Below are 144179 nucleotides of genomic sequence, written 5' to 3'. Positions count from 1 at the left end.
ACATTTCAACAACAGTTTCATAGATGACGGGTATCTTAATCTGAAAGTTTGTCCTGAGTAATTTTTAAAACGTAATAGATAATGTAACAGATATCCATATCTTAATAAGATTATTTGAGTTGATAATTGAATCGAGTATGTACATGTTCCAGACCATATGAGTATTTGGACCGTACGCGTACGGTACGGTCCGAGTTTATTTTCGATATATGAGTTTGTCTAAAAAATAAAGATTGTGATAAATGGTTATCTCGTACTGGACTATACGCGTACGGTCGGACCGTATGAGTATACGCGTATAGTCCAGTACGAGATAACCATTTATCACAATCTTTATTTTTTAGACAAACTCATATATCGAAAATAAACTGACAACGCCTGGCTAAAAATGAAAGACGACAAACAGACAAACAATAGAACACATGACAAAACATAGAAAACTAAAAAAGGAGCAACACGAACCCCACCAAAAACAAGGGATGATCTCAGGTGCTCCGGAAGGGTAAGCTGATCCTACTCCACATGTGGCACCCGTCGTGTTGCTTATGTTATAACAAATCCGGTAAATATAAAAAAAAAGAAGATGTGGTATGATTGCCAATGAGACAACTATCCGCAAGAGACCAAATTGACACAGACAACTATAAGTTACCGTACGGCCTTCAACAATGAGCAAAGCCGCATAGTCAGCTATAAAAGGCTCCGATATGACAATGTAAAACAATTCAAACGAGAAATCTAACGGCCTTATTTGTATAAAAAAAAAAACGAAAAACAAATATGTAACACATAAACAAACTACAACCACCGAATTACAGGCGCCTGTCTTGGGACAGGCACATGCACATACAAGTAGTCTTTTTCGGATTATGTGTGCATGTGGTTGTTAATTTATTATTGGAAATGTGGTAATTTTAAATATTGAATGATATAAAATGGATTTACTTTGAAAGTATGCGTTATACACCCATTCTTTTAAAAAGTTGTTCACTTAACTTAACTTTGATGAAAATTAAAACATTATAAATATACACGAATCTGTAGGTATCCCTCTCTGGAGGTGTGCCTAGATTAACAGAAGGTTATAAAATACAGAGGATGAAGTTTGTAAACATTGCACATATAAACATTGTTTAGCATAAAAAATCGTGTATATTGCAGATTGACAAAGCAAAAAAAAAAAAAAAGATGTATCAATATCTGCAAAACAAAACGTCCATGAATTAATGACAGATGATCGGAACTGAAATACACATAGGTAACTTTCGGGCATTTGAGGTCTTATCCTGAGACGAGAAAAAGTTTGTAATAAGTTATGTCATTTAAGCCAATAGCTGTTGCTGTATCTCAGCCACATCATAAAGCAACCAATTAGAATCTATATGTGATAAGTAATTATTTCAAGATGGCGTGTATGTCGACTGAAACTAATAGCTACGCACCGTGATGGGGATCAAACACATATCGTATCAGTCAAATATTAAATAACAAATACACTGAACTCCAAGAGAAAATCACAACGGAAAGTCCTTTGTCAAATGTAATATTAAAAACTCAGATATGTCAAACGAATGAAAATCAACTTTTATATTCCTGCTTTGGTACAGGCATTTCCTTATGTATCACATGGTATATTAAACCTATACCCCCTACTTCTTTGACAGTTTCATAGAATTCCAAAATATGTGGGCAAAACAGAAGTAAAAAGGTAAAAAAATCAAGAAAAAATACGGTACAGCAGTCAAAATTGTGATATTATCTTAATCAGTATAAAAAAAAACTATGTGAATAAAGGAAAACAATATGGCATATTATTCTAACTACTTCGTGAAAGTGACCGCAAAGCGTATGCAGTTTCGAAATAAATTATTTTGTTAAATTGTTCCTTTTAAAATTGTTTAACGATGATGACTGATGTACCCATATTTTGACTATTATATTTATTGTGTCCTTTTATTTAACGCATCAATGTAAAAATATCGGAAATTGATGAGACTGTTATTAAAGTGAGAGGGTTAGCGCTATAGAACCAGGTTTAATCCACCATTTTCTACATTTGAAAATTCCTGTACCAAGTCAGGAATATGACAGTTTTTGTCCATTCGTTTTTGATGCGTTTTGTTATTTGATTTTGCCATGTGATTATGGACTTTCCCAATTGATCTTCCTCTAAGTTCAGTATTTTTGTGATTTTACTTTTTATTCATCTTCATAATCTCTAAATTCGCACAACCTTATGGATTATAAAGGAAAAGATTAAGATATGAAACAGACCGTCTTTTATTTTAACGTTGTGTTTCCGTTGTGTCGTTTGTTTTCTCTTATATTTGAGTGTGAACTCACATTACTATAAGACGTGTCACGGTACTTTTCTTTCCCAAATTCATGTATTTGGTTTTGATATTTTATTTGTTATTCTCATCGGATTTTGTATAATGCTTAGTCCGTTTCTGTGTATGTTACATTTTAATGTTGTGTCGTTGTTCTCCTCTTATATTTAATGCGTTTCCCTCAGTTTTAGTTTGTTACCCCAATTTTGTTTTTTGTCCATAGATTTACGAGTTTTGAACAGCCGTATACTACCATGACTACTGTTTCCCTTATTTGTGTAGTATACTTAGTCTCAATTGTATTGAGATATAAAAACATTTTCATCAATAAAAAGTTCAAAACATGTATTTTATTGACATTGTTCTAGCCCAGGATGAATTCAGTTGCTCGTGAACTGTTTATCTAATGATATCATCAGTTCAGTAGCATATTTTACGACATTAAACGATGATAAACACATGTTTTGCCAAATTTCCGTTGGTAGAATTCAAAATTATTAAAAACTTAATGTTCAAATTTCTTTGACATGAGTGGATGTAACACTTCTCATATGGTACGCTTTGCTAATGCAGCTCGTCAAAGTTTTTGTTATTCATCCATCGTTAGTAAAACATTGTTTTGGAATAAATGTTCATTGTAAGGGTTGATCCAGACAAAACATCGATGATGCATTAAATTTATAACGTGTTGGTTTCATAATCTCCAATTACAAATTAAATATGGACTTTCAATAAAGGTTATGGGAGGGTTTTAACTATACTAGTATGCACATTGTATAATTTTAAGTAGATCGAGGTATATTAACCATAAAATAAAGTCATCTTAAAAATCACTTTTGTTTTTGAAATAGGATATGGTTTCTAACAAAGTGATAAAAATTATCAGATTTACTATACATTATTTATTAACCGTCTTATTCATCTTTTAACACTTAATGCACAAACGCAGGAAATTACTAGACTGTTAAATATTCAGAAACTGATCTACATTAACCAGATATAACTTCCTCAATCATATGGTGTAATAGAAAAATAATAACAATGAAGTTTATGACATCGATAATGATTATATTACTTGTTATTCTTGAAGGTAAGCTACTGATCAAGTAAATGATTTGTATATTGATTGTCAATTCAATAATTCCCCTTAGTTTTAACGGTATTTTGTTTATTGTTTGTGTATTGGTTTAATGCTTTACTAATAGAGATTTACGGAAAGTCTCGGTTCCGACTGATGACTCCGACTTTGACAGCAAAACATACAGGGTCGTCTCAAAAGTTAACTTAACGGCGCACTTGATTCACACGGAGTCCATAAACGAAGAATACTATCGTTTTACTGACAATAATAATTCAAACATGAATACAGAGTTTTCGTGAGGGGTAAGAAGAAGACATTTGCATTAAAAGGTAGTACAAAAAATATCAATAAAGTAACAAATCAAGGACCAGTTCAAGTTAGAAAAATAGTCAGACGAGATATCTGTTGAAAAAAAGTAGAACGAAAGTTTTCTTTTCAGCCCACCCATGTAAACTAAGCAAAATATCAAAGTCAATTAACCATACCTAAGAGAACACGATCAACTTATCTCTATAGTAATAAGAAGTGCCAATTCCATTACAACTGCATACAAAAAATTATTGACCTATAACTATTGTTTCCTCATAAACCGACCTAATCACAAACTTGTACATGAAAAGTAAGCAAAACTTTTAAAGGCAATATACCATGACTGAGGGGGCTGGGCCAAATAATTTCCATGGCAATGAGATGTGCCAATAATGATACAACTGCATACCAAATATCTTAGACTTACCAATAGTGGTTCACCATAAACTAGACCTAATCACAAACTAATACATTGTTGACGCCGCCGTCGCCACCGACGCCGGAAACCGCACACCTATGTCTCGCTTTTTGACTCCGTCAAGCGAGACAAAAACTATCATGATTGGTACTTTGTGAAGGCTTTTTGGTTTGAAGATGACCCCTTTCATTTTACCTGTCGGAGTCCGTGTCAACAACCGGTACGTGACTTCCTGTCTATAATCAAATAACTCTAGCGATATGAAAAAATGAATTACTTTAGACTGAGTATTACTGTAGACTGTTAAAACCTTACCTTAAACCCATTGTAAATTGATCAAGATTTCTTGTTAGATTATAACTGAATTTCTTCTATGACAAACAGGTGATTTCATAACTAGACAACCATAATGCCATTCACCATTACAAACTAAAACTGAGGGAAACGCATCAAATATAAGAGAACTACGACACAACAGAAAGACAACATTTAAATGTAACACACACAGAAACGAACTATAATATAACAATGGCTAACTGACAAAACTGAAAGATTGACCATCAATGAGAACGTGTGACCAAATATATCGTATTTTTTCATTTAAAAAATGACCCGCGTAGCAGGTTATTTTAAAGTGTGCGCCATATATTTGTATTTTATTTTGAATAGACAGAAAAAAATATGATAGTCATTTCTTATAATTTAATTGTAAATTCCATTTTGATGACGTCACGGTCACATGACAAAATGGTGTATATGAGCTAATAAACAAAACAACGACAGCCAATCAGAAGACGCGTTTCATCAAAAATTAAATAAAATAAGTATATTTATTTTTAAGTTTGCCTCTGTATATATTTGTAGTATGGCATATTACTAACACTGATTGCATAAGATTGGAAATAGTTCACAAAATTAAAAAAAAAAAACTCTTTCAAGACTAAGTGCCTCCAAAGAGCATTTTTTCATTTAACTTCAACAGGAGCGATCAACAAACAAAATGAGGAGCTATATGAATAAACGAGGGGCGAAAAGTACCAGTGGGACAGTCAAACTCATAGATCGAAAATATATCGACGCCAGGGCTAAAAATAAAAAGGCAAAAGGACAAATAATAGTACAAAAGACACAACATAGAAAACTACAGACTAAGCAACATGATCACCCCACCAAAAACTGGGGATGATCTCAGGTGCTCCGGAAGGGTAAGCAGATCCTTCTCTATATATGGCACCCTTTGTGTTGCTTATGTTATTACACATCCGGTGAATATTGTAATTCGGTAGGTCATATTCGTGAAAAGGGAAGGGTATTGTAGTAACGACATAAGGAATATATCCGATATCATCTGTGAAACGGTTATTCCATAACAGTCAACCAACTTGTGATGGCGTCCGTAAAATTTGCGAAGGGATGATTTCAACTTCACCATTTGGAATTCTTGGTTCAAAAGCTTCCCTGTGAGCATCAATCATCTATTAAGGAAATAATGATAGGAAATATAAGCCCGGAAATATCATATGAATTGGGAGATATATACTTCGTATGCAGGCGCTGCTGAAATATTGCTATATAGAAATGGAAAGTACACAATCGGGAAGCTGAAATCATCTCTTTTGTCGTAAAGATTTGTTTTCAACCGACCCTCATTGTCAATTTCTAGATGTAAGTCAAGATATGGGGTGACTTAACTGTATCTGCAGTATCCTTTATATCTAGTTCGAAGGGATAGATTCGTTCAACATAAAAGACCTGATTGTATTATACAATAGTAAGTGCTTTGATACTTACATGATATTGAATTATTCTTTTGTTAGATGCTACGAGTATACACTATAAAAATCATTATAAAAATATCATACGGCCTCAAATCACAGCAGTTTAGAAAATCTACATTATAATTTACTACACAGAAAACTATTGAGCTGTAATGTATTCCACTTAACGACCATGTTTGTTAGTTGTTCACACATTGTTGTCAATATAAAGGAATTTTATGCGAATGTCATTAAGAGATTATTGAGAATTTCGGCTAGCTATTAAACTAGGTTTAATCCACCATTTTCTACTTAAGAAAATTTCTGTACCAAGTCAGGAATATGACAATTCGTTTAATGTGTTTGAGATTTTAATTTTGCTATTTGTTTAAGGAGTATCCATTTTGAATATTTTCCTCGGATTTCAGTATTTATGTGATTTTACTTTGTATTTACATTAAGAAAAATCTACACCGAAATGTTAATGCGGGGCCTTAATATAGTTGTCAACCTCTTGTTTGAAAAATATAGTATTTGCGTATCTTTAATATTGCCATACTTTGTAGCTATGCATGCAGTAGAACCTGAAGACCCTTGTTCAAGTAATATTAACCATATTGGTATGTAACATTAACTGTACTGTAATTATATCAGATATTAAATTGATATCAAGTAAATAAATAAAAGAGAAAAAAAAGAATTTTTAATACGAAAGATTATACATAAACCATTGGAAAGTGTAAGCCAACTGCTCATACCTGGTGTCCGAAAAGTGTTATTCGATTATATGTGTGACATCCTTTTCAGTTTCATAATGACACATTGAATTAATTGAGAAAAACGCTACGGACGCATGCAATTGATAAATTGTTATTTTCATCTGATAGAACAGTAAATACTTAGCGTTATAGAAAATACAAAAAATGTAAAGTCTGTTAGAATTATACATAGCACATACTCGATATACATTTGGGCAAGTTTTAACGGAGCTAAAATATAATTTTCAAAGTATAATGATAATTTCTTATCAAATAAATGTAATGAGTATTTTATATTTTAACTGCAAAAACATGCTTTAGAAAACTGTTTCAATACATAGGTTCCTCAACGTTTTGGACTTTCAAATATTTTGGTCGCGAGCATTACCGAGTAAAAAAAAATTGTCGAAACAAGCATCTGGTACAATACAATATGTACCGTAACTAATCTTAAAGGGGAGAATATAAAATTGTCAAAGAGATCGAAATATATTGATATAAGCTTACTAAATATTGAACTTTATATCGAATGTTCCAATTTTCTAGTAAAAACGTCATAGAATTTTGTGAGGTATCAAATGAAAAACAAGTTTATACATTGCTTGCGCCTGAAATGATGTTGTATATATATATATATATATGTATATATATATATATATACAACTCGTCTAAACATCAACCCAACAATGTTAGATCTGTAAATTTGCTTTCGCAAATTTTTGGTTCTTCCCTCGCCGGGATTCGAACCCATGCTACTGTGATATCGTGACACCAAATCACCTGCACTGCAGCCGTCCCGCTAGACCACACGACCACCTGGGCTCTAATAAAAAAGCTTTCGCTGGCCGTGTGTTACCTTTCCTCGTCAGTTTAAATCTAGCGGCATACTACAGTACATGATATATAAGGCATGAAGATGTTATTGTTACAGATCAGCTAAATTATCTATAGTAAAGGATCCTACAAATTAATGTAATATACAGTCAAATATATATATTCCTTTTACCGGTAACAGTCTAATTATAAGATTTGATAGCAAAGGATGTGAACATTTGCAGAAAGGCTTACACCAATATTATAAAAAATAGACGTAAAAAGAAAGACACATTCATCTATATTCAATTTTGTCTTCAATATTATTTTCTGTGTACCGAATAGCAATATTTGAGTTATGATAAATTTTTTACTATTATAGTAAACGTGTGTGCTTAAAAAGTTATAATAGTTATCAAAGGTACCAGGATTTCAATTTAATACGCCAGACACGCGTTTCTTCTACACAAGAATTATCAGTGACGCTCAGATCAAAATAATTATAAAGCCAAACAAGTACAAAGTTGAAGACCATTAAGGACCCAAAATTCCAAAATGTTGTGCCAAATACAACTAAGGTAATTTACTCCTGGGATACAAAAATCCTTAGTTTTTCGAAAAGTTCAAAGTTTTGTAACAGGAAATTTGAAAAAATTACCAGATAATTGGTATTCATGTCAACACCGAAGTGCTGACTACTGGGCTGGTGATGTCATATATAATATAGTTTATTTGAATTCATTAGAAACAGATATGTATCTTTTATAAAAGATGTATTTTATTGTAGTGGCCAATATGTGTACAGACGATTCTGCAATAGAAGACAGCAAGGATGGAAGTAAAGTAGTTGACAGCGTAATATTGCGTATAACGAAACAACAAAACAACTGTATATGTCATGTTAGTCTACAAAGAACTGTAACTAATTATACGATATATATGTCTAAATACAACGGAATGAGTAATTCAGCCCCAGAACTACAGAATTGTGGACTTGCAGTGGATGTTAAATATATAGATACATTGGATACAGCTAGATCTCTTCAGTCGATTGCATGTACCAGTGGCACTAGTATTAGGTCTATTGTCCTAGGAGGAGGTGAATTGCAACTTAAATCAAGGATTATAAATGGTAGCTTCAACAGGGGATATTGTATGCAAATATATAGAAGTAAGCATTTGTTAATCAATATATCAATATAATGGTACAACATTAACAGAACTCGTTAAGTTTTAAAGGAACAAATATATACATCTAATTTTAAAAATGCTATTTTATTTTATTTTATTGACTTTGTTTAAGTAGGTGTGAAAATTGCGAAATGATAAATACATATGGACAATATGGAAGCGGAACAATAAAACTAATTAAAAACTACATGCTTATTATTTCATTTTAATATATAATGATAATTGTGAGTAGCTAAAAAAATGTTAAAACTACACCAGCAGAACAATCAAAACAAATTTATTTAAGGATCAGTCTTTTAATGTTTGATTTTTTTTATGGATTTTAATTTTAATCTCTCTGGCTTTTTTTAAAGTCAACGAAATCAAAGAAAATCACTTCAAAAGGCCCCTGTTTTTTTCAAAATAATTAATTAGGAGACATTGACCATTGACACTATGAGTCATGCCTAAAACATTAACAAGACAGAAAATGGTTTATTAATAGCGTTTTTTGGATAACGTTGGAAATATATATACAGAAAAGATTATAAACAATATTCAAAGTAAACACTTGAACATACTTTAGCATGTTGAATATCCGTAGAATGAAAAGATATTTTAAAATTTTATTTGTGAAATTTAATTTTCCGACTTGAATATCTAACCTGTCCTATTCAAAATGTAAATGTCACAATAAATAGGATAACAGACGATGTGGTATGATTGACAATTAGACAACTCTCCATCCAAGTCACAATTTGTATAAATAAACCATTATAAGCAAAAGTACGGCCTTCATAACGGTGTCTTACTTTTGCTGATCAATAATATATACTTTCTGTAATAAACATTTGAGTGATTGAGTGTTTCGATATAAGAAAATTGCGCTTTATAAAATTAAGGAAATGTGGAAGGATTGTCAATATAAAACACTCAACCAGAGTTCAAATGACGTAAATGTAAGACAACTACTTTGCATAGTTTAGACCATTTAATGCAATGCAAATTTAAAACATATATTGTTGAAGATGAAGCAGTTTACAACTGCATTATGAAAGACCAGATAAATACAGCTGGTTCGGATGATGATTGGATAATGACAAGTGGGACACAACACACGTCCCTAAATGAATGTAAAAGATACTGCCTGCGAACTGACGCTTGTGTAGCTGTTCAATATGAGACAATCTATTGTTTTGTTTACACCAAGACGACTGCTACTGATTTCAAAGATAATTCAACATACTCAAGGAAGGATTGTGTCGACACTCAAAGTAAATGGACATTATACATTAATTTTTGTTTTAACGCAATTGATCTGTATTGCATTATGGCTGTTTAATGATATACTTAGTTTACAGCATTGCCTTAGTTTCCCTGTGGTTTAGTCATTAGGTATTCAGGGAAAATAGCTTAAAATTATATATATTTACTAGTATATAAGTTTGAGTATAATTCAAAATATATTTTGATTTAGGCGTCACTGACGAGTCTTTTGAAGACGAAACTCGCGTCTGGGGCATGACAAATTATAATCCTGGTATCTTTGATAACTATAAATATAAAACTCATATAAATAAATAAAATATGAACTGGTTTATAAAAGCTTACTTTTGCTTACGTTATAGATAATGCATATTTTAAGGTTTTTCTTGTCGTATAACACACCGAGGGGTGTCAGGATTGATGAAATGAATGACCGACCGTAGGGATATTAATTGAATAAAAGAAATAGTCAGACAGATTGTCTTTTGAATAGCAATACATTTTTAAACAGATAATCAGGATATAGTCATATACCCTCCCCACCCGACACTATTGTGAGTAACGTGAATATTGTTCAATAGAATATAAGAATTTCTTATTAGTTGATCAATTGATAGAGTAAAAGGTAATCATAAATTTTAAAAAGTTAAGAACTGACACAAAGACGAATATAAATACATGTAACATGTGTAAGTCACAGTATGAATTCCTATTCAGTGTGTATCGTCCTGAACATGTATGAAATATTTCCCACTGGACGTAAAGCACAAGCAACCAACAATCAATAAACCTCTCGAGTGTGACTCAATAAGATTTCAAAATCTTACACACTAATATGTTAAATCTGGCTTTATTTTATGAAAGTCTACATTAAAATTCATCCCACTCATATGAAAATGTTTCTGTATTGTAGCGATCAATTATCATAACTTCACGTTATATTTGTTTTTAAAATCAAAATGCGGGCAAAGACGTTCCCAAAGCGGTAACAATAAATTATCAGACGAAAATAATTTTGAAGTAAATTATAGATTGCTTTTTATCAAGGAAAATAATGATCTCACATAGGTCATTATTTTATGCCTTGGAGCATATTTTATTGAAACATGGTATCGTCCGGGTTGATTCTGAAAAAGAATGACCTATGGTTCTGAAAGAAAATAACTTCATATAGGTATATAACAATCAGGAAAATAAGGTATCTACAGGTAAGTTCTACGGTTATTATGTGGCTTTGTTCACTTTTCATATGGCACAATAGTATTTCCTGAAAAAAGGTCTTTTTACAATTTTCACTACTTAATAGCACTGCCCAAAAATCTATTGAATTAACTGAAGTACTTTCATTATATTATTCAAAACTTAATAATTATATGTATGATGAACGTTTACTTGATTTGAAATCTTTATGATTATAAGGCCACTAGTGTTTTTTATGTTTTTCAACAATCAATGAATAAAAAAGATATTTGAACCATCTTAGACAGATGTAAATCATTATCATGATACCTATATATGGGCCAGGATATACAATATTGCAATGTTTTTTTTAAATCTTATTTCAGTACTGATATTATGGTTTAGTAATGTTAGTAAATTTTGATTATTTGCTACATTTATATTTGCTTTTATAGAGCTTTTTTGCTTTCAAATAGTATGTCTTACAACGGTGATCATAGCAATAGGGGTTAAACAAACAAATATGATATAAAATTATAAATAAATTGGTTTCAGAATTTTCTTCACTTTATAAAAGCTTAAGAAAATATTGATGAATTTATCAATTGGTTTATTGAATACATCGTTATTTCAATAGTTATTTTACCTATCGTAAATAGTCTTTTTATTTTCCGACATATATTGAGGACAGTAGAGTGACACTGACTGGTATGAGTTTCGTAATTATAGGGTCAACGATCCCTTCCAGGCTTACATATACGTTTGAAAGATAGTATTATTTATCAAAGGTACCATTCGTATCATTTGATACGCCAGACGCGCGTTTCATCTACATTAGACTAATCAGTATCCAATAAAGTTAAAAATTCTAAACTATACTTAAACAAGACCAATATTCATCGTCAGGGTAGTTTCTGCTATTCTGCTAGAAAAAGGGTTTTGGGTTTCATATGTATCTGTAAGTGGCAACCAAACAGTGCCTTTCCATTTTAGAAGAAAATGATAGTAAATCATTTATAGTTAACGGAACTCTAAATCGTATTAATAATTACAGAATTGAAACTAAACTGCTACCCTCAAGAACCAACAACCCAAATAAGCCAGGTAATTACTACAGAGAAAACTTTTTCAACAAAAATGGAAACAGAAACAATACTGATCGGCGATACCCACGGTACAAGTTCTAACACTCTGTCGACTGATGAGAGAGAGAAGAAAATTACCAAAGGTATACAAGAGAAATGAATGAATTGTTCAAAAGAAAAATAATCCCAACCTAATTTCGCCATAAATATTTCTTTCTTTACTACAAACTTGATTTAGATATGCTTTTTGTTTTAATATTTACTAACAAATGTAGCATTTACAAAGATTCTTATACATAAGTTTTACGATATATAACTTGATGACATTTTAATTTTCAGCAAACTATGATTTCAGTTCGAATTTTCCATTTCCATTTATTATTTGTAGAAAAAAGCAGTGTCAGTGGACCAGTTATTATTGTTGCTGTTGTTGGTTGGTGCTTTGCGGCACTCTTTGCCATAACAACGTTCTTTCTTTACCGAAGGTATACGGAAATCTTAGCTTACCGCTAAATCTATAGTTGATTTTTCTGACCTTGAAATTATTAGATAACACATATTTGTTTCTGAAAATTTTGCATGTACAAATGTCAGTGAATATTATAACAGATATTTAAAGGAATAACAGTACTGTATTAGGAGACAGTAAAACTGTATTTGCTACCGACAAATTTCCATTTGATTGCGGATACTCTTCAACTACAGTAATGTTATTATATCATAAAAAAAACCATACAAAGATAGTTTACATATCAGAGCTTGTACAAATCCGATCTATTGGTCTTATGTGGATAATAGTCTCATTGGTAATTATACCATATCTCCTTATTTTTATATAGATTTAAGAAACTAAAAAAAAAAATCTGGCTAATTAACACTATCACAAAACATGGGGTCAAACAAATGAAACATATAAAACCGATGGTTATGTCGTTACTCGCCATTCCAATTGGAAAACAATCTCATTAAGGCATCGTCTTGTAAGTAGGCTATGAGTTATTTCCGATTATATCGTATCATTTATGATTTCGAATTATGTTACATTATCTCATTCTCAAAACTGTTATACTTTGGTCTAGTCCTTTTATGTAACTGCATTATATGACCAAAATTCATCTGTATGTACAGAATCCATACACCTTTACAATTTTGTGTTCAAGAAAGAAAAATAACTCACGCTTATCAATCTTCTTCTTGGACTAATGGCTTTTCTTAAAGCTGCTGTATTTTAAGTGTATTATTATGTGACCGTTATGGTACGAATAAATTATTTATTTTAAAATGATATGTATCAATTTAATTTTAGAAACAATAATCCACGAACAACCATTGGTAGGGAACAAAATGCCAACAACCAGTATGAGGAATTAAGCGCATCACGACTTTCATCTAATTACAATTCCCTTACTGTGGCAACAGTTACAACATGAGTTGAACAATATTGAAACTTGTGACTAACATGAAAAAACTGTTAAAAGGCAATCGATTGATAATGCAATTGATAAACAAATGCACCAACTTAAGGAAAGGTGTCTAACATGAATAAAAGTCAGATATTTGACCCATGAATGTTACATAGATTTATACAAGCATTACTTGAAAATAGTTTCTACATAATACTTATGGTTCCGTATAAAATTCATGTAGTTTTTATATTAAGTTTCTTTTTTGAGAAGTTAAGGCTGTGAGGTCGTTGATACAACGAGGAGTGGGAACACTGAAGTGGTTTGTGACTATATATATATATATACAACTCGTCTAAACATCAACCCAACAATGTTAGATCTGTAAATTTGCTTTCGCAAATTTTTGGTTCTTCCCTCGCCGGGATTCGAACCCATGCTACTGTTATATCATTATGTACACAGCCATGTATCACCATCATTGATGGCGATCCGATGGATACATCTGTTGTAGGGTTGTCACTGACTCAGACGTACTTATGAATATATATATATATATATATATAACAAGTCAAAAAGGGTACAACATCACCATTAAATAACTATAAAATATACAAATATTAGATATTTCGGATAACAGATATCCTTCTTCGGTAATTGCACAATGTCAAATGAATCATGTCAATTCAAATTGAGACTCTATCAAAATTTTGATTTATACAATTTAAGCGAACGCTGGAACAATTTTAAAATTTCCAAACACACCGCAAAGACTACAGAAATATGCCAAAAATAAAAATAGTTATTTACGATGTGAAATGGCACAACTCTAGATTTCCAAAGGTTGTGACAGTTGAGCTGTTATAACTGCATTGAGGGCAGTCCTCAAACAAAAAAATCAAAAATGTCCTAACCGATCCAGGATGGTATAAATTAGACAACGGTAGGGCAATTACAACAGAAACTACATATTTAAGCCTCCCAAACGAATATCAGTCTAATAATGATTGAAAAAATAAGTATTGTATAATGAGGTAAAATAATTGAACGTGGCAACGTACTTATACATCATCCCGAATCAATGAAAACCTGTAATTTAAACTGTTATTTCAAAAATAATTTCGAACTGTAAAGCCATTACTAAATCCGGCGTTGTTTGAAACAGGTAGTCACAGGAAAATGAGGGACTCGTTCTATGTTTTTTTCATTTATACCCTCTGGGGAGACTGTCCGTAACTTTCTTATCCAAAATCTTTCCCGAGCGACTCTGTCGACCTTCGACCAACCCTCGTTGTGGTCTATGATCGTGATGGTAAGGTTTTTGAGATCAGCTTGTGGATGTCCAGGTGATCTCAAATGACGACTTACGGGTACGTCGGGCTTGCAAGTGTAGTCACTTCGATGACCATTCATGCGTTTGTTAAATGGCTGCTCTGTCTCGCCAACATACTGCATGCCACATCGACATTGAAGGAGGTATACAACATTCTGGGTTTTGCAAGTTACATTGCAATAAATAGTGTACACAGACCCAGTCGAGTGGCAAGTGAATGTTTGAGTATTCAGTATTTGTTGACAAGTCAGGCAACGTATGTTACCACATGACTTGCACCATCCTGCAATTGAACAGCTTTTATTTGAGGAGACGTCAGCTCTAACAAATAAGTCTTTCAGACTTGCTGGTCTCCGAAAAGCTAAGACAGGAGGATTGGGAAAGATCTTGGATAATTTAGGGTGTTTGGCAATAGTTTGCCAATTGGCACGGATTAAACGTGAAAGGTTATTAAAGGCTGGATTGTATGTAAGAACAAACGGGACTATTTTGCTGCGCCTCTTCCGTTTGTACTGTAAGAGGTCATTGCGGCACAACCGTGTCGTGACAGCTCCTGAATATTCCTCAGAGGGGGAGGCTGTCACGAAACGGTTACAGGAACTTCGCGGATTTTTGACAAAACGAGGTTATAAGAAATTGGACATAGATAAGGGGTTTGCGCGCGCTAACAATAACAGCCGCAATGACCTCTTACAGTACAAACGGAAGAGGCGCAGCAAAATAGTCCCGTTTGTTCTTACATACAATCCAGCCTTTAATAACCTTTCACGTTTGATCCGTGCCAATTGGCAAACTATTGCCAAACACCCTAAATTATCCAAGATCTTTCCCAATCCTCCTGTCTTAGCTTTTCGGAGACCAGCAAGTCTGAAAGACTTATTTGTTAGAGCTGACGTCTCCTCAAATAAAAGCTGTTCAATTGCAGGATGGTGCAAGTCATGTGGTAACAGACGTTGCCTGACTTGTCAACAAATACTGAATACTCAAACAGTCACTTGCCACTCGACTGGGTCTGTGTACACTATATATTGCAATGTAACTTGCAAAACCCAGAATGTTGTATACCTCCCTCAATGTCGATGTGGCATGCAGTATGTTGGCGAGACAGAGCAGCCATTTAACAAACGCATGAATGGTCATCGAAGTGACTACACTTGCAAGCCCGACCTACCCGTAAGTCGTCATTTGAGATCACCTGGACACACACAAGCTGATCTCAAAAACCTTACCATCACGATCATAGACCACAACGAGGGTTGGTCGAAGGTCGACAGAGTCGCTCGGGAAAGATTTTGGATAAGAAAGTTACGGACAGTCTCCCCAGAGGGTATAAATGAAAAAAACATAGAACGAGTCCCTCATTTTCCTGTGACTACCTGTTTCAAACAACGCCGGATTTAGTAATGGCTTTACAGTTCGAAATTATTTTTAAAATAACAGTTTAAATTACAGGTTTTCATTGATTCGGGATGATGTATAAGTACGTTGCCACGTTCAATTATTTTACCTCATTATACAATACTTATTTTTTCAATCATTATTAGACTGATATTCGTTTGGGAGGCTTAAATATGTAGTTTCTGTTGTAATTGCCCTACCGTTGTCTAATTTATACCATCCTGGATCGGTTAGGACATTTTTGATTTTTTTGTTTGAGGACTGCCCTCAATGCAGTTATAACAGCTCAACTGTCACAACCTTTGGAAATCTGGAGTTGTGCCATTTCACATCGTAAATAACTATTTTTATTTTTGGCATATTTCTGTAGTCTTTGCGGTGTGTTTGGAAATTTTAAAATTGTTCCAGCGTTCGCTTAAATTGTATAAATCAAAATTTTGATAGAGTCTCAATTTGAATTGACATGATTCATTTGTCATTGTGCAATTACCGAAGAAGGATATCTGTTATCCGAAATATCTAATATTTGTATATTTTATAGTTATTTAATGGTGATGTTGTACCCTTTTTGACTTGTTATATATTATATTTTGTAGTGTACAGAATCATATTACATGATTCATCGCCCTGTAAGATTGATCGTTGACTATTTATTCAGTCATTTTATATATATATATATATATATATACAACTCGTCTAAACATCAACCCAACAATGTTAGATCTGTAAATTTGCTTTCGCAAATTTTTGGTTCTTCCCTCGCCGGGATTCGAACCCATGCTACTGTGATATCGTGACACCAAATCGCCTGCACTGCAGCCGTCCCGCTAGACCACACGACCACCTGGGCTCTCAAAAAAAGAGCTTTCGGTGGGCATGTGTTACCTTTCCACGTCAGTTTTAATCTAGCGGCGTACTACAGTACATGATATATAAGGCATGAAGATGTTATTGTTACAGATCAGCTAAATTATCTATAGTAAAGGATCCTACAAATTAATGTAAGATACAGTCACAGAAAATAATTATATTCATAAGTACGTCTGAGTCAGTGACAACCCTACAACAGATGTATCCATCGGATCGCCATCAATGATGGTGATACATGGCTGTGTACATAATGTATATACAACTCGTCTAAACATCAACCCAACAATGTTAGATCTGTAAATTTGCTTTCGCAAATTTTTGGTTCTTCCCTCGCCGGGATTCGAACCCATGCTACTGTGATATCGTGACACCAAATCGCCTGCACTGCAGCCGTCCCGCTAGACCACACGACCACCTGGGCTCTCAAAAAAAGAGCTTTCGGTGGGCATGTGTTACCTTTCCACGTCAGTTTTAATCTAGCGGCGTACTACAGTACATGATATATAAGGCATGAAGATGTTATTGTTACAGATCAGCTAAATTATCTATAGTAAAGGATCCTACAAATTAATGTAAGATACAGTCACAGAAAATAATTATATTCATAAGTACGTCTGAGTCAGTGACAACCCTACAACAGATGTATCCATCGGATCGCCATCAATGATGGTGATACATGGCTGTGTACATAATGTATATACAACTCGTCTAAACATCAACCCAACAATGTTAGATCTGTAAATTTGCTTTCGCAAATTTTTGGTTCTTCCCTCGCCGGGATTCGAACCCATGCTACTGTGATATCGTGACACCAAATCGCCTGCACTGCAGCCGTCCCGCTAGACCACACGACCACCTGGGCTCTCAAAAAAAGAGCTTTCGGTGGGCATGTGTTACCTTTCCACGTCAGTTTTAATCTAGCGGCGTACTACAGTACATGATATATAAGGCATGAAGATGTTATTGTTACAGATCAGCTAAATTATCTATAGTAAAGGATCCTACAAATTAATGTAAGATACAGTCACAGAAAATAATTATATTCATAAGTACGTCTGAGTCAGTGACAACCCTACAACAGATGTATCCATCGGATCGCCATCAATGATGGTGATACATGGCTGTGTACATAATGTATATACAACTCGTCTAAACATCAACCCAACAATGTTAGATCTGTAAATTTGCTTTCGCAAATTTTTGGTTCTTCCCTCGCCGGGATTCGAACCCATGCTACTGTGATATCGTGACACCAAATCGCCTGCACTGCAGCCGTCCCGCTAGACCACACGACCACCTGGGCTCTCAAAAAAAGAGCTTTCGGTGGGCATGTGTTACCTTTCCACGTCAGTTTTAATCTAGCGGCGTACTACAGTACATGATATATAAGGCATGAAGATGTTATTGTTACAGATCAGCTAAATTATCTATAGTAAAGGATCCTACAAATTAATGTAAGATACAGTCACAGAAAATAATTATATTCATAAGTACGTCTGATAAATATATATATATATATATATATATATATATATATATAGGCGTAAAAAATAATTTTCACATGAGCAGATATATATATTCATTAAATAAAATAATAAAATAAGTAAAAAGTTAACAGTTCCATTCTATCGATTTCATCCTTCCATTGGAACTCTTCAGGATAACTGATGTAGTGTCGCTATAGGCGACGTCATTAAGGAGGTTTATGACGTTCCGTCATTGTTCGTTATTAAAAGTTCTCGGGATTTAATTTTGATCGGAACGTTGTTATGAAATAACGTTCCATCTCTTTTCTATATGCTTCATCCCGTCTACATTTAAAAATAGGCATTTTTTGAAAATGCTTTTTACCACAAATGTCAAGATGTAATATATAACAAGTCAAAAAGGGTCAAGATGGGCACTAATTGGCGAATTTCTGTATTGTGGGTGTTTTATTTGTTCTTTGTGAACTTGCACCCGTTCACAGAGGCTATTCCCGGTCTGTCCAATATAATTTTCGTGACAACCAGGACATGTGACGCAGTAAATAAGGTGTGTTGTCTTACATGTCATATTGGCGTTCACATGAAATTTTTTGCCATCTTTAAATGATTTCATTTTACCCGTTTCTAAATATTTCGTATCTTGGCCACAAACACCGCATCTTGAATCTCCGCAAGACTTTATTTCAAAGTCATTAACCTTCGGTTCGAACCGAGCTCTGGTTAAGTGTTTCTTTAAGTTTTTATGTTGTCTTCGGCTGTAGATTAAGTTTTCTTCCGGTATCAATTTTTTCATAGTTTCACTTTCGTGTAGAATCGGAAGGTTTGATTTAATTGTATTAAAAACGTTTGGTAAATACGGGTCATGTGTACTAACAAACGGTATTTTCTTTAAGGTTTCGTCCGTGTCTTTCACTTTCGGGGTTCGTAATTCTTGAAGTGTCAAGAGTTTAGATTTTCGAATTCCACTTTCGATTAAACCCTCTGGGTATAGCTGTTGTGTCAAATAGCCTAACACTATTAACAAGCTTTGATGTTACAAGTCTATACACAAATATTCCCCATGATCTAGGTCTTACAGCCGTAAAATACTGGATCGAAGAAAAACGGGATGAAATTGACAGTAGATTTGAAACAAACTTCATACTAGAAGCTACCAAAATAGTTCTGGAAGAAAATACATTTTATTTCGACGGAAACAAATACAGACAAATTAAAGGTACAGCCATGGGAACTTAAGTTGCCCCCACATACGCAAATTTAGTGATGGGATACTTAGAGCAACAGATGTATCGACAAATATCTGTCCAATTCGATCAAAATTTCTGTGATTATGTCATTAAATTTTGGAAAAGATATTTAGATGACTGTATAATATTTTGGAGCAGATCAGAAAAGGATTTATATAAATTTAAAGATCTTATCAACCCCTTACATCCGTCGATTAAATTCACCATGGAAACCAGTGACACACAACTACCATTTTTGGATATCCTCATCTTAAAATCAGGCAGACATATAACAACGGATATTTATTATAAATCCACAGACACCCATCAATACTTAAATTTTCATTCGTGTCATCCGTCCCATACAAAACGAAATATACCTTACTGTATGGCAAGACGGATTTGTGCTATAGTATCTGACCATAACATTCGAGAAGTACGTTTGAAGGAATTAAAAGGCTATTTGACACAACATATTGAAGTGTCGGTAAAATAAAGGTACACGTTTTCACGCGTAAATCATAAATTGTCCATTAATTAAAACATCAGCGTGTACATTGTAGTAAAATATAACATGTATCAATACTCGCTACGAAAAAGAGGAAAACTCGAACAACTACCCCTTTCTCTCGCATCTAAATCAAAGCTTAATTGTACAAATAAATTTTATTTATTCCGTCTATGACCGAATTTGGTATTTGCAACTGACAACTTTAAGGGGATGTGTTTACATTAATAAGCTGTGTAAACTGCAAGCTACATCGATTACAACCCTCGTCCTGAACATGCAGGAAATATATGCCACTGAACGGCAACTTACAATCAATCCAATACGCCCGAATAGTTAAAATTTCATTTAAAGGAAATATAGTATTTTGTGACACCTAAATAACCTTTTTAGCAATTATTACTAGGTCAGTCTCCTAACTTTAGAACAGTCACATAAGACTACCGGTAAAGTAAAAGCCTATTGACTTACATTATATTAAATAGCAAACTAGATTTTGCAAAATGACTTGTTTTTAAAATTCGTGTCCTTGAACCTGTCTCTTTTGTTCCATCGCACTTTAGCGTGTTATGCCATCGCACTTTAGCAAAACAAACAACCATCGTACTTTAGCGTGAAACACCATCGTACTTTAGCGTAGACCATCGCACTTTAGCGTGATCGTCGCACTTTAGAGTACCATCGCACTTTAGAGTCCTACATATATATATATATGTATATATAGCTACAAACGCTACGTCGATCGCTAAGAACTCAACATTTTGCTAAGCACTAAACAACATTATGGTTGTTGGAAAAATCAACTTAAATGACTGCTTGATGAAGGAATTGGGTACTAACAACTCATTTGAAAACTGAACATTTATACCCCACGACAGTTGATTAGGAGAAAATATTGAATACTCGTTGACTTTTATATGTTCCTGTAGGAATTTCAATCAAGAAATGAGAAAATTGGATCATCTTCCACTGTGTTGGTTACGGATATAACACAGGTGTCCTTACACACAGCATTACTCATATTGTTGGGACTGTCCTTTATAAAAGAGGGACGAAAGATACCAAAGGGACAGTCAAACTCATAAATCTTGAACAAACTGACAACGCCATGGCTAAAAATGAAAAAGACAAACAGAAAAACAATAGTACACATGACACAACATAGAAAACTAAAGAATAAACAACACGAACCCCACCAAAAACTAGGGGTGATCTCAGGTGCTCCGGAAGGGTAAGCAGATCCTGCTCTACATGTGGCACCCGTCGTGTTGCTTATGTGATTACAAATCCGGTAAATAGTCTAATTCGGTAGGTCATATTCATGAAAGGGAAGGGGATTGTAGTTACGACGTAAGGAACATATCCGATATCATTTGTGAAACGGTTATTCCATAACGGTCAACCAACTCGTGAGGGCGTCCGTAAAATTTACGAAGGGATGATTTCAACTTTACCATTTGGAACTCTTGGTTTAATAGCTTCCTTGTGAGTAGCAAACCTCTATCAAGAAAATCATGATAGGAAATGCAAGCACGGGAATATGGTATCAATTGGGAGATATATACCCCGTATGCAAATGCTGCTGTAATGTTGCTACTTAGAAATAGAAAGTTCACAATTGGAAAGCTGAAATCATCTCTTTTGTCGTAAAGTTTTGTTTTCAACCGACCCTCATTGTCAATTTCTAGATGTAAGTCAAGATATGAAGCCGACTTAACTGTATCTGTACTATCCTTTATCTCTATCGATTGGATAGATGCGTTCCAGATAGTCACCAAATTTTGAATTGTTTAGTGAAAGAACATCATCTATATAGCGAAAAGTAGAGTTAAAGGATATTGCTAACTTCTTATCTTTCTTCCGAAGAAGTTCCTGCATGAAGTCAGCCTCATAATAAAAAAGGAACAAATCGGCGAGTAGAGGGGCACAGTTTGTTCCCATTGGAATGCCGACAGTCTGTTGAAAAACACGTCCTCCGAACGTAACAAATATGTTGTCAATCAAGAAATCAAGCATCTTGATAATATCAGTTTCAGAGAATTTTTTGTTTGAATCAGAGTGATTCTTTACAAAGTAGGATTTATCCCTCCCGTAGACAAGATACTTGTATCTACGTATGCCATTCTTTTTTATGAAGCAAAGTAATACCAACACTTTCAATTTGTCTTTTAGTTTGGAATGTGGAATACTTGTGTAAAGAGTAGAAAAGGCAAATGTTTCAATACTGTTACAAGATGAAAGAGAGTTAGATTGTATGTACTCTAAAGATCTTTGGAATTTTTAAGTATCCACATCTGATTCACGCCACCTCTAGAATAGGCAGTTTCACAATAACTTTGAAGCCCGTCTTTGATTGCTGATAACATAGATGTTAATAATTTAGAAAGAGGTTTCGTGGAGCACTTTGAAGACCCAGCAATATACCGTTGTTTGTAAGGACACTTATGTAGTTTAGGTATCCAATACAGTGATGTCTGTTACACCTTATTTTGATAATTAACAGTGGGTGAACTTACTTTCGACACAGTTAGCAATTTTCCTGTGAAAAGGTAATTGCATTTAAAACAAATCCAGTATTATTTTTCAAACTAAAGTATAAAATAAACAGGATTATTCCGTATTGCTAAGATTTTAGTAGGTTTTTCTATATGAATTGGATTTCGATGAAATAAGCATATTAACCTGCAGAAAAAGTATATTCAGTTATCCATTCGTTTGATGTATTTGGACTTTTGATTTTGCCTTTAATTTTGGATTTTCCTTTTTGAATTTTCCTCGGAGTTCAGTATTTTTGTGTTTTTACTTTTCACTGCGCAAAACGTCGCGTGCTTTTGCGTGCAAAATTTGGTAAAAAACGTTTGTATAATATATATTTTACATAATTTTCATGTTTATCGAAATATATTTGCTTAAAAAAAAGAACCTGTATATTTGTGTTGCTTAGTCTTGGTTTTCTATGTTGTGTCTTGTGAACTATGTGTTGCCTGTTTTGCGTTTTCTTTTTCTTTTTTAGCCATGCCGTTGTCAGTTTACATTCGATCTATGAGTTTGGCTGTTACTCTTGTATCATTCTCTCCTCTTTAACTGAAAACAAAATAATCGTTGCTGCATGGGAAGTAAAAAAAAGAGGGAAACAGTGCATTCAAAACTATAATTTCCAAAAAAATACGTAAAATTTCGATAAATAGGTGTTTGAGTACGTTATCGACAACTACATACACTTCTTATTGTTTGAATTAAAAAAAATCTTAGGTTTAATATCGTTGTGTTTTTTTGTGGGTAATAAAGGCATGTGCATTCCTTTCGGCAGTTTACAGGGTGGGGCTCTGTTGTATTATATTACGACATTGATGGTTGTCAGGTGCTCACAGTAACTACAACGTATTTTTTATTTTGTTCGTTTATTATCATATATTTGAACATGAATCATAAAGATAATTCATACCTGCCAACTGTCACTGTTTGCGGGGGTTTTCCCCCATGGAGGCTCCCACATGGAAATTTTAAAAGAGCAATTGTGTCCACAATTTAAACAAAACAATTATTTTACAATGGCTTTTGGCTTGTACAAGTATAAAGAAGCCAAAAAACAACATTAAAATATATTTGAAGGCCCCCATAAAGGTTTTGTAGGAGTGTGGGAGCCATCTTGCACGCAAAACCCCCATGGGCATTTTGAAAAGTTGGAAGGTATGAGATATGTATGTGCTACGAACCATACCAATACTTGGGCAATAAGCAATAGTCCTGACCCTATCAGTATTACTCGTTTTGTTATAAACAGGCCGGACCATATGAATGTACCATGTACACATCTTGTGAATATATGATAGAAAAGTTAACCAATAATTTATGTTCTTCAATTATCCTACGTGTGTGCTTTCTGTTCAGCAAGAAAGAAATCAAGCAGGTATGTTAAGAAATGAAGTTTTTGAAACCGATAATTTCTCAGAATATTTAACTGAAATTGTTAACTAAACAAGTAATTTTTACTTGTGAGTTAAATTCGCTGTGTTATTTCATGTATTCATCGTTACTTTAAAAAATATAATTAATGAACCATTATTACCAAATGATAATTTACATAAACTGTTACCTTTACAAACTCCTTTTGATGTATGCCTATTTGAAAAGTTATTAAGATTAAACAATTGAACGTTGAAGATCATGTGTGTGACTATGTTTAAAAGTTATATCTGCTGATAATGTTTTTAAGTAAACTATTATTGCAAAAATGATAATCCGTTCAAAGTATAGACCAAACCTTTGTCGTTTGCATTATCATAATCACGCAGTGCATCGTTTAAAAAGTTATTGCGCAAAAGTCTGTGAGCAAAAGTAACTCAAACTACTGCGAAATTATTTTTATCCTGCTTGCTTGGAGATATATTTAAATTACAAATACATTTGAAAAATTATCCGAATCAAAATTTAACAAGACAATAACAATCAAAACCAAGGAGTTATCAAAGACTCACAAATCCAAAGGACATTTACATCAACAGTTATAAATAATAATTAAGAAACAACACGAACTCCACTAAAAACCAGAAGTGAAATCAGGTTCTCCGGAAGGGTAAGCATTTTCTGCACCGTATACGGCACCCGTCGTGTTATTTCTTTGTTCAGTTCGATAATGATGGAAGGTTATTATGACTGAGGAAGAATATCAGATATGATTTCTGACACACTTTTGTCATAATGGCCAATCAGCTCATGATGGCGACCGTAACATTTCTTGAGTGATGACCTTAATTTGATTTATTCATAGCCCTGTCTTATCAAATTTTGAGAAAGCAGTATTCTTCGTTCAACAAAATTAACGTACTTTCAGCTAGCTCTAGAGTAACGTATCAATTGAGACACATATACTCAATATGCTGGTTTCGCTGGAATGTTGCTACACATAAATGGATAGATGACTATAGGAAAATTAAAATCATCGCGTTTGTCATACATTTCGGTATTCAACCTACCATCAGTAGTCATTTCGAGAAAAGGGTCTAAATACGGTGCAGATTTATCGGTGTCGGTAGTATCTTTAATTTCAAGTTCACTTGGATATATTAAATGTAAGTGAATACTGAATCTATTATTATTAAGTGACAGTACAACATCAATATACCGAAAGGTGAAATTAAAAGACTGGGCTAATTTCTTTTCTCCTTGCTGTACAAGCCCTTGGATTATTTCTGCTTCATAGGAATATAAAAACAAATCTGCAAGTAGAGGAGCGCAATTGGTACTAATTGGGATTCCAATAGTGTGTTTGAAGACCAAACCAAATGCGTTGCAAAAAAAGATAAAAAAAGATAAATGGTTCCTGTCACATTTAATTAGTACCAATACAACCTCTTCTTATAGCTATATTCAATGTGGATGTTCTAAACCAAAAAAAAACTATTTCATCAGTTATAAAAAAAAATTATTGACATTTATAAGCATGCTGACCATTCATAGTGCCCTCGAATCACCAACAATTTTTATAGCAATCGTGTTGCACAATCGTTAATTCTATTCTAGTATGTTTTTTGCAATGTTTTGTATTTTTTCGTCTTTTGACATGACGCTCATCATCGACATAGAAGAGTTTGCATATCTGACCCTAGATCTTCTGCCTTTCTTTCAAACATAAATGTGTGTAAATCAGCAACACAGAATAATTCCAAAAAGTAGTATGTGGAGGTTTTCATTTTATGTTAATTGATACTGGATACACATTAAAGTTATCAATGGCACTATGATTATAGTTTGATACGCCAGACGCGCGTTTCGTCTAAAAAAATCCATCCATTTGCGCATGTAACTGGTAAAATTCAACCAATCTTGACAAAGTGTTGTATCGTAGGTATCTCACATGTTCATCGGACTATGTTTGTGATAGTAATTGTGATCTGGGGCCTGTTTATAAATTTAAGACCGACTTACGACACGTCTCAGCATGCACATCGAAGCTATCTTAGGATTATATTAGCTGGGACGTCCTAACCGCTGTCCTAAGTATTGGCATAAAAAATGAATAGCAAATTAAATATGGAAAATGAAAATATTGTACCAAATTTGACCAATTAATAACAAGATTATTGTGTATTTAGTTTAAAATTAAAGGTTATAAATAATTTGTATATTATAATTGTACATGTACATTTACATTTATGAAACAAAACATAAGACAAATAATATAATTACGTTTTATATAAGAATTAAACAAACTAATGGATTGAGCCTGATATTCATATGATGAAGACATAATTTTTCAATCGAGGTATGGAGCTGGCATGTCAGTTAACTGCTAGTAGTCTTGTTATTTATGTATTATTGGCATTTTGTTTATTTTCTTTTGTTACATCTTCTGACATCGGACTCGGACTTCCCTTGAACTGAATTTTAATGTGCGTATTGTTATGTTTTTACTTTTCTACATTGGCTAGAGGTATAGGGGGAGGGTTGAGATCTCACAAACATGTTTAACCCCGCAGCAATTTTGCGCAATTTTGCGCCTGTTCCAAGTCAGGAGCCTCTGGCCTTTGTTAGTGTTGTATGATTTTTAATTTTAGTGTCTTGTGTATAATTCGGAGTTTAGTATGACGTCCATTATCACTGAACTAGTATACATATTTTAAGGGGCCAGTTGAAGGACGCCTCCGGGTGCAGAGTTTATCGCTACATTGAAGACCCATTGGTGGCCTTCGGCTGTTGACTGCTCTATGTTCGGGTTGTTGTTGCTTTGATACATTCCCCATTTCCTTTCTCAATTTAATTGTAAAAAGTTAAAATAAAATATGTAATTGGTAAAATCGACGAAATTTGAATTTTACCGGTGCAAAACAGCAGACTCTCCTGGTCGACGTGGAAATAGAGTAAAACTTAGTTTTTTTCGTATATTGTCAAATGTTGCAACCAATGGTACTGAAAAGGGGGATTTGGATCTAATATGCATCAGCATCATGTAAGGAGATGCCATTTGATTTTACAGGAGGGGGAAGGTGGTGCTAGGATGTTATTTTGAAAAAACAGGAGTTTGGAAATAAAAAAAACATGATGAGCAACTTTTCAAAAAAGGGGGTATGACAATTTATGTTTAAAAAGTCAGAATAAACTAATAAAAAGGCAGGATAAAAGGGTGAAAAATAAAAAGGAAGGACAGAGATTAGAAAATAAAATCATATATATTTTTGCAATATTTTTGATCCCCCTCCCCCTCCCCCCCCCCGTTTTCCCCGCAATGAGAATGAAATGAAACAAATACATGTCATATTTGTTTTTAAAATAACCATCCTAAGACCATCTTAAGACACCTAAATTGGTATCCTAAAGTTAGGACAATTCCTAGGATTTTCCTAAGTTGCGACATGTTTGATAAACCCATTTAGGACTAAGATATGTCATAAGTTGGTCTTAGGGCACGTCATAATCCTAAGAGAGCTTCAATAAACAGGCCCCTGGTGTACAGTCTGATAGTTTTGGTAATTCCGTTGCAGAAGGAATTTGCATAAATGCAACTTTTTGGTAAGAAAGATGTCAACTACATACTAGGTTATATATGTTAGCGGCAATAAGTGAAATTAGGCATTAAGCTTAAATCCTAGGCAATAAGCTAACGCCTAGGCATTAAGTTATTGCCTGAAATTTTCAGGCATTAAGCTTATTACCTGAAATCTTATGATGATTATTCATCCTATTGCCGAATATAATCTTAGGCAATAAGTGAAATCTTGAATTAATGCATATTTGGTGATTTATTCTTGATATAAAGGAGTTACTTAATTTATTTCTAATATAACATGTGTAAACATACATTCATTTGACAGATCTTCAAATTTAGTAAGTTTATTTAGTAATTTTGCAGTTAAAAAACAGAATTTACACATATTTTTTTCATGTTTTTGTGATATTACAAAATATTAAAAACTTTAAGATTAAAAAGAGTAAAGTTATAATCCAATTAAACAAGGGGGAGATTCTATAAAATAATTTTAATATTTATTTGAAATTTTTTTCACTTCACTATAGTCGAGCTGATTTAAAGTCATATGAAACCTGAAATTAAAAAAAAATATACATATGTTTTTTAAAACTAAATGGATAGTTTTCATTATACAACTTATGTACATATACTTTTTTTCTGAGGAAAATTCTTTAATTTGTCAACATTTAGAAGAAATTTACTTATTTTTAATTGCTTGCTGCCAGGAAGCAATTCGCCGACATATTTTCCGTATGCATAGTGACCTAAGCGTGACACTCCTCGTAAAAATCCGGTGATAGCAATACGCATGAATCTGTCATTAAAGTAAACAATTGCCTAATTGTATTTGTTAAACACGTGCTAAATACCCATGCTTTTTGTTTATTATTTACTATAAAGTGACAATCGGTAAACTTCGGCTTCAAAACACGGCATTTAATGAGTAGCCATATTTGTTATTAAATCATAACAGACATAGAAAAAAAATTGACGATTATACGATATATTTGCGTAATAAATGATAAAATCAGAATGAATATTATTTTTCACCAGTCACTCGTTTCTTATGACTTTAAACTGGTCAAAAGTAGACAAAATTTGCTCACACCATTTTCAATTTTTTTTATCTAGAAGATAAGTAAATTTTCTTCATAAACAGTTTCACAACTTGTGATGACAAAATTATTTGAACACAAATTTTTATCAAGTTTTCATATCTTTAGATTATTAACATATCTTATTAGTGATTTTATTTCCAGTCTCTTGTGGAGTGTTGTGACACTTCCAATTTAGCTCCCTCAAAGCATGATTTTACTGATTATATGTAAAATTAACTATTTAGTTTGATCAATTCTAATATAAAACGTAGTTATATTTTTTACTTATGTTTTGTTTCATAGAGTTTACAATGTACAAATTATTATAATTTAAAACTAATATTTATTTTCTAATAATAAGTCGGTTTTTAAATTAAAGTTGTTGGTTAAATTTGATACAATATTAATTTTTTTTCATTTGCTATTTTTTACGTCAATACGCGGTTAGGACATCCTAGCTAAGATAATCCTCAGATAGCTTCAATGTGCATGCTGAGACATGTCGTAAGTCGGTCCTAATTTTATCATAATGTCTGTCCTAGGAATATCTTATAGGATCGATCTTGGGACAGTTTCGATAAACAGGCCCCAGTTCTCATGTTATTATTTTACAAATATATTGTTATTTAAATGAATAAATGTCTTTTATTTACTCGCATTTATGTTTTAGGCATTAAGCTTAATGCCTGCACATATTTTTCAGGATTTAAGCTTAAATCCTAGGATTTAAGACTAATGCCTAACATTATTTAGGCAATAGACTTACTGCCTAGGCGTTAGCTTATTGCCTAGGATTTAAGCTTAATGCCTAATTTCACTTATTGCCGCTAACATATACATGAAAGCAATTGAAGAAACAAAACCGTACTATGTATAGAAACACACATTACTACAACTGTTATAATGATTCACTTTTGTATTAATCGTTGATAGTTATTTCATTATTTTTACAAAAAGGATAGATTCAAAATTTCGTGATAATCAACTCCCCATTTGAAAATTAATTTGGAAGATCAAAACAACCTCTATCAATGTTGAAGACCAATAAAATGAAACAATGTTAACTACTCGACAAATTTAACCAAAAGTAGCAGTTTCTTCATATTTACTTCTTATATATATAGATTCCGAATGTTTCTGGACTCGAATGATTAAAGCCTTCTGAAGGGCTTATTTTCAAATTAATGTTACTTTATTGAATCTTGAAATTAACCAGAAACATGTTTTCAAACTGAAATAGCTCTTTAATATGAGATGTAACACATTCTTTTGTAACTATTCACATGTACTTTTGTGTTATTTCAAAACAACACGTTTCGTGAATAATATAAGAAGTTAAAACGTACAAGACTAGTGAACTTCCTACCAGACAAAACAAAAGTTGTATTAGCCCTTAAAGATTGCCAAAAAAACCCACCACATAATGCAGTATCTCAAAACTTCTGAATATGACATACAGAATTTTCAAAATGTAATTTGTGTGCACTGCGTGCCACAACATATTCGTTGATGTTGATATTTGGTCCACCCTACTAAGCACGTTACAATCAAGATCTAAAGAATGGCAAATTGCATCATAATCATATTTCTTCATCGTTACTATTAACAAATAGATATACATATAACTCTTAATAAAAACTTAAATGAATAGATAGACATTTTTAAATTAAAACAACACTGCACTGCTTAGCAAAGAATAAACTTGATGATTTTTTCCGATTTAATTCAAGTCATTTGATATGACAATGTATATATATCAATAATTACATATGTTATCCCAGCAATTCATTTATACCTTCAAAACTGACCACTTTTGTGGATCCCACCAATGAAAAGATGACAGGACAGGAATAGTTTTCATATCAATTTATTATTTTCTTAGATTTGAGTTTTTAACTAGCTTAATTACTATTTTTTCAATTGATGGTAAGTTTAAATAAACACATGCAATAATTTATATGACAATTTATATACTTTAAATTTTTTTTGTTCTGTAGTGTATTGTTTGTCTGTTGGTAATTTTCTGTATTAGCCATGGCGGTGTCAGTTTAGTTTTGGCTTATTGGTAGAAAGTTCCTTTGGTATATTTCGCCCTTATTTTATATTATTAAAGATTTTTGTTTCATTTCTAATTACCTTTAATTTTGACAGTGTTCGATAAAATTCAATTGATGATTTAATACATGTTCAAAATAAAAATGAGAGTATAGCTACTTATCACATGATACCATCTACCGAAGTACTATATGTTAAAAAACTTATATAAGTTTAAAATGTTATAAAACATTAAGCGAGGCTAAAAAATCACTGAACTGTTTATTGTTTACGCATGACTGTTCATTTTCCAGAAATAACTTCCTCAATAATTTTTAGTATTAACAAAGTAATTTGCAATGGAGTGAAGAATTTCCTTCTACACATGGATAGTATATATATCACTTGCTAATTTTGAAGGTAAGATGAGAATTTAGTAGATATTATTTGTCCGATTGTAAATTAATTAATGTGCATATTTTTATGATATATATTCTTTATTCTTGGTGCATAAACTTTGAAAATCAGTCTATAAAATGTACCCACATTCCTCTTGATACAAAAATCTATGAATCACAACTAAAAGAAAAAAATTCAAAAATAGAGAAACTAAAAAAATATAACGAGCTCCTAAGATCGAATAAAGAAAAAGATTTGAATAACGTAAAAAAGGATTTGGAGAAAAAAACTTAGAACTTCAAAACCAACTTGCACAAATTAGAAAGTCAAAAACAGAATCTGATTTGGACAATGAAAAGCTAGTTTTTATTATAGATAACATAAAAAAAGATGCGGAAAAAGTAAGGTGTAATGCCAAAGAAAGATTTGAAGAAAAAGATGCAGTCATCAAGGACTTACAAGATAGGATACAGTCCTTTTTATATGACTTTGAAGGTAACCCCATTCAGCCATGGATTAAAAAACAAAACGCAAGGCAAAATCAACAAAGTGAAACGACAAGAAATGCAGTAAATCAACAAAACAATACAAATGTTTCAAATATTCTACTGCGAGAGAGTACACAAAATCTTATTAGTCCTACAGAAAAAGTTGCTCAACCTCACTCAAACTCTCACATGGCAAATAAGAAAACTAATGACATCATCATTGAACCAATCAACACAGATGTCATCTTCATGCATGACTCTATTTGTCGTTTTGTGGATATTGATAGGCTTTTTTTAAGATCAGGAAAAGAAGGTATGAGATTTACAACCTACACAATTGGAGATGCTTTAGGGCAAGTGGACATGGTCTCCAGTGCAGAGACAATCATTAAACATGTATGAATCAATAACCTGAAAAATGAATCAGCAGAAGAAGCATTTTGTAAATATACTGATTTAATAGAAAAGGCCTTAGAAAAATCAGAATTAGTAGTTATATCACTGGTGTTGCCTTCAGAAATAGAAAGGCTTAACGTAAAAATCAGAGAGTTTAATGAGAGAATTTTGTACAAATATGACACAGCTGATAAGATAAAAGTTTGTAGAAATAGCAACTTCATTTCAAATGGTAATGTGGTGAAAAAGTTCTATTGGGATTCATTTAGACTCAATAAATTTGAAGGAGTTCGTGTTTTAGCTGGGAACATAAGAAACACTTTATTCCCACGAACCAGGAACCAGGTTCCACATTCACAAAACAACCTATATGTGAATTCATACAGAGAATCTCAAAAACACACAATCAGCAGTAGAAATGATTACAACTATCCGTAAAATACACCTAATAGAAAGAGCAGTAATCGAAGTGATCAAGGACGAAACTCTGAGAATCCAGCAGGAAACACCTATCAAGGGCCATCCAACACGTACTATGACAGAAAGTTAGCGGATAGTATTGCATCAGCAGTAGCCAGTGTTTTTCACCAGTATCATGAATTTGGATCTTAGAAAAAAGAACATAATGTACAAAATGTAGACTATAACAAAATTTATTACTTGTTTTCCTAATTAAAATATTTATTTGGTATATATATATTAAGAATTCATTATTGGTTCTAATTATTATTATTGTTTTCATAAGATTCTGCAGAAGTTATATTTCTCAGTATTTACTATTAGTATGTAGATTTGGGATAAATTTAGCCAAGGATGGCAAAAGACAGTTTTGTAATTCTTACACTTTATCATAGTTTTAAAAATACATGTATTTAAAGTAACTTTCCAGCTTGTATGCTAGTAGAGGGTAAGCACTTTTATTTAATTTCACATATTATAGTCAAAGCTGGATAAAAGGCAAATAATTTAACCAAGTAAGGTTTTCTTGAAAATAATTAAACAGTGATAGTAATTTTCTATTTTATTTTTCACTTTAATTTCTCTCTCTATCTGTTTTACAGTTCACCGACCCCTGTGCATTTTGAATGGTTAATTCAAATTTAGATTTTGATCATGTGTATAAAAGTTTCAAAGCAATTATCTATCAGCTCTTGGAATGATAATAGATTATTTAAAAGAATAAGTGGTAACAGAGTTTGTAAACTAGATGCTGATAATATTTGTCAAATTATGACTGCAGACATTGTTGGTCTTTCAGAAACGCATATCCCCGCCAAAGAGATTTTAAACTATGATGGTTATAAATGTTTTGTAAACTGTAGATCATCTGATTCAAATAAAGTTAGAGGTGGTTTAGCTACATGTTTTAAGAAGGAAATATTATTAGGTGTAAAGCTGATGGATAAAACAATGGATGATATAATGTGGTTTAAACTAGACAAGACATTTTTCAGTTTTGATAGAAATGTATTTTTATGTTTTTTTTTTATACATTCCTCCTTCAAACTCATCTTACACATTAAGAACAAATTTTGATAAACAAATTTTTGAGAAACTTGAAGCAGATATTGCGAAATATAGTATATCAGGGGATGTAATCCTTATGGGAGATCTAAATGCACAGATAAACTGTAAAGAGTTAGATTTCATAACAAATGAAGTAGATGACAGTTTGGACAACTTTCTTCCCACTAATTATGTTGCAGATAGTGAACGCAAATTTAGAAATACTCAAGTACACCAAAAAACTATGGAAAGTTAATACTTGACTTATGCACAGAATCTCAATTAAGAATCCTTAATGGAAGAACTCTCGGTGATTCAAAAGGTAAAATCACTTTCTATAATCATAATGGTGTGTCAATTGATGACTATTGTTTATGTTCATCTGAATTTTTACCAAATATTGTCAATTTTAGTGTAGGACAATTTGAACCAACAATATCTGATCACTCTCTAATTTCAATAACTATACATTCTCAATTAGTAAATAAGTCATGTGATAATTATGTTAAGCCAACTCTTAGAAGAGTTAAATGGACTACTAAACGAGAAGAAATTTTTAAGTCCAATATGTTGAAAGTGAACTTTGGAACTATTAATTCTGATGTAGATAATTTAACCCAAAAAAGAGATGCGAATAATACATGTAATTCCAATGTAACTAAAAGTGTTAATGATACAGTCTCTAGTATATCATCAATAATATACAATGCTGCTTTTTAAAGTAATACTAATAAGACCCCTGGTAAAACCAAGAGAAGTAAACGTAGAAAAATAAAAAAGCCATATTATGATAATGAATGTGAATCTAAATATAGGTCCCTAAAGAGTCTGACTAGAAAATTATGTACTGAGCCCTGGAATGACAGTCTTAGACACAAAGTATTATATAATAAAAAGGAACTGAATAAACTTATAAGGAAAAAATAAAGACAATTTAGACATAAAATGATAAAACGGATCATAGATTCAAATAATAGCTGTCCAAATGATTTTTGGAAAACAATTAAGAAACTAAAAAAGGAGAACTTCAAGGATCCTAGTTCTAACATACAACCTAAAGAATGGTTTAAATATTTTAATAAATTAATGAATATTGATTATGATAAAAATGTTTGTAATGATAAGAAAGAGTATACTACTTTTAAAGATTGTAACACATGTACTAAGATGTTAAACAGGTCTATTACAACTGAGGAGGTGGATATTGCAGCAAAATCTTTAAAGAATAATAAAGCAAGTGGTTCAGATTGTATTACAAATGAAATGTTACAAATATCTTGTTATATGAATATTGATGTTTATGTTAAATTGTTTAATCTTATTCTTAAGTCTGGTATCTACCCAACTTTATGGAGAATTTTTTTTATTAAGCCCATTTTCAAGGGTGGGTGTTTTAATGATCCATCTAATTACCGAGGTATAGCCCTTTCAAGTTGTTTAGGAATTTTTTTTCTAAAAGTTTTATATAACAGATTAGAAAAGTATCTTGAAGGAAATGAACTTATTTGTCGTGAGCAAATTGGATTCAGAAAGGGAAGTCGAACAAGTGATCATATTTTAACTCTAAAAACTATAATTGATAAAGCATTTAAATCATCAAAAAAGATATATGCCTGTTTCATTGATTTCAGGAAGGCATTATATACTATTAACAGAGATGCCCTCTTTTACAAATTGTCTTATTACAACATAGATGGTCCCTTTTTTAGTATAATGAAAGATTTGTATAAAGAGGTTTTGTACTCGGTAAAGATCTCGGAAGGTATCACTGATTTTTTTAATTCCTCAGTTGGGGTAAAACAAGGCTGTATTTTAAGCCCTACATTACTTTCTTTATATATTAACGATTTACCATCTATTTTTGACTCAACATGTGAACCACCCAAGTTAAATGATAATGATATATCATGTCTGTTATACGCTGATGATTTAGTCCTTATTTCTGAATCGGCTAATGGCTTACAAAAATGCCTTGACAAGCTTAGTTTATATTGCACTAGTTGGGATTTAACAGTAAATCTTGACAAAACCAAAGTTATGATTTTTAACAAATCAGGTAAAAAACTTACAAAAGACAAGTTTGTTTTAGTGATAATATTTTGGAACACTGTACAGAATATAAATATTTGGTTATACTGTTTCAACCATCTGGTAGTTTTACAGAAGCAGTGAGAATTCTTTGTAAAAAAGCCTCAAAAGCTATATTTTGTATTAGAAAACTGTTATTTTCTGAAGATAGCAATGTATTACCTCACTTAAAGCTTTTTGATGCTTGTGTTAAACCTATACTTCTTTACTGTAGTGAAGTTTGGTCTCTGTATATGATAAAAGATGTCAAAATACTGGTCATTGGCTACCATCAAAGTCCAAATTAAATTTGCAAAAACTTTAATTGGAGTAAATAAATCAGCTGTCAATTTAGCAGTACTAGCTGAACTTGGTATGTATCCAGTTTTTATAGAAGCTTTAAAACTGTCAATTGGCTTCTGGTTTCATGTGATCAAATCTGATAACAATTGTTTACTAAAAGATGTACATTGTTACAACCTGCAATTAACCAATGGATTTGCTAAAAAGATTGAACAGTTACTTGCTACATTAAATTTTTCACATGTTTGGAAAAATCATGGTACTATTTCAAAAAGGCGTTTATTATATGCAATTCATACCAAACTTAATGATAGATATCTTAATTATTGGAAAGAAAATATATTTTGTGATAATAAATCAGTACATGGTAATAAGCTGAGAACATATAGACAGCTTAAAGAAAATTATAAATTGTAAACTTATTTATTGTTAAATATAGACAGAAAAGTAATAGGGAATTTCACTAAAATTCGTATTAGTAATAGTGTTCTTAGAATTGAACAAGGGCGTCACACTAAAACCCCGTAGAAGAAAGAATTTGTCCTTTGTGCCTCTTAGAATTAGAAGATGAATTTCATTTTACTTTAAAATGTACAAAACTAAATATAATTAGAGACCAACTGTTTTCCAAAATTAGTGAAATAGTTCCCTCTTTTTTAAATATGACTAATGAAGCAGGATTTAAAGTTTTGTATACGTGTGTTGAGACTGATATAATTAGAATTATTGTTAAATTTATAAGCGACATGTACATTTTTAGAAATGCTTTATTAAGCACTAAATAACTTTGTGGTACCACCTCCTCATATAATGTTTAAGAATTTGGTATGATATATATATGTTTGTATGTTTGTGTATAACAAATTTGTATTGTCTTGGTATCAATCCTGTAATTTTGGATTTTAAACCAATAAAAATTACTTACTTACTTACTTACTTACTTACAACATATATTTTTAATCTATAATATGAAATGCGCTTTCTATTTATATCTTCATTTATGTTTATACCGGAGGTCTTCGGAGGTCAAGTTGATAGTTATTAGATGTCATGACTAAAATACATACAAAATGAAGCTTCAAACCAGTACCCTTTAAATTGTTTATTGTTATATGATGATTAATCAATTACAAGAATTTGAGTCTAATCGATGAACATGAATGTAACAGCTATTGCCTCTTTAACACAGTCAATAAACTAATCACATATACCTCAATTCAAACATTTTCAAAAAAAGCCAAACAAAGTAGCTTGCATTAGTTGTGATAAAAAGCTTCATATAACAAAGTATTCGATCTTCAACGATCTTTTTAAAAAGAAAATTATGTTTTGTTTATTTTAAAATGTAATTTCCGATGAATAGTTGACATAAACTCGCCATAATTATGTAGTTTGATCTGAAAACATGATTTTATCAAATCTGGTTAGTTTAAGGATAAACCATTGTTTATGTTTGATTTAAGAACACAAACTTAATTTAATATATTTATTAAGTTTGACTAATACCCAGTTCACCCTAAATCGTTATATCCTGGATCGACCCAAACTGGTTAAGTAGTGTGTACGTTTCTGCCAGAATTAAATAACCCCTCATTGTTAGAAATGTAGGGAGAACCCTGATTACTTGCCTAGCCATCTATATGTGATCATTAAATTAAGTGTATATGAGGTTATGGATATGTTGACACATGACATTTGCTTACGACATTCGAAAAAAACAGAAACAGATCACTAAATGAACAGTTAGCCATATAATTAAGAAACAGATCACAACATCAACAGTTAGCCACATAATTAAGTCTTGCGTCAAACGAGGGGAATACAAGAAACTTGCTTAAAATATTCGAAGAGAGCAGGATATGAGCTTTACTTATCAACAAAGACTATATGTGTACTGTAATGCGTTTCATTATCTATAATTCATGCATTTTCTATCCTGTCATATTTTGAAGTTATACATTCAGCTGAATTCCAAGACCCTTGTCCCAGGAATCAGGACAATAAAGGTATATAAAAATTTTAGTTAACTGTAATTTCATTGCGTTTCCTTGATTTATTCACCAAATTCGAAAATAAATATAAACGTAAACGAAACAAAAAAAAAAAACACATCATCAAATAAACCTGAACAAATAGCAAGTGTTATCCAACTTTACTATAAACTGGTGTCTTAAATGAATAAAGGAAAGTAAACCAAGTGTAAAAAGATATTGTGTACAACAATGATTCAGAATAAACTGAGAAAAGTGGTGTTGACTCATATATAAGTATAACACTGTTAACATGGTTAAGTAATTCAATTTTCTGCTTCAATGAACAAATAGATTAAATTCTTTTCCTATTAGTTATTGACTTATTATATATTATATAGTAACAGATATATAAATTTCATATTACAATGAAATACTTCTAATGGGCAAATGTCGTTTTAAACTTGACAAAAATGTAAACGCAAATGAGACAGAAAGAAATTGATATAATCCCCTTAGAGAATATAAGGTTAAACGAAGAACAATATTTTAGACCATGTCGAAAAAAGTAAAATAACAAAAGTACCGAGCTCCGGACGGAAAGTTCCTACGCAAATTGCCAATTAGATCAACCACATCAAACGAATGGATAACAAATGCCATAGTCCTGACTTTGTACAAGCATTTTTTTATGAAGAAATGTTGGATTAAACATAGTTATGCATCTCACTGTGGTTTTGAAATGAGGACATCAATATAATCGCTGTTACTTTGCTTTTAATATTTCAGGTTCACTATAAGTTAACGAAAATCAAAAGAACTTTTTATTTTTTTAGCAATAATGAGGGTCGGCCCTTCTTTTAATATTATTCTATTTTTTGGACGATGATCAGTTTGAAAGAGTAAAATAGGATTCATCGTTTATTTTCAGAAAGAACAGTAGGTTTGGAAAGTTATCATATGTTTTAATAAAGTATGTAAGAAAAACATATGTTTCTATTATAATAGATGTATTTTGGTTTAGCATCAGATATTTGCACAGACAATTCGGTGGAAAAAAGGAGCGACAATGGAAGTAAACCCGATGACAGCATATTATTATGTATAACGAAACATCAAAATAACTGTAAATGTCATGTTAAACTAGAGACTGGTGCTACTAATGTTACTATAAACATCTCTAAGCAAGACGGAACAACCAATTCGACACACGACCGACAACATTGTGGACTTGCAGTCGATATTGAACATGTGGATACAACGGATACTATTCGATCTTTGCAGTTGTTTGAATGTTCAAGTGGGCCTGGTGCGAGGGCAATATCTGCAGGAAGTCTGACACTGAAATCAAGGATTATAGATAGTGACTACCCTAGGGGATACTGTATGTAAATATCTAAATATATTTTTACGAATATATATGTTAGACTCAGATCGACGTCCGGCCTCTAATCGACGTCCGTTCCTCAAATCGACGTCCGTTTCTCAAATCGATGTCCAAATCTGACGTCACATTCGCAAATCGACGTCCAATATTTTGATACTCTAACCGACGTCCAATGTGACGGCATGTATTGCTAAAACTACGCCCGATTGAGTGTAGTCGTCTTTAATCGATGTTCAATATGAATAAATAATGAATTCAGGATTTAATTGTTTACACTTATACAAGTACATGTTTTGTAGGGTTCAAGCATTTATGCATACTTTCCATATAGATTTATTTCAACCCGAATTAGGTATCATGCATATTAAAGTTGGGGTAAAAAGTTAATTGAATCGATCTACATAGTAATGTGTCATTCCTATTCATGTTGATAAATGACATACATGTAAGTGTATGTCAAGGAGAAAACAACGTAACGTTAAAGAAAAACAAAGGATATCTTGAGGTCATTATTCAATATTCAACAATAGACAAAATAAAGAAGTATAGCCATTAATTTTAAGAGTATTATAATTCGGACTTAGCAAGATATTTTTTAACACATTTTTAAGTTTTACACCTGGAGTGAAACATATACGCAAGAAATCAGCATTGTGTTTTATGTTGTGCTGTTACACAACAGTATTACTGTTCTCATATACGCAAGTAATTGGCATTATGTTGTATGCTGTGTTGTTACACAACTGTTCTCATATACGCAAGCAATTGGCATTGTGTTTTATATTGTGCCGTTACACAACTGTTCTCATATACGCAAGTAATTGGCATTGTGTTTTATGTTGTGTTGTTACACAACTGTTCTCATATACGCAAGACGTTGGCATTATGTTGTATGCTGTGTTGTTACACAACTGTTCTCATATACGCAAGAAATTGGTATTATGTTTTATGTTGTGCTGTTACACAACTGTTCTAGGTTGAGTGCTCACACACATGTTTAACCCCGACATATTCTTTATGGGCCTGTAGTGCAGTGGTTTTCAATGGTTTATGTCTGTCATTTTTCTTTATAATTAAGACCGTTATTTTTCTAATTTGAATTGTTTACATGATTCATGTCATACTACATCTCCTTTATATATTTATGTAATCTCTAAAATTAAAAAAGAAAATGATATCACAACCTATTTACACATATTTAGTCTAGTATTTTATAAATCTTTAAAAATAAAAAATAAAAAATATAACCTATATGTTTTAAGGTCTAAAGGTTTCAGCTGCTGTCGGTTCGGGTCAATTGTGTATTCTTTGTCCAAAACGGACGTTGATTGGAGAAGCTAGAAATTGGACGTTGATTAGAGAAGACAAAAAATGGACGTCGATTAGATAGGCATTACATTGGCCGTCGATTTGGAGCATATTTTATTGTGACGTCAGATTTGCCATCATTTGGACGTCGATTTGAGGAACGGACGTCGATTAGAGACCGGACGCCGATCTGAGTCTTACATATATGCTATGTACCAGATAATAACATTTTTATTAACAAAGACACCAAATACTTACTTTTATCTAAAATATCGTTAGTGCATTTATTAAGTCACTGAATAACCAGAAAAAAAAAATATTGATTTATATTTAAGTAGTTAGTAAGTTTTAAAACTGGTAGTAAATATTTTGGGAAAATATATGATTACATGATTACGGCAAAAGTACAGAAGTCGTTATATGCATTGTGTTTCATTTCAATAGATTTGTAGCTGGAGGGAACTGTAAAATGACAAATATAAACACAATGGCACTTATATGATCAAAACTTGTATTCTATTAAAGTTTTAGTTTTTTCCTGTACATTTTAATAATTTTAGTTCGTAACCCTGATTTTTTTCTCTCAATCGATTTATGACTTTTGAACAGCAGTTTACTACTGTTGCCTTTATTAATCTCCCTGGCCATATGCATTTAAAGACAATGAATAAGTAGAGGCAGCTTCGATACGGACCTCATATGACCTGTATTTATGGCTTGACTTCTTTTAAAATCTATAGCCCTTTGATGAAGATTTTTGCCAAATGTTTGAGTTTTGGCCTATAAAATTAAAATAAGAAATAAAAATAGAACCGTAAATAAGCAAAACTGATCAGCAAGACCAGATCTATAATCAAAAATAATATGTAGGAAATCGTGCGACGACTCCTTATTGGAGTTATTGACCTTTAATGCCGATTTATACCATTTTGTTTAGCGTTTATATGATAGAAAATGTTATAGATATATTTACACTTTAACTTAGGAAAAAAATTAGCAAGGCAATATTTTCAAAAAAGTCATAGTTTACCAATACAGTTAATAGACTTGTTACATGAGTGATGGCCCTAAAATTAGTGGATTTTTTTGGTGTTGTGAGCAAAAACTAAAGACGATAGAGAGAAACTAAGCAGACTTACTGAGAGGCAATGCAAGTTCAACCAAAACAGAGATTGTTTGTCATGAATTCCTTTCTTGTCTACAATGTTGTATAATTTCCTTTCATTTTATTTGTTGAATATGCATATAGACCAAAGCCAGCTATACCGACTCGTTAGAGTCGTTAATAATCTGTACTAACACGCTGATTTTGTTATTAAATTAATAAAAAGAAAAATATGCACTAATATATACGCACAGTCATGAGAAGTATTCATGATCCTAAATCCAAGATATCGATACTGTTATTCCTGTTTGGTCATCGCACAAGGTCATGCATTTCACGGACTGTCGTATTTACACTAAATCCGTTTGATGATTGATTCTGACGGAGGTTGATTAATTTATTAGGTGGAATGATTCGAACTAGTTTTCAGTTACTGTAAAGACTCTTATATCGGTGCTTAGTGTCTTTTTTTGGAATAAGTTGCTTGTGGTTCTATCTTTAAAGCTGAGGCAATTAGTTTTTTGATAATTGCGTTTTGCCTAGATTTAATCCTAATGCAAATGTGAATGTACATTTTGTTTGCAGATCGAACAATATATACATGCAAAATGAACGACCAGGTAGAAAAAGGCGGTTCAGATGCTGATTGGGTAGAAACAAATGGGAAATAACACACATCTCTTGATGAATGTAGAACATATTGTCTGGTTAATAAAGATTGTGTAGCTGTTTATTACCAACAAAATTATTGCTTTGTCTACAACAAGACGACAACAGTATCTTATAAAACTAATGCAACTTACTCACAGAAGCATTGTGTCGACACTCAACGTAGGTGTTTACATTACTCAAGTATAAAAAAAAAAACAAAAAAAAAAACAACACAAAACATTACTCAAGTAAGAATTTAACTGATAAGTAAAACATGAATTACATGAGATTTCCAAAAGACCACAATATAATGGCAAATATTCATAGCCAGACGATATATATATATGTTACAGGCATTTTCTGAATTTAGGCATTTTGTAAAATGACTGAAATTTTTAGGCATTTTCTAAAATGCCTGGATGATTTAGGCATTTTACAAATTGACTAGTTTTTTCAGGCATTTTATAAAATGCCTGAAAAAATTGTAAGGCATTTTACAAAATGCCTAAAAGACTAAAACTGAATGGAATGCAAATTTTAACGACTAGAAATATCAAATAAATAATTTTATTCTATCATTTAATATTGCATGAAATTTAAACAGTAAAAGTTTTATAATTGTAATTAAATCAATAATTTACATAAACACTGAAGATGACAATTATTTGTTGCTACATGTAATGTTTGGATGACAGCGACTGTTACACATTTGTCCTGACTTTTTGCAAAGGCAACGTTTAGTGTTACATCTAGTCTTACCACTAGCACTACAGCCACATTTTGTGTAACCCTGACCATCACACAAAGAAACTTTACTGACAGCTTTTCTAAAGGATATTTCATTATCATAATATACACAATGAATAGCAATAAAATTACTGTCAGATAGTTCAAACTGATTCCTGGTGTAAAGCCCACGTAGTATTCCATCTTTAATTCCAAGTTTATAACCATGCTCTTCCTTTCCAGTAACAACAGCCATAAGGTTACGCGGTTCTCCTTTCCCTCGATCCACATGGGGAATTGCAATTAATACATTTGCTCCAACATCCACCTCTGTTAAAACTCTTTCCGATAGATTTCTCATCCTGACAGCTTGTTTTGTCATTGAGTCTGATGCTTGCCTTCTCTAATTTCTGATGACCTCTTCGTTTGAACATAGGTGACAAGTAATAGTATCAGATATGTTTCCTTTTGAACACAGCTCATGTACATACTGCGCACAAGTCAAACACTGGATATTCGAAAAACAGATTTTCACACACGGCACACATATGAACATCTAATTCTGTTTCCTGAGTTTCAGATAGATTTAATGCTGCATTTAGCTGGCTTTCCTCGTCAAGTTCGTTTGGCTTATCAGAGCTTAACTCATTTGGCCTGTCATTGCTTATCTCATTTGGCTTATCAGAGCTTTGAAAATGCTGAATCAGATCTTCCTCAGTCTGTAAAGAACCAAGAATCTCTTGAGGTAGTGATGATGACGATAGTCCTATCTTAGCATCACAGCCAAACATTGCCTTGTATGGTGATCTGTTAATACCAGAATGATGACTGTTGTTTTTTTCAAACTGAACAAATTTCAACCCTATATTCCACTTTTTACTGTTGTTCTCTCTCATCCAGATAACCAGCATGTCTTTGATATCTGCATTTCCTCTTTCAAATCTGCAATTTCAAAGTATATGAATTTGTTAATTTGTAACTTTTCAATTAGCTTAAAAATATAATTTAGTAGCAGAAAAAAAGAAAGAAAAACAAAAAGTCTCAATGTTTTGTCAATGAATTGGTGCATGCTAAATTTCAAGTGGCAAATATTTCATTCATATTCAACTTCTTATTATAATTAATGTTATTAGAAGTTGTCAACTCAATTTTTATATGTGATCATGTACTTTTTTTACTTGACTATTTGTTAAAATGAGTGCATCATATTTTTATTTTCAATATTTTGCAAGATGAGCAATTCATAGGAGCCTATAGATTTTCTTATTAACGCTTGTTATGAAAACTTTAAAATAAGTTACAGCTCAACAGAAGAAATGCACATACCTTTGCATATGATAATAATCCGACGAATGTCCTTTTAATCCAATCTTAATTTTGTTCAAAACAGTTTCATATTTGTCTCTGTCCATATAATACTTTTCTGATTAGAATCAGAATTTTCAATTAATTGGTTTGTAAATCTTTGTTCTGGTGTAAGAACAACATACCCTTCTGCCATGATGAAAAGAAGATCAGTAATGAAATACAGAGTGCTCGAGACAGAGTGAGTACTTACTCAAAGTTGTTGCTCTATGGAGTTTCTAATTATAGACACTAAAACTAGTAAAACATAAAAACTTAACCTGCAGGCTAGATTTATAAAGAATAATCTTAAATTTATTTTAATCAATACATTTTTGTAGCTTTATAATATGTTTCTATCATCTAATTCATGTATTGCATATTTACATATTTTGCCTGAAACAGACCAGGCATTTTGTGTAATTTTCATTAAAAATTTCAGGCATTTTACAAAATGACTAGGGTTTTTTAGGCATTTTACAAAATGCCTGTCAACTTTAGGCATTTTAGAAAATGCCTAAAAATTCAGTCATTTTACAAAATGCCTAAATTTAGAAAATGCCTGTAACATATACATATATGTATTAAGTTTAGATTTGTTCTCTTATATGTGGTTATAACGTTCAAACTGATTTTTCGTAAAATATTTCTTAAAATAAACTGTATTCTGTGAATTTTCCCCATAATTAGAACCATATATTTAAGTGGTTACTACATAATACATATTAAGAACGGACGAAAATTGTTTATTTCACAATAATATTGTTGTATAATAGGTTAAAGTATGGTCTTCAACACGTAACATTGGCTCATACCGAGAGGCAAGCTAAAAGGTCTATATCTATATTTAAAAAGAGAAACGATAAATACTCATGAACCACATCAACAAACGACAACCCGTGAACAGGCTGAACTCGATTTTGTCATTTGTGGTTTTTTTTTGTTGTTTAGGTTTCTTCTACATGTTCTATATTAAAGTCTATTTGTAGCTTAATTCCTAGTCAAAATATGTGATTAAACAAACACACAAAAACATTGTGATTTAAAAAAAAAATCATATCCTGTTTATGTTCTGTGGAACGATTTTATCTTTGTGTTTACCCGACTACTTTGGTCATCATTTCAATGATGTATATGTTCTCTTTTCCATTAACCTATTTACAGAACTGAAAATGAAGTGTTACCCTCCATGGACAGATACTCCAATTCGTACAAGCCAGGAGACTATCATAGAGGATACGGTTGGCAACAGCCAAGGGTCAAATCTTAACACTATCCCAACTATTGAGAAAGAGGAAGAAAATATCAGAGGTATACATGAAAAATAAAATAACAAAAAGCAAATCATCCTCGATTTATTGTGACTATTATTGTAAGGTCTATAGTTATAAAAAAAAACAATGCTTACATCATAGATTGATTGAATATTATATTTGTTTTCATGTATTGCCGTAAAAGTAAGGAGTATGTAGTCAGTCATATGTTATGACGTCTCTCTTTAGAATTAAAGAATCCCTAAAATTTTATGTGCGATACATTAATAAGGTTAAACGATGATTCATCAAGTGAAATTTGTTTAACTGTATTCCATAGGAGCGTTTGTCTATAAGTTTTTTTTTCATTTACACTTTTTAAGTCATGATTTTGTAAAGAAGGAAATGTTTTTGTTAATTTCGGTACTATATTTCATATTCCTCGAAAATTACTTTAGGTCATTATCATTCAATAGTATTTTTTTTTTGCATTTTAATTCTTAATTTTTTCCCCAATAAATCTTTATACAGTTTCGATAGTATTAGTTCGAACGTTTCATGACCGTTAGAATTAAAAGAGAGATATGACAAGTGTCAAAGGCAGCTTCCTAACGAACCAAAAAACATATTAGTTAATTACAACAATTAAGGTTTAATTAGCACTATTTTTATTTTTTTTGTTTCTAAGTTTACTTAAATATCATTTTTTGGTATTTTAAATTCAAAACTGTAAATGCCGATTAGTCAAAATTAAAATCGACTTTGACATCTAATTTCGTATATATGACAATGTACTAAATTTTTGAAAGATTTGCGTAGGGATCATTTTTAATCATTTGCACACTTGAACATTTCTGTTTTTCTTTAAGATAACTAAAGAAAATACCTGTCAAGCTATCACTGTGACAATTAACAAAACTGAACATGACCTATACTTTATGGTCTATGACATAATTCTAATTTCATTGCCCATTATAAGGTCTTTCCACTTTTCTGTGGAAAGACCTATTGTATTTTTGCTGATTATAACTTTTTTTCGCTTAATTTTGTTCTTGCGATAAATATTTGTTTCGCAATAGATCGCTTAGACAATTCTCATATTGTATGTTTTTTAACTCATCAACTGTATACCGTATTGCCCTGTACTGTTTTTATTCAAGGCCCTTAGATCCTGACATAGATAATGATGTCAAGGTCAAAGGTCAAGGTCAAGTTCTCAATTTTAACTGTTTCTTTTTTTTGGCATTTTCTCCAACACCTTTTAAAGATATATATAAAAGAACAAGCGCAAAATGTTTGCTTTATTGTAATGAATATATTTTACATTTGGTCTGATACAATTTAATGGCACATTATAGGAGTTAGTGCCCCTGAAATGTACAATTATCAGGAAAATTGATTATAACTTCAACAGGGTTCCTTATAAAGCCATATGACCTTTTACAAAAAGGTTTGGTGACATATGACCTTGAAAAATGACAACCAGAAGTGACCTTTTGAAACCGAAGGTAGCATTTTTTGCACTTTTTTCATGCAAAAGTACTCGGAATCCAAATATTTTATAATATAATACAATTTTTTATCACCATAAGCTAAAAGTGACTTTCGATAAACTGGAAGTGGCCAATTATTTCCTGGTTTACAGGAAAAGTTATATAGAACTATAGATTTTTGGAATCGGTGTGAAAGAAGCTATCATATGAGACCGGAAGATACATTTACTTAACCGGATGTAGCAAATTATCTCCCTTATTTCACTCAAAAGTATATATATTTAAAAAAAAAAAACCACTAATTTATCCCATCAGTATGAAGAAACTAATGATTGGATGCCTTTTCAACTTTGAATAAACCGGAACTAGCTTCTTTTCAACAGATATTCCAAATTGTTGTGTAAAGACCTTCAATTGTTCTCTGAACAATTGGTTTTTAATTCTATTTACATTCTTTCTCTGTAGATAGTTCCTGTTGACATCACAGTTTACACAACTCTAGGTCAAATGAAATGAAGCTGATATCAAAGCTCTTTTTATATACATCATGTATGACAATTAAATTTTTGTTAGATACGATTTTAGTTTGATTTGTAATTTTTAGATGATAAAGCCAGTTTACCTGTAGTTATTGTTGCGGATGTTGGTTGGTGCTTTACGGCGTTCTTTGCCATTACAGCGTTCTGTCTGTACCGAAGGTATATATTCAATTTACAAAATAAAACAGACTTAAGATACCTAAGGCACATAAGAACTCAAAGATGATTTGACCATGCCATGGCAAAATACGAAATTCGATGGTTACAAATACAATGGCAATCACTATTGAAAATAGATAAACTTTTAAACTACGCTGAGCAAAACTATCATTACTATTTTCATTGTTTTACAATATAGATTTATTTTAAGCTATTGAAAAAAATGATTTGTTTTTAATTTAAAATTAACGTTTCGGCCAACCTCAGGGATAATTTTTGAGCATTAACATGAAGACCAACAAAAGCTAACAAAACCTAGGTTATTGGTTACTTGTTCTATTCAGATTTCGGTGTTTTGTAAGTAGGCTAAAAGAGGGACGAAAGATACCAGAGAGACGGCCAAATCATAAATCGAAAATAAACTGACAACGACGTTATGGCTAAAAATAAAAAAAGACAAACAGACAATAGTAATACACATGACACAACATAGAAAACTAAAAAATAAGCAACACGAACCCCACCAAAAACTAGGGGTGATCTCAGGTGCTCCTGAAGGGTAAGCAGATCCTGCTCCACATGTGGCACCCGTCGTATTGCTAAGTATAATTTTCGATCATTATTATTTATTCAAACATTTGTGAATTCTAGCATTATTTTTAGGAATTATTTATCTTTTTTTTTTATGTTAACTGCAACTTTACAATGCTTACATTTTAATTTTAGAACCTGTACTGCACCATCAAACATTAGTAGGGAACAAAATGCCATCGACCAGTATGAGGATTTAAATGCATCACGACTTTCATCTAATTATAATTCCCTCAATATTTCATCACAAGCAAACCAAAATAAGCTAACAACATAAGCGCATTTTACTTTAATGAAGATACTAGAATAAGGGATTGGATTGATGTTTCAATTGATAAACATAAATATCTTTAGTACACGTATGTAGTATGCCATTATTATTTACATGTAGGATTTTATGCTTGTGACAGAGATGTCTACACATGTTTTCTTGTGGAATGTTGTGTAATTGGCAATTATATCACATCTTCTAATTTATAAATATAGATTCTACCACTGCATCGAGTGTAATACGATATTTATCCACTCGAGACAGTTAAATTTTCAAATCTAAAACGCGAGGCTGGCCGAGCGTTTTAAATATTTGAAATTTAACTGTCGATAGTGGATAAATATCGTATTACACGAGATTTGGTGGTGGAATCTATTTCTCTAATGATTTTTAAACAATACGCAGGCAAACTTATTCCTTCTTTGCGACTGATCTGCAAAAAGATGTGTTCTTTCTATGTGACGTTTTCAGGCATGGTCGCCTTTTTTCATACCGTCACAATAGGAAATTCAGAGGAAAACAATAAAATTCGACGTCATAATCGGATTTTAACCAATGAAGAACTGAGATCAAACGAACCACACGTTGATTATTTTTTTTATACAATGGGTGCAGAAAGAAATAAATTGACGAAGAATTAGAGAAATATATATAGGCACCGGCCTAGGGAAATTTATCTTATTTTAACCTGGAATTAGTTTAGACAAGAGATATGTATAAGAGTTTCCGCATGACATGCATGTAGCTTTCGAGTAAAATATATTTATTCTCTATGAAAGTCCTGACTGATCAAGAACAAGGAACTAATGCTCTGTTACTTACCTTCTCTGTTTTTTAAATGGTCTCACACACATTTAGATTTCTACTGCTTTCTTCCTTGTTTTATGTATATTTTGCTGTTTATGTCGCAGTAGAAATGTCCTTTTACGGGACAAATCACAATAAATAGCATCGAATCAGGATATGATTCACAGTTAACAACACGTATTCCGTAAACGGTGTGTCAAAAGCGTTAAATTAATGTTTCAAGTCACAATACGTAATTCAACATAGATAAAGGCTCCAACATCACTGTGACTTTACGATTATTTATATATAGGATGTGCCTGAGCTATACTTGAACAGAAAACGAATTATCATTGTAAAAATAAATTTGGAATATATCATTGTTATGTTAAAACATTATGAACACTTGAACTCATATTTTTCAATCAGGTACCAGATTTGTAATGTTTTCATGATTAGAGGTATTAGTTGTATGTGTAACGTGACATGCTACCATGTTCAGATGACCAATCTGTCTCATTTGCAATCATACCATATCTTATAATGAATTTTATATAGCTACTAATTTCTACGTAATTTGGTGGTGAATTTGACATTTATACATCATCTTAATTATATATAACGAATAGTTATCAAAGGTACCAGGATTATAATTTAGTACGCCAGACGCGCGTTTCGTCTACTTAAGACTCATCAGTGACGCTCAAATCAAAATATTTATAAAACGAAACAAGTACAAAGTTGAATATTACGAAAATATCTACATTACTGCAAGCCAAATGTTACATGTATCTTTTTTATCAGGAAGGTGTCATGGTCATTTAATCTGACCATATGGTCTCTTGCAAGACGGGATTTGATTTGATATACAACTGTATTATAAATAAGAAAATGGTGACAATAATCAGTACAATAATTAGTACAATAATCGATACAATAATCACTTGATATATCGGATATTAATCAAATGTTGTTTCATATTTGCTGTGGTCATCTAAAAAGAACAATACTAAGTATCAATCGTTCAAAAAAAATGTCCAACAAAGTAAAAGGAACAACATTAAAACAACATGTTTCGAAAAAGAAGTATGCATCATTTAATCGTAACATTTAGACTAAGTAGGAGACTTGATGTATAGCATACAATCATTTACCCTTAAGGTGGCTCGGGCGTCTTCCACCATCTTGGATTTTGAAGTACCAGATTACAATTGGTCTAGACCTTTAATGAAATGCGCAAATTTTTAGAGTATTATGCAATTCATGCGTAAAGACTGTTACTGTAAATATAGAAAATTATGTGTTTTGTCATATTTACGACTGTATTTTAAAAAAAAGAGGGGATAACTCAGATAAAGTAATTCTATAATAGCAAATGTTGCGAATTAACCTATTTGACTATTTAACAACAAAACAAGTCCGCTGACCCAATTTTTCTTCATCTTATCTTCTAACATTTTATTTTAACTTCCTATGGTGTAGTTTTCTTTTGATTACACAAAATAGGATTGTACATGCATACTCTACACAAAATCTGACAATTTTGCACACCCTGTAACGTGAAAAAGTTTCCACCGACCCATACTTTTTATTATTATTTTTGGAAAAAAAACCATGACAAGGCTTCATTTTGACATATTAGTAAAACAAATTTCTGTGGATTTTAATTAAGAGGCCCAAGACACCTGAAAGTCACAAAAAATCAGTAGTAACGTTTAATCACAAATACAATATGTTTATAATCGTTCATTGATAAAAAATATAATAGGATTGTTAATTCTAATCTTTATTTTTCCCTCATACTATTTGATTCAAGAACAACTGACGTGTATGTTGACGAAATGTCTGGTTCAGCAAAAATAAGCTTGGTATATTCGATGACTTTTTCATAATTCATAGTTTGTTTGTTACATTATTTGAAGTGAGCCATTCAAAGCGAGCTAATTCAGATAATTTCATTAATAAAACAAAATCTGAAGTAAAAGACTATCGAATTGTGTTAACCTTATGCGCTTATGGACAATAGACGCATTTACACTTGTATCCCAATTTGTTCGCCATTACGTGAAATCACATAGGTTCCCTTAAACTTTGACATCATAATTCAAATCATATGAAGTCAGAATTGAAAAGTGATTGTTGCTTGCGTCAAAAAGTAATTATGAGTAGATCTAAGGTCATTCGGAGGCAAAATTCAGCTAAATATTCAAAATGTAAATACATTTATTCTTACCGGCATCGAATAAAGGTAGTTGTTGATCAGTAAAGAAGCAAGACTGAAATATCTCGAAAAATAATAGAACACAAAAATGAAAGGTATCTCTACAGTTGTATTTTAAACGACATAGTCCAAACTGTAAAATACACAATCGTACAGTAGTCGCGTATGCATTTTAATTTTAGTTACTTTTGTATATTTCGGAATTTAGTATAATGTCAATTGTCAACAAACAAGTAAACGTTTTTGTTTAAGGGCCAGCTGAAGCACGCATCTGAGTTCGGGATTTCATCGCTGTATTGAATACACATTGTTTGCCTTTGTCTGTTTCCGCTTTTTCGTCGGGTTATTGATGTTTCAAGAAGTGGTTTCTTTTTTCCTCTTTTTAGTTTGATAATTCAAATCATCCATATTAAATATTTGTTTTAAATAATATCAACTCTTAAATTGCAAACCCAGATTAAAATTGTAGATGAATTGTATTTAGGCACTGATAAAAAGTATATACTTATAACTTGAAAATACTAATATATGAACTACTTACAGTTAATTTAAGTAGGGAAAACTAATTGATTAAACGCTGATAAACTTGACATGTAAGTGTCACCCACAATTACTGGTATAAAGTTTACTCAACAGTCTATATTTGCACAGTGTACTTCTTCGTTGATGCAGTTAGTTGTTTGTATCACTAATTACCATGAAGATTACTAGTTGCACATATTTGTTGTCAAGAATTTTGTTACTTACCGTTATATCAGGTAAGCGTTTGATCTATACCAGGTCTTTGCATTTTGTCTGCTGTTTATGCATTTTGTTCATGTTTATTATGTATGCTTTTGTTCGACCGATTGACGATTACAGTGTTTTACCAAGGCTTTCTTAGCTTTTTCGACTGCTATAATAGAGAGCTTTTAGTATATTTCATCTCATTGTTTGCATTTTGCCTGCTGTTTATAGTTTATTCCATGTGAATAACGGTGTTTGTTATATCGTTTTGTTTATTTTTAGTTAAGTCTAAGTCAAATGTTTTCTTCATATTACTTTTTAATGAATTGTTACCACTATATCTTATCTTTAGAATAAAATTATACTAACTCACCTTGCCTGTCCCAAGTCAGGAGCTTGTAATTCAGTGGTTGTCGCTTGTTTATGCTTTACATTTTGGAACATAAATTAGGCCGTTATTTTTCTCGTTTGTCTTGTTTTACATTGTCATTTTGGGGCTTTTTGTTAATTTCTGTGCAATTTGGTCTCTTGTGGAGAGTTGTCTCATTGTCAATCATACCACATATTCTTTGTCATATTAATCTTGTTTTGTATTATTTGATAAATAAGAAAATGCGGAAGATATCATAGAAGTCGACAAAATAACAACGATGATCAAACACGATAATCGACGAACAGACGAGCAAAAATATACAAAGTCCTTATATAAAAAAAACGATTGAATGAACAGTTCACACCGTACCAAAAACTGGGGTTGATTACAGGTGCTCCGACAATGTAAGTTGATTCTAAATGGATAAGATGAAATTCCCTCTGACACTTTGTTAAGTGACTAAACACTTTGTCTGAATTTATCAAAGCTTTTCGACAATGCATTCAGAAGTGCACTATGATGTAGTATGATCATATGGATTTCTAACCCATTCAAGAACCTCGAGGTTATGGATGCTTAGTATTCTTTTCACGACAAATATGTCATTCGAGCAGATGAAGCCACCATTAAAATTGTCTTCATATGTAAAAACCATTAATTTGAATGTCGCATAAAAGACCTTGGAATTAATTTGTATGTCATTTTAGTCTCTCGTGGAGAGTTGTCTCATTTGCAATCATATCACATCTTATTTTTCTATATTGGAATAAAGAACAAAACTGCATATTCCTTTATATTAGCTAAATCATAAAGATGATGGACAACTTTCTTAAATGCTGACTTCTATTCTTTCGACAGTGAAAGATGGTCTTCAGAAATACGTCGATAAAGATTCGTAAAAGTTCTAAAGATCTACTGCTGAATCTTAGATAACAATCTCACCATTTTCGCACAAACATTATGACCTTCGATTTTATACGCTTTACACTGTTATTCCTCATGCTCAAATTAAAGATTGACTTAACCATATCATTTTAAAGAACGTTGTCCTATAAATATGGTAATCGTAGATATATAGTTCTTGCTTCAGGTAATACTTCTTATCGTTGGTGATGTCCTATCATTGAATAACCCATGTTTATATCTCATACATCCCAGCGAACTTGAAATTAAGGATACTATTCAAAATAGAAGGACTGCTTCATACCTTTATAATTCATCAATACTGACACTGATGGATGACTTCAGACATTATATGACAAACGGGCTGATTCCGCCCTCCAATTTATGAAATTCCAATTTCTCACCAATAACCTATCGTTTGACCCGTTGAATGTGTTTACATATCTCAGTAGTTACGTTACACTTGTGCATGTTCACACTTTACGTTCTTCATATACAAGAGTAAGATCTTTACGTAGAAACTGCCCAAACTGAGTTATGAAAAGTAAAGATTGAAAATGACAGTTTAACTTGTATGGACATCATCACGAATTGCTTTACCTATCCGATATGTCTAAACAAACTAAGGAAATGTTTAACACGTCTTAAATTGTGGTTTACCATCTTGATAAGTACCGGACGTGACCTATTACCGAAAATATATATAAAAAAAAGATGTGGTATGATTGCTAACGAAATAACTCTCAACAATAGAATTAATGACACAGACATTAATTATAGGTCGGCGTACGACCTTACTGTTTAACTGCGTATGAATTCGCATTGCTTCCGAAGTTTCATGGTATTAATATATCCAACATTCATATATTTAGCTACTCCGATTGAAAAATTTCTGATGTCTTGTGTTTGCTGTTTAAACGAGTCTTACATGTTTTTTCACAATTTGTTTTATGATAGCCTTAGTCCCATTAGCCCATTGTTTTGCTATCGTCGTAATTGTACTAGCAAGTCGCCAAATGATTGATGGAACAGTGTTGTTTGCTGTTAGACATGTTAGTGTGTAGTTCTACAATGAACAACGTCCATTTGTTTTATATAAAATCAAGGATGTGTCGCACTATAATTCTCCATGTTGAATGGACCGTGATGTTGGTTAAAAAATCTAATTTGGCATTTAAATTAGAAAAATTGTACCATAGGGAACATGTGTACTAAGTTTCAAGTTGTTTAGACTTCATCTTCATCAAACACTACGTTGACCAAAAACTTTAAGCTGAAACTCGCACTTTCTTTTTCTATGTTTAGTGGACCATGAAATTGGGATCAAATGTCTAATTTGGCTTTACAGTAAGAAAGATCATTCCATAAAGAACATGTGAACTAAGTTTCAAGTTGATTGGACTTCAGTTTCATCAAAAACTAACTTGACAAAAAACTTTAACCCGAAGCGGACAGACGGACGAACGGACGGACGAACGGATGCACAGACTAGAAAACATAATGCCCCTCTACTATCGTTAATAAGCAGATATGGTATTATTACCAAAGACAACTCTCCCCAGGAGACTGAATAACACAGAAATTAAAAAGGTCACTGTATGGCCTACCGCAAAGTGTAAACCCCATACCTCGAAGCCAGCTTCAAAAGGCTACGACATGACGAATAAAAATAACATTTCAAACGAGAAAATTAATGGCCTGATGTATGTACAAAATAGAAAAATAAAAAGTAAATAAAAAAGATATACAGTAACAGGCTCCGATCTTGGGACAGTCACTTACATAATGTGATGGAGTTAAACAAGTTTGAAGGCGCCAACCCTCCTCCTAAACTGTAGTAGTGGTGTAACAGTACAAAATAAGAGCAAACTATAGAAATTAGGTGAAAAGGACTTAAATCATCAGATGGATATAAAGCAGACTACAAGCTGTTTCAACTACACAACAAGTCGTCCCATAATCGTTAAATAGATCGCATTGATCCTGATTCTATAATGTTTGTTTATTACGTCAATGTCATGAGTCTTTTTAAAAGGTGATGAGCATTACTTTTTATAATATTCGTTATTAACCTTTTATCTGAATATAATAAAAAGGAAGTAAAATGTAAACTTCCTGATTGCTTTGTTCATTACTAATAGCCGCTGGATATGCGATAACCAGGAACAATGAATAACTGATGTTGATAGCCAAATATATTGTATTATCTAGCTAATCAACTTGAAGAAAAACTTCAGGTTATTAATTGATGGAGTTGAACCGCTGTATGTCAGCAAATTTATGAAGAACGAGACAGCTGACTTTATACAAGACACTTTAACTGAAAGAAAAAAAAACCCGGTTCGGTCATGCATCTACAATTTGACAAGAGAAGATGTGTTACCATTCAAGTAACCCTAGGTTTTGAATGCATTATAATCAATTTACAAGAAAACTAATTTTGCTCCTGCAGACAAAGCATTGAATTGTATTTTTCGTAAATGCAAAAAATGCAAAACTTTAAAAGATGAAATTCGCAGCAAAACTTGAGATCCCACATAAACGCTTACATGTACATCATAAACAAAACAGTTTATAAAATCAAAAAATCCATCCTTCTCGTCTTCCTCAACAGAAAATTGACAATAAAAACATCCCTTTTTCACTTGACACGTAAACGTTATAAAAATCCTAAAACGAACGACAAAAGAAGCTTCTTCATTTAACAAATATATCGAGGATGGTATCATATCAAACTTTTGATTGACAACATATCTCTAGGGTTTAGTGGCTTGATATGTTTATATAGGGTTGAAGGTGATGTTATTAATTTTCTATTTGTTGATTTCAAAAGTTTCAAAAGTAACATAAATTTTGAATAAATATTTATTTCACACTATTTGGACATCGTTTACCAAATAATAGTCTTTTCGAAACACTTTGCAAACAGAGTAATAACGAAAACAATTGAAATCGACTAAACATACGTTTTACTGTAGTTATCACCTATTTGATGACTGATACGACGTGAATGTGTCCTAAAGTATTGAAATAATAAAATACCTCCATGCAAAATTCAAAACGAAAAAATGAAAATCTCAAACACACCAAGATAATGAAAAACAATTTAAGTTATTTCAATTTAAGTTCATTAAAAAAAAATATGTTTTGGAATTATTTTTGACGTCCATTTCCACTCAACAAGTACAGAATTTTGTAAAAGGACAGCTTAAGACCGCCTCTGAGGGCGGGATTTTTTAGCTATGATAAAGTCGGATTGTTGTCTCATTAACAATCCCTCCATTCCCTTCTCAATTTTAACTGATATATTCCTGACTTCTTACCGAAACGTCCTTTATATGTTAGAAAAATGGTGATTTGACCTGATTTTATAGATAAATAAACCTCTCACTTGTACGACAGTGGCATACGAATCCATCATATTGACAATAATTTGTAACCAAAACAAACATAACTATGCACCACTTATTGCAGACCTGTTTTTGTATTGCTATGAGTTACAATTTATGACAAAAATCAGCAAAGACCCATCGAAACAACATCTGATACACAAATTTAATAATACTTTTAGATATTTGGATGCTATTTTGGCTCTAAATAATGACGACTTCAGTATGTTTACTAAAGAAATGTATCCTGTTGAACTTACTTTAAATAAAGCTAATACTAACAATGACCACTACCCTTTCCTCGATCTTGATATTTATATCATTAACGGAAAGCTTAGTACTAAAATATATGATAAAAGAGATGATTTTTCATTTCCTATCGTTAATTATCCATATTTAGATGGTGAATTTCCCTTGTCATCATCTTACGGTGTTTATATATCTCTACTTGTACGATTCGCTCGTGTATGTAACAATGTTTTAGATTTTAACGAGACAAATTTATGTATTACTGAAAAATTATTACACCACGGTTTTCGATATCACAAACTGGTCAAAACATTTACTAAATGTTATCATCTGTATAAGGACATCATTCGTAAATATAGCTCAACATGCAGACTTCTTATACGTTCAGGTATTTCACATATCGTAAACACAGTTAGACTTATCACCGGGTTTTAATAACACGAGCAACACGACGGGTGCCACATATGGAGCAGGATATGCTGTCCCATCCGGAGCACCTGAGATCACCTCCAGTTTTTGGTTGGGTTCGTGTTGCTTAGTCTTTATTTTTTCTATGGTGTATTCTGTGCGCTTTTCTTTTTTAGAAAAGGCATAGCCAGTTTATTTTCGATTTAGGAGTTTGACTGTCCCTCTTGTATATTTTGCCACTCTTTTATTAGTAAGTGTTGACACATATACAAATTAAAAAAATAAATAAACTCGTAATCAAGATGATAGACAACGTCAGAACCTAAATACTCCAAGACCATCTACTCTCACCTGTGACATGCGTATGCGGTTTTTTAATCGTTAGAAACTACAATTGCCGTCTGGTCTATGGAATTACCCATCGTGTCTTATCTTCAATGTTACGTGTTGACTGAATTTGGATTTGCATGCCGAATGATGCAATGATAACATCTGACGCTTACTATCTCGACATACCCGGTCTCGCTTCTTTTGGAGTTTCTCATTTATAATTGCGTACATGTCATGCTGAGGTAGTAAATATTTCAGAATACAAAGCCATTTTAAGTACATAAAATTGGACTATTGACTTTGAAAAATATTTCTTTCTTTATCTTCTCAATGATCTTTGAATGTTACAATAGCTTCTTATATTAAAGGCCCTGTGCCTTTCTAAGGAAAAATTAAATGGGAATTTGGAATGTAGATTCTGAAATAAGAAATCTGAAATGAGATATTGATATACATTTCTAATATGTAATATGAAATGCTACAGACATTTCCCCCAAAAATCATTTATTAAAAAAAATGCAACAAATAAAGGCAACAGTAGTATACCGATGTTCAAAACTCATAAATCGATAGAAAAAAAAACAAATCCGGGTCACAAACCAAAACCGAGAGAAACGCATTAAATATAAGAGGATGACGACACAACATTAAAATGAAACACACACAAAAACGAACTAAGCATTAGACAAAATCCGATGAGAATAACAAATATAACATCAAAACCAAATACATGAATTTGGGATAGAAAAGTACGGTGACACGACTTATAATAATGTGAATTCACACTCAAATATAAGAGGAAACAAACGACACAAAAGAAACACAACGTGAAAATGTAACACACACAGAAACTGCCTATAATATAACAATGACCATATTCCTGACTTGGTACAGGACATTTTTTTAAATGGAAAACGGTGGGTTGAACCTGGTTTTGTGGCATGACAAACCTCCCTCTTTTATGGTCATGTTAAATATAACATTATAATAACAACACAACATTACAGGACTACAATTCAAATAAAAAGGAGAACACACTTGACAAAGAAACACACGAATAATAGCTAACAAAAGGCACCAGGTTTAAAATTTAATACGCCAGAAGTGCGTTTTGTCCACACAAGACTTACTAGTGACGCCGAGATACAAAAGTTTGAAAGCCAAAACAAGTACAAAGTTGAACAGCATCGAGGACCAAAAGTTCAAAAAAGTTGTGCCAAAATCGGCCAGGGTTTTCTGTTAGGTACCAGAACATCCCTTTGATTTAGAATAATTTATACTTTTGCAAATAGTAATAAAAAGACTATATAAAAGATATACATGATAAAACTGCAGTATTTACTAGTTACAAAATGGGTATCAAAAAGATTAATTTCACAGTTTTAATATTTGATGGCATTATCTTTACGCATCATTTTCTGAAGAAAAAAAACTTTTATGTCGATTATTGAAAATTGACAATAATAATCGAAAAACATTTTATTGCATAACAAATATCAGACATAAAATTAATCTTTTTGTTTTCTTTACTTTTTTTTGTGAACATACACGATGATAAGATGCTTTATATATTTCAGAGTTGGGAGCTGTAGATGATCCGTGTTTTATTGGCAAAGGCTATAAGCATAATGATATAGGTAAATCATTATAATTTCTGTTTCTGTCGGTCAGACAATAGAGGTTTTGTTTTGTGAACACCACACTTTGATAATTATAGGTTTTATAATGATTTTAACAAGTTATTCAACCTATTTCTCGTATGTTCAACACTCAATGTGTAAATTAAAAATTCAGCGTAATTGATCTAGTCTGTTGCACATTCCTGTATGATGTCATATGTCCTTTTTCTGCGTCAAACTTTTGTATCAGACATTTAAAGACATGTGTACGCTTCAGAATATGTAATAAAATTTGATAAATAGGAAGGAAGATTGTCGCTGAGACATTGTCTATATATACATACTAGTATGTTCACAGTGTCCACCCGATAAAGGTAAATTCGGAGTTGTATACCGATCGCCATTAAATCGATTCGATAAACTAGTATTCTGCTTAGATTTAAACAAAGCTCATAATGATTTGACAGATACGGACTTTAAATTGAATCCTTGCAATATATACTTCTTTCTTTTTCAGAAATTAATAGAATGTCGAAAGTATGAAAAAGCTTTTTTTTGCGATTATCACCTTTGTACTTTGAAAAAAATCGGTTGGAATTAATAAATAACCAGTAAGCGTATACGGAAAATGAGCTGATATACTTATAAATGTCTTTGATATAAGAACAAAAGTAAATGTACTTATATTCCTTTATATTTCCATCTTCAGTTACTATAGAACTAGTTCGGTTAGTATCTAATTATAGGTCTATGGTTAGTACTGCACGGTCATTTCATAGTCGGTGGGGTTCCATAGCCATATAAGTCAGATACTTGTATTGTATGTATCGATGTGCTGAAAGTATCTTCTAAGAACAACACGTTCTGTATAGTAAATGTATATTATTTGCATTATATTTTTATGATTTAGTGTAGAAAAGCTAGATGTGTGTTTCTTTAGAGATGTTTGTTATGTTTTCATTAATTGTTGCATCGCACAGAAAATACTAAGTTACTACGAGCAGACCTTGTCTACATTTTGGCTTGCCTCTTATGTCGTCATGTAGATTGATTAGAAATGTGTTCAATTCGGACGAATTTATGAGAGATCATTTAAAATAAAAGAAGCTTCATTTTGAAAAAAATCATACTAAAATCATCCCTGGTTCAGTTAATACTCACATGAAATAAAACAGTTTATCTACTGACATTGTTTCTTCTCTTAGCGGCAGACATGTGTACAGGCGACCACGTAGTTGAAAAAAGTGAGGACGGTTGGAAATTCAAAGATAGTGTAATTATACGTGTAATGAAGCAGAAAGCTAACTGTACGTGTCGCATCAGTCTTCTAAAAAATACAGGCAATTACTCTGTACTTATGAGAAAATACCAAAACCAGGAAAATACAGTTCCATCAACACAGAATTGTGGACTAGCTATTGATGTTGATTATCCTGAAGTTACAGGATTTAAAAGAAATATTGACCCAATACAATGTAAAAATGGTACTAAAAAGCGAGAAATTGTTCTAGAAAACAATAGCGTTATCGAACTGAAATCAAGAGTTATTGCTGGCAATTTTACCAGAGGATACTGCATGCATATATTTAGAGGTACGTTTTTGTTTCATATATAATAATGAATAAAATACACGATGCTTTCTTACCTGTTATGCGAAAGAAAAAAGATGAAACTTCCCAGTTCTATCCACAATTTCAATGTCAAACAATACAGCAGAGGCATTCAGGTGGCACGGTAGTATTTGCATTCCAGAATTTAGGCTGCTCTTTTGTGTACCCTACCTAAGTCAATGTATCTGAACAGTGTGATTGGACAAAAAATACAGTATCAACTGAACATACTTTCCCAAGATGAGGGATGAATCGGGTGTAGAAAAATATGAAATAATTTTCACTGCATGATAAAAGACCCAAAAGCCCTAGTGGCCTAAGGTTTTTTTAAAATAGGGAAAAAAGTAAACAGGCATGATACACAATCATTTATTTAAGAATTGAATGCCTCTTTTTGTAAAATTTTTATTGGGTTTAAAAGCGAAGTACTTCATTTTAAAAATGTGCGCACGGTCAACGCTTTTACAACCCTATGAAGTTACAAAAAGAAGCATTCAATAGTTATCGAAGGTACCAGGATTATAATTTAGTACGCCAGACGCGCGTTTCGTCTACATAAGACTCATCAGTGACGCTCATATCAAAATATTTATAAAGCCAAACAAGTACAAAGTTGAATAGCATTGAGGATCCAAAATTCCAAAATGTTATGCCAAATACGGCTAAGGTAATCTATGTCTGGGATAAGAAAATCCTTAGTTTTTTTTAAATTAAATAAAATTGTGTAAACATTTATAAAAATGACCACATTATTGATATTCATGTCAACACCGAAATGTTGACTACTGGGCTGGTGATACCCTCGGGGACGAAACGACCACAAGTAGTGGCATCGACCCAGTGGTGTAAATAGTTATCAAAGGTACCAGGATTATAATTTAGTACGCCAGACGCGCGTTTCGTCTACATAAGCCTCATCAGTGACGCTCATATCAAAATATTTATAAAGCCAAAGTACAAAGTTGAAGAGCATTGAGGATCAAAAATTCCAAAAAGTTAATACTTATAATAACATTTTTTAGCTAGGATCATGAAAACACGAATTTTATCAACTTTTTATTTAATTCACCTATGCACTTTATTGTGGGACCTCGTGTTAACATGAATGATAAGTTTTATTGAGTAATGCAATTGCTTAAGGAATAACACATGATGTGCAGTTAGCCGATCAGAATAACGTATTATAATGAAACATACATAATATAGTATTTCTTAATAGTAAAATGAAAGTACTTCAGTTAGCTATGAATGTAGAATTTTTGGCAGTGTTAGAAAGTGGTGAACATTCTAATAAGGCTATCATTGTCCCTTATGGGCCAGGAAATACTACCGTGCCACCTTCATGAACCCGTTGAATGGTAACGCGTTGTTTAAAATAAAAGTCAATACATGAAAAGTGATAAGGATATCCGGCTTATTGTCATCATTAAATCAGTAACATATTGAAAGAATTTGAATGCAAGGAAAAAGAACACGGCATGAATCTAAGTATGAGCAATTTACTGCGTACATGATTCAGCCAAATGGACAACATTTCCCTTAATCATTAATATATTCTAACTTATGACGGTAATCCATATCACGTTTATAAAAATCAAATTCTGCTATACATTGAAGCATAAATAAAATGCATGTTATCACCATAAAACGGATATCCACTTTCTAAAGGATTAGATTGTTTGGTTTTCCTATCTGAATGGTAAGCAGCTTGACCTCAATATATTTTTATTCGCAATCGATCGTATGCTTATATATATTTTAAATATTATTTACCAATCTTCAAACACATTATTACAGTTATGTATTGCTTGTATTAATTTAGAAATCTTTTTTTCAAAATTTTGTGTGAAGCAATAGCCATTCAGTTATTTGTTAATTGCATTAAAAAAATTGTAGATGAAGATAATTGATTACTTTTTATACCTATACATTGGTTGTTTGTCGGCACCAATAAAAGTGTAAACATTTTCCCCTTTTTTTAAAAGATTTTTACGCAACGGCATTGAATTCTGTTCTTTTAGTCATTAAGGAAGAATAATTTTAAACAGATGAGAGCTCTATAATGCTATAGTTACTAATATTTTTGTCGATGACAATACCAAGTGTCTTTTTTAAATTAATATTCTTGATAGTTGAGTACTTTTTATACCCGATGATTTTGTAAAAGAAGATGTGGTTCGATTGCCAATTCTCCACAAGAGACAAAATGACACAGAAATTAATAACTATAGGTCACCGTACGTCCTTCAACAATGAGTAAAGCCAATACCGCATAGTCAGCAATAAAAGGCCCCGAAATGACAATGTAAAACAATTCAAACGAGAAAACTAACTGCCTAATTTATGTACAAAAAATCAACGAAAAAAAATATGTAACACATAAACAAACGACAACCACTGAATAGCAGGCTCCTGACTTGGGACAGTCACATACGAAGACAATGTGGCGGGGTTAAACATGTTGGCGGGATCCCAACTCTCTCTTCAACTGGAATAGTGGTGTAACATAAGAACGAACTATAAAAATTAGTTGAAAAAGGCTTAACTCATTAGATGGAAAAAAATTCAAACGCCAATACAAGTGGACGTGGCCGGGAATTGTACATCCCGACAACCAAAACACACTAAGTACAGATTTGAAATTACTAGCAGTTACTGAAAGCTAGTATAAAACTATATACCAAATAACAAATTAAAAACTTCAAGCATGACAAAAAGAGTGTGGAAAACTGATCATTTGAGTGAATTTTCTTAGTCCAAGGACTAAAACTCTGCACATAATCATTAGACCGAAACTAAAATTCGAACTTGATCTGTAACTTGTCATGATATAACAATTTACTAAATTTTTTTTAATTAATACACGCGGGTTATTCAGTGTGCATCACATTTTGTATGTTATTTCTTCGTAGACAGAAACATTATTACAGTCATTCCTTAAGTGAACAAAACAAACTGACATAAATTGTAAAACACAATGTCATTTCGTTGTTTAATTTTTTAACACGTCGTAAATAGTTTCATTTGATATTAAATCTAGATAGCGTTCGATCGTTTGACTGTTCCTCTGGTATCTCTCGCTCCTCCTTTGAAAGCTATGAAATCCGATCCTTCGGTTCATTAAAAAAGGGATCAGACACATTCTCTACTTAATGTGGATTGCATACTTATGACTAAAAGCAGAATTTCGTTTTAAATTTAAACTTGCGTTTGATAGTATTTTATTATGAATTTCGTTAATTGATACAGTAACTATAACAAATAAATTTAATAGTACTTTATTGTAAATTTCGTTAATTGATACTATAACAAATAAATGTAATAGTACTTTATTCTTTAATTTCTTTAATAGTAAGATACTATAACAAATAAATATAATAGTACTTTATTGTGAATTTCGTTAATTGATACTCTAACAAATAAATATAAAAGTAATTTACTGTGAATTTCGTTAATTGATACTATAACAAATAAATACAAAAGTACTTTATTGTGAATTTCGTTAATTGATAACATAACAAATAAATATAATAATACTTCATTGTGAATTTCGTTAATTGATAATATAAAAAATAATTTTAATATTAGACGATAAGTCGAAAGATCCCAAAGTACAATTAAACATACAGTGTGATGATCCTGATGAGACAACAACACATGTATCAGCAGCAACAACATATAAAGACAAGCTACAATCTGAGGGAGAAATAGTGCCGACAACAGCTGCTACTGAAGACAATGATAAAACTGTATCAAAGAAAGGATACAATCAAGAGGGTAATGTTAATCATTTTAAGATGTAGTAAAGTTCATTAAATTGAGAATGCAAATGGGAAATGAGTCAAAGAGACAAAAAACTTACAAAAGAGCAGACAACAGCCGAATGTTTGCTAGAAGCAAAATACAAAAACATCAGTTATATATTCGTAGAAAGACTTCCCCATAGTAAAATAAATACAAAAAATACAATATTCATGCATTTAGGTATGATGTTTTATTGTGTGTTTTGTGGGATGTTTTGTTTAGTCTTATCGTTTGTTGTATTTTCAGTTTATTTCACATTTGTATTATTAGTCACTATGGTTTAGTTAATTTCCATTTTCCCTGAATAAGTTATCGTGTTAATCCAAATAATTATGACGTCGTCACAGCCTTTGTATGAACTTCAAGATTCTAACATGACGTGCGTCTTTCGCTTTGTTAACAACAATGTGATAAAATTCTCGATATATCTATACTTAGCGCAGACTTATAGAGATGTAAGTTATATAATGGCTGTAAGAAATATATAGCATACGTAAATCCTCATGTATCGTAACATATATGTGCAAACGCTATGTCGATTTCGCTGTGTTACAAATATCAATCCTATTATAATCGAAATAATGTATGGAAGCAATAGATTTTTTTTATTCTACACAGGGCCTGGGCCTTTATATTCAAATTTTATCATGAGCTTCAGCTGATAGTTCTTGCGTTTGTTTGTGCTGTTTCCTGTCACACAATTCTAGTGATATATTTATAGTAACATTTCTGTAAAATTGCCATATAAGCAATACATAAAGGCAACAGTAGTATACCGCTGTTCAAAATTCAATACATGATAGTGTTGATGGGTTTCCTTCGGTTTCAGTTTGCACACCGGATTTGTTTTTTCTGAATCGATTTATGACTTTTGAATTGCGGTAAACTTTTATTTTTAGACTCAGTATGTATTATATAAAAAAGTCTACATACTTTAAGTAATATAAACGATAAGAAACACAAACGTCATAACTATCAGCTAAAGCTCATGATAAAATTTGAAGTGACGACGCCCCTAAACGCACGAATGATGTTCACTAAAACCAACATTTTTGACGGATTTGCAACGAACTCGAAAGTTGTCTATTTAGTTTATAGATCATATTATGAGACCATAATTATCAAGATTAATGAAAAACAGACATACCATTTAATGTTGTTATCGGTTTGATATTAAAGATACAGTAATAGAGACAACTTAGTTGAATGTGATTTATATTCAAAGTTGCAAAGAATCGTATTGAATTCATTTTTTTTTACAGATAAGAAGTTAGAACTGTACATCTATACAGGAGCGTGTGCAGGAGGAGTGCTTGTGATTATAGTTATTCTATTGATTATACTGTGTATAAGGTAAATTGCATTCAACGTTATTTTCTTATTTTGTTTATCTGCAATATGTCCATTAAAAACCTGAAATATGAATATCACTACAAAAATGACAACAATGAAAAAAGTAATGCGTATTAATTGGTTTGGTGTCTTCCATTTTCAGTGCTGGTATTCCGTCATCAAAATGTTTCAAAGATAAGGTACATTTTTGTACATTGTAAAACAATCATGTGAGGTTTAGCTACCTATAAAACCAGGTTTAGTCAACCGTTTATATATGGTAAATGCATGTTCAAAGTCGGGAATATTACAGTTGTTGTTCGTTAGTTTTGTGTAAATGAGCTTTTGGTTTTGTGTTTAATACGAACTTTCCGTTTTGGATTATCTTTGGAGTTCGGTACATTTGTTGTTTTGCATTTTCATGAAATAATCTCATGATTTACAACAACAGACCTAGAACAAACAGCCCTAACAGAATGGAAATAATCAAAACAAGGACTTGTTGAAACTGATTAACTTCATATCTTTTGAAGATATCATCTCTATCCGCGTACTTTGTGTCGTTATATGAGATTTATTGATTTGTATGAAATAGAAAAGATCTCAGATTAACACCGGCATATCAATAGTTTCCTGACCATTAAATAGATTGTTTTGCTGCAATTTCAGAATTGTACAATAATATAAAAAAAGCCATACTAAAACCAAACGAACCGCGCGTCTTTATCCAAAAGTGTTAGTGAGGCCTTCAACACAGAACCAAGACTAGTTTATAATAAAGGTCATTGTATAAACAAACAAAAACAGATTGGAATGGAAGTCAAACACATTCTGATTATTTAAAAAAACAAACTTTAATGGATAATAGCATTCGTACCGCATATCAAATTACTGCTAAGTTCGAATTTACTGTATGTGTGAATATAATAGATTGCATACCCTATACTTGTTTGTTTTATCTTGTGTACACCATCGTGAGTGTTCTGTATATAATTGCTTTTCTGACATGTTTTTTTTTTTTATTATACAATGGTTTTACTGATTTCTAATTTAAAGACAAATTTTTTCGTATTGAATATTACAATCATCGCTAATTTTGAATAAGTTAAGTTAAACGTTTTATATGTAGTATCAAGTTCCTGGTGTTCAGGCGAAAATTTATTGACCTTAACTGGGACATTATTGCCGTTAGATAACGGCTCCTTGGTAATTATGCTCACTGATACTCAATATTCCATATTCCATATTTCTAAGAAAAGAAAATTAAAGTTGTTTGTTTATCACGATAAAACATAATTATTTGGAATTACAGGAAAAGATCAAAGAAGAAAACTATAAATGGAGAACAAACTACGCATGGAAGTAATGATCCTGATTCTGATAATGGCGAACTAAAGGGTAACATGTTATACGTTTCCTCCGATCAACAAGATATTATTGAGGACGGTAATTACCATATGGTTGATTTAGGACGGAAACGAGGAGTTAATGAAAGTAGAAGTTCTGATGTCGAATATAGTACAGCTGACGGAAACTACAGTTCAATAGGAAGTCCAGATACTAAACATAAACCGAAAGCGGCCGTCAACTTCCGTGAAGCAGACAACCAAACACAACATATATCTATCTTGGAAAATAGCAATGATGAATATGCCGTGGTAGACAAAGGGAGAAAATCTAAAAGTGTTAAACATGCTTCTACTTTGGTAAGGAATAGCAGCGAAAAGGACATGGAGATGTCTGGTTTACATGTAGATCAGACATATGCGGTGGTTGATAAAACAAATAGGGGGAAAGCTGATGAATGAGGACAAAACAAAATGTGCAACAAATAGTACGAATTACCAGAAATTACCCTTTATTGGAGTTGTCGGACATGACTTCTAATAAATGCAAACAGCAATTAAAATGCGTTTTCTAACAAGCGTCCGTTATTACGCAACAGCATACGATAACTGAAATAAAATTCGTGTTAACATGCTTAGTGCCTAATGCTTTGCGTGTAATAAAGCCATACTGTTGCAATCTCTACATTATATTTTGTTAAAACTGTATAATAAAGCATTGCGTTGTCATATTTTCAAATATTTAAGAGGTGAACAATTTTTTTTTGTGAAAGGGGTACGCTAAGAATACTTTTTTATTATTGATATTTAAGGTAGTAAGTTACCTTATTCGTCAGTCGGGTAAAGAGAAAAATATCAACACTTCATAAATAATATATTGGAATCCATATTATACATGTACATGTATTGACGCTGGAGTATAAATGTTGTTTAGCAAGTACAACTATATGCAATTGATATCAAAAGTCTACAATAGTCTTATGATATTACTTTTTCCCAATTCTTATTTTTCTTAACATGATTAATTTTTGCTCAAAATATTTATAAATTACTGAACAAAGAAACTAAACTTATAATTGTATACTACAGAAGCATTTGGACCAGGATCTGCTTACCCTTCCGGAAGGCCCAGTTTATGGTGGGGTTCATGCTGCTAAGTTTTAAGTTTATATGTTGTTTTTTGTGCACTAATGTTTTGTCTTTCGCTTTCCTTTTTTTACCATGGCGCTGTTAGTTTTGTTTCGGCTTATGGTTTGGGTGTCCCTCTGCTATCTGTAGCCTCTCTTTGGTCTACAAAATCCTCATCAGTGACATTCGAATCAAAAACTTAAAAGGTCAATACATAATATACGGAGTTGAAGAGCATCTGGGACTCTAACTATATCCACAATCATTTCGTGGCCTTTTACAGATGACAATGCGGTACGGGTTTGGCTCATTGTTGACAATCGGGAAGCTAAAATCATCTCTTTTGTCGTAAAGTTTTGTTTTCAACCGACCATCATTGTCAATTGCTAGCTGTACATGTAAGTCAAGCTATGAATCAAACTTAACTGTATAAGTTGTATCCTTTTTTTAAGTATGATGGGATAGTTGCGTCCAAAATAGTCAACAAATTGTGAATTATTTAGTGAGAGAACATCATCTTTATAGTGGAAAGAGAAGTTAAAAGATACTGCTTATTCCTTTTTTGGCTCACCTGGCCCAAAGGACCAAGAGAGCTTTTCTCACCACTTGGCGTCCGTCGTCCGTCGTCCGGCGTCGTCCGTCGTCATCCGGCGTAGTCCGTCGTCGGCGTTAACTTTTTACATTTTGAACTTCTTCTAGAGAACCGTTGAATGGAATGAAACAAAACATGGCATGATTGTTCCTTATGAGGTGCTGCTCAAGTGTTGTTATTTTGCAGCGGATCCATCATTTAAGATGGCTGCCAGCGGGGGACTTAGTTTAAAATAAGACCCTATGGGAAATGCATACAAACTACTTCTTTTAGAGAAACACTGAATGGAATGAAACCAAATATGGCATGTATGTTCCTTATGAGGTGTTGACCAAGTGTTGTTATTTTGTAGCCTATCCATCATCCAAGATGGCCGCCAGCGGGGGGACTTCGTTAACATAGGACCCTATGGAAAATGCATACAAATGACTTTTTTTTAGAGAATCACTGAATGGAATGAAACAAAACATGGTATGAATGTTCCTTATTAGGTGCTGACTAAGTGTTGTCGGACATGACTTCTAATAAAAGCAAACAGCAATTAAAATGCGTTTTCTAACAAGCGTCCGTTAATACGCAACAGCATACGATAACTGAAATAAAATTCGTGTTAACATGCTTAGTGCCTACAGAAGCATTTGGACCAGGATCTGCTTACCCTTCCGGAAGGCCCAGTTTATGGTGGGGTTCATGCTGCTAAGTTTTAAGTTTATATGTTGTTTTTTTGTGCACTGATGTTTTGTCTTTCGCTTTCCTTTTTTAACCAAGGCGCTGTTAGTTTTGTTTTGGAGACTTGTGTGTCTTTCCGTTGTTTTTAGTTCAATGTCGTGGCGTTGTCAGTTTTTCTTCGACTCACAAAGTTTGAATGTCCTTTGGTATTTTCTCTTCTTTTTTATAAGTAAAAACGGACAACAAGAATAGGTTACAAATCAAACTCCGAAACAGTGGTGACGTTGCTTCGCTAAACTAGCATGTGCAATGTATTCCATTGGCATAAACATTAAAGTTACAGGAAAATTATTTCTCTCAACAAGTAACTGGTCAATTTGACTCTTATAAATGTTTTCTATTTTTTCATAAGAGGTGCCTTTAACCTTTTCACATACCATGAGTTTTAAATTAGTTTTTTCAGGACTTACAGAAATGACTATAAAATTGCTTATAAGCAACTGCTTGGATAAAGCATTTATATGTTTTCCTGTTATTGTTCCACTTAAACATGCTATAGGGACATTGTTGAAGAAAGATTTCAGAACTACTAATTCTGAAAAACTTTTTCTGAATTCTCTTCCCCTGAAAAATAAAAACATGTTTTATATAATGGGTAAAGTGAATAATAAGACTAAAACTAAATAACTTATGTTTTTTTATGTTGTTTGTAATATAAGTATATTTAGAAAATACTGTGAACAGTCTAACTTTAAAATCAATCCTGTGTGTGTGTGTTACACAAATTATGTTACATTACCGGTATATATTTTATAATCAAAAGCATTTATACTGCTGATGACAGGTACTGTTTTGTACTGATTGATTCCATTTAACTGAATGTGATGCTATATAAATTTTACTGAATGTAATGGTACTTATATTGAATGTAATTCTATTTTAATGAATGTGATGATATTAAGATTTGTTGATACTTCTTTTTAACTTAATGTGATGCTATTTAGATTAAATTTAATACTACATTTGTATCTAAATGTCAAATGAATGCGATTGTATTTAGAATTAATTGAATACTATTTTTCTGAATGTGATTTGAATTGAATGCAATACTATTCTACTGAATGTGATTTAAATTGAATGCAATACTATTCTAATGAATGTGATGATATTTAGCTTGAATGTAATACTATTTTACTAAATGTGAAGATATTAAGCTTTAATGCAATACTATTCTACTGAATGTGATATTTTAATTGAATGCAATACTATTCTACTGAATGTGATTTAAATTGAATGTAATACTATTCTACTGAATGTGATGATATTAAGCTTGAATGCAATACTATTTAATGAATGTGATGGTATTGAGATTTATTGTTCAGCCCATGAATTTTATATGAATCTGACAAGTAATTGTTGGGTTGCTGTCAATAAATTTTAATTGAATGTGATGCTCTTAACTAACTTAAGTGTTATGCTTTTTTGATTCAATGTTATTCAGCGTTAATCGAGTATGATGTTATTTTGATAGAGTGTCATTTTATTTTGAATGAATATGCTATTTTGATTGTATGAGTGTGATGCTATTTGAATCAATGTAATGTTAATTTGATTGAATGTAATGCTATTATATTGAATGTAATATATTCTGATTGAATGTAATGCTATTTTGATTGCAGGCAATGCTGTTATATTGATTTTAATGCTACATGTATTTTGATTGAATGCAATGTTGTTAAATTGAATGTAATACTTTTTTTTAATAACGATACTATTTTGATTGAATGGGCTGCTGTTTTATTAGAATATAATGCTTTTTAAATTGATTGTGATGCTATATAGATTGAGTGTTATTTTATTATAACTGAATGTGTTGTTTTTTTGTTGTTGATAAGGTGCTTTATTGATTTAAAGTGATAATATTTAATTTAATGAGATACCATTTTGACTGAATATGCTGCTACATTGATGTTCATTAATGTGTTGATTTATTGCTTGACTGTGATGTTAAATGTAATAATAGGTATAATATAAAGAATTTTACAATCTGTTTTACATGTTTAAAACAGGGTATATTAACTTTATCTAAGAAACTATGTAAATAAATATTGCCTTCAATCATATGAAATGGAATGTGATATAGTGATTATATGAATTAGAAAGAAAAAAATTCTGTGATTGTAATTATTTGTATGTGGTGCATGTATGAATATATTGGTTTTCTATCTGTGACTCTATTTATTTTGATGTTTGTTCAAATATGAATTAAGTCGGCTTCATATCTTGACTTACATCTAGAAATTGACAATGAGGGTCGGTTGAAAACAAAACTTTACGACAAAAGAGATGATTTCAGCTTTCCAATTGTGAATTTTCCATTTCTAAGTAGCAACATTCCAGCAGCACCTGCATACGGGGTATATATCTCCCAATTGATACGATATTCCCGTGCTTGCATTTCCTATCATGATTTTCTTGATAGAGGTTTGCTACTCACAAGGAAGCTATTAAACCAAGAGTTCCAAATAGTGAAGTTGAAATCATCCCTTCGTAAATTTTACGGACGCCATCACGAGTTGGTTGACCGTTATGGAATAACCGTTTCACAAATGATATCGGATATGTTCCTTACGTCGTAACTACAATCCCCTTCCCTTTCATGAATATGACCTACCGAATTAGACTATTTACCGGATTTGTAATCACATAAGCAACACGACGGGTGCCACATGTGGAGCAGGATCTGCTTACCCTTCCGGAGCACCTGAGATCACCCCTAGTTTTTGGTGGGGTTCGTGTTGTTTATTCTTTAGTTTTCTATGTTGTGTCGTGTGTACTATTGTTTTTCTGTTTGTCTTTTTCATTTTTAGCCATGGAGTTGTCAGTTTGTTTTAGATTTATGAGTTTGACTGTCCCTTTGGTATCTTTCGTCCCTCTTTTAATAGTATTTGTACATGTATAAAATAGTGAATAAACAATTATTGTGTACTCAACGTAAATTTATGATTTAATGTATTGTACCTATAGATACTGTAACAAGTTATATATCTGTTAAAAAAATAACCTTGTGCAAATACATATGATTAAAATAGGGTGGTTGGAAAACCTCTTGTTAACAAATTGGAAATTTCTATAACAAACCAAGTTAAGTTAACTTTCAAAACTTTGAAATTACAACAACTGAAACACTTAAGAAACCAAAGTACGTTCCAAAAACTAATAAAATTGTTTTCCTTGTTCAAAGAGAAGTTATGAAAGGCTCAAGTTAACAACTTTTTGTTATTATAAAAAAAAAAAAACATTTTGACATTTCAAATTGAGTTATTTCCCTTAGTCCATAATGTTACCTTAAAATTTCTTCTGTGTAAACATGCCAACCAGGCTATAAATCAGTAATAAATCGAAAAGAATAATGTATTCCACTTGAAATTAAATTAAATTAATTTTGATAAATTATCAGAGTTCTGATAAAAGTGATTTTATGGCTACTGGTAATCTGTACTGCAATAGTGTGCATAAAACTACAAAATAACTAACAAATAACATTTTAACTTTCAATAACAATTTCAGAAATTATACAAAATACAAAAGCCTTTAAAAAAATCAAATGTTCAACAATGGAAACTTCTGAATTACTAGTCATCAATTTTGTGACATTCATCAATGATAATTGCGCCAACTTTTCCCTCCAATGCTCGTAACTATTTAACACCATTTTCTGCAACTAACAGTCCCTCAGGGTGTGTCAGAATGATACTGGCACTAAGTGATTCCTCTATGACTATATTATATACATAGATAAGTAATTTGTTCAGTTTGAGAAGTAAGGGCTTGACCTCAAAGGGATTCGATCCCATGCATCACGCAACCCTTCAATGTACATCAATGCCAAAATCCATTTAAAAATGAAGATAAAGGCACCAATATGAGGAGAATCTTTTTCACTTTTGAGTATTTAATATTTCTTAAATAATACAGTAATAAATGTGAAAATTTTCTTAGTTTCTCAGACAGTTGATTTGTCATTAATCAAGTTAATGTTTCATTTCGGCAGAAAAAGATAAACCTCAATTATAATAAAGAGGTCTTTCCCATACTGAACTTATTACAGAAAATAAACTCAAATTATTAAAGTTATTTTAACATTTACATTCAGAATTGCTAATAATGAAAACATTATAAAATAATTCCTTCTTATTCAGAATCAGGTATTGTTTAGAAACAAATGCAAAAAAGTATATGTTGCCTTCTTGATGTTATTGTTTTATGCTACATTTTGTATATTGTTTGGTTGCTATATATTCATCATGTACATATTGATAATACCATGAATACATACCATTTTCACAGCTGTCTTTGTTGTTCTCAATGATCTGGCACTTCTGGCTAAGCTGAACAACCTTAACATTAATCTTGTTCAATGTTTTACATTGATCTTCCATAATGGCATTTAGAGGAGACACCACCAATACCTTATTCTGCACTCTTCCAAGGTCTTCAAATATTTCTTTAAAAAATATAAACATTCAGAGATATACAACTGCAAGTAATATTTTTTGTATGTAGAATCTGTTGGCCGTTTGCATGAACTAACCCCATTGGAAAAAATCTATAGAGCTTAATCATTATTATTATTATTATTATTATTCAGAAGCATACATTTTAGTAGCCCAGAGCCCCTATCAAATATGTGAGCTGTAGTCACAATAGTTGTCCATATTTTTGATTTATCATATTGATGATTCAAAATAAAATTTGCTTAGTTTCAAGATGTCCCCAAAATTGCTTGGTCTTGTGTAAGAGAGGTTGGCTGAATCGCTAAAATACCAAAGAGATAATAAAATTCCAACAATTCAAAAATGAACTGAAAATACAATGGCTAAAAACATGAAATGCAAAATTGACAAACAACAGTTACATGTATATCAAAAACACAAGATAGAACCTACACAGAACACCAGCCTAACAAAAACTGGTGGTGATCTAAGGTGCCCAGGAAAAGTAAGCAAATCCTGCTCCACATATGGCATCCAATGTGGTTATACTTGGATACAAACAAAAATGTGGAAACAATTATTCAGTATATCTATCAAATAGTGTTACAGGAAGCACTCTTATAGTTAGGTGTGTACATGTATTTTCCAATTTTGGCGCCTGTGGATTTTTGAAATAAGAGAGCAAGATGCAATAAAATTCTTGTTTGGATATATAGCTGAGGATTAATTTATATGAACATGAAGATTATGTAATGTATGTAATAGAGGCTGTTTCCTGTATGTCAGTCGGTATTTGCATATCCATACCAAACATTGGTCCAGCATATATTGTAACGTTCTTTTTCAATTTTTTTTGGGGGGAACAAACTTTGTGATTATACATGTATATTAAGAAAAATAATGAGGCGAAATAGACCCATTTCTTATTTGATCATGTCATAAAGTAGATTACTGTCAAGAGTTTCTGAAAAGGAAACGCTCAAAGGCATTGTAATTCTAGTTCAGTTCAAAATTGAAATTTTATGGGGGATATGTGACATTTTCACCCCCTTTTCGCAATATTCCATGGTAAATAAATGCTGAATGTTGCCATGAATACACTTGGAGGAATTATTTTTCACCATTTTAACTTTTGAAAATCTTTGGAAGATACTCATTACATACATATGCACATGTATAAGCTTTCGGGTCGATCCGGGCCATATTTTAAGTCGATACGGCCCCTCAAGTTACAAGTGGCATTACCTTAGTTCACAATCATCAGACAATTGTTGAATAAACAAACCAATTATAGACTAATGATTTCGTTTATATATACTGTTCAAATTTGTCACAAATTCCTCCATATATATAGTGAATATAGTTTATTCATATTTTATTATCGGGCCGGATCGACTTTGGGCCGGATTGACTTGAGGCCGGATCGGTTTGGGGCCGGAACGACCGGATACCCATGTATAACACAAACAGCTAGGTTAATGTATTAGAAAGCCAGGAATAGAGAATGATAAAACATTTTGTGGTTCAATTTTAATTTTATTTTCTTACGGTGAATAGTGGAGTGCTACCATTATATAACTAAACCACAAATTAACAGGTTGGGAACAACCCTTCATATATATACTTCTTATATTTAGGGGTACATTTCAATTTTGTTGTAAAAACCCATTTTTGTTACAAAAGGGCACACATCTGTATGTTTGAAGATAAAATAGCCTTGCCCGTGTGACCTCACAATTATTTGAACTCATCTACATTGAATGTTTCCACATTTAAGTTATGTTTTTCTTTTTAATATATTATAAATGATCACTTGCAGACTTGGCCCTAGCTGCGGAACCGTAGCTCTTTGGTCCTTATGTTATTTTTTGACTATTTGCGGACCATAGTCTATGGTCCGCAAATAGTCAAAAAATAACATAAGGACCTGGTCCGCAAATAGTCAAAAAATAACATAAGGACCTAAGAGCTACGGTTCCGCAGCTAACTTGGCCCTTGTCTGAGCCGAGGGACAGTGACTGATTTCAGGCCTGAGCGATTCTTTTTGTTAGGTGGTGTTCCGAACCCGATTTAGGACTGGACAAATATTTAAAAGAGCCGTCAAGATCGAATTATAATAAAATTTATAGTGTACAAAAATATATATTTCCACGATGTTTCATAATTTGTTTGATTAGTTCAATATAAATAGTTGATGGAATTAATATACTCACTGGGCAACAAATGGAATATAATACTCTTTCCAAACCCAACAGGCAGATTGACTATAATATTATTTCCCTGGAGAATGTTTTCTATGGAGGAAATTTGTTCATGTTTCAGTGTCAACTGTGGATACAGCTGACACTGTACGTTCCGTATCGTCTCTGTAACATCCATGTTGGATTTGACAAGGGTCAAATAAGTATACATACACCAAAATATATCTCCAGTTTAAAATATCATTTTCTAAAAATTACTGCTAGCTTATATTGTAGTCTTTAAAATCTGTATTCAATTATTAATATAGTATAAAATTCCATACAAATAAAAACAATTTGGACATATTTAATTTTTTTTCAAGAATGTTGAAAAAAACATATGCTAGCGTTAGGAGTTGGTGGCAGTGGTTAAAGTCAACGTAGCGTAGTAAAGAGGACGTAACCGCTGTTTCGGAGTTCGGTTACAAATGTGAAGGTAGGTCGTGTCTTCTTGTATTCTGGGATGATAAAATAGCCAAAACAAACACAAAACGGTCTTTAATTGCATATTCAAGTTCACCTTATTAAGATTATTAAATAGAAAACCTTACTTTAAATCTATGATCTATAGGGTAGAATATCTTGTATCGTGGTAACATGTAGTTGTGTTAACACATGCGATCATTTTTGTGTTTTTGGTGCTCATAACAAAATTGTAGCATGTGTGAACAAAGATGGTTTTTTTTTGGGTTTTTTTTGTAGAGCTAGACATTTTGTGTTGCTATTGGAAATTATCAATGCATTTTATTTGAACATTTTGGATCAACTAATATATGAATTCGAAACAGAAAGGAAACGATGGAAGGAAAAGGAGGAATTCAAATGTGCAAAATTCAAGTAGTGAACTGTGCTCACAATGGTATTAAAGGTAAAAATGTAAACAAAGTGAAAGATAATTGTACCGAGAAAGACTTGATTATGAACAACAATAATGCAATGAACTCTATAACACCAACCTTCACACCAAATTTTAGCTCCCCTGTACTGCAAGGAAGAGGAAATCTTCAACAATATCAATATATCCAAAATCCAAGCCTTCCGATGTCTGGTTTCTATGGCATTCCTTACACCCCACAAGGCCCAATTCCACAACCAGTTTGTAACTCTTCTATAAAACAACCAATAGATAGTATGAAAATTGACAACCTGGCGAATAAAGTTGACGAAATGTGCAAAAAATTGTCATCGTTAGATTCTTTGACTGCAAAAATCGACAAATTTCAATCTACGGTTAATGCTATGGTTTTAAAGGTAGAAAATGTAACAAAGCGGGAAGGGGAAATGGAACACAGCTTGGAATTCATGGGTGCGCAATACGAGGCTGGTAAAAAAAAAGATGCTGATATGAAAACTGACATTTCAGACATTAAATCGTATAACGAAGAGACTGGCGTAAACTTTAAACGCAGATTTACACGATCTACGCGAACGGCATCTAGATCTCCAAACACGTTCTATGAGAGAAAATCTTATATTCTCGGGAATTCAAGAATATAGCGACAACGAAGAAAGCGAAGAGAAATCTTAAAACAATTCATGATAAAAGAGCTTAAATTATCAAACCCGATTGAATACGTCCGTACGCACAGATTCGATAGAGCAGACAAAAAACCTAGGCCAATAGTTTGCAGATTCAAAACGTTTAACGATAGAGAACTAGTTCGGAAAAATGCAAAAGTTCTTAAAGGGACTAACTATATGGGATTAGTGAACAATTCCCGAAAGAGGTAAATGACCGTCGCAAGGTACTATGGCCATACTTTAAAGAGGCAAGGGAACAACACAAGAAGGAACACTTTAAACATGATAGACTGTTCATAGATGGCAAATAATTTATTCTTGACGACAGAACTAACCACAACATGGAAACAGATAACAACAAAGCAAACAAGATACGAGAAGCAAGGAGCCAAACCGAAGCATTTTCCCCGCAGAGGACCTACAAAGACGAAAACTGGTAACGGTAAATAGGTGAACCGTGGAGGATCAACAGAAACTTATAGTAAATTTAGTTACTCACGCGGAACTGACGACCTCGAAAATGAACATTTAAATTTTAGCTCAGACTTTAATAATACTCTACACTTATTGTCTTTAAACAGGTCGAGAACTCTAGATTTTCTGACGTCAGAATATATTTGCATAGTAATTTCCAAAACACAAGGCCAATATGGCCTTGAAAAACTGACCAATTGACTCAATGAACTACAATGCATTGTGGGCTACTACGAGTAAACTACTTCTTAAAACACGTGGAATTAGTGGGAAAACAGTCAATTAATATATTGTCTGGGACTCTCATTACCAAAGTTTTTATTCTGCAAATATATTTAATGTAAAATATATAACGTAATCTTCAATTTGCATGCTCAGATTAAAAAAATATTGTTTATTGGCTTCACGATTCGACTTTCTTTTTCGCCTTGCAAAAGTAGTTGAACGGTTTTGTGCATTGTTATGAATTGAACCTGCATTAATTTCACGACATGACACAGTGAAATATCCAATGAAGTGACCACTGTACATGTCCAGTAAGAAAATTATGCTGAGCCGGACTCAACTAGTTTAACCAGGTGACTGCAATCGCAATCTCGATGAAGATATAACGAACACAACTTGTTTGAAATTGTAATTATAAATTCCACCAGAAAGGTTTACATAATAGTCAGTAGATTGGTAAACTGAAAGAAATAAAAATACAATATTTTACAATGTGTACGAATTAAATATGAATGTTAAATACAAGATTATTAATCGAGTCAAAAACGAAAGTAGAATTTACAGTTCATTTCTCGGAAATAAATAACTTACAGTTCGTATGTATTTATAAACCACTTATCTAAAAATAACGGAGTTAAAACAGATTAATTTATCACAGTTTATGATTGAATCAAACGTACTTGACAGTGGTATGTCTCGATTTCCGTAGGAAGTTCAAATGTCGTCCATTTTCCATGTGTTGAAATATTGTAAAAAGCGGACGGTGTCACAGAAATTAAAGGTAGTCGATAATACGGTGATTTGAGAAATCGGTCCAGTTCAATTTGTTCCGGATAAATATGAAAACATGTAATAAACATTGAATGTGAAACAGAATACTCCCCGTCTGAAATCTATCTGATATCACTATTCCATAAAATATAACACATGTGAATGTCCTATCTAAATCCAATATATATATATATACATATAATTACACAGGGTTGTTCTCTACGAGAAGAATCATGTCCACGATAGGGCGTGTGTAGGTTGTGGCTTTTCCATTAACGATTACTCGCACTTCTGCTTTTCGGACATGTTCGTCTGAACTTTTAAATGAGTTCACTATAATTCCAACGGGCCATTGGGTACGGCAAATGTTTTTGTCCTTTAAAAGAATGACGTCTCCTTCGATGAGATCACGGCGATCTTCGGTCCATTTTCGTCGTTGTTGTAGTAACGGCAGGTATTCCTTCCTCCAACGGGACCAGAAAACACTGGCAAGAGCCTGTACTCGTCTCCATTCGGCAAGACATAGATCTCGTTTGTCGAATTCTCCAAGATGATCTGAGGTGAATATGTAGTCGGTTTTCTGTGTCAATAACATAGCCGGAGTTAATATCAACGGATTCTCTGGATCTGTTGATACCGGTACCAGAGGTCTAGAGTTCACTATTGCTGAAACTTCTGCCATTAGTGTGTTGAGCACGTCATGTGTTAGGCTTCTTCCGGCTGCGTTAAGAAGCATAGAATCAAGAATTCTCCTGGTGATACCAATCATTCTTTCCCAGGCTCCACCCATGTGGGACGAATGCGGCGGATTGAAGATCCAAATTGTACCAGAATTGTACAGAAAGTTCTTGAAGGGTCCATCTTCAACGTTGATTGAGTCAATCTTTAAATCGTCGATTGCGCCGATAAAGTTCGTTCCACGGTCAGATCGGAAAATCTTAACTTGGCCTCTTATAGCGGCGAATCTCCTGACAGCGTTTATGAAGGCTGAAGAACTCATTTCCTCGATTAATTCGATGTGAATAGCTCTTGTCACTAAGCATGTGAATAAAATTGCCCAACGTTTTGAGTTGGCGTATCCACCACGTGTTTTACGTGAAACAATTGTCCAGGGTCCAAAGGTGTCTATTCCAACGTTAGTAAACGGAGGTGAAGGTTCAAGACGGTCCTCTGGCAAATCAGACATGATTTGATACTCGGTTTTTCCTCTGAGTTTGCGGCATGTCACACATTTGTGAATAATAGATGAGATCAAGCGTTTTGCTCCTACGATCCAATATCCTGCGGATCGAATCGCTCCATCTGTGAAATGGCGACCTTGATGTTTTATCTTGTTGTGGTAGTGTCGAACTAATAATGTCGCTATATGATGGCGTCCAGGGACGATCAATGGTTTCTTTTCACGGAGGTCTAAGTCAGATTTGGCAATACGGCCTCCTACTCGTAGTAGTCCTTGTTCGTCCAAAAACGGATTTAAGTTAGCTATCGGGCTCCGCTTATGAATTTGTTCCCGACGTTTAATGCAATCAATTTCTTCTCCGTAAACTTCAAATTGAGCAGATATTAAAATGAAATTTTCGGCATTCGAAAATCCTTCAAGAGAATTCACTGGTGCTGCTTGTTTTGACCCGTGTAAACGGGAGAAACGTTCTAAAAAGGCTATCGCTCGCACAAGTGATGTCCAGTTTGAGAATCTGTTGAATCTTTCAGTTCCGATACCTTTATGTTCAAGTGTGGCAAATGTTTTTGCAACATTAACAGTTGCACGAATTTCTCCATCTTCCTCTGGATCTATTAGCTGATATATGTCCTCAGAATTCTTCTGTTCTGAGGAAAGAAGTTGTCTTGGTCCCAATAACCATTCACTGCTATGAATTTCGTGGGCTGGTACGGACCTTGTTCCCGAATCTGCGGGATTACGGTTAGTTGGTACGTAATTCCATTGACTTGGAGAGCTAAATTTCCTTATTTTCTCTACTCTATTGGCGACATAGATAAAGAACCTTCTTGTCTCATTACTGATGTAACCTAAGACAACTTTACTGTCTGTGTAGAATTTCACGGTGTCTATATGTAAATCTAAATTATCCACAATGGTTTGTGTAATCTCAACTGCTAATACAGCAGCAGATAATTCAAGTCGTGGAATAGTGTGACCACTCGTTGGTGCAACTTTAGCTTTCCCAAGAATGAACCCTATGTTAGGTTCACCACTACTGTCGGTCGTGCGTAGATATGCAACAGCTGCTATGGCTTTTTCTGATGCATCAGAGAAGACGTGCAACTCCTTTGTGGCTGTTTTGCTGAGATACGGTACGTAGGTACGTGGAATGCGTAATGTTTCGATAGCAATTAGAGTATCTCTCCAAGATTTCCACTCCGCTGCTGTTTCATCGGAGAGAGGTTGGTCCCAATCCACGGTTTCTGATACTATTTTCCTTAATAGGAGTTTCCCTTGAATAATCACTGGAGCCAAAAATCCAAGAGGATCGTAGAGACTGTTTATCGTAGATAAAATTCCTCTCCGAGTGATCGGTTTGTTTTCTGATGATAATTGAAATAAGAAGTTATCTGTGTTTACGTCCCAGCTGAGACCAAGACTACGTTGTAGGGGTTTGCTGTCGCATTCTAAGTCTAGATCTTTGAGATTTGAAGCCAAATCACTGGCATGAAATGCAGACATAACTTCCGCACAATTAGAGGCAAACTTGTGAAGGCGTAAGTTTCCATATTTTGATAATGCTTGCTGTGTGTCCTTCATGAGCTTTACAGCTTCCTCTTTAGTAGGACATGACGTTAGACCGTCGTCGACATAGAAGTCTCTTGTAACAAAGCTAGTCACGTGACTGCCAAACTCTTGTTCTGATGCTTGAGCTGCTTTTCTGAGTCCAAGCGTAGCAACGGCAGGTGACGGACTATTTCCAAAAACATGAACCCTCATGCGGTATTCGACAAGGTTCTCCTGTAGGTCATTGTTTTTATGCCATAAAAATCTCAGGTAATTTCGGTGGTCTTTTCTGACAACAAAGCAGTGAAACATATGTTGAACGTCTGCAGTTACTGCGATCATTTCTTTCCTGAAACGCAGCAGTACTCCCAAGAGATCATTGGTCAAGTCTGGACCTGTAAGCAGGACGCTGTTAAGTGAAACTCCGTTACATTTGGCGGAAGAATCAAACACACCTCTTATCTGATCGGGTTTCTTCGGATGATAAACACCAAACAATGGCAAATACCAGCACTCCTCATGTTCGTGCAATGGTGGAGCGAGCTCTGCATGATTATTATCTAAGATTTTACTCATAAATGTAAGAAAATGTTCCCGCTTCACTGAGTTTCTATTCAGACTGGCGTCTAACATGTTAGCACGGTGAAGAGCCTGTGGTCTGTTGCTTGGCAATGGCTGTCTTGGCACTCGGAACGGTAACGGTGCTACCCAACTTCCTTCCGAGTCTCTCACAAATTCGTTGTCCATCTGCTTCATGAACATTTTGTCCTCATATGACTGTCCAGGCTTATCATCGTCCTTTGTTTTTTCAAAGAGTGGCGATTGTAAATCTTTCGTTACAGGGTCTGTGTAATTTTCCCGGATGTCAAACTTGCTTGTGCATGGTTGAAAGGTTGAAGGTTGTCCTGTAGGTAAAATGTTGGTTATTTTAACATTTAATTCAAAGGGTACGTGCTGCTTGTTAATGCAGGTTTCTCCTATCACAACCCAACCAAGTTTCAATTTTTGTGCATATGGAGTTCTTGGTGGTCCTATGCGCTGGTCAAGGACGTGGTGTGCCTCTATAAGGTCTCTGCCAATTAGGAGAAGAATTTGGCAATTTTCGTCTAATGGTGGAATGCTTCCTCTGAGTTCTTTGAGATGAGGGTGATGCATTGTGACTTCCGGAGTAGGAATTTCGTCCCTATTATTTGGAATATGATCACATTCAATCAGTACAGGAAGGTCAAACTTGTCAGTACAGTTGATTGATTCCATGATGAAACCTCTTCCTCTTTTCCCGGAGGTGACTACTTTGCCGGAGCATGTTGATAAAGTATAGTTCTCCGGTTTATCTTTGACGTCGAAAAGATTAAAGAATTCGGGCGATGCTAGTGACCGGTTGCTTTGGTCATCAATGATGGCGTACATGCGAATAACTTTGTCCTGATTATCTTTGTGATAAACATTCACAGGCAGTATTTTAGCACAGGATTTTCCGCTATACGCATCCTTGCAGATCTCAGTACAGGTAGAGTTAACTGAGGTTGCCTTAGTTTCAGCCGATTCTATAGGCTCCCCGCCGTAGGCTTGCTTAGGCGAGCTAGACTGAGAACTTGCAGGTTGCTGTGGTCTAGTGATGTGAAGTGCGGTAGTGTGTTGTTTACTTCCACATTCTTTACAACTTATGCGTGCGTTGCATTCCCGGCTTCTGTGTTTGGTAGAATCACAACACTTGTAACAGACATTGTTTTCTTTCAAAAGACCTTTGCGTTCCTCTATTGATTTGGCTCGGAACGCTCGACATTCATTTAAGGAATGCTTTGTATTGTGCAGAATACAAAGACCTTGTTTGCTGGCGTCTCCGGATTGTTGCTCAACCGCTGTTTTATGAGTACCAACTTTAGTCTTGGGGTAAGACGTGAACCTTGGCGCAGCACCTTTTGTATTTGGTGTGACTTTTGACCCAAAGATTAATCCTGGATCGTTTTTAATTCTACTGATTTCACTGATGAAAGCAGATAACTCTGTAAAGGGAGGAAAGGCAACGCCGTGGTTAGATTTGTATCTAGACGCCCTTGTAATCCACTTTTCCTGAAGTCCATATGGTAGTTTTTCAATGACAGGGTTTATTCCGGTCGGTGAATCAAAATAAGCTAGCAGACATCCCAGCTTGGGATTTTCCTTGTGGTATTCTATTTCTGATAGAATGTCAGATAGTTCATAAAGACGTGCGTTGTCCTTATTCGTCAATGTTGGGAATTTGTCAAGTTTACTCCTGAGAGAGGCTTCCAACATTTCTGGAGCACCATACCGCTCGTCAAGCCTTTTCCATAATCTTTGTATACCTATTGTAGGATTATTGGCGTTCGACGCTCTTATGCTTATGGCATGTTTAGAAGACTCTGGACCGAGCCACTTGATCAGTAGGTCGATCTGTTCTGAGTCAGAGACTTGTAACTCATCAGTCACGTTCTTAAAGCTCGCTTTCCAAGTATGGAAGGATTCTGCCCGATCGTTAAAGCTTGTTAATCGGGAGAAAAGCAGGTCCTTACGCAAGAGAAATCTAGTAATCTCCGATGTGGGATTGATTTGTTGCTGGTGTGCAACAGGGATCTCTTCTATTACGCCTTGTTTTTGGTGTGAAACAGGGATCTCTTCTATAACGTCTTGTTTTGTGCGTAAGACAGGGATCGCTTCTTTAACACCCTGTTTTTGGTGTTCAGCAGGGATCTCATCTGAAAGGCCTAGTTTTTGTATGCCGGTTACTAATCCCAGATCTGGGATAGAGGTAACTTCCGGTGACTTAGTATCGGAAGGCAAGACAGCAGATGTCTGTGACAGTAAGTTCAGTGCCACGGATGGCACGAACGCTGGTGCTTCGTGACTCAGCTCGATCTTAACAGGAATTTGTTTTTTCTTTTGAGGTCCTGTTACTTCCTTTACAACAGTTGATACAGGAAGTTTATTGACGAAATCTTGCACACGCTGGAGCGGGTCTTCCTTTTCATCAGGAAGATCGCTAAATGCTTGGCTGCCGTCGTATTCTAGGACACGAGCCTCGGCTTCTGCGGCTGCAGCTTCTCTTTGTGCTTCTAGAATGTTCATAGCAGCTTTAATTTCGGCCTTTTCTCGTGTTGCACGTGCAGCCTCCTGTTCCATTAAAGTTTTCCTGCGTATGGCCTCGCGTTTCATTTCAGCTCTCTGGTGTGCAGCCTCAGCATTTCTACGTATAGCTTCTTGCTCCGCCTCGGCTTTTCTGCGTGTGGCCTCTTGCTCCGCCTCGGCTTTTCTGCTTGTGGCTTCTTGATCTGCTCTGATGGCTTCTTGTTCTGCTCTGATGGCTTCTTGTTCTGCCTCGGCCTTTATTTCATTTTGCTTGAAAAGAGTCTGTTCTTCTATCATTGCCTCCTGCTTTAGGAGCAAGGCCTGTTTTTCAGCAAAGGCTATCTGAGTTCTGGCAGCCTCTGCTTTAGCACGCTTCTTCCGTGCAAGACTTGAAATGTCAGAGACGTGGGAGCTCCCACTGTGTGAGGATTTCTTGCCTCTAGATGTCTTTGTTTTTGTTGATTTAGCCCTTGTCAAGGTAAGGCGATGCTCGTGCAAAGTTTCAATTGCTAGGTCTACTTTAGACATTCGGATATCCGTTGAGAATTTGCATGTATCAATGTCTTGAAGGCTGTCTAGTGTTTTCGTATTTTTGAGAAATTTCAAGTACTCGTCTGTGAGCCTGCGATAATTAGTACAGGCTTGTACAATTTTATCTTGTGCTGTTAACAATTGCTGGAGGTCGTTAGGAGGGTTGGTCGTTTCTAATAACCGAGATTCTAGGTTTGACCATAGGGCCTCTAAGTCGTGATAGAACTTGTCACGTTTTTCTATAAAGGCTCCCTGTCCCTTTTCGGTGAGTTCACGCACTCGCCTAGTCTCGGCATTCTCATCTAAATTTGTTGTTTTAGACGGATTTTCTTCAGGTTCCTCAGTGACATCTCCCTCCGGAGTCTGAACCTCTTCTTGTTGTTCCTCGTGACTGGGATCCATGATGTAAATCAACTATTTGTAGGCAATGTTTGTTCAACGTTGTTGGTTTGCTGCCTAGGACGCACAAGCTGTGTTGCGTAGTGTCAAGGTAACAGCTACGAACGATGCTCCGTTGTATTTCCTGTTCAGGAGATGTGTAGACAAGTTGTTGTCAATTTACTATGCTGAGCCGGACTCAACTAGTTTAACCAGGTGACTGCAATCGCAATCTCGATGAAGATATAACGAACACAACTTGTTTGAAATTGTAATTATAAATTCCACCAGAAAGGTTTACATAATAGTCAGTAGATTGGTAAACTGAAAGAAATAAAAATACAATATTTTACAATGTGTACGAATTAAATATGAATGTTAAATACAAGATTATTAATCGAGTCAAAAACGAAAGTAGAATTTACAGTTCATTTCTCGGAAATAAATAACTTACAGTTCGTATGTATTTATAAACCACTTATCTAAAAATAACGGAGTTAAAACAGATTAATTTATCACAGTTTATGATTGAATCAAACGTACTTGACAGTGGTATGTCTCGATTTCCGTAGGAAGTTCAAATGTCGTCCATTTTCCATGTGTTGAAATATTGTAAAAAGCGGACGGTGTCACAGAAATTAAAGGTAGTCGATAATACGGTGATTTGAGAAATCGGTCCAGTTCAATTTGTTCCGGATAAATATGAAAACATGTAATAAACATTGAATGTGAAACAGAATAAAAATCATTTGAGCTCTTTTAAACCTGTATAATGTCATTGCAAAATCATTTCTGCCTAGAAAAACACGAAACTTTCATTGAAACACTTCTTTCTGTATTGAATGTGTATTTTTTTTTATCAGGACCTGAACTAATAGTAAGAACATCATAATATTCAGTATGCTAAAAAGAAGTGTTATGAAAGCGGCAGGGGCGGGAATAGTTTGGAAGTCTCATATACTGAAATGTGACCAACAAAAATACTTATAGATTTTGTTAACACTGACATGTATGTAAATATTTCTTCACCTTTTTTACGAACACAAAATTCAAGGATCCCACATTTGCCTTTAATTATCTATACGAACATTACTGTACTCTTGAATATCAGCACCGGCTGTTATCGACGGCTTACTTTACACCAGTAAGTTTGTCTCATGGGTCATTGTGTTTTTTCGCTGTTGTTTCGTTGCTTCTGGTGGACAAATACATGAAATCTCTGTGCCATCATCAAACATGTTAATGGCTATATATCGGGTAATTCAAACCTTTTTTTCTTCGCATAGAAACAACTCTTCGTTAATCTGAGCATGGAAGTAATACTTTATATCACCAACTATAAATGAGGATACACAAAATGAAAAACTAAGCGAAATTGTGAATCCCGCATTGCACGAAAAAATGTGTTGTATTTCAGTAAATAACATGTGTTCTTGGTTGATTGTAAACACGTAGTAGTCCATCATGCATTGTGACTCATTTAGTGGATTGGTCAAAAACCTAGGTAAAAATGAATTGCGTCACATGTAAATAAACAATAACATGTGCGAGAACATAAGTATGCTAATTTATGCATTTCCATATAAAGTAGTGGTCCCGACCTGTTAAATGTATGTGGGGTGAAAACAAATATTATATCAGAATTTCAAACTTTACTCAATACTTTCGATATTGTTTGTCTAACTGAAACTAAACTTGATGACTTTGATGATTTAATGTTAGATAACTATGTTTTTAAATATAAGAATAGAAAGAAATTTATAAATAAATCAGGAGGCATTGCTTTAGGCTATAAAAGTTACTTAGAAGCTTTTATAAAACCTATTGATACTGAATGTAAATTTGTATTCTGAACACTGGACACTTTTAATTTGCAAAACACTCATTTGCAAATCCGCCGCCGCCTCAAACAAGAGCTACAATATCATGTATATAACCAAAATGTGCGGAATTACATGGGATTCAATAATTTTATTGGTTTTATACTGTTACTTTCATATTTATTTTGCAATTTGAATTACAAAAACATGGGATTTTCAATATCCCATGGGACAGGGCAAAATCCCATGGGATTTACCATTATCCCATGGGATTTTGGTTAAATCCCATGGGATTTTTTTTGGTCCCATGGGATTATTGTAGTCTTATTTGTATATAACATCAACTTACTCATCATTCTTGCTGTTCAATATCATAATTATCATTATTCTATGAATATGAGGTCACAGTAAAATTAACCTTGGCAGGCAGACATCTTTTTTTATATGATACCTTGTAGTCATTCCATACAACAAGTAGACCTATGCTTAAAAAATCTAAGGCCAAAATTAAAAATATGTTTGTTTCCCCTCCCCCCACACGGGTCAAAAATAAGCGCCCGGGTCAAAAAATTATTTTCCACAAAAAAATCGAAATTATTTTTTTCCTGAAAATAATATGTTTCCATTTTTGGAAAGTGCTTGAAAGCAGAAGGATTGATAATCTAAATAAATACACTCAAATTGAGCACAAACAACTGATAAGTGGCCTGGACTGGACAAGTCAAACCATTCATGTGACCATGCTATGACAATCACATCCAGTTAAAAAAAACTAGAGGCTCTCAAGAGCCTGTGTCGCTCACCTGTTAATGTGTTTACTGATGTCGGCCATCTTCGTTGGTAGGCGGGGTCATTAGACACTTTTTTTTTAAATAGATACCCTAGTATTATGATTGTGGCCAAGTTTGGTTAAATTTGGCCAAGTAGTTTTAGAAATGATTTTTATACAAGTTACAAAAATGACGAAAAGTTGTTCAATATTGACTATAAAGGGTAATAACTCCTTAAGGGGTCCTCTAACAATTTTGATCATGCTGACTTATTTGTAGATCTTACTTTGCTGAACATTATTGCTGTCCACAGTTTATCTCTATCTATAATAGTATTCAAGATAATAACCAAAAACTGCAAAATTACCTTAAAATCACCAATTTTAGAGCAGCAACCCAACAACAGGTTGTCCAATTCAACTGAAAATTTGTGAGGGGATATATCTTATTCTGATGGACATTTAAATCTTGAAAGATTTGCCCTAAATGTCTTAGTTTCAAAGATATAAAGCAAAACCTGCATTTTACCACTATGTTCTAATTTTAGCCATGTCGGCCATTTTGTTTGGTAGGCTGAGTCATCGGACACATTTTTTAAACTACAAACCACAATGATAATTGTGGCCAAGTTTGGTTAAATTTGGCAAAGTAGTTTCAGAGAAGAAGATTTTTAAAAAAATTATGAAAAGTTGTTAAAAATTGACTATAAAGGGCAATAACTCCTTAAGGGGTCGACTGACAATTTTGATCATGTTGACATATTTGTAGGTCTTACTGTGCTGAACATTATTGCTTTTACAGTTTATCTCTATCTATAATAGTATTCAAGATAATAACCAAAAACTGCAAAATTTCCTTAAAATAACCATTTCACAGGCAGCAACCCATCAACAGGTTGTCCGATTCGTCTGAAAATTTCAGGGCAGATAGATCTTGACCTGATCAACAATTTTACCCCATGTCAGATTTGCTCTAAATGCTTTGGTTTTTGAGTTATAAGCCAAAAACTGCATTTTACCCCTATGTTCTATTTTTAGCCATGGCGGCCATCTTGGTTGGTTTGACAGGTCATGCCACACATTTTTTAAACTAGATACCCCAAGGATGATTGTGGCCAAGTTTGGTAGAATTTGGCCAAGTAGTTTCAGAGGAGAAGATTTTTGTAAAAGTTTACAGACGACGGACGCAGGACGACAGACGACGAACGCCAAGTGATGAGAAAAGCTCACTTGACCTTTCAGGTCAGGTGAGCTAAAAAAAAACTGCCTTCCTGGTCTGTTTACAAAGGGTAGACCCGGGGAGGGGAAACAGACATTCTTTTAAATGTGGCCTGATAAAATGACAAAACCAAGAAAACTTATCATTGACTAAAGAACAATAAAATGCGGTCATGGTTTATATATGAATCTGCCATTCAGACATGCACACCTTACAATTGTTTCATATCTACCAAATATAATCTACCTGTAACTTTAAACATATGATAAACTGACAAAACAATGCAGTGTTTCATTGACCAATGAACCATGCATGAAAATGAGGTCAAGTTCATATAAAATATGACAGACAGCTAAGTGCATCTTACAATTATTTCATTCACTAAATAAAGGGGCCTTATTGCTTACAGTATCCGGAAAATTGACCAAACCACAAAAACTAAATATTTTCAAAGTTCCTTATACCCTGCCAATTTGTTATGGTTGTGCCTGTTCCAAGTCAGGATCCGATAATTCAGTGATTGTCGTTTGTTTATGTGTAACATATCTGTTTTTCAATTTTTTTGTACATAAATTAGGTTGTTAGTTTTCAACTTTCAACTTGGCTATCATGTGTAAAATCATACAAGTGTTGGGAAAACAGGAAGTTGTCGAGTGATGAATCTGAAAATGCATCACACGGTATAGCTGACTTATTTAACCCTGAAACCAAATTTCAGAAATCCTTCTATTGTAGTTCCTAAGGAAAATGGGACGAAAAATATTCATCGGACGGACTGACTGACGCAAGGATGGATGGACAGACAGGGGTAAAACAGTATACCCCCCCCCCTTTTTTAAAGTGGGGGCATAATTTTAATACGGGGCTATAAAAACCCATGCAAGATGTCAAAACAAAAAGAAGTAACCTAATTCTTACTTGTTAGGGGCTATTTATTTATTGTCGGTTATACATATAACAATACAACATATTAAAGGTCTGTAGAGCTTTTATCCGACATACATATATATGACAAGCACAATACATTTGTACATGAAACATAAAGCTCATCACTGAGATAGTAGTCTCAGATAGAGGGAGGCGGGGTCAACCAAACTCCCCTATTCAATCTGAATGCAGGACAGAAAGTCACAGTCAAAAAGTCACACACTGTCACAGGACAAAAAGTCACAATTTAGTTTTGAGATTATTTTTCTTTGAACAAGAAAACACTCTTTTTGTATTTTTCTTGAAGTTTTATACATGAACATAATGTAGCAACTTTAAATTAAAATTTATTAAAAACAAATAAATCAGTGCATTAGGTTTGCGCACATTACCATTACATTTGCGCACAAAAATCATTACGTTTGTGTGCAGCTTTTGATTACATTTGCATGCATTTTTTAACATGTAAATATAAAAAAAAAGATATAGTATGATTGCCTTTTACAGCTGACTATGCGGTATGGGCTTTACCTCGGGCTTTGCTCATTGTTGAAGGCTGTTTGGTGACCTATGGTTGTTAATGTCTGTGTCATTTTGGTCTCTTGTGGACAGTTGTCTCATTGGCAATCATACCATACCTTCTTTATATTGGCTTATGGTTGAAGGCCGTAAAGACCTCTAGTTGTTAATGTCTGTGTCATTTTGGTCTCTTGTGGACAGTTGTCTCATTGGCAATCATACCACATCTTCTTTTTTATATTATGAACAATTTCCTAAAATTAAAAATGAATATATGTAATAAAAAGAAGATATTTCAAAATCTTTTTTCATTTATATTCAATCAATTGTCAACAAATTGTTTGTGACTTTTTGTCCTATTAACTTTGTTACTTTATGCCTGAGTTTGACATGTGTTTGACTTTTTGTCCTGTGACTTTTTGTCGGAATGTCCTGTGACTTTCTGTTTTTGCAGAAGTCCAGGGAGTGTTAAAAAATCACATGTGCAAGTTGAGAGTCAACACTTACACAGGGACTACACAATACTTTTTCAGAATGTCAGCAAAAAAGAATCACTGGTGACAGGGGAGTGTAACCGATGAATTGATCCTGAATCAGATAAGATTTTCCCGGTACGTCTAAACACCGCTCAGGAGGACCTCCTGGGTGCACACATGCAGGGCATACAAAGTGCACTCATGGCAGACCCTATATAGTCGCCGTCGTATCTGCACACATGATGGATGTATATATTCGTTATAGATCGTCATACACTTCTCATTTTAGAGTTAAATTTGCAAGCAACCTCTTAAGATTCTAAAATAATAATGCTACTAAAAATATATTATTTCCCCCAATTTTCGCAATTTTTTCGCCATATAAAATATTTAGGCGACTGTGCTTTTCGTGAATATAAACGATGACGAGGCCTCATGAATAAATATAAATATGAAATATACTGGAACATCGATTAGCATAGATCGAGCAGCAGAGTAAACTTCCACATAAATCTCGAAGTTATTTACGCCGGATAATATAGACTGTGCTCCTGAATAAAGTTGTCAAATACATTAATTTGTGTTTTTTACTTCTACAAGAAATTTGATTCAAATGCTAATTACGCATCATTTGCTGAGCAGAGAATCATTCTAAGCCAGGAACCGTCTATACTAACTGATAACAGTAAGAATAGAAAGTCTCTGTAAAAAGGCAGTCAATACTAACAGAACTGTATTAACTTAATGATACATGTACATCAAGTTCCAGCACCTCACCAAGCACCCTTGCCTTGCACACTGAGATGGCAAACTGGTGTGTGTCAGTATTTTAATATAAAACTGCGTAGGTTCATATCGTTTGATTCAACGTTTGTTTGGTTATTTTTTAAGGATCGTTGTAAAATTATATCTAAATCTTTGTTAAAATACGATTTTAAATTGTTCAATTCTTTCTATTTCATAATTTTGTCAAAGTCTACTTTTTAAAGTTTTAAATTTTACAGAAAAAATGAATATTCCAATTTGATTTGAAGAAAATCTTTTTGAACTGTCATGACATGGTGTTGCAAAGCTGATTACAGGTAACTATAACATACAGTAATTTTCCATTACGACAGTGCGTGTATTCTCGGGTGTGTATAACGTATAGTTTTCTAGAGAACATCCTGTCTACGTGTAATACAGATTGATGACATTATACAACATTTCTTTGGTTAAATGTGATAAGGTATCTGTGTCCATTCCCTATTTCAACACCACTAATTTTTCGAAGAAAAAAAATCAAAAAAAAAATTATATGAAATTAAGAAGAAAAGTAGCAAATATAAACTTCAGTAATTGCGCATGGGGTAAACATAATTCCAATATTGCATGAACAAATCCGTGAGAAAACGTATATATACATGTATGAATAAAGATGTGTTTTAAAAGACCTATTGGCATTATTTCACACTAGGACCTAAGATAACTAGAACTAAGCAATGGTTGATCCAGAAATTTTCATAAGTGGGGACTCATTGACTGCCTTAGAGGGGTCACGTCCAGTCATGCTTCCGTGATTCCCTATATAATCTACCATTTGTTTCCCAAGATTTAGGAGGGGGGCTGGTACACACATATATATATAAATATACCTCTGCGGCGGAGCCAGCCATTTGAAAAGAAGGGGGTCTCAACCCAGGACAAAAGGGGGAGGGGGTGGTTCCAACCATATGTCCCCATTCAAATACATTGATCGTTCAAAAAAAGGGGTGGTTCCAACCCCCGAAACCCTCCCCCTGGATCCGCCACTGATACCTAGTATGCATATAATTAAGAACAGCTTTGAATATATGCATATAAAATAATGGTACGTTTAAAAACCGTTCAGGATCTCCTGGTTGCACACAGGACATTAAGTAACTTAGGACATGTATATATAATAGTAAGAGTTCAGGGTATACATTCGATAACTAACATATTTTATAATTTTGTAATTTTTGTTTTGATAAAATCAGAGACATATAATACATGTATTGAGACATATATAATACATGTGTCTCTGAAAAAATCAAACCATCTTTAAAGAAGTTATTTCAGTTTGAATCGACTGTCTTTTGCATTAGAATTCCAAAACGTTAATGTTATTTACAAATGCCAAAACCTGCAAGAAAGAAACATTTATATTCGGTGATTTTTACACTAAACGTTTTCGTAATTTGTTTTAAAAATATTAAAAAGTACATGTACATCGTTTTTTTCAAGATTTGTATAGTAACTGGTTTAATTAAGTCCCCTTGATGAAATTTAAATTGCGAGACGCTAATTAATAAACTATGATCTATCTATCGGCATTCGTCGTTATTCGGGATACGTCACGGATGACCGATGGTCATATTCAATACGATATACCAATCATCATTTGAATTTGGGCAATTGATCTTTAATAATTAGGACTAATTGGTGATGGCAGAGAATAAGTCGCTGGTGATGGTTAAAAACATATAGAAGTAAACTTTGCAAAAAAAAAGGTTTCCTCGGAAAAAATTATGAAAATATATGAATATGCTTTTCAAATAATTTTTTTTTCCGAAATAATAATTAAAGACGTTTAGAAATAACAAATTTTCACAGTTGGGAAATTTTCAATTCAAGTTATTTCATTTTGAAAACGTTGAAAAATATAGATCTTATTATATGTTAAATGTGGGCCGCTTGGAGATCAACTTGTGAAACCCTGCATAATTAGGGTTTGTCTACTTTCGTCTTTTTATATTACCAAACATTCTATAATCAAGGATTTGTACAAGGCCTTGTTATAATGAATATTATCGCCAATATCACCATAATTAAATAAAGAACAGATACAATATTCGCCTAAAGAGTTTGCCATCTAACAATTCAAAATGAAATGTTGAGTCGAAACTGAGGTACCAAATCTATAAAAAGAATCACTATTTTAGTCGAAATTAAACTGTATATAATATTCTTTTTTTCAAAACTCCTGAAATAATTTAACATTAACTATAGAGAGCTTACATATGCAAATCTGTTTAAAAGTATGTGAGCGTAAATAAAATTTGTTTATTACCCCCCCCTTTTTTCCTTCTATAAAATTTAATTGTAAACGATTTTCGTTCTTAATTTGTGTTTGGGGTTCATGCTGTCAAAAAAAATAATGTCTCCTTGTGTAAAAGTTTTGATAAGAAAAAATTGAAGCTTCCAGAAGAATAACGGTACGTCTAAACACCGCTTGAAGGACCTCCTGATTGCACTCATGACAAACGAAGTGCACTCAGGACCCTTTATAGTCATCGCACACAGGATGGATGCATATATTCTTTATACGCTTCTTATTTTAGAGTTAAATTTGGTAGAATTTGTAATTCTTAGAAAATAATAAGGGCACGTGTCACTGATTACACAACTACTGAGCCATGAATTATCCAATCAACAAAATTAATTGGATTATCTTTATTGTTGTTTTATACATTGTGTTGTTAGTACAGTGTGACCATGCGGGAAGTAATATTGTGACGTCTAGAATGAATATCACGATGTTTTAAGATTTTCGTCTTTTATTAAAATTTCGTTCCATAAATTTTTAAGTTTTATTCTTAATTTTATTATCATGTCCTGGACCAGTAATTAATTCTTTGCACGAGTTTGAAAAGGGAAATAATTATAAATGTTCATACTTTAAAAGAATTTATATTAATTAAAGTTTTGTATATGGAATCTATTCTGTTACACCGTTCTGTAATTTATATAGTTCGTTTGATTATATTCTTAATCTGTTCGTGTTCCAGTCTAGGAGGATTATTCATCTTTAACCTTATAAGAACATTTAAACATTGTATCATCGCTACCTTTCCCCTTCTCACAAAAATCTCAAACTGAACATTGCAAGGTCATACCAGTTCAGGAAAACTTTTCAAAGGACAAACGTCATCTAGGACACAATTCGTGGCTAACCACAGAGTGAGTTAACTTTACAACATTGTTTTTGAAGCCTTCAAATTACTCTACATATTTGAACATTCTCTCTGTGAAACACTGGAAATTTAACTGTTCTTGAAAGTACAACATTTTCTCGCATTCAACAGACTGCTATCAATTACCTTTGACATTTCGTTATAATAACATTAATTGAACACATTGTAAAATTGTATTTTATTTATATTTTTCAGCTTTTTACCATTTGTTAGATTGGTTTAGGAATAAAGTATCAGCACCTGATAGTCTTTCTTGCTTGAGCCCAATCGTCGGTTAAACTTAATGGTCAGGCCATTACAGTAAAAAGTCTACAACTTGCCTGTTGTGTCTCACAGATAACGCCACTCCACGTTAGTTATACAGCTACATAACAACCTACCTGTTGAGCCCTGCATGTACGCGTCATCCCATGACGTACAGTAAATTGACAACAACTTGTCTACACATCTCCTGAACAGGAAATACAACGGAGCATCGTTCGTAGCTGTTACATTGACACTACGCAACACAGCTTGTGCGTCCTAGGCAGCAAACCGACAACGTTGAACAAACACTGCCTACAGTTAGTCGATTTACATCATGGATCCCAGTCACGCGGAACAGCAAGAAGAGATACAGCCCCCAGAGGGAAATGTCCCAGATCTAGAACTACTACAAAATCCGTCTAATGCAACACTTTCAGATGAAAATGTCGAGACTAGGCGAGTGCGTGACCTCACAGAAAAAGGTAAAGGAGTTTTCAAAGAAAAACGTGACAAGTTCTGTCAGGAAATAGAGACCCTTTGGTTAGATATAGAACCACAGTTATTGGAGATGACCAAACCTCCAAAAGAACTCCAGCAACTGCTAACAGTACAGGATAAACTCATAAAAGCCTGTACGAATTTGCGTAGACTCGTAGACGAATATCTGGACTTTCTGAAAATGACCAGGACATTGGAGAGTCAAAAAGACATAGACGCGTGTAATCTCTCATTGGATTTTCGTCTGTCCAGAGTGGAACTAGTCATGGAAACCTTACATGAGCATCGCCTTGCCCTTACAAAGGCTAAATCTACAAAAACAAAGACATCTAGAGGCAAGAAATCCTCTCACAGTGGGAGTTCCAACGTCTCTGACATTTCAAGTCTTGCACGGAAGAAGCGTGCCAAAGCAGAGGCTGCCAGAACTCAAATAGCCTTTGCCGAAAAACAGGCCTTGCTCCTAAAGCAGGAGGCAATGATAGAAGAACAGACTCTTTTCAAGCAAAATGAAATAAAGGCCGAGGCGGAACAAGAAGCCATCAGAGCAGAACAAGAAGCCATCAGAGCAGATCAAGAAGCCACAAGCAGAAAAGCCGAGGCGGAGCAAGAGGCCACACGCAGAAAAGCCGAGGCGGAGCAAGAGGCTATACGTAGAAATGCTGAGGCTGCACACCAGAGAGCTGAAATGAAACGTGAGGCCATTCGCAGGAAAACTTTGATGGAACGGGAGGCTGCACGTGCGACACGGGAAAAAGCCGAAATTAAAGCTGCTATGAACATTCTAGAAGCACAAAGAGAGGCTGCAGCCGCAGAAGCCGAGGCTCGTGTCCTGGAATACGACGGCAGCCAAGCATTTAGCGATCTTCCTGATGAAAAGGAAGACCCGCTCCAGCGTGTGCAAGATTTCGTCAATAAACTTCCTGTATTAACTGTTGTAAAGGAAGTAACAGGACATCAAAAGAAAAAACAAATTCCTGTTAAGTTCGAGCTGAGTCACGAAGCACCAGCGTTCGTGCCATCTGTGGCACTGAACTTGCCGCCACAGACATCTGCTGTCTTGCCTTCCGATATTAAGTCCCCGGAAGTTACCTTAATCCCAGATCTGGGAACAATAACTGGCATAGGAGAACAGGGCGTTTCAGAAAAGATCCCTGTCTTACACCAAAATCAAGGCATTATAGAAGAGATCCCTGTCTCACACCTAAGACAAGGACTTATAGAAGAGACCCCTTCTGCACACCTGCAGCAAAACAATCCTACGTTAGAGATTACCAGATTTCTCCTTCGCAAGGACTTGCTGTTCTCCCGGCTAACAAGCTTTAACGACCAGGCAGAATCATTTCACACATGGAAAGCCAGCTTTAAAAACGTCATAGACGAACTACAAGTTTCAGACTCGGAACAGATAGACCTACTTATTAAATGGCTTGGACCAGAGTCTAGTAAACATGCCATGAGTATGAGGGCATCAAATGCCAACAACCCAACAAGAGGCCTACACAGACTATGGGAAAGACTGGACGATCGATATGGTGCTCCAATAATGTTACAGACGTCTCTCGTCAACAAACTTGACAACTTTCCAACACTAACAAATAAAGACAACTCACTCCTTTACGATTTGTCAGACATCATCTCAGAAATAGAATATCACAAAGAAAATCCCAAGCTGGGATGTTTGCTAGCTTACTTCGACTCTTCGAAGGGGGTAAATCCTATTGTGGAAAAACTGCCATACGGACTCCAAGAAAAGTGGATAACAAGGGCTTCAAGATACAAGTCCAAATATGAAGTTGCATTTCCACCCTTCACAGAATTCTCTGCCTTCATCAGGGAAATCAGCAAAATAAAGAACGATCCTGGGTTCATCTTTGGGTCAAAAGTCACGCCTAATACAAAAGGCGCTACGCCAAGGTTCACACCTCAGACGTACTCTAAAGTCAACGTCCATAAGACGGCTGTTGAACAGCAAACTGAAGACAGCAGTCAACAGCAAAATCTGTGTATCCTACACAAGACAAAGCATACCTTGAATGAATGCCGAGCATTCCGAGCTAAACCAATCGAGGAACGCAAGGAACTGTTAAGACAAAACAATGTGTGCTACAAGTGTTGTGAGTCAACCACACACAGAAGTCGGGACTGCAACGCAAGTATCAGTTGTAACGAGTGTGGAAGTGAACGACATAACACAGCACTTCACATCACTAGACCACAACAATCTGAAACTTCCCAGTTTAGCTCACCCAGACAAGCCTACGGCGGGGAGCAGACAGAGTCAGCTGAAACAAAGTTAACCTCTGTAAGTTCGATCTGCACAGAGATCTACAAAGATCATAAGAGCGAGAAATCTTATGCCAAGATATTACCTGTGGACGTGTACCACAAGGACAAGACAGACAAAATTATCAGGATGTACGCCATTATTGACGACCAAAGCAACCGGTCTCTTGCCTCGCCTGAATTCTTCAGTCTGTTCAACGTTCGGGAGAAACCTGAAAACTACTCTCTTACGACATGCTCCGGCAGAGTAGCTACTTCCGGGAAAAGAGGAAAAGATTTCGTCATAAAATCTGTACATAGTGACGTACAATTTGATCTGCCTACATTAATTGAATGTAATAATATTCCCAATAATCGAGACGAAATTCCTACTCCTGAAGTTGCAATGCATCATCCTCATCTGACAGAACCCAGAGGAAGTATTACACCACTAGAGGAACGTTGTCAAATTCTACTCCTAATTGGAAGGGACCTTATAGAGGCACACCACGTCCTTGAACAACGCCTAGGACCATCCCGAACTCCATTTGCCCAAAAGTTGAGACTTGGTTGGGTCATAATTGGAAATACATACATTGACAAGCAAACTGTTCCTATTGAAGTCAACACAAAGATAACTTACGTTTCAATCACGGAATCAAAACAACGTCTTGCCTCAAGACCGGAAATAGCCGTTAAGGACAATAATCCAATTGTTGTTCAGTCTAACAACAAAAACTTTCATTCGAATGCCAAGGTCGCTAAATCGCATTCAATACAATCCCTTGAATGTACAGGACCTAGTACCAAGCCTGGTAAACGCACAAATTCATCTAAAGGGACATCACTCGCGTCACTAAAAGCAAAATCTGTAACTTCTATAGAAAAATCTATAGATAAAGAAAGTTTCAATCCGAAATCAACAGAACCTAAAGTTCATGGAGAGGAAATCAATAGTATTCACAAACCTATTCCGAAAGAAGGACCTATTGCCAAATCTGACTTGAATATAAGTGAAAAGGAACCAGTAGTCTTATCTGGACATCATCACAAAGTAACACCTATTCTTGGACATTACTACAACAAAATCAAACATAGAGGACCCCACTTCACAGATAAAACTGCAAGATCAGCAGGATTGAACATTAAGACGAAACGCTTAATTTCGCCTGATACTAAAGAAGATGGAGCTTTTCGCCAAACCGGAAGAGGATCAAATGCTAACTCTCGTCATACCCATCGGAGGACCACCTTTAACCGTCGTCGCCGTCTCACAACGTTGGAGAAAACAGTTCCTACTATCTCAACAACAGCTATAGAACATTCTACAAATCACAGCGATCTCATTGGAGAGATCCTTCTTCATAGGACAAGAAACTGTGCCAAACCCAGTTTTCCGTGGAATTAATCTATTCTGGAAACTTTATAGTGAAATGTCGTAAGTTGAGACGTGATAGTTCTCACACGACCAATAGTGGACATTTCACCTGTATATATTCAATTCATATTGGGATTAATTCATTTGTGTAAATCTTGCATATTCGAAAAATTTATGGAATAGTGATATCAGATAGACATCAGACGGGGAGTATTCTGTTACACCGTTCTGTAATTTATATAGTTCGTTTGATTATATTCTTAATCTGTTCGTGTTCCAGTCTAGGAGGATTATTCATCTTTAACCTTATAAGAACATTTAAACATTGTATCATCGCTACCTTTCCCCTTCTCACAAAAATCTCAAACTGAACATTGCAAGGTCATACCAGTTCAGGAAAACTTTTCAAAGGACAAACGTCATCTAGGACACAATTCGTGGCTAACCACAGAGTGAGTTAACTTTACAACATTGTTTTTGAAGCCTTCAAATTACTCTACATATTTGAACATTCTCTCTGTGAAACACTGGAAATTTAACTGTTCTTGAAAGTACAACATTTTCTCGCATTCAACAGACTGCTATCAATTACCTTTGACATTTCGTTATAATAACATTAATTGAACACATTGTAAAATTGTATTTTATTTATATTTTTCAGCTTTTTACCATTTGTTAGATTGGTTTAGGAATAAAGTATCAGCACCTGATAGTCTTTCTTGCTTGAGCCCAATCGTCGGTTAAACTTAATGGTCAGGCCATTACAGAATCCGTTCTAAACGGTAAAAGCCGTACTTTTCAAACAATCAAACTCATATACATGTAGTTAGATGTTATTTCTCATTTTTATCGAACTTGTCCAGGAATTTTATTTTTGAGTTATACGAATATTTTAAGAAATCCGTTTTTATTAAGTTTTTTTTCTCTAATTAAAGTCGTTTTGTCCAGTTTCACAAGCCTGAAACGAATTTCAATGCGAAAATAAATTCTGAAAATGAACTTGTCTCCGTTTTCGTCTCCGTTTTTTGAAAATTATGATATTTTGGGTATAATTATTTCTAAAAAATATGTAAGTTAGATTGTAGTAGCGAGAAATTTTAAAAAAGAAGATGTGGTATGATTGCTAATGAGACAACTATCCACAAAAGACCAAAATGACACAAACATTAACAAAGAAAGACTATTTCGAAGACAGTTTATTGACACGAAATCCGTTCAAACCACGACTAAGTCTTCGTGCACAGATTTCCGTTAAGGTTAAACTGAATATTGTACATAATTGTCTTCTCTTGTATAATGGTTTGTTGAGAATAAAGATATACAAATGTAATAAAATTTGATATTCAGTCAACATTGTGTTTGTTTAAAAACTTGATTTAGAGAGAGAGATAGAGAAAAGAATCACACTGAAAAACAAAAATCGAACTTGTTACAGAAAAAAAAACGCAACTATAAAATAATTTTCTTTATTCGTGAACTGCAAAACACAACAAATTAATTTACCCGTCATCATGAAAAATAAACTGAAAAAGCACATCGAATGAGATATATGTTTTATTTTTTCTATATGCAAATTCATGTTAAAGGTAAAACTGAACTAAACAATACAATTCCTAAAAAACAATAAAGATAATCCAATCAATTTTGTTGATTGGATAATTCATGGCTCAGTAGTTGTGTAATCAGTGACACGTGCCCTCATTATTTTATAAGAATTAACATATCTATCTAAGTTCGATTCAGGCGCGGATCCAGAGGGGGGAGGGGGGTTCCGGGGGGGGGGGGGGGGGTTGGAACCCCCCCCCTTTTTTGGCCGATCAATGCATTTGAATGGGGACATGTAGTTGAACCCCCCCTTTTTTTGCCCTGGGTTAGGACCCCCCCCCCCTTTTTAAAATGGCTGGATCCGCCCCTGCGATTTCAACTTCTACCAAAATTTAACTCTAAAATAAGAAGCGTATAACGAATATAAACATCCATCATGTGTGCAGATATGATTACGGTAATTGGGTCCTGAGTGCACTTTGTATGTCCTGAGTGCACTTTGTATGTCCTGAGCGGTTGTTTAGACGTACCCGAAGAATAAATCATTTCCTGAACCTAAAATACATTTATCTGTAATTAAAGAAAATTCGCCTAAAACATTCTCTCATATATTTAAACAATTAATTGCAAAATAATTAATTCAACGTCGGACTTTCTACCAGGCAGAAGCTAGCGAACAATAGCTAGCGAACAATAAGCCAGCGAACAATAAGGCGATATATCGAGAAACCAAAAAACAGAATAAGACAACAACGGCCGTTAAATAAAAAAAATATTTAAAAAGGCAGAAAATCAGTTAAAATATAGCAATTTAAACTCAATTTTGAAATGGTTTTTATCCAATCTATTGATTTAACTTATTGTTCGCTGGCTTATTGTTCGCTAGCTATTGTTCGCTAGCTTCTGCCTTGTGGACTTTCTGTCTGTTTACTAATACTTTTCTTGTTCAGTTTAGTTTATACCCATAATAGATGAACGGAAATAAGTACTTTTTTTAGGAAAATTTACAATTAGAAGAACGGAATTAAGTACTTTTTAGGAAAATTTACAACTCAAATTTTCAAAAACAAAATTCTACACTTTTTACCTGGATGTTTTTCTCTGTCTCGAAGCCGCAACCTTTGACCCCGTATCAAACGTAGCGACCAACACCTCACATGACGTATTCTCGATGTTGAGGTATTGACAATATACAATCACATTTATCAATCACATTTATCAATATACAGCAAGTAAGTAATTTGGTGTTGAATGCCAGTAGATCAGAATTTGTTAATTGAACTTTACCTGTTTAAGGGGCACTAGCTGCCAAATTCATGTTCTTCATCGATTTTAATCAAATTCACATAACGTGTATATAGTGTTGAATTGTTTATTAAAATGTTGCGCACAATCTTGGCTGATATGCATAAAACCATTATATTTCATGACACTGCATGAAAAAGAAATTGACTTATCGCATAATACCAGAACCAGAGACATATATATTGTATCTAATATCTCTGCCAGAACTAAAAAATAAACTACAGTAAGTCCACATACACATAAGAGGGTATGGATGTGAATTAACAGAATAGAGAACAAAGGACAAAGAAAAAAGGAATAAAAAATAGTGAAAGAAAGAGAATAATGGAAAAAAGTGTAAGTTATTAAAAATATAACTAAAACAAGAATGTGTCCCCAGTACACGGATGCCCCACTCGCACTATCATTTTCTATGTTCAGTGGACCGTGAAATTGGGGTAAGAACTCTAATTTGACATTAAAATTAGAAAGATCATACCATAAGGAACATATATACTAAGTTTCAGGTTGATTGGACTTCAACTTCATCAAAAACTACCTCGACCAAAAACTTTAACCTGAAACAGGACGAACGAACGGACGAACGAACGGAGGCACAGACCAGAAAACATAATGCCCCTTTACTATCGTAGGTGGGGCATAAAAAGAAGACAGAAAAAAGACACCCCTCCGAGACGAGCCTTACATGCACTGTTATTACCCAAGGTTAATTTTACGGCGGCTCATTTTATTTTGGCTTAGAAATAAACATAATTGACAAGTTTCCTTCCCCTGCATTCTCGATCCCACATGTAAATAGCACGGTGATTTCAAAAAGACATTGATACATCATTACAACACTTGCCGTCAGTATTTGAATATATTGATTAAGAAGGTATAGAAGATTAATGCACGCACACTATTATCCACCACTGGCCTAAATAGTTAGTCCGCAAACAACGAGGGTCATAAAAACCCAGCACTTTGAACACAGCCACCGGCATGGTGTGAATCTGAAAGCTTCCCACTATCCATTTCTACCCATAGAAAACTTTTGCCTTTCATTTATCAAAAATGAAATATGTTGATATTAATGGTATATAAGAATTATTGGGGAATTCAAACCATTCCTATTGTAAGTGTAATAGATGTGCCTTGGTGAGCCTGATTAATTCCCCTTAATTTGGACGGATTAATTATTTAGTATTTAAATGTTTATTTTAAGTTAAATTTGATTTAATTATAGTAGGATAAAAGTAAAGAATGTTAATTTAACTGTTTCATTGTTTAACTTTTGATGCTTTTATCATGTTTTAAGAATATTCATTTATTTAACTTTTCTTCAGTACCTTTTATGTTAAAGTTCTCCTGATTAATGACAAGTTTAGGATATCATTTGACATTCAGTTGGAGTCGGCCTTGCACAGGCCTCCAAATACTCGCCGGAACTAATATTAGTACTATTCGAGTCTAGAGTTAGCCACCACTTCGGTGCAGTTCGCCAGAGTTAGTCACCCCTTTTTGGTGCAATTTTACTACTTAAATAACACAACGCGAAGCAAATTTACTTTATTTTACTTTTAAGACTAACTCTGGGAACACTCTATTTTTTATTTTACATTTGAAATTACTTTATTTTTGAACTCCGCTTAAGAAAGTTTTCTGACTTCTGTTTATATCCGACTTTGTTAAATTCATGCAATCACTGTACATTTGTGAATAAAATATAGTTTCATTTGATATATTGTCTGTTGTTCAGCCATAATCTGATATCAGGTATCCCAATGGTCGAATAGGGGCGAAGTACTGGCCACTACACGTCCCGGGAGGTGTCGTCACCGACCCCCTCCGTTACATAAGTGATAAAACTAAATTTATATCAGGGTGATTGAAATGAGGAAAAAAAAGGGGGAATCAGGAGTTCAGGGCCCCCTGTTTGGGAAAAGAATTGGTTGATTATATATGGAATCACTGAGTCATGGCAGGAGCAGGCCCCTCTTAGGCAGTCGGTGGGCCCCACTTATGAAAAATTCTGGATCCACCACTGTGGTCATGGTGGTCTTCAGTTGTATTATCTTTTAAAAAAAAAATTACACCTGTATAGTGTATATTCTTTAGTGTAAATCAAGGGAAAATACTGTGAACTATCTGTGCATTGGGGCTTATTAAAAGGTATTTCGGGGGGAAGAAAGAAGGGAGGGTGAGTCCATGGGAGGTAATCCCCACCCCTTTCAATTTGAGAATATGCTATTATCTTGTAAACGGTCCAGATCCCCATCCCTAAATCATATATATTCTTGAATGGGACGATAAAACAAATCAAATGAAATTAAAAGGAGGTCTTTGGGGGTTACCCCACTCTGTTCAATTTGAGAATGTGCTATTATCTTGTGAACGATCCAGATCCCCACCCCTAAACCATATATATTCTTGTCGGGGACAATAAAATTAATAATGAAATAAAATAAAAGTGAAGTCCCACCCCCTCTAGTTTGAAAACTTGTAAACGGTCAAGATCCCCACCCCTAAACCATGTTTATATATTCATGTATAGAACAATAAAACAAATCAAAGGAAATATAGGGAGAGTCCATGGGGTTCACCCCCACCCCCACATGTTTGAGAAACTTTTAAATGGTTGAGATCCCCTGTCATCCAGTGGTTAGGTGAAAAAATTTCAGGATCCCTGATCCCCACCGTCAAACCATATATATTCTTGTATGAGACAATAAAACAAATCAAATGAATTTAGGATCATCCCCTTTGTCTTGGGTTGGGAACCCGCCTTTTTAAAATGGCTGGATCCGCCCCGGCATACCATCTAGCTAGCTATAAAGGCTTTAAAAATATGAAATCAAACAAGGAAATTAACAGTGTAGGCAACTGTTTTGAATTTAAAAAAAAGTCTTTTACATATATATAACAATGTTAAATTTTTTGTGCATTTATTTTTGCTTATCGTGTTTTCAATAATAGACAAAATTGCATGATTGAATATTGTAATTTAAGAAAAATCAGCATACATGATATAAAATGGGAAGTGGAAACTGGGAATTTGACAAAGAGACAACAACCCAATCAAAGAGCAGACAACGGCCGAAGGTCACCTATGGGTCTCCAATGCAGTGAGAAAAATTCGGCACTGGTCTTCAGCTCATAAATATGTATCAGAAATGAAAACGAGATACAGCTTTCAGTTGTATTAATAAAAACCTCACAATAAGTTCTGAATATCAGAATATACAGTATTGCAAGATTCTCTCAAAATGTACACATAGAGCTGAAAAACTGTCAGTGACTGTAAAATTAATCATGCTTACATTAAAGTCCATGGAGTCCATCTTAATATGCATACTCTCGTACAAAGGAATATAAGTATGCAATAGACATCAAGTTTTCAAAAATAAGAGTATCTATGCCATTAATTTACGACAAGATCTTAATCAAGTAATAATTTCGGTTTGTTTAAATATTTCGGAAGTTAGTATGACCTCCTTTTTGGTGATGATGTTTTCGTTTTAAAGTTGGGAAAATTGTTTGTACATGTACCAACAAAAATAAAAACACAAATTCAATCTAGAATTATGTTTTTATCATTTTTTTATGTTTAGGTTGTCAGCAAGATGTAAAGGACAAGTATGCAGTTCAAAATTCAAAATGTGGATAAGTTGAGGTTCTAGGTCTTACCTTTGCAGATTTTCATATTTTGCATGAATGAATTCAAAGGTTATATGATGGACAGCAGAGAAAGAAAAAAACAACTTTTCAATTATCCTGCTCCTGGATAAATGTAAAACATCTTGTTTTTCGGTAAGTTTTATGCTCTGTTTTGATAGTGTTAGTGCATTCATCTTTCCAGTCTTTCCTCTAAATTGTAAGTTTTTGGTGAGTGTTCACCATGAATTTCAGTAAGTAACTTGTGGATTTACATGTATATACTCAAAATTTAGTACTAATATTAATGGGATTTTAGCATGACATCCTGCCAAATGCTTGTTAATCATGTTTATGTTCCAGAACAAACAAGTATTTGGACTGTACGCATACAGTCTGCCCAATTTTAAGAAGTTGGTCAAGTTTATTACAAACAAATGTACAGTACAGATCAACATAACTGAAATCTTTAATAGATTAATACAAAAAGTTTAATTGCAGTTAAAATAAAAACACAGGTTTGGTTGAGCTGGTACCAGACAGTACAAGTATACTTAAATGGTCTGACTGTACACATATGGTGGGACTGTAAGTTCTGGACCATAAAAGTAAGATCCGAATACTGATATGGTCTGGAACATTTATACATGTCTTAAAATTAATATCAAACACATTGGTGTTTTTGAACTTGGTAAAAAGTTATGTGATAGAACTATAATGTTTTGGGATATCAAAATCAAAAATATCCCATTTTTACTTTTAATAAAGAAGAAGATTATTGATGTATGTTTAAATGTATATTAAAATGAGACAGCAAGCCAACAACACAAAAAAAAAAGGATAAAACATACATATTTTGTTTGTATCAATGTTATAATTTCCAATATGACATGTTCAAGGTATTTTTTCATTGAAATAAAACACAAATTGAAATCTGTCTGAACTTCAAAAGCTTAAAGAAATATTGTTTCTGTTGTCTGCATTTTGTATAATATATTGCAAATTCTTGTGAATAATGGAATGTTATTATAGTTGTCTAAAGTTTTAACTTTTAACATTGATCTTTATACTGTAAAATTCATAAATTATTGCGTGCATTTATTATTGCGATTCTGTCATTTTAGACTTAAATGCGATTTTAAATTTTACGATTTTGAAAAATCCTGTTTAATCCATATAAAATATTTCATAATACGAGTTTAAATTATTGCGTTTACAACTCCGTTGCATTTTTCTCAATAAAAAAAAACTTGCATTAATTCCGAATTTACAGTATGTATATATATTATGTATATAACTTGGGAAAATACCCAAATTTTATAAAGAAGAATAAATTAATTGATTGTTATATGGTATTAGAATAGGAAGATGTGGTATATTGCTAATTTGACAACCCTCCATCAGAGACCAAAGGATGTAGGCCGTTAGCAACTGATGACACTGGACAACCTTTAACAATCAGTAAAATCCATACCACATAGCTATTTTTATTGAAAATCATATTATTGCTACATGTATGAAAACAATTTTGTATAATCCATTACTTTAGATTTTATTGATTCTTTTTCAGAAGGATTGAAATTCACCACCTAAAATAAATGGAGAAAACATAGAAACAAGACCAGAATAAATTCAAAGAAAAAAGTTGGATCAGTTATTATTTTCATCACTCAGTCAATGATTTGAAGTTCTTTTAAATTCAAAAAAATATTGAAACCACAATAATGTCAAAGTTCTGTGCTGAATGTCCAAAAAGTGGACTATACCATCAAACAATGCTGGATGATAAGAAACTATTAATGTTTTGTGTTGAGGGATATTGTGAAAAAAATAGATTTACTTAAATAGCTACTAGTATGTTAAGCCTAACAATAGAGTTTTTATTGATTTCAAATGGCAAATAATTGTGTTTCAAGAAAGTATTCTATAATTCATGAATAAACATATATTGATACTTACATTATCTGCTTTGTTGTTTAAAAGTTTAGTTTTGAACAGTTAAAGAACAATATGCTAAATTAACATTTCCCAAGAAAAAAAGATATTCAATTAAAAAGATTCATCTTATAATAATTTACTACCAAATAGAATACATTGTAACATACACATTACTGTTTATTTATATCTATATATTTACAATTAGAATCCCATAGGATTTTAATTTGTCCCATGGGATATTAAAAATCCCATGGGATAATAAAAATCCCATGGGATTTTTTTTGTCCCATGGGACAACAAATATCCCATGGGACTACAATAATCCCATGGGACAAAAAAAAATCCCATGGGATTTAACCAAAATCCCATGGGATTTTGCCCTGTCCCATGGGATATTGAAAATCCCATGTTTTTATAATTCAAATTGCAAAATAAATATGAAAGTAACTGTAGAAAACCAATGAAATTATTGAATCCCATGTAATTCTGCACATTTTGGTTATATACATGATATTGTAGCTCTTGTTTGAGGCGGCGGCGGATTTGCAAATGAGTGTTTTGCAAATTAAAAGTGTCCAGTGTTTCAGACTGGTTCAGTGTTGACAAAGTAATTTCGAAGACGTCTGAAATTGGTATTATTTATGTGCCTCCTGAGAGTAGTAACTATTCATCAGTTGATGCTTTTTCTGAAATTTTGAATCAGAATTTCAAAGATTAAATAAAAATTCTGAATTTATTTGTTTACTTGGAAATATGAATGCACGTACAGGAATTTTGTCCGATTTTGTTGTTTAAATACAAATGACGATTTTTTTTAAGAAAATGTTTAAGATATCAGTGAGTTTACTGACGTTAAAATTTTAGATGACATGGGTTTGTCAAGAATAAGAAACAGCCCAGATACTGTCATCAACAGTTTTGGTCGAAAGCTTATAAGTTTTTGCAAAGATAATAAATTGTTTATTTTTAATGGTAGAGTTGGAAAGGATAAAATTGGAATGTCAAGAAGTAGAAATAACAGTGTAATTGATTATGTTGTTGGTACTTCTTTATTGCTACAAATTGTACATGATTTTGAAATATTTTAATTTAATAAGCTTTATTCAGATGTACATTCCCCACTTGCACTTACATTACGTCTAAATGACAGTTTTTCTGGAAAAAAGTGTAATAAATAAACAAAATCATTTCCAAGAATTAAATTATGGAAACAAGAAAAAAGTGAACTATTCAAGACTAATATAGATCAAGAAAAACTTGCATCCCTGCATTTCAATCTGCTCGACGGATGGTTTAACTGAGATTGCAAAACGTCTAGAAGGAAATATCGTAAAGCAAAGAAATTATACAAAAAATACGGTTCAAATCTTTTTAAGAGCAGATTGAAATTGACAGAAAATGTATATAAGAGAACTCTGGATGAAAATATAATTAAGTTTAATAGAGAGATGCGAAGAATTTTGGAAATTTTTTAACAAAGGTCGAAGAAAAAGAAATACAAATATTTCTATAGATGTATTGTTAGATTTTTGTCAAAGATTTTAATAAAAATAAGTTTGACGGTCAAAATGACTCAGTGTTTGTAAAGTGCGGATCCTAAAATATCATTTTCACTGTATATGCCAGATATTTCTGATGTAGAATGATAAATAAACAGACGACCTTTTTTGTATTTTTGAAGAAAATGAAGAAAATTAGTTAAAATGTATATGTTAAGAAACACATAATACTAATAAAACAAAGTAAGAGATGCGAACGGGTTTTTTTCGCGCCTAAAGGCAAATAGCTGTGAAATATATACCAAAATGGGTGAATATTTAGGACATTTCACGAACAGATCGTGCAGGTGTTTTATAACTAACAGGTAAGATGTTGTTGTAGAAAAAAATATTCATTTCAACACAATTATTAAAGTTGTATAACATAGAATAGGTTTTGTCATTCAGTTTGTTCATATTGAACTGAATTCCACTATGAGGCTTTTTTTATGCAAGTCATGTTTACTGTCGAATAATGATACTATTCTTTCATTTTTACTGTAAAGCGATTCATTAGTATTGTATATGCGGAGCATTTCACTGTATGATTTATTTAAAGCAAGACTTTAGTTAGCGTGCTTGCTTTGTTATTTTTTTTTATTGTACAATCATTATGATAACATCCAATTTAATTCAAATATAATAATTATATAAATACAGGTTAAACTATGCCGATACATATTGTTCAAAGATGTCAATCTTATTTACAAAGTTTGTATAAACAATTATACAAACAAAGCAAGCAAGTCAACCAAAGTTTTGTTTTACATGCATTAGGAAATTAGCTGTAAAGCCTTAATTTAGCCGACTTGCTCAAACAATAGATAAAGTAAAAGTCGGATTTGATAAAATTTAACTTACGGAGGAAAGTTTGATTTTAAAACACTCTAAATAAATTCAATAGAAATGACATTTATTTCAAATGTATTCCATTTAATTTCTTATAAACCGTTTAGGGATCTTTATCCTTGTTTTTTTATCCATTTCCATATCCTTGTTGTTTTTTTTTTTATCCATTTCCATGACACTTCACCACTAATTACGTACATCTTGATATAGATTGAATCGTTGGTTTTCCCGTTTAAAAGGTTTTACACTGGTGCCTTTTATAACTTGCTGTTCGGTGTGAGCCAAGACTCCATGTTTAAGACCGTATTTTGACGTACAAAGGTATACTTTTATAAATTGTGACTCGGATGGAGAGTTGTCTCATTGTCTCATATGACATCTTATCTATCTATGGCTCAAACCGAAACGAGACGGGATAAAAAGGGATAAAAAACACACTTTTTAAATATTTTTATAATGGGCTTAATATGAGTCAGAAAAGAGTAGAATAGTGGGTCGCGTTGGGTTATATATAAGCGTGACGCGGAATTGCCGATTTTTTTGTAAGCGTGACACGTGAAAATCAAATGATTGTGTCGTAAAAACGAGAAATAAAGTATAGCGGGACACGGAAAATTTCAAAAAATGAGAACTGCATAGTATAAGCGGGATACGGGAATCTGACAAAGCAGTAAGCGGGATCAGGGATCAGACCCCCCCCCCCCCCCCCCCCCCCCAAATGAGACCCCAGAATAAGATATTTATTTATCTTCATCCTATTGTTACAGTCATGCCTTCAATAACAAATGTATCCCATGCATGCATTTTTATATTTTTGGTCCCTTTTTCAAGTTTGTGGTCTCCAAATTTATAGACAAAAGTCCTTATGGATATTTGGGGTTCTTTGACATGCTGAATCAAACCGTGTATCAAGTTTGGGGATTTTTTGCCAAGGTACCGAAATAGCCCACATAGAGGTCCAAAGGGTCTAAGATCATCAAACATGAATTGTAGCATGCATGTCGTGTACAATTACCCAAATGTGCATTGTTTGACCTCTGCGGTAGTTTGAACAGCGGTATACTACTGTTGCCTTTATGTAGTATCCACTCGCGGATCTAGAATTTTTCATAATTATAAGTAGGGGCCAAATGACTGCCTAAGAGGGGGCCCGCTCCAGTGATTCCATATAAAAGTAACCAAATGTTTTCCCAAAAAGGGGGCAACCCCCTGTGCCCCCCACCCCCCCCCCCCCCCTAAATCCTCCTCTGGTATCGAGCTGTGCATTATGGATCATTTTTTTTGTATCAAGGGTGCTCTTCGTCACGTACCAATGCAAACAAAAAAGTTCGCCCACACACCTTACATGTCATGTTTTAATGACTGTGGATAATTTATGTCACATACCGTTTCACCTTAAACAGTTAAAATCATGCAAGCAACAATCGAGTCAAGAACATTTATTCTACCAAAACCTGTCTTTTTCATAAGATGGAAATTGAAGCTGAGGGTACAACTGGGAAAGTTAATCTTTTATAAGCTTTTCTGTCACCATTTCGTTTCAAGATGCATATTTCTCTGTTCGCAAGTGTATGTATTGCGTGGAAGATAAGGTAGCACTCCACAGTTAGGTGTGTAGTTTCGCATTTTGGCCCCTGTGGATTTTTCAAATATGAGAGCTAGTGTGCAATAAAATTCATTTTTGGATAGCTGAGTATTAAAATAGCCTTTGTATTGGGTTTATATGAACATCAAGATTATGTAATGTATGTAATATAGGCTGTTTTCTGTATGACAGTCCGTATTTGCATGTCCCTACCATACATTGGTCCGGCAATTATTGTAATGTTTTTTTCCAACTTTTTATCGCACGAACTTTGTGATTGGATTTTACGAAAAAATGAGGCGAAAGACCCCCATTTTTTATTTGATCATTAGGAAGATTTATGAAAACAGTTTCTAAAAAGGTATCACTCAAAGGCATTGAAATTCTAGTTTGATCCAAATTTTGGGCGGATATGTGACATGTCCACCCCCCTTTTTTGCAATACTTTATGGTAAATAAATGCAGAATGTTGCCATGGATACACATAAAAGGAATTAATTTTCACTCTTTTAACTTTTGAAAATCAAATCTATGGAATATACTGATTACATACATATGCACATGTACAACACAAACAGTAAGGTTAATGTATTAGAAATCCAGGAATAGGAGATGATAAAACATTTTGTGGCTCATTTTTAATTTTATTTTCTAACTGTGGAGTGCTACCTAACGTCCTCAAATGTACTCGTCTCTATTTTACACAGACTGCATTTTAAACTCCGCCATATCAATCTTTGACTTAAAAAAAATACAGAAATATCTTTTAAATTTTTTTTTAAATCAAGGAAAAACGTAATTTGAAGAATACAATATCACATCAGAAATGACTGCACTAACAGTGATAATTCATCGCATCTATAGTTAAAATGGATCGCTTTCAATAATCGATATGCTATATTATGTTGCTTTTATAACACTTATTTGAACTTTAATGCTATGTTTGTACATAATATAGACATATCACAATGAAAATATGTAAAAACTTTCCTTTAAATCAATTAATTTGGTATTTTCAAAACGTAAACAAATACAGTTTTCCCATGATCCTTTATTCTACAATAGACATACCCGCATATGACAGTGAAAATGAACTAGCTGGATTCGCACTTTATATACACTGATGACTTTGATATACAAAATGATATAAATGATGTACAGAATGATATGTTGAATTGTAATATAACAATTGAAGAAATAAAAAAAGGCAATACAAGCTTTAAAAAACAACAAATCACCGGGTGAAGATAATGTTATAAATGAATATCATCGTCTTTTGAGAAAATGAGTGACATATATGTATTTATTAACTATCGATAGCACATGGGTTTGTTGTTATATTGGGAACATGTGTTTATGTTTACAATAATATTTAAATTATTTTAGCATAACAATAAGTCACCTTAACAAAGTTAAGAGTTTAAAGTTCTTTGTATGAAACCGCGCTGAAGTACGTCCATTATTCATAGTTCATTATTCATTATTCAATAATGAATAATGAAATAGTTCACTATTCAATATTCAATTTAAAAAAAACGAATAATGAATAATGAAATAGTTTATGTTATTATACTTCAGTGTGTTTTTTTCTATATAAAAAGTAATGAAATAGTTGTGCTATTTCATTCCACAGAACCATTTGCCAGTCAATAGTTTCAAAGACTATTACACCGGTTAATAGTTTCATAATCATCTTTCCCGTACTTTTCATGCTTATTTTTCATTGGACGATAATGATGTCATTGACTACTCTGCTTGGTTACGTATGCTTTGCAACGTCAAACTCCCGCTAATATTGTAAACGGTGGAATCTGTTTGTGTTGATTGTAATTTCACTTATAAGAAGCAATTATAAAAAAGAAAAAAAAATCTTCACTGGGAATTTTTTAAAGATCTAAAATATAGTACCTTATTCTTAATATGGGCTCGCTCTCCGTATATAAAAAGTGAATTTGCGTTTGGTGTATTTTAGCTAGAATTTTTTTTAAGCACAGAAAGTTTAACATAAGTATTTCTTGTCTTGATTAAAATTAATGAAATATTTATTAATACAAAACGAATTATAAAAAAAAGTATAGTTCATCATGTGCATATAAAGTTATGTGACATTTTTGTTTTCTTTCAGATGATATATATATACACTTTTAGAAAATTATTTATTTGGTATATATATAAAATACTTAATGGCTGTGTTGTTCAGTATAATAAAACACCTAATGACTGGGTGTGCGGGTAATAGCAAGTGTGTTGTCCCTTCGCATACCAACTATTGCTCTCGGCTTTGCCTCGAGCAATAGTTGGTACCTCAGGGACAACAAACTTGCTATTACCCTCACACCCAGTCAATAGGTGTATATTTCATTATTCAACTTGAAGCGGTGAATAGTGAAATAAATATAAAAAAAAATTGACTGTGACACTATAGATATATCCTGATTCGCAATGACCATAAGAGGGTTTACGGAGGACCTAAATGCCACAATACGCATAAAAATGAGGAAATAGCCAATTTTGAATAATGAAATGGATATTTTGAATAATGGAATGGACTGTTATGACCCTTCAGCCCCTAATTACAGATATATATTATACCTCAATCGATAGCTTATCAAGAGAGGAACACATATTATATAGTCAATATGTTCTGCAACGTATATTAGAGGAGTAACGAAGGACTTAAATATCGAAATACGCCTGAAAATTGAGAAATAGTCAATTTTGAATAATGAAATGGATATTTTGGAATGGACTGCTATGACCCTTCAGTCTCTGATTACAGATATATATTATACCTCAATAGAAAGCTTATTAAGAGAGGAACAAAAGGTATATAGTCAATATGTTCCGCAAAGGATATTACAGAAATAACGAAGGACTTAAATATGGAAATACGCGTGAACATTGAGAAATAACTTATTTTGAATAATGGAATGGACTGCTGCAACCCGTCGGCTCCTAATTAAGGAAGAAAAAAATACACCAAATTAAAGCTTAAGGATGGACGAATAAACTGAGTATAATCGATATGTGCCACAATAACCATTACAACGCTTACGGAGGGACATAAATCCAAAATACGCGTGAAAATTAAGAAATAGCCGATTATAAATAATGAAATGGATATGTTGAATAATGGAATGGACTGGTAGGACCCTTCAGCCACTAATTACAGATATATATTATACCTCAATCGAAAGCTTATTGAAATAGGAGCAAAAGATATATAGTCAATTTGTTCCAGAACAGATATTACAGGAGTAACGAAGGACTTAAATATCGAAATACGCGTGAACATTGAGAAATAGTCAATTTTGAATAATGAAATGGATATTTTGAATAATAGAATGGACCGTTATGACCCTTCAGCCCATAATTACATATATATATTTTACCTCAATCGAAAGCTTAAAAAGAGAGGAACATTATTATATAGTCAATTTATTCCACAACGGATATTACAAGAGTAACGAAGGACTTAAATATCGAAATACGCCTGAACATTGACAAATAGTCAATTTTGAATAATGAAAATGGATATTTTGAATAATGGAATGGACTGCTATGACCCTTCAGCCCCTAATTACAGATATATATTATACCTAAATCGAAAGCTTATCAAGAGAGAAACAAAAGGTATATAGTCAATATGTTCCGCAACGCATATTAGAGGAGAAACGAAGGACTTAAATATCGAATTACGCATGCAAATTAAGAAACAGCCAATTTTGAATAATGAAATGGATATTTTGAATAATGGAACGGACTGTTAGGACCCTTCAGCCCCTAATTACAGATATATATTATACCTCAATCGAAAGCTTATTTAAGAGGAACAAAAGGTATATAGTCAATTTGTTTCGCAACGGATATTACAGGAGTAGCAATGGACTTAAATATCGAATTACGCCTGCAAATTAAGAAATAGCCAATTTTGCATAATGAAATGGATATTTTGAATGATGGAATGGACTGCTATGACCTTTCAGCCCCTAATTACAGATATATATTAAACCTCAATCGAAAGCTTATCAAGAAAACACAATGTGTATAGTCAATTTGTTCCGCAACAAATATTAGAGAAAAAACGAAGGATTTAAATATCGAAATACGCGTGAACATTGAGAAATAGCTTATTTTGAATAATGGAATGGACTGCTGCAACCCTTCAGTCCCCAATCAAGGCAAAATGCATACACCAAATTAAAGCTTATTGGTAGAGGAATAAACTGAGTATAAACGATATGTGCCGCAATGACCATTAGAGGGGTTACGGAGGACCTAAATGCCAAAGTACGCGTAAAAATTAAGAAATAGCCAATTTTGAATAATGAAATAGATATTTTGAATAATGGAATGGAATGCTACGACCCTTTAACCCCTAATAATAGATAAACCTTATACCTCATTCGAGAGCTTATTACAAGAGGAACAAAAGTATAAAGTCAACATGTTCCGCAACGCATATTTGAGGAGTAACGAAAGACCTTAATATCGAAATACGCTTGAACATGTAGAAATAGCTTATTTTGAATAATGGAATCGACTGCTGCAACCCTTCAGTCCCTAATCAAGGCAAAATTTATACACCAAATTAAAGCTTATTGACAGAGGAATAAACTGAGTATAAACGATATGTGCTGAAATGACCATTAGAGGGGTTACGGAGGACCTAAATGCCAAAACACGTGTGAAAATTAAGAAATAGCCAATTTTGAATAATGAAATAGATATTTTGAATAATGGAATGGAATGCTACGACCCTTTAACCCCTAATAATAGATAAACCTTATACCTCATTCGAGAGCTTATAAAGAGAGGAACAAATGGTATATAGTCAATTTATTCCGCATAGTAACGAAGGACTTAAATATCGAAATACGCGTGAACATTTTGAGGGGAATTTCTGCTGGGACCGGACTTCAAAATCCGAAAATTGTTTTTTTTTTTTTTTTGTTATTGCTGTTTGTTTTTTTCGGGGTTTTTAATTTTCACCATGGTGTTGTCTGTTATTATTGGACTAGTAATTTTATACTAAAATTACAAAAGGAATGCAACACTAGCAGAATACAGAAGTGCAATAAATGAACAAAACGCACCAGACTCAAGCTGGCAGCCACTTTTATCGGCCAATCAAGATAGCAGCCACTTTTTTCCAGCAGCCAATTTTGACGATATGTCTAAAAACCAAAAAACTGCGTGAGGCTCAAACGTTCCAAAAATCGCTCAATCTTAGTTAAATGCAATCTAACAGCGGAAATCGACAATTTCACGGTTTCTGCTAATTTCTAAAGCATTTCATTCCGTTTTAAATATGTATGTAAGCGGTCTGTCCTTTATTTGAAATTCGATAATTGATATGCAATATCCAACCGACTGCTAGCCGTCGGTTCAATATTTAAATTTAGTTGAAAATCACTATAAAGCCTGAAGGAAAAGATACCATTCTATGACCCCTTCAAGCTGTCATAAACCCTGATACAAGTTGTATATTTGTCTTTATGATATATAGATTTTTATCAATAAAACATTACAGAGGATTCACCAAAGATGTAATTTAATATATAAACTATGAAACAAAATCCAATTACTCCAGAAACATATAGAAATATACATAGAAATACTTATGGAAAGCCAAAAAAGAAAAGAAATTAATAGTGAACACCTACCAGAGACTGCTTAAATGACGGTGACCACCTTAAGACGACTTTGGACCTCTGTGGTGGCCAGACGGGCCCGGATCCCAGAAAAATATTTAAGTGGGGAATAGCTTGGGTCAATACCTTTAAAATGAGCTAGGTCCGGTTCGGAACTTTGCCGTTGGTATATGCCGAAAAGTACCGAATGTATGCATATGGTTAATACGGAAAATTACATTAAGGGGCACCTTTGAACCTCTGTGGTGGCCAGACGGGCCCGGATCCCAGAAAAATATTTAAGTGGAGAATAGCTTGGGTCAATACCTTTAAAATGAGCTAGGTCCGGTTCGGAACTTTGCCGTTGGTATATGCCGAAAAGTACCGAATGTATGCATATGGTTAATACGGAAAATTACATTAAGGGGCACCTTTGAACCTCTGTGGTGGCCAGACGGACCCGGATCCCAGAAAAATATTTAAGTGGAAAATAGCATGGGTCAATACCTTTAAAATGAGCTAGGTCCGGTTTCGGAACTTTGCCGTAGGGATATGTCGAGGAGTACCGAAAGTGTGGTTGATATGGAAAATACGTAAATGGGCAACTTTGAACCTCGGTGGTGGCCAGACGGGCCCGGATCCCAGAAAAATATTTAAGTGGCAAATAGCTTGGATCAATACCTTTGAAATGAGCTAGGTCCGGTTCGGAACTTTGCCGTAGGGATATGTCGAGAAGTACCGAATGTGTGGTTGATATGGAAAATACTTAAATTGGCAACTTTGAACCTCTGTGGTGGCCAGACGGGCCCGGATCCCAGAAAAATATTTAAGTGGGGAATAGCTTGGGTCAATACCTTTAAAATGAGCTAGGTCCGGTTCGGAACTTTGCCGTTGGTATATGCCGAAAAGTACCGAATGTATGCATATGGTTAATACGGAAAATTACATTAAGGGGCACCTTTGAACCTCTGTGGTGGCCAGACGGGCCCGGATCCCAGAAAAATATTTAAGTGGAGAATAGCTTGGGTCAATACCTTTAAAATGAGCTAGGTCCGGTTCGGAACTTTGCCGTTGGTATATGCCGAAAAGTACCGAATGTATGCATATGGTTAATACGGAAAATTACATTAAGGGGCACCTTTGAACCTCTGTGGTGGCCAGACGGACCCGGATCCCAGAAAAATATTTAAGTGGAAAATAGCATGGGTCAATACCTTTAAAATGAGCTAGGTCCGGTTTCGGAACTTTGCCGTAGGGATATGTCGAGGAGTACCGAAAGTGTGGTTGATATGGAAAATACGTAAATGGGCAACTTTGAACCTCGGTGGTGGCCAGACGGGCCCGGATCCCAGAAAAATATTTAAGTGGCAAATAGCTTGGATAAATACCTTTGAAATGAGCTAGGTCCGGTTCGGAACTTTGCCGTAGGGATATGTCGAGAAGTACCGAATGTGTGGTTGATATGGAAAATACTTAAATTGGCAACTTTGAACCTCTGTGGTGGCCAGACGGGCCCGGATCCCAGAAAAATATTTAAGTGGGGAATAGCTTGGGTCAATACCTTTAAAATGAGCTAGGTCCGATTCGGAACTTTGCCGTTGGTATATGCCGAAAAGTACCGAATGTATGCATATGGTTAATACGGAAAATTACATTAAGGGGCACCTTTGAACCTCTGTGGTGGCCAGACGGACCCGGATCCCAGAAAAATATTTAAGTGGAAAATAGCATGGGTCAATACCTTTAAAATGAGCTAGGTCCGGTTTCGGAACTTTGCCGTAGGGATATGTCGAGGAGTACCGAAAGTGTGGTTGATATGGAAAATACGTAAATGGGCAACTTTGAACCTCGGTGGTGGCCAGACGGGCCCGGATCCCAGAAAAATATTTAAGTGGCAAATAGCTTGGATCAATACCTTTGAAATGAGCTAGGTCCGGTTCGGAACTTTGCCGTAGGGATATGTCGAGAAGTACCGAATGTGTGGTTGATATGGAAAATACTTAAATTGGCAACTTTGAACCTCTGTGGTGGCCAGACGGGCCCGGATCCCAGAAAAATATTTAAGTGGGGAATAGCTTGGGTCAATACCTTTAAAATGAGCTAGGTCCGATTCGGAACTTTGCCGTTGGTATATGCCGAAAAGTACCGAATGTATGCATATGGTTAATACGGAAAATTACATTAAGGGGCACCTTTGAACCTCTGTGGTGGCCAGACGGGCCCGGATCCCAGAAAAATATTTAAGTGGAGAATAGCTTGGGTCAATACCTTTAAAATGAGCTAGGTCCGGTTCGGAACTTTGCCGTTGGTATATGCCGAAAAGTACCGAATGTATGCATATGGTTAATACGGAAAATTACATTAAGGGGCACCTTTGAACCTCTGTGGTGGCCAGACGGACCCGGATCCCAGAAAAATATTTAAGTGGGGAATAGCTTGGGTCAATACCTTTAAAATGAGCTAGGTCCGGTTTCGGAACTTTGCCGTAGGGATATGTCGAGGAGTACCGAAAGTGTGGTTGATATGGAAAATACGTAAATGGGCAACTTTGAACCTCGGTGGTGGCCAGACGGGCCCGGATCCCAGAAAAATATTTAAGTGGCAAATAGCTTGGATCAATACCTTTGAAATGAGCTAGGTCCGGTTCGGAACTTTGCCGTAGGGATATGTCGAGAAGTACCGAATGTGTGGTTGATATGGAAAATACTTAAATTGGCAACTTTGAACCTCTGTGGTGGCCAGACGGGCCCGGATCCCAGAAAAATATTTAAGTGGGGAATAGCTTGGGTCAATACCTTTAAAATGAGCTAGGTCCGGTTCGGAACTTTGCCGTTGGTATATGCCGAAAAGTACCGAATGTATGCATATGGTTAATACGGAAAATTACATTAAGGGGCACCTTTGAACCTCTGTGGTGGCCAGACGGGCCCGGATCCCAGAAAAATATTTAAGTGGAGAATAGCTTGGGTCAATACCTTTAAAATGAGCTAGGTCCGGTTCGGAACTTTGCCGTTGGTATATGCCGAAAAGTACCGAATGTATGCATATGGTTAATACGGAAAATTACATTAAGGGGCACCTTTGAACCTCTGTGGTGGCCAGACGGACCCGGATCCCAGAAAAATATTTAAGTGGAAAATAGCATGGGTCAATACCTTTAAAATGAGCTAGGTCCGGTTTCGGAACTTTGCCGTAGGGATATGTCGAGGAGTACCGAAAGTGTGGTTGATATGGAAAATACGTAAATGGGCAACTTTGAACCTCGGTGGTGGCCAGACGGGCCCGGATCCCAGAAAAATATTTAAGTGGCAAATAGCTTGGATCAATACCTTTGAAATGAGCTAGGTCCGGTTCGGAACTTTGCCGTAGGGATATGTCGAGAAGTACCGAATGTGTGGTTGATATGGAAAATACTTAAATTGGCAACTTTGAACCTCTGTGGTGGCCAGACGGGCCCGGATCCCAGAAAAATATTTAAGTGGGGAATAGCTTGGGTCAATACCTTTAAAATGAGCTAGGTCCGATTCGGAACTTTGCCGTTGGTATATGCCGAAAAGTACCGAATGTATGCATATGGTTAATACGGAAAATTACATTAAGGGGCACCTTTGAACCTCTGTGGTGGCCAGACGGGCCCGGATCCCAGAAAAATATTTAAGTGGAGAATAGCTTGGGTCAATACCTTTAAAATGAGCTAGGTCCGGTTCGGAACTTTGCCGTTGGTATATGCCGAAAAGTACCGAATGTATGCATATGGTTAATACGGAAAATTACATTAAGGGGCACCTTTGAACCTCTGTGGTGGCCAGACGGACCCGGATCCCAGAAAAATATTTAAGTGGGGAATAGCTTGGGTCAATACTGTTACGGATTTGTAATTCTAACTTATTCATGTTTGATCATGTCTTTTGTGGGTCACGTTCTTTATATTGTGTAATGAAATGTAAATACTATTATAGATGGAAAGGCAAATGATACGGGAAATGGGGACAAATCCAAAGACTACATATTTTTATAATTGTATGATGTATGTGACAAGTGTAGAATTTACCATTTTAATGTACGAGTTGTACATTTAACTTACAGTCAAGTAAAACTAACGTGATTCTCTGGTTCCTTGTTGTAGTTATACCGGTATCAACGATCATAAGTCTCCGAGACATGTAGCTTTTATCCCTTTTTATTAACGGGTCACTTCAACCCTGGGGGCCGCCATTGTTTATTTACAAAGTCTTGTAAAAGTCCCCGTATGTTTACAGTGCAGTTTGTGTCGTGACGTCATTTGACGTTAGAAACGTCAAAAGTGTGTCCAAATCGTGTCCAAAGTGTGTCGTGTAGTATAAATTCATACGCGACATTCTCTCTTATTCAGTCTTGTTCCTCCTGGGCAGCCATATTGTTAAATTATAAACAAACTAGCAGAAATAGAGAATTTATATATATCCAGTTATTTCGTTAAGGTTAGGTTCTAATAATTTAGGATTTTGAGGATTATTGCTAATATTTATTCTAGATCTTTTTATTATAAAGGCTTATTAGGATCACGCTAGCTAAATAAGAAAGTTCATTGTGAATATTTATACAGTACCACCGATTGCGGGACACCGCGGAAACCGTCATATTTAACTATAAACTGTTAAATATCTTCTACAATATTCCTTAAATATATTTAACTTAAGTGTTCAATTTATGCTAAAATGTGTAAGGATCTGTAAGGATTATATGCTTTGATTATTTATTAAGTACTTTTGGTTATTACCAGTCCACTTACCCATTTGAACCAGAGTTACCCCAGCCCCAACCCCACTCCCCCCTTTTTGTAACTATCACAGGTACCAGAGAAGTAACCAGTTGTTATTGACTATATATTTCGTTCCTGTATAAAGTTGTAGCTATAACAGAGTCTTGTTATAATATAGTTATTTGTTAAACTTATTGATTATATAAATCATATAAATATGTAATGCTGAATAACTCGTCAGTCTAACTTATTAAATTATACATATTAAGTTCAAGATACGACTTGGTATTTATTGAAACGCCAACCCGCTATTTATACAGCTAGTTAGGCTACCCACCCCACCCCCTTTCTGCTATCGTTACCTATACAAACAAGACCACGGCGGCAGTTGAGCTGAATATTAATCGATTAGTGAGACAACTGTTTACCAGCAGTCCAATAGTATATATTGTCCTCCGCATAGCAGTCACAGTATCTGATATACCAGGCAACAGACAATAAAGAAACGCTACCAACCCTCGACCCGCTACAATTTGGTGGCAGCGGTGGGATCCAATCTCCATAAAAATAAAGATTGCCGTTAAAAATGTCGGACTGTGAAGAATCATATGCACGGACTTTTCTAGAGAAACCTCAATATTTGCAGCTGGACTTAGAGCAGCCGTCAGACCAAGGTCATGCCCAGGGACCAAGACTCCCCGCATCTGCCTCCGAACCATACATCAATGCTACACCAACAGGAGAGGTACAGATACGGGTAAAGAAAGCCGGAGAAGGTTGCTACGAAAGACAAGAACAACGAAGTATATATGACCAACCGGGAACCAGTTATGAAAATACCAGAACTGATCATTATAATGAAGATTTAATACAGATCAATGAACCTACTGGCAGGGCGGTTTATGGAGATAAAGTCGCAGCTGGTTTAGTTGCTCGTGAGCGAACTATCAATCAGCAGGTATCCCATGGAAGGGGAGACATACACATAAATACTGGAATAGGTGATGTTGAAAACCAGCGTTTAACCCGGCAACGGGCGCCTTTTCCTAGATTTTATAGCCCAAGTCGTTCAGAGGAGCGAGCTCCAAAGGACTTCACAGGGGCAGAGGTTTTACAGGAAGTCTCTCAGGGTCCAAAATGGACACACACGGTGCCTTCAGAAGGCATGCGGGGGAACCCATGGAAGATCCACACTGGTACGGAAGATCCCAGGGAGTGCACTGGCCATGCACGGGAGTCATTCAGGACAGTACCTACGGGTGGGGATATACTTGGTTATCGCGATAATCAAGGGTTTAGCCAGGGTTCATATGGTATGACAAATGATTATGGAGATAATTATAGGGGTGATAACACGGTTACGAGAGGGAATAATTCGCGTAATAAATCATACAGTAGCAATAAGAAACCAGCAACTTTCGACGGAACCAGTAGCTGGCAAGATTATCTTGTACATTTTGAGATGGTAGCGGAAATTAATGGCTGGGACAATATAACAAAAGCGCTAGAATTGGCAACATGTTTACGGGGTTCAGCACAGGCTATTCTTAGTGACCTAAGACCAGATCTCAGGAGAAGCTTCACTCATTTAGTCACTGCTCTTGCTTCGAGATTTCAACCAAGCAATCAGGCTGAACTATATAGAGCGCAGATGAAGAGTACAACTCGAGAAAAAAACCAATCACTTCCGGAGCTCGCTCAGGACATCAAAAAGTTAACACGGTTAGCATATCCAACTGCCCCTATGGAAGTTCGTGAGCAGCTTGCCCGTGACTGTTTCATAGATTCTCTAAATGACGCAGATTTAGAGTGGGCCATTTTTCAGGGAAAGCCTATTTCAATAGATGACAGTGTTAGGATAGGACTTGAATTTGAGGCGTTTGCCAACGGACACAGACGTAAATTTAATAATCGCGCTGGTTTACGAATGCAAACTGGAATGATAGATGTAGATGAACAAGATGATTATCAACAGATGAACAGCATAATGGACAGAATAGCCAAGATAGAAAGTAATCGAGGTCCTAATCAATCACAAAAGACAGACTTTCTGTGTTACTTTTGCGGAAAAGCGGGTCATTTTAAGAGAGATTGCAGAAAGTTTCTAGACATGCAGAAAAATGGCAAATACTTGCCAAACAACAGGTTTGAAACTTCAAAATGGTCCCAGGGTACACAGACGGAGAACTTTAAGTCGGGAAACTGTTAGTGGCTAAAGAGTCGGGCCCTCCTTTAGCCGATGTTTTTTATAATGAGGGGCCACACAAAAAGTGTGAATTAAATAATGACATAAATGATAGTTTATACTTTAAGATAAAAATTAATGGTATTTTTGTAAATTGTTTGATAGACACCGGTTCGACCTTGACAGTTATTCATGTCAGGAAATTTTTGTCTATTCCGGAGTCCCAGAGACCAGACAAAATTTATAAGGGGGTACAGTTGAAACTGGCGAATGGAGAGATAATAACAACTTTCGGGCAGGCCGATTTTGATATTGAAATTAATGGTCAGAAATTTCAACAACGATTTGTGATTGCAGATATCGACGCGCCTGCTATTGTTGGTTACAATTTTTTGTATAACAAAGATTGTAAACTTGACATAAGGGAGAGTAAACTAACCATTGGCAGTAAAAATATGGAAATTATATGTCAAAAAGAGAGCAATATGGTAAACATTTTTAAGCTTGCAACAGAGGAAACTACAGTAATACCCCCAAGATCAGAGGTTTTAGTGTTTAGTAAAGTGGTAGGTGATTCTACTCATTTAGTACAGGCTACAGTAGAGCCTGTTGACACAAAAGATAAATTATTAGTCGCCAGATCTTTAGTCGATCCTAGTCAAGGACGAATAATTTTAAGGATTGCTAATACAAGTAACTTTGAAAAAACGGTTCAAAAGAATACATGTCTAGCTGAATGTCAAGCATATGCAGATGTCACGGAACCAGCATGCGAAACTGCGGCTGCTAGTCAAAATATATTCAAGCTTACTGATAAGATTACAAACAACAGCAATAGCGACAGCTTACCAGATCATCTGGTAGACTTATTTAAATCAGGTAGCAAATTATTATCAGAGACGCAAACATTGCAATTTCAAAGATTGCTCCAGAAACATAGTAATGCGTTTGCAAAGTCTAAAAACGACTTGGGTTGTACTGATATGATACAACACAAGATAAACACAGGAAACGCAACTCCAGTCAAACAAAACCCGAGGCGCTTACCTGTTACAATGCAAGAGGAAGCAGATCGCGAGTTGAGTCGAATGCTTGATGCTGGGGTAATAGAACCATCAATGAGTCCTTGGGCAGCCCCTATTGTGTTGGTCCGGAAGAAAGACGGGTCCGTCCGCTACTGTATTGACTTCAGAAAAATTAACAGTCTTACAAAACGTGACTCGTACCCACTTCCACGCACGCAGGACTGTCTAGAAGCCCTCCATGGATCTTGGTACTCAACTATCGACCTTCAAAGTGGTTATTGGCAGGTCCCGGTCGACCCAGTTGATAGAGAAAAAACGGCGTTTGTCACAAAGCAAGGGCTCTTCCAGTTTCGACAAATGCCATTTGGTCTTTGCAATGCAGGCGCTTGTTTTGAACGGTTGATGGAATGCGTCCTAGCGGGTTTGAATTGGCACATATGTCTACTGTACTTAGACGACATCATTATCTTCTCGGAGTCTTTTGAGCAGCACATCGAACGATTAGAGTTGGTAATATCTAAGATTGAACAGGCAGGCTTGAAAATTTCTCCAAAGAAATGTGATTTATTACAAGAAAAAGTAACTTTCCTGGGTCATGTTGTATCAGGCGATGGTATATCCACAGATCCTCAGAAAATTAGCGCTGTCAGAGATTGGCCTATACCTTTATCTGTTCATGACGTACGTAGTTTCTTGGGAACTTGTAGCTATTACAGGAGATTTATTAAGAATTTTTCAGATATAGCTAGACCCCTACATAAGTTGACTGAGAAGGGCAAAGAGTTTAAATGGTGTGAGATATGTCAAGACTCTTTTGATAAATTAAAACAATTCATGATTTCAGCACCGATATTAAGTTACCCAGACATGGGAAAGCAGTTTATACTAGATACAGATGCTAGCGGGTTTGGTCTTGGAGCAGTACTTTCGCAGGAACAAAACGACGGAGAACACGTCATTGCTTATTTTAGTAAAAGTTTCAGCAAAGCAGAACGTCAATATTGCGTCACTAGACGAGAATTGCTCGCAATTGTAGAGTCAGTTAAACACTATCATCATTACTTGTATGGTAAGAATTTTTTAGTAAGAACTGATCACGGAGCACTGCACTGGCTCATGAACTTCAAAAACCCAGAAGGTCAAATGGCCAGATGGCTGGAGGTTCTCTCCTCTTATGACTTCAAAATACAACACAGACCAGGTAGACAGCATTTGAATGCCGATGGACTTTCACGAAGACCATGTATCCACTGCACTCATTGCAACCGCCAGGATTCAAAAGAAAGCACGATTAATGACTTAGATACTGTCGATTGTCACTTGCGGGTAACCAAGAAGGCAGACAAGTTACAAGGCGAAGAAATAGAATTTGAAAATTCCAAACAGAGCAACCAATGGATACAAAGTAAGAACATGGATGAAATAACAGAAGCACAACAAAATGATGAAGTGATTAAGCTCATATTAAAAATGAAATCTGAAAGTAATGAGAAGCCGAAGTGGGAAGAAATTTCAGTACAGAGCAAAGAGCTAAAAACTTACTGGTCGCAATGGGATCAACTAAAATTGATCAATAATGTTTTATATAGAGAATGGATTTCTAATATAAACTCAGAGATGAAGCAGATGATTCTTCCTTCATGTTGGAGGGAGGAAATTTTGAAAATGTTGCATGACGACCCAGTAGGAGGCCATTTTGGGGTTCACAGAACATTATCAAGGGTTTCAAGCAGATTTTATTGGGCGGGATATAAGGAAAATATAGAGCAATGGTGCAAAAGGTGTGAAATATGCAATTCACGTAAGGGTCCACAAAAACGAGCAAGAGGGGCGATGAAACAGTATTTGGTAGGAGCACCCTTAGAACGGGTTGCATTGGACATTCTTGGTCCTCTGCCTATTACAACTTCTGGAAATAAATTTATCCTTGTTCTCACAGATTATTTCAGCAGATGGGCGGAGGCATATCCAATACCAAACCAAGAAGCAGAAACGATCTCTAAAATTTTTGTAGACGAGTTCATTTGCCGTTTTGGTGTGCCGAGACAGGTTCACACAGACCAAGGTCGACAGTTTGAATCAAAACTGTTCACAGGCATTTGTAAAAGGTTTAACATTGATAAAACGAGAACCAGCCCCCTACATCCACAAAGTGACGGGATGGTGGAGCGACTCAATAGAACTATAGAGGATATTCTGAGCAAATTTATAGGCAAAGACCAGAAAGACTGGGATACACATTTATCTGTGGCGATGATGGCGTACCGTACCTCTGTACATGAAAGCACAGGATTTTCTCCAAGCATGTTAATGTTTGGACGAGAAATTGAACTTCCGATAGATTTGATATACGGTCCACATCCTCAAACTGAGAACATAACTGATGGTAGTAATGAGTATTTAGAAAAACTCCAGTCCAATATTTTAAGGGTACATAACTTAGCAAGAGATAAAATGATTGCCTCCAGCGACCGACAAAAACGACAATATGACCATAAAATAAATGCGCGAAAATATAGCGTTGGTGATGCAGTGTGGGTTTTTAACCCAACAAAAACAAAAGGTAAGAGTCCAAAATTGCAGTGTCAGTGGACTGGACCTTTTCTCATTATTGAGGCATATACAGACTTGATATACAAGGTGAAGAGTTCACCGAATTCAAGAGACAGGGTCCTACATCATGATAAACTGAAGCCATTTATCGGCAACTTCAACAACTGGCTTCAAAAGAGCAAAGATGATCTTGATGAAGGAGACTCAAAAGATCCAGCTGTTGAACCTGAAATAGAAAAAGCAAACATTACTAGAAAGAGTACCAGAGATACTAAGCCCCGGAACGTTACAGTCCCTCTAACTAAATTGTAACTACAAGTCCTACTGAATATAAGGCACAAGGTGGTTTTATGTAAATATTAAAATCGAACAAATCATTTTGCAGTTTTTAGGTGAAGAGCAGAGAGCTGTTTATCTACAGTATGCCCAGATGTTACTGATTTACTAAGTTATGTTAAATGATGATTTTCCTGTAAAATACTTACCCTGTTGTACTGGTTATACCCATGGCTCTGGTTCAATATCCCGATGGTCCAAAATTAGTAATTAGTCATAAGTATTAACGATAGTTATCTTCTTTTCTGCAGATGGAGACTTGCCAGATATGCTACAAAACCTATAAGGACCTACCCAGTTTGAGAAGACATACACGATATGCCCATGGCTCGGAATTTGTGCAGTGCCAGTTCTGTGAATATGAGGTCCCAGCCAATGTTAAGCACCGTTTGAAATTCCATGAAAAGAGACGGCATGGTATTAAGAAAACAAGTCAGAAGGTAAACAAGAGCAAGATTAAGTCTGTTGCCAAGAAAGTAACACCGGTAGAGCCAAATACTTCAACAGTCAGCCACTTTCAGATGACGCCTGTCAGAAGTCCAACACCAGTTTATGTGGACATGCCAACGTTTAATCTGACCCCAGATGAAGAGATGCTGTTCCTGGGAAGACCATTACAGACAGGAAGCCCTGTAGAATTAATGAGCTTGTTAGATAGACCTAGACCGAACCAGACAGTTCCGAGTCCACTGACGGCTTCCCAGACAACCACCGCTCCTGTTCCAGTTCCAGATGTTTTAGTGCAACCAGCTACAGTGCAGGCCACTTCACAGACAACTCAGCCATTGCCAGTGACCATCACCCCAAGTTCTCTGATGCAGGCATATTTCACAGCGACTCCGCAACCAGCTGCAGTACAGGCCACTTCACACTCAAATCAGCCATTGCCAGTGACCAGCACCTTAAGTTCTATGGTACAGCCCAATTCACAGTCATTGTCACTTCAGCCGTTGCCAGTGACCATCACCCCAAGTTATGTCACGCAGCCATATTTAACAGGGAATTCACAACCAGCTGTAGTACAGGCCACTTCACAGTCAACTCAGCCATTGCCGGTGATCAGCACCCCAAACTCTTTGGTACTTCCCAGTTCACAGAAAACTCAGCCATTGCCGGTGACCATCAGTCCAAGTTCTCTTTGGCAGCCATACTTAACAGAGACTGTAGCTCCGCAATCAACGGTTTTACAGTCAACATCACAGTTAGCGCAGCAATTGCCGGTGCCAATCAATCCAAGTACCATGGAGAAGGACGACATACCAACTTCGGACCATTCAAGAGTTCTAGAAGCACCATCCAGCCCTCCTCCCAATGTCGAGGGGTATGATCCAGAGAGGCCGTGGATGGATGGGGACAAGAGACGGGTGGAATTTCGCGAAGAAATTGATTTCTACCCTCCTAGAAGAATTCAGATGACAGCCACAGGTAGAGGGAGGCTGTATGACTGGAGCCACCTGGGAGTCCCCACTCAAGAGACATTAAATGACCCAAGGTTCCAGTTATGCTGCCCCCCATCAAGCTACCTGTCGGGCGAAGATGCTGAATTGATAAGGAGAATTCGATCAAGGGCTAGGACAGCAGAGATTGATGCCCGTGTCATACCTGACGGATACCTTGGATTACTGAAGGAAGAGAAGGCCGTGCTTCCAGATGGCACCGTATATATACTTAAAAGTACATGGATACCCGACCCGTCAGTAACAAGAAGACGAAATACAGCAACTCAGACAGAAGAAGATACCAACGAACTCGAAGCAGTAATAGAGAACAGGGAAATCAGAGACAATGGGGTCCAGGCGACAGTCATCACAGAAGACACCAGTACACAGTGCAACATATTACAGGAACTTCTTTTTAGATTATAAAAATTGTATTAAGGAAATTATTTTCAGTTTGTAATGTAATTTTATTGTTAAAATATAGGGTATTCTAAAAGACATGAAACATATAGATGAAATTTCTTAGGTAAAGACAAAGTATTCATGTTCGAGGACGAACAGTTTTTCAAAGGTGGGGGTAATGTTACGGATTTGTAATTCTAACTTATTCATGTTTGATCATGTCTTTTGTGGGTCACGTTCTTTATATTGTGTAATGAAATGTAAATACTATTATAGATGGAAAGGCAAATGATACGGGAAATGGGGACAAATCCAAAGACTATATATTTTTATAATTGTATGATGTATGTGACAAGTGTAGAATTTACCATTTTAATGTACGAGTTGTACATTTAACTTACAGTCAAGTAAAACTAACGTGATTCTCTGGTTCCTTGTTGTAGTTATACCGGTATCAACGATCATAAGTCTCCGAGACATGTAGCTTTTATCCCTTTTTATTAACGGGTCACTACAACCCTGGGGGCCGCCATTGTTTATTTACAAAGTCTTGTAAAAGTCCCCGTATGTTTACAGTGCAGTTTGTGTCGTGACGTCATTTGACGTTAGAAACGTCAAAAGTGTGTCCAAATCGTGTCCAAAGTGTGTCGTGTAGTATAAATTCATACGCGACATTCTCTCTTATTCAGTCTTGTTCCTCCTGGGCAGCCATATTGTTAAATTATAAACAAACTAGCAGAAATAGAGAATTTATATATATCCAGTTATTTCGTTAAGGTTAGGTTCTAATAATTTAGGATTTTGAGGATTATTGCTAATATTTATTCTAGATCTTTTTATTATAAAGGCTTATTAGGATCACGCTAGCTAAATAAGAAAGTTCATTGTGAATATTTATACAGTACCACCGATTGCGGGACACCGCGGAAACCGTCATATTTAACTATAAACTGTTAAATATCTTCTACAATATTCCTTAAATATATTTAACTTAAGTGTTCAATTTATGCTAAAATGTGTAAGGATCTGTAAGGATTATATGCTTTGATTATTTATTAAGTACTTTTGGTTATTACCAGTCCACTTACCCATTTGAACCAGAGTTACCCCAGCCCCAACCCCACTCCCCCCTTTTTGTAACTATCACAGGTACCAGAGAAGTAACCAGTTGTTATTGACTATATATTTCGTTCCTGTATAAAGTTGTAGCTATAACAGAGTCTTGTTATAATATAGTTATTTGTTAAACTTATTGATTATATAAATCATATAAATATGTAATGCTGAATAACTCGTCAGTCTAACTTATTAAATTATACATATTAAGTTCAAGATACGACTTGGTATTTATTGAAACGCCAACCCGCTATTTATACAGCTAGTTAGGCTACCCACCCCACCCCCTTTCTGCTATCGTTACCTATACAAACAAGACCACGGCGGCAGTTGAGCTGAATATTAATCGATTAGTGAGACAACTGTTTACCAGCAGTCCAATAGTATATATTGTCCTCCGCATAGCAGTCACAGTATCTGATATACCAGGCAACAGACAATAAAGAAACGCTACCAACCCTCGACCCGCTACAATACCTTTAAAATGAGCTAGGTCCGGTTTCGGAACTTTGCCGTAGGGATATGTCGAGGAGTACCGAAAGTGTGGTTGATATGGAAAATACGTAAATGGGCAACTTTGAACCTCGGTGGTGGCCAGACGGGCCCGGATCCCAGAAAAATATTTAAGTGGCAAATAGCTTGGATCAATACCTTTGAAATGAGCTAGGTCCGGTTCGGAACTTTGCCGTAGGGATATGTCGAGAAGTACCGAATGTGTGGTTGATATGGAAAATACTTAAATTGGCAACTTTGAACCTCTGTGGTGGCCAGACGGGCCCGGATCCCAGAAAAATATTTAAGTGGGGAATAGCTTGGGTCAATACCTTTAAAATGAGCTAGGTCCGGTTCGGAACTTTGCCGTTGGTATATGCCGAAAAGTACCGAATGTATGCATATGGTTAATACGGAAAATTACATTAAGGGGCACCTTTGAACCTCTGTGGTGGCCAGACGGGCCCGGATCCCAGAAAAATATTTAAGTGGAGAATAGCTTGGGTCAATACCTTTAAAATGAGCTAGGTCCGGTTCGGAACTTTGCCGTTGGTATATGCCGAAAAGTACCGAATGTATGCATATGGTTAATACGGAAAATTACATTAAGGGGCACCTTTGAACCTCTGTGGTGGCCAGACGGACCCGGATCCCAGAAAAATATTTAAGTGGAAAATAGCATGGGTCAATACCTTTAAAATGAGCTAGGTCCGGTTTCGGAACTTTGCCGTAGGGATATGTCGAGGAGTACCGAAAGTGTGGTTGATATGGAAAATACGTAAATGGGCAACTTTGAACCTCGGTGGTGGCCAGACGGGCCCGGATCCCAGAAAAATATTTAAGTGGCAAATAGCTTGGATCAATACCTTTGAAATGAGCTAGGTCCGGTTCGGAACTTTGCCGTAGGGATAAGTCGAGAAGTACCGAATGTGTGGTTGATATGGAAAATACTTAAATTGGCAACTTTGAACCTCTGTGGTGGCCAGACGGGCCCGGATCCCAGAAAAATATTTAAGTGGGGAATAGCTTGGGTCAATACCTTTAAAATGAGCTAGGTCCGATTCGGAACTTTGCCGTTGGTATATGCCGAAAAGTACCGAATGTATGCATATGGTTAATACGGAAAATTACATTAAGGGGCACCTTTGAACCTCTGTGGTGGCCAGACGGGCCCGGATCCCAGAAAAATATTTAAGTGGAGAATAGCTTGGGTCAATACCTTTAAAATGAGCTAGGTCCGGTTCGGAACTTTGCCGTTGGTATATGCCGAAAAGTACCGAATGTATGCATATGGTTAATACGGAAAATTACATTAAGGGGCACATTTGAACCTCTGTGGTGGCCAGACGGACCCGGATCCCAGAAAAATATTTAAGTGGGGAATAGCTTGGGTCAATACCTTTAAAATGAGCTAGGTCCGGTTTCGGAACTTTGCCGTAGGGATATGTCGAGGAGTACCGAAAGTGTGGTTGATATGGAAAATACGTAAATGGGCAACTTTGAACCTCGGTGGTGGCCAGACGGGCCCGGATCCCAGAAAAATATTTAAGTGGCAAATAGCTTGGATCAATACCTTTGAAATGAGCTAGGACCGGTTCGGAACTTTGCCGTAGGGATATGTCGAGAAGTACCGAATGTGTGGTTGATATGGAAAATACTTAAATTGGCAACTTTGAACCTCTGTGGTGGCCAGACGGGCCCGGATCCCAGAAAAATATTTAAGTGGGGAATAGCTTGGGTCAATACCTTTAAAATGAGCTAGGTCCGGTTCGGAACTTTGCCGTTGGTATATGCCGAAAAGTACCGAATGTATGCATATGGTTAATACGGAAAATTACATTAAGGGGCACCTTTGAACCTCTGTGGTGGCCAGACGGGCCCGGATCCCAGAAAAATATTTAAGTGGAGAATAGCTTGGTTCAATACCTTTAAAATGAGCTAGGTCCGGTTCGGAACTTTGCCGTTGGTATATGCCGAAAAGTACCGAATGTATGCATATGGTTAATACGGAAAATTACATTAAGGGGCACCTTTGAACCTCTGTGGTGGCCAGACGGACCCGGATCCCAGAAAAATATTTAAGTGGAAAATAGCATGGGTCAATACCTTTAAAATGAGCTAGGTCCGGTTTCGGAACTTTGCCGTAGGGATATGTCGAGGAGTACCGAAAGTGTGGTTGATATGGAAAATACGTAAATGGGCAACTTTGAACCTCGGTGGTGGCCAGACGGGCTCGGATCCCAGAAAAATATTTAAGTGGCAAATAGCTTGGATCAATACCTTTGAAATGAGCTAGGTCCGGTTCGGAACTTTGCCGTAGGGATATGTCGAGAAGTACCGAATGTGTGGTTGATATGGAAAATACTTAAATTGGCAACTTTGAACCTCTGTGGTGGCCAGACGGGCCCGGATCCCAGAAAAATATTTAAGTGGGGAATAGCTTGGGTCAATACCTTTAAAATGAGCTAGGTCCAATTCGGAACTTTGCCGTTGGTATATGCCGAAAAGTACCGAATGTATGCATATGGTTAATACGGAAAATTACATTAAGGGGCACCTTTGAACCTCTGTGGTGGCCAGACGGGCCCGGATCCCAGAAAAATATTTAAGTGGAGAATAGCTTGGGTCAATACCTTAAAATGAGCTAGGTCCGGTTCGGAACTTTGCCGTTTGTATATGCCGAAAAGTACCGAATGTATGCATATGGTTAATACGGAAAATTACATTAAGGGGCACCTTTGAACCTCTGTGGTGGCCAGACGGACCCGGATCCCAGAAAAATATTTAAGTGGGGAATAGCTTGGGTCAATACCTTTAAAATGAGCTAGGTCCGGTTTCGGAACTTTGCCGTAGGGATATGTCGAGGAGTACCGAAAGTGTGGTTGATATGGAAAATACGTAAATGGGCAACTTTGAACCTCGGTGGTGGCCAGACGGGCCCGGATCCCAGAAAAATATTTAAGTGGCAAATAGCTTGGATCAATACCTTTGAAATGAGCTAGGTCCGGTTCGGAACTTTGCCGTAGGGATATGTCGAGAAGTACCGAATGTGTGGTTGATATGGAAAATACTTAAATTGGCAACTTTGAACCTCTGTGGTGGCCAGACGGGCCCGGATCCCAGAAAAATATTTAAGTGGGGAATAGCTTGGGTCAATACCTTTAAAATGAGCTAGGTCCGGTTCGGAACTTTGCCGTTGGTATATGCCGAAAAGTACCGAATGTATGCATATGGTTAATACGGAAAATTACATTAAGGGGCACCTTTGAACCTCTGTGGTGGCCAGACGGGCCCGGATCCCAGAAAAATATTTAAGTGGAGAATAGCTTGGGTCAATACCTTTAAAATGAGCTAGGTCCGGTTCGGAACTTTGCCGTTGGTATATGCCGAAAAGTACCGAATGTATGCATATGGTTAATACGGAAAATTACATTAAGGGGCACCTTTGAACCTCTGTGGTGGCCAGACGGACCCGGATCCCAGAAAAATATTTAAGTGGGGAAGAGCTTGGGTCAATACCTTTAAAATGAGCTAGGTCCGGTTTCGGAACTTTGCCGTAGGGATATGTCGAGGAGTACCGAAAGTGTGGTTGATATGGAAAATACGTAAATGGGCAACTTTGAACCTCGGTGGTGGCCAGACGGGCCCGGATCCCAGAAAAATATTTAAGTGGCAAATAGCTTGGATCAATACCTTTGAAATGAGCTAGGTCCGGTTCGGAACTTTGCCGTAGGGATATGTCGAGAAGTACCGAATGTGTGGTTGATATGGAAAATACTTAAATTGGCAACTTTGAACCTCTGTGGTGGCCAGACGGGCCCGGATCTCAGAAAAATATTTAAGTGGGGAATAGCTTGGGTCAATACCTTTAAAATGAGCTAGGTCCGGTTCGGAACTTTGCCGTTGGTATATGCCGAAAAGTACCGAATGTATGCATATGGTTAATACGGAAAATTACATTAAGGGGCACCTTTGAACCTCTGTGGTGGCCAGACGGACCCGGATCCCAGCAAAAATATTTAAGTGGGGAATAGCTTGGGTCAATACCTTTAAAATTAGCTAGATCCAGTTCGAAACTTTGCCGTAGGGATATGTCGAGGAGTACCGAAAGTGTGGTTGATATGGAAAATACGTAAATGGGCAAATTTGAACCTCTGTGGTGGCCAGACGGGCCCGGATCCCGGAAAAATATTTAACTGGCAAATAGCTTGGATCAATACCTTTGAAATGAGCTAGGTCCGGTTCGGAACTTTGCCGTAGGGATATGTCGAGGAGTACCGAATGTGTGGTTGATATGGAAAATACATAAATGGGCAACTTTGAACCTCTGTGGTGGCCAGACGGGCCCGGATCCCAGAAAAATATTTAAGTGGGGAATAGCTTGGGTCAATACCTTTAAAATGAGCTAGGTCCGGTTCGGAACTTTGCCGTTGGTATATGCCGAAAAGTACCGAATGTATGCATATGGTTAATACGGAAAATTACATTAAGGGGCACCTTTGAACCTCTGTGGTGGTCAGACGGAACCGGATCCCAGAAAAATATTTAAGTGGGGAATAGCTTGGATCAATTCCTTTAAAATGAGCTAGGTCCAGTTCGGAACTTTGCCGTAGGGATATGTCGAGGAGTACCGAAAGTGTGGTTGATATGGAAAATACGTAAATGGGCAACTTTGAAGCTCTGTGGTGGCCAGACGGGCCCGGATCCCAGAAAAATATTTAAGTGGCAAATAGCTTGGATCAATACCTTTGAAATGAGCTAGGTCCGGTTCGGAATTTTGCCGTAGGGATATGTCGAGGAGTACCGAATGTGTGTTTGATATGGAAAATACGTAAATGGGCAACTTTGAACCTCTGTGTAGGCCAGACGGCCCGGATCCCAGAAAAATATTTAAGTGGGGAATACCTTGGGTCAATACCTTTGAAATGAGCTAGGTCCGGTTCGGAACTTTGCCGTTGGTATATGCCGAAAAGTACCGAATGTATGCATATGGTTAATACGGAAAATTGCGTTAAGGGGCACCTTTGAACCTCTGTGGTGGGCAGACGGGCCCGGATCCCAGAAAAATATTTAAGTAAGGAATAGCCTAGGTCAATACCTTTGAAATGAGCTTGGAAAGGTTCGAAAATTACCGTAAAGATATTCTTAGGAATTCCGAATGTAAGATTGTTGAAGAACCTCAATAATGCGTTGTGTTTTCTATATACGTTTAAATGTAGTGATAGGTAATGAATAATACAATAACATCACTTACTATAGCGTTATAGTTACAACGTTACCATAGCATAATGTTTGTACCTTGCGAATTTTCCGAAGTATGTAACGAAAAATTGTAAGAAAATGTAAGTTCACAATATAGATAAAAGAAATTTAAATTTATGTTCATCTCAAATAAAATAATCTAGTTCCTTAACCTTATCTGATCACAACTAAAGTTTATCTCATAGTCCATTCATGGATTTTTCTTCTGCCGCCTACTGTAGCATCACTCAGCGGTAATTTTCTTTATGCGTTGTAAGTTCCTTTCTTGTATCTATTTGGCTTCTTGACTCTACCAGTTGAGGGTGTGTTCATTTGTCTAGGTAGCAAGTTACTTTCTATGAAATTTTTCCTTCAGTGGGTTCATGTGCGATCTACTTTGTACGAGCCATTGTGATGTGTCTTCTGGTCTTCTCTTGGCAACGGTCGTGCCTGAAGGTATATCATCTGAACGGTCATGTTTCCATAGCAACTTTGCCGTGGACTTTCCTTTTTCGCTGTGTTCTTGTCTTCAATGACGTTTACCAGAGCTATTGATGTTGTCGGATGGTTGATGTTTCTATTGATTAGTCCTGATAACACACATCCGAACTTTGACTGTACAACGATTGGTCCTTTTCCTCTTATAACTCTGTCCTCGATAATTTACAAGTAGTAGTCGGTGCCTATGAGTAAGTCAATTTCGAAACGTTCTGTACTTAAGTTTAAATGTGTAAAGTTCCTTGTAGTCTATGAAATCTTGTTTTAAATCGGAACGGCAATCTCTGGAACAATGAGTGTGGCGATATGGACTTTTTCTCCTGTGTCGGTCTGTAACTGTATTGTTGCAGTGTCTAAGTTGCGAACCTTCTGGGATAAATTTCAAATCACAGACGGATGAATGCTTACTTTTTCTGTAGGATTTATTTCTAATTTATCAGTTAATTTCTGAGTTATAAAATTGAAGAAGGCTGTGCTCCCTCGTCAAATAAGATGTTACTTTCTAGTTCTTGGTCGTTATTTACAACTGGTGCAGTTGTTGTTTTCGGGAGAATGTCGTGACTCTGATGTGATGGATACATTACTGTAGTCTCGTTTGGTGTTTCAACTACGTTGATTGCTGACTATTGTATTGTAGGCTGCGGTGTCATACCTGGAATTACCTCTTTTCCTTTACATATGCTAGTATGATGTATTCCGTTACACTTTTTGCATCGTTCAGTAGAGTGGCATGCGGCTACTTAGTGTGACCCTTTACAGTTAAAGCATAACTGTTTCTGTTTTACAATTTGATTTCTTATGTTTACGTCTGTAACTTCAGGGCACTCCGCCGGATAGTGCTCAGCTAAACAAATATACATGTATGTGTATTTACCATCTTACGTGTGTCTTTGAATTCGCTCTTGTATGAATGTGATTGCGTACCCATAAAAAAGTGCAGTGGCGTACAATATGTCTGAATTCATGACTCCTTCGCCAGCTTTAAGTATTTCAATCTCTTTAGTTATTGCTATTCGTATATTTTTCAATATCAATTTATATCTCCCGCGTTTTCTTGCAATAGATTTTCTCATGTCAATCGGTAACTTGTCCAAAACTAAAGCAAACCATACATCTCAGGTGTTTGACAAAGTGACTCTAATCCTCGCACATATGATTCAAGTTTGTCTCCGTAAGATCTCAAGCTAAATGCATCATTTGTCGGTGCGGGTAAGCTCATGAGTGATTTCATGTAAGCATTAAAAAATTGTGTGAGTTTCCAAATCTCTCTCTTAGCAAACAAACGGCTGTCTCATAATTGGTGTGCGTAAGCGCAAATACTGCTATGGTTTGGGCGCCGGTTCTTATAAGCTGGGCTTTCATATAACTAAATTTCTGTATTGGTGTAAGGCTACTATTTTAGTGTATGGTACATTCGTAAAAGTCCCAAAATGTGCTCAACTGTAAAACATACCCGTCAAAATGTGGCTAATCTAATTAAAATAATCTATGATTTACATTACTAAATACATTTGGTAGTTGGGCTGGTGGTTGTATATACGAACAATCTTCCTGAGTATTGTATGATTGTAAAATCGGACCAATAAAGTTGCTTGATTGATTTCCGGTAGGATTTTCCTCCGATGGAATTCGTTTTCTAGTGTTTACTTGTAAACGGCTGATGTGTTTGTATACATAGCGTTTGATGTAGGTATATAGCATTCAGTGTTAGCGTTCATTGTTTACTTTCTTTTAAATTAGAATTATTGTTGGGGGATTTGATTGTTTGCTTAAGTTTTTGTATTTGCTTTAGTTTACTGTCTAAATCAAACATATACTCATCCGAGTCTGTAATTTCTTGTTCAATGTGATTCTCGTGTTGGATTTCTTTCATCTTCTCGTTTAAATCATGAATGATCTTCTTTTTCTGGGTTACGGCATACTCTATGGCTTTGAATTCCTCCATTTTGACGTTTTCAGGATTCTCTTTCAGCTCCTCGAATTTGATCCATAGCTTCGTCACTGCTGCTCTGTTGCCGACACGTATTGCCTTTAACGTCCGTCACGGCACCATAAATGTTAAAAAATCTCAATAAATGCGCTGTGTGTTCTATATACGTTTAATCGTCATGATAGCTAATGAATAATACAATAACGTCACTCACTATAGCGTTATGGTAACAACGTTACCATAGCATAATGTTTGTATTTGTGTATTTTCTGACATGATTATTATGAAAATATGTTAAGGCACAACTTTTAACCCCAATTGTGGTCAGGATTGCCATGATCCCAGAAAAATATTAAATCGGAACTTTGCCGTAAGGATATGCTAAGATGTTCCGAGTATGTGGTTTGTAAGTTAAATACGTTATATGAATTTCGGAACCACTGTAATACAGATGGCTCTGGATTATATAAAAAAAAGTAGTGAATAGCCTGGGTTCATACCAGTGGTGTAGCATAGAGAATGCTGCAACACTTTCAATTTTAGTACTTAACAGTGAACGCGAAAGTAAGAAGGTGACAGTGAAAAAAGTGACGTCATATTAGTAAGTAAAAGTTATGACGTAACATTATACAGGTAAATAAGCATCATGGTGTAAAAGTTAAAGTAGTCTGATTTAAAACTGCTCATTAAGGTGTTTAAGGTTTTAGAGTAAGGTGTGTTAGGGTAAGGGGTGTTAGGGTTAGAATTTGAATAGGAGTACGGGGTGGTGTTTTTTAAATTGAAAAAAAAAACAGAATATAGGAATATTTTTATAAGTATTAGGATTATGAAGGCATCTTATAATCAATATTATTTCATTGATCTGAATACATTTGACACAAAAGAAAAACAAAAATGGAAGGACCTGCCAACAAGTGAGGTGAACCAAATTATTGACACTACAAGTGGAGATGAAATAATTTGTGATACTTACCTACTAATCTTGAAGTCAATATAACGGGTAACAAGTAAGGTGTGGGCTTGTAGTGGGTTGTTTTACGAAACAAGAACTTTGGAAGGACCGTTAATCAGAAGTACGACTGCCTATTCCCTTATTAGACAGAAAACCGCGTAGTAGTACGTGTCCTTATTTTTCTTTTCACATCTAGTAAACATTATATTAAAAAAATTACAAGTGGTGGTTAGGGGTGTAAAATTGAAAAAAAAATAATCATTAAAGACATATGTGTGTAAGTATTAAATAAACAATGGCATTAACAAACAAAAACATACCAGGTACGCCTAGATTGTCAGTTAATATACATGCTATACATCACAAAGAGGTTGCGCTAGGTTTATAAAGACAATACCAACGGGTCATTTACAAATAACGGTAAACTAATTACATCGAATGGCAAAGGATTTGGGGTTAAAAGGATATAGTATAAACCCAAAAGACGTGTTGGTTAAGCTTATTGAAGACAAAACGTATCAAATGTTACCCCATACAGAAGTGTTCACTAAAAATGAATTAATGCTAAAAGCAAAGACACGTGGTATACCTTATATACTGAGCGACAAAAGAAACGATACACTTATTTATTCTCAAATTGTCAAGAAATAGGTTTTATAAAAAAATTAACATTAACAAATGTATGAATGACTGACAATGAATTATGCATACTAAAAAAATAAAGTACAGCGGAGTAACAGTTTTGGCACAATTTCAAAAACAACAGATGAGATCAAAAATCTGGAATAACAGTACGTTTCATCAGATGTTTACAGTTTGAAAAGTCCAAATCTCGTGTGTCCACCATTGGTATTAATTACTGCTTGGAGCCTACGTCGCATAGACAAGACAATTTTGGAAATTTTAGCCTGAGGCATGTTGTTCCACTCCTGTTGTAATGCTTGGGACAAATCTTGCAGTGTAACAGGTTGGCGTTGCCTTGAGCGAACTCTGCGGTTCAGTTCATCCCATATGTGCTCGATGGGATTCATGTCTGGAGATTTCGATGGCCATGGCAACACATCGATGTTTTGTTGCTGCAAGTAGGCATTTGAAACACGAGCAGTGTGGGGACGGGCATTGTCATGCTGAAATGTTATTCCAGGTCCATATCTGTTAATGAAATTAACCACTTCCGTTGACAGAATTTCATCCCTATAGCGTTGGGCATTTAGTGTTCCATCGACTATCACGAGATTAGTCCGGTTACGCGTAGATATGCCACCCCAAACCATGACACTACCACCACCAAATCTGTCATGCTGTTGGACGCAACAATCTCCAAATCGTTCACATGATCGTCTATAAACTCTTGCTCGACCATCTGAAAGCTGGAGAGTGAATCTGGACTCATCAGAAAACAAAATATTGCTCCATTCATTATTGAGTCTCCATCGTAAACGAGCTTGACACCATCTTAACCGCTCTTGTCTGTGTCGTTGTGTCAGTGTCGGTCCCCTAGAAGCACGTCTAGGACGAAGATTAAAAGACCGAAGTCTTCTACGGACTGTTTGTGCACTGATACGTCTGCCCTGAACAACACCAGTCGATGCCCTAGGAGGCATAAACCTATCCCTCAAATGCCGTATACGAATAAATCTGTCGTCAGCAATTGTTGTTACCCATGGCCGCCCAGACCGAGGTCGATCCGCCGTAGATCCAGTTCCTTGGAATCGCTGCTGTAGCCGATATAATGTCAAACGTTTACAGCCAATTGCTCTTGACACGGCAGTCATACCCATGCCTGCTTGAATCATGCCAATTGCACGTTCCCGTAGTGCGGGCGTAAGACGGGTCATTTTGAAATGTTTTCGTGAAATTTTGTGAACTTACGACTGGATACAGTAACAGGTGTTGAACAACATCAAATTAAGTCGAAATTTACTAACAGATTTCTCTGCACGTGCAAATTTTCCAAAATTAGAATTTAAAAACTGTGAAGAACTCACCTGTTGTACAGGTAAAAAATCAATAGGTATGGGACGTAGTTTTACCTAATTAACGCGTGTATCAAGTTTCATTTTTATATCTTTACTTTTTTTTTAAATTATCAAAAAAATAAAAGTGTATCCTTTCTTTTGTCGCTCAGTATATATAGATCAAGATAAAGGAAAAAGGACTGCAACAAGACATAGCTAAGAAACCTGTTATTAAGATGAAAGATGGTAGAATAGAACTACAGTGTTTATTGAACCATTTGTTAATTCATTTTTAAGGCAAGTCGAAGTGCTTTA

At 34.7% G+C, this 144179-nt stretch overlaps 6 protein-coding genes and 2 long non-coding RNA genes across 8 annotated transcripts; 4 read left to right on the top strand and 4 right to left on the bottom strand.

Annotated features, from left to right (window-relative positions):
• Positions 1–3316: 3316 nt before the first annotated feature.
• LOC139493174 (uncharacterized) lies at positions 3317–13735 on the top strand. Its single transcript, XM_071281357.1, has 7 exons — positions 3317–3420; positions 6462–6515; positions 8254–8637; positions 9665–9910; positions 12136–12309; positions 12555–12651; positions 13473–13735. The coding sequence occupies exons 1-7, from the start codon at positions 3372–3374 to the stop codon at positions 13594–13596; spliced, it is 1128 nt and encodes a 375-aa protein (XP_071137458.1). The 5' UTR covers positions 3317–3371; the 3' UTR covers positions 13597–13735.
• A 29496-nt stretch (positions 13736–43231) lies between these two features.
• On the bottom strand, positions 43232–43678 carry LOC139492199 (uncharacterized). The gene has a single exon (XM_071280383.1). The coding sequence runs from the start codon at positions 43676–43678 to the stop codon at positions 43232–43234; it is 447 nt and encodes a 148-aa protein (XP_071136484.1).
• A 97-nt stretch (positions 43679–43775) lies between these two features.
• On the bottom strand, positions 43776–44797 carry LOC139492198 (KRAB-A domain-containing protein 2-like). The gene is made up of 2 exons (XM_071280382.1): positions 44787–44797; positions 43776–44238 (listed from the first exon to the last, which is right to left on the bottom strand). Exons 1-2 carry the CDS (start codon positions 44795–44797, stop codon positions 43776–43778), a joined length of 474 nt encoding a protein of 157 aa, XP_071136483.1.
• A 3192-nt stretch (positions 44798–47989) lies between these two features.
• On the top strand, positions 47990–50017 carry LOC139492319 (uncharacterized). Its single transcript, XR_011656791.1, has 2 exons — positions 47990–48084; positions 48811–50017. It is a non-coding gene; the product is annotated as an uncharacterized lncRNA (long non-coding RNA).
• Positions 50018–52529: 2512 nt separating this feature from the next.
• LOC139493173 (uncharacterized) lies at positions 52530–68783 on the top strand. Its single transcript, XM_071281356.1, has 6 exons — positions 52530–52711; positions 59909–59968; positions 61156–61542; positions 65149–65337; positions 66627–66717; positions 68009–68783. Exons 1-6 carry the CDS (start codon positions 52651–52653, stop codon positions 68502–68504), a joined length of 1284 nt encoding a protein of 427 aa, XP_071137457.1. The 5' UTR covers positions 52530–52650; the 3' UTR covers positions 68505–68783.
• A 5349-nt stretch (positions 68784–74132) lies between these two features.
• On the bottom strand, positions 74133–77306 carry LOC139492197 (uncharacterized). The gene is made up of 3 exons (XM_071280380.1): positions 77141–77306; positions 74771–74938; positions 74133–74212 (listed from the first exon to the last, which is right to left on the bottom strand). The coding sequence occupies exons 1-3, from the start codon at positions 77304–77306 to the stop codon at positions 74133–74135; spliced, it is 414 nt and encodes a 137-aa protein (XP_071136481.1).
• Positions 77307–80360: 3054 nt separating this feature from the next.
• On the bottom strand, positions 80361–86501 carry LOC139492196 (uncharacterized). The gene has a single exon (XM_071280379.1). The coding sequence runs from the start codon at positions 86499–86501 to the stop codon at positions 80361–80363; it is 6141 nt and encodes a 2046-aa protein (XP_071136480.1).
• A 17966-nt stretch (positions 86502–104467) lies between these two features.
• On the top strand, positions 104468–109413 carry LOC139493172 (uncharacterized). Its single transcript, XR_011656933.1, has 3 exons — positions 104468–104694; positions 107411–107609; positions 109024–109413. It is a non-coding gene; the product is annotated as an uncharacterized lncRNA (long non-coding RNA).
• Positions 109414–144179: the final 34766 nt, after the last annotated feature.

Source organism: Mytilus edulis, chromosome 10 (assembly GCF_963676685.1).
Source record: "Mytilus edulis chromosome 10, xbMytEdul2.2, whole genome shotgun sequence".
In the NCBI taxonomy this organism is placed as follows: Eukaryota; Metazoa; Mollusca; class Bivalvia; order Mytilida; family Mytilidae; genus Mytilus; species Mytilus edulis.
Note: the sequence above shows the minus strand (reverse complement) of the source record. Positions and strands in the feature narration are given on the sequence as shown.

What these genes read in the sequence shown, in the direction of transcription:
- LOC139492199 (XM_071280383.1), bottom strand. Translation starts at nt 43,678, where the DNA reads ATGACAAAACAAGCTGTCAGGATGAGAAATCTATCGGAAAGAGTTTTA.
- LOC139493174 (XM_071281357.1), top strand. Translation starts at nt 3,372, where the DNA reads ATGAAGTTTATGACATCGATAATGATTATATTACTTGTTATTCTTGAA. An exon ending in ATTACTTGTTATTCTTGAAG is followed by an intron (nt 3,421 to 6,461) that starts GTAAGCTACTGA and finishes CATACTTTGTAG; the next exon opens with CTATGCATGCAGTAGAACCT. An exon ending in TTGTATGCAAATATATAGAA is followed by an intron (nt 8,638 to 9,664) that starts GTAAGCATTTGT and finishes ATATTGTTGAAG; the next exon opens with ATGAAGCAGTTTACAACTGC.
- LOC139493173 (XM_071281356.1), top strand. Translation starts at nt 52,651, where the DNA reads ATGAAGATTACTAGTTGCACATATTTGTTGTCAAGAATTTTGTTACTT. An exon ending in CTATAAGCATAATGATATAG is followed by an intron (nt 59,969 to 61,155) that starts GTAAATCATTAT and finishes TTCTTCTCTTAG; the next exon opens with CGGCAGACATGTGTACAGGC. An exon ending in GAAAGGATACAATCAAGAGG is followed by an intron (nt 65,338 to 66,626) that starts GTAATGTTAATC and finishes TTTTTTTTACAG; the next exon opens with ATAAGAAGTTAGAACTGTAC.
- LOC139492197 (XM_071280380.1), bottom strand. Translation starts at nt 77,306, where the DNA reads ATGGATGTTACAGAGACGATACGGAACGTACAGTGTCAGCTGTATCCA. An exon ending in TATATTCCATTTGTTGCCCA is followed by an intron (nt 74,939 to 77,140) that starts GTGAGTATATTA and finishes TATTTTTTAAAG; the next exon opens with AAATATTTGAAGACCTTGGA. An exon ending in CAAAGACAGCTGTGAAAATG is followed by an intron (nt 74,213 to 74,770) that starts GTATGTATTCAT and finishes TATATAATATAG; the next exon opens with TCATAGAGGAATCACTTAGT.
- LOC139492196 (XM_071280379.1), bottom strand. Translation starts at nt 86,501, where the DNA reads ATGTCTAAAGTAGACCTAGCAATTGAAACTTTGCACGAGCATCGCCTT.